The following is a 105,000-nucleotide window of genomic DNA, read 5'->3' as shown; positions in this document are numbered from 1 at the left end:
ACATACACACATATATGTAACAGGGTGTGTTATATCCTTTAAATTATAATTACACAATTGCCTTTGTTTTTCTCTATTACCTGAAGTTTAGCTTTCCATGCCGCCTTATGCTCTATTTGATTTTGTTCTTTGTTTTGGCTCCACCTCCTTCTGCACTCCCGCTCACATTCCAGAGAACCCCATAAGTTTCCCGCGCCCCCTGCCCTCTTCCCTTTGTTCCGATACCCTTGGGAAGAGGTGTGTACATTTATTTTGTGATCAAATCTTTGACCATCTTATAGTTTATCATTATTTATATTAGTTATTTTGATTATACATTGTTTAATTGGAAGTCTGGGGTATATATCTATCCATAGTTATTAGATAGATTTCAGTGTTTTGGGGAACTTTGTGTTTTGTTGCGATGTCCTAGCATACACCTGACCCTCGTGTAGTCATGCTAGTTCCCCTTCCCCCCCCTGTGTGTTTCGTAGAGGAGTTGGAGTAAGGGCACAAGTGCTAAGAGGAAGCTATTTGTACATGTGTGTATTCAGGTATGTCTTTTATTCCTTTTATTTCAATCATTTCTGTTGTAATATTGTATGTAGGCCCTTTGTTCCGATACCCTTGGGAAGAGAGGAGTTGGAGTAAGGGCACAAGTGCTAAGAGGAAGCTATTTGTACATGTGTGTATTCAGATCGAATAAATGGACGTCGGAGTGCCCGAGTCCAGACACATCGTGGGTCACGTCATTCAGTGCTAGAAAGAAACACAACGCAGAACGAACCGGTCACACTTGGTGCCGTTTGACCCGTCGGATCGCCGACCATCATCGCCTGCCTGGTCGTCGGGGTGCGCCCGTCGCTGCCTGCCCTGCTCTGCTGCTCGGCCCTATCTCCTTCGTCTCCTCGCCGTGTTCGCCGCTGTCTGCCCTGCCCCTGGTATTATGAGCGCTGAGTGCACGTGAGGTACACGGTAGTCGTTACCCTGCGTTCACACCAAAAGATGCATTTGCTGCCCGAACGCGTTGACGCCTGAGTTTTGCGGCGCGTCAAATCAAGTTTTGCGGCGCGTCAAACTTTTGACGCGCGTCAAAAGTTGAAATATTTCAACTCGAGCAGCATTTGACGCGCCGCAAAATACGTGAACGCGCCCTTCGCCCGTGCCCGTCAGCGGGCACTGGCATGCCGCGCCGCAAATCAGATTTTGATGCGCGTCAAATCAAGTTTTGCTGCCCGTTTTCTCGGCAGCAAATGCATCGGCAGTAAAGCAGCAACGCGTCTCTACATTCACTTTGAATGGGATCACGACGCGCGTCAACTTTTTGCATCTTTTGGTGTGAACGCAGGGTTAAGAGTGCTTAAAGGGGAAGAAAATACTGCGCTATTTTGCTATAGTTGGGTGCGTAAGAAATAAATAATTATATATATATATATATATTTTTTTATATATATATTTTTTTTCTGTCTTCTGTTTTACATTGGGGTTATTCTTTGGAAGTGTATTGTCGTGTTTAGTCTCTCTTACTGTGTGTATTGGGGAAGGGTATTGATTGTAGAGGTTTTTATTTTTATTTTTATTTTGTTATGTGTTTTGTGCAGTTGTTTTAGTCACCAAGACTATTATTTTCTGTTAGATTTATTTTATTTATTTATTTTTGTCAGAGGGTCAAATATCTCGTTTTGTAAGATGTCCAGTGGGGATTCTTTCAGTGCAGATATTTTGGCTGGTCAGGGCCCTGTTGGGCGTAACGTCACTTTTGGGTTGGGGAGGGGCCAGAGGGTCACTCCATTTGGGTTTGGGAGGGGTAGGCCGGTAGCCCCTGGTAATCAGGAGTACTCTGTTGACCAGTCAGAGTTAAGTTTACCAGTAGGTCCCACCGCCAGCTCTACACCCATGGCACCCATAGCCCCTCAGCCTACCCAGGTTGTTACCGTAGAGTCATTGGGTGGCCTAGTAGCTGATTTGGCCAAACAGATAGGCGATAGCATTATAGCCAGCCTCAACACCATGCACCAGCCCAGTAGTACTCTGCCCCAGTCCCCGGGCCACCAATCCCTTGGCATTACTGATCCATCACAGCTGAAGGTGATTGTTCAGTCAGACCCTAGAGCTCCACCATACTTCAGGGGTGACCACACGGATACATTCTCCATTCATGAATGGGAAGACATGATGAAGTGTTATCTGGGTAGGATGAAGTGCAATACGCGCACTGAGGTGGTTGATTTGATTATGGCGAGACTGACTGGTAAAGCGAGAGACGTGGTGAAGGTATCTCTTCGCAGCCACCCTGAGTTAGATTCTAGTGAATTCCCGACAGCTGTATTTGACATTCTAAAGCGCAACTTCAGTGAGCTTACTTTTTCAAGCCTCCCTATGAAAGACTTTTACAGCACTGCCCCGAGGGCTGGTGAGGACATGATGGATTACTGGATCCGCCTTAACAAGGCTGTTGATGTCGCTGATGAGTGCCTCCGTAGGCGTGGAAAGGGCGTTGAGGACCCTAGTACTGAGGTGGTCATGATGTTCATTACCCACTGCTCTGACCCCGGTCTCGCCATGTCGTTTAAGTTGAAGTCCCCTGAACTGTGGACCGCAGCGGAGGTTCAGGAGAGACTGGATGATCACATGACGAGTCTGAGAAGAAATTCAGCTCATGCCCAAAATGCAGTGAATGTGTCGGTGTGCAGCCAGAGTGTGGTGGCTGTGTCTTCTCATCGTCCCCAGCATAGTGAACCACATCAGGCCCCTTCGGTGATACACCAATCACTGCCTCATCCTGTCTCTATCGCTCCTGTCTCTGCCCATTGCCAGCCTCAGTCAGCCCACATGATAATGAACCCGCCCCAGGCCCCTCCTGTGTCCCCCCTCTATCCTGCTCCAGCTACTGTCCCTGTTCCCGTCACTGCCAGTTCCTCTGGTGTTGAGCTTGGTCCTCAGCAGGTGGTCGCTATGTTTGACAGAGTCCTCTCTATGTGTACTGCTTCTCTTGCCACTGGTCAGAGGGCTCCTCGTCAGAACGCCCGGCCACAGAATCAGCAGAGTTCTCTGTGTAGAGTATGTAGCTCTGGGGATCACACAACCAATGCGCACTGCAGGTTTCATAGGCTGTGTCTCAACTGCTTCAGACCGGGTCACTTCAGGCATGAATGCCCCAATGCCTCCCAATCTCCAGCTGTGTCGACAAGCCGTCCTTCCAGCGCACCTTTAAACTAGCCAGCCCACGTAGAGAGAGGGATAGCGTGGGCAGTGATGGAGTAACCCTCATTGGAGAACGAGATTTGCAATCTGTCTATGTAAATAGTTGCAGCCAGCTTTCTGAGGACAAGACGGTCATAATGGTGGGGTCGCAGAGAGTGGACAGAGCTAGTGAGTTGTTTTATGCTCCAGTGTCAGTCGGTGGCCAGTCTATATTGAAAGGAATGTTAGATTCGGGCAGCATGTCATGCACGCTTAATGAGGAGGCAGAATCCAAATTGAGAGCTGCCGGTGTTCTCCCTTGTCCTCATCCTGTGCCTGGTAATGTGGTGCTGATCGGTTGTGGTGGCCTCACTACACGGCCAAAGTGTATCTACGATCTGGATGTTGATGTCTATGGATTTAAGTTCATTGTGCCGTCATTCGTTGTTCCTGGACAGAGAGATGAGTTCATACTTGGGAGCAATGTAATCAGACCTATCATACAGGAGATGAAGTCCACTGAGAGGTACTGGGAGCTCATCTCCTCCAGTAGCAGTGACCCAGAGTGTGAGCAATTCCTCCAGCTCCTGAGCTGCGTTTCACGGTGGTCGGGCCCTGAGCTGCCGAGTAAGATAGGCACAGTGAGGCTGAGGCAGGCCGTCACTCTCCTTCCTCAGCAGGAATATGTGGTCTGGGGGAAGTTGCCGAGCAACGCTCCTGTGTCCCCAGGGAGCACTGTGATTGTGGAGCCCACCTCGGCGCGGTCAACCCCAAAGAACATTCTGGTGGGGCGTCTCGTGACACCCATGTGGGGGGATCGTTGGATTCCTGTCAAGGTCCTGAACCCCACACACAGCCCTGTGACGCTCCGCCGCAATGCCAAGCTGGCTGACGTCTCTCCCTGTCTGGCTGTTGAGGACCTGCCCATCACTCAAGGTCTGTGCGAGACACAGTCTGATGTTTGTGGTTCTCCTACTCCTTCGAAGTCCATGCTTGATCCTGTGCAGCTGCTGAAGGATCATGGGTTAGCAGACATAGACATTGGTGGCTGTGAAGTGTCTGCTGATTGGAAGAAGGAGCTGGCTGAGCTGTTGTTAAAATTTCAGGATGTCTTTTCCAAGGGCAAGCTAGACTGTGGGGAGGCAAAAGACTTCGTCCACCGTATCCACCTTTCTGACGACCGCCCCTTCCGACTGCCCTACCGTAGAGTCCCTCCTACTCATTACCACCACCTGAGAGAAGTACTGTCTGAGATGGAGATGAAAGGTATCATCAGCAAGTCTCTGAGTGAGTACGCCTCTCCACTAGGTCATGGTGTGGAAGAAGAACGGGGACCTGAGAATCTGCACTGACTTTCGCTTGCTCAATGCAAAGACCGTCAAGGACGCCCACCCACTGCCCCATCAGGGTGACTGCCTTGCCGCCCTTGGGGGAAATGCCTTTTTCAGTACCATGGATCTGACATCAGGGTTCTATAACGTCCCTCTCCATGAGTCTGACAGGAGATTCACAGCCTTTACGACACCTCTGGGCTTGTATGAATACAATAGGCTCCCCCAGGGCCTGTGCAACAGTCCAGCGTCCTTCATGCGGATGATGCTTAGCATCTTCGGGGACCTGAACTTCTCCAGCCTCCTTTGTTACCTGGATGACCTGTTAGTCGTTGCTCCCTCTGAAGGCGAGGCCCTGAGTCGTCTGGGGGAGGTCTTCTCCCGGCTGAGGGCCAACAATCTGAAGCTGGCTCAAAAGAAGTGTCACTTTCTAAGGAAGTCTGTGAAATTTCTTGGCCATATGGTGGACAGTAGTGGCGTCTCAGTTGACCAGGAGAAAGTCAGAGTTATCTCTGGTTTCAGTAGGGAAGATCTGATGAAAGCTGATGGCTGCACACCATCACAGAAGAGGGTGAGATCTTTCCTCGGAATGGTCTTGTACTACCAACACTTCATCCCTGGGTGTTCCTCCATCGCAAAGCCCCTTTTTGCCCTGACAGCGGGCCAGAAACGCAAGGGGAGAGGCACTGGTGGTACCAGGAGAGCTGGCACCTTCCGTGAGCTGACTCCACAGGACTGGACCCCTGTCTGTGAGAAGGCGTTTGATGATTTGAAGAGGGTGCTCCTCGATTGTGTGGTGTTGGCTCACCCAGATTTCGATAGGCCATTCATCCTCTCCACCGATGCTTCATTGGATGGCCTAGGTGCAGTCCTTTCGCAAGTTCCTGCTGGCGAGGAGAAGGCCAGGCCCATAGCGTTTGCCAGCAAGTCCCTCAGTCGCAGCCAAGCAAATTATCCTGCCCATCGACTAGAATTCTTGGCTCTGAAGTGGTCTGTGTGTGACAAGTTCAGCCACTGGCTCAAAGGTCACAAGTTCACTGTCTGGACTGATAACAATCCTCTCACGTACATCATGACCAAACCGAAGCTAGACGCCTGCGAGCAGCGCTGGGTCTCTAAGCTTGCACCATACTCTTTCGAGATCAAACATATTCCAGGGAGACTGAATGTGGTGGCTGATGCCCTCAGCAGGGACCCCTTTGTGAAGCCTCTGAGCCAACGGCTTCTGTCTGAGCCATACTCCGGGCTGCTGGAACAGGTGTGTGAAGTGGAGGAGGGATGTGTGCAGGACTCATTCCGCCTGACATGTCAGCCTCAATCATTAGGGAGCGTTGCTCCTAGTGCGGCCGTCGATGTGTCCATGTCAGAGGATGACGTCTCCTCTCTCCTCTCCTCTTGTGATGACTGGGACTCAGCACCGAGGCAGAGGGCTGCTTCTATGAGTGACCGCTTGAGCTCATTGATCCCTCCTGGCCAGGATTTGTTCTCCTCTCTCTCACTGGCAGACCTGCAAAACCATCAGCAGCAGGATTCGGTCGTTTCGAGAGTATTCAGCTATGTAGATAGGAAGCAGAGACCCTCCAGGCGTGAGCGCTGCAACGAGAGCCAGTGTACTCTGAGGGTTCTGAAACAGTGGGAAAAGCTCACTATACTGCATGGAGTCCTCTACAGGGTTACCAGGGATCCACTGACAAAACACAAGATCCATACATCCATACATACATCCTGCCTGAGTCCCTGAAGTCACAGGCATTGTCTGGTGTTCATGACCTGGCTGGTCACCAGGGTCAGCCTCGTTCTCTCTCTCTCGCCCGTCAAAGGTTCTTCTGGGGTAATATGGAGAAGGATGTACGCGATCATGTCCGTAACTGCCACAGATGTGTTCTCAGCAAAACCCCGGAGCCCGCAGCAAGAGCCCCTCTGGAGAGCATTAAGACCACTGCCCCTCTAGAGCTTGTTTGCATTGACTTCTGGTCAGCCGAGGACAGTAACAACAAGTCTGTGGATGTGCTAGTGGTCACTGACCATTTCACCAAATTAGCACATGCTTTCCCCTGCAAGGACCAGACGGCGAGGAAAGTGGCGAAGAAGCTCTGGGACAACTTCTTCTGTGTCTACGGCTTCCCTCAGCGTCTCCACTCTGACCAGGGTGCGAACTTTGAGAGCGAGCTCATCGCTGAGCTTCTGGAGCTGGCTGGTGTCAACAAGTCTCGGACCTCCCCATACCATCCCATGGGGAACGGCGGCACAGAGAGGTTCAACCGCACTCTGGGCAACATGCTACGGTCTCTCCCTCCCAGATCCAAACAGAAGTGGCCCCAAATGGTCCAGACGATGACGTTTGTCTATAATTGCACAGCACATGAGACAACTGGCTTTGCGCCATTCTATTTGATGTTTGGGAGGGTCCCCCGGCTGCCGGTTGACCTCCTGTTCAAGAATGTCCTCCGTGACGAGACAGTCTGTGACTATGATGCCTATGTGAAGTCTCTGGCGAGCGACCTCCACTCTGCTATACTCCTGGCTCAGAAGAACTCTGCTATTGAGCAGAAACACCAGTCTGACCAGTATAACAAAAAGGTTAAGGGTCTGCCTCTCTCCGTCGGTGACCAGGTTCTTGTAGCAAACAAGGGTGGCAGAGGGAAGCGTAAGCTTGCTGACAAATGGGAGCCGGTTGTTCACACGGTTGTGGCCTCCAAGCCTTCTCTCCACGTCTATAAGATCAGGGATCGAGTCGGACATGAGAGGGTGGTGCACCGGAATCTCCTGCTCCAGGTCAGCTTCCTCCCCTTGGATGAGAGTCTGGATGCCCTGGGCGTCGGCAGTCTGAATGATGGCTGCCCCAAGTCAGACTTACCTGAGTGTGAGGAATCAGCAATTGAGACGGACTGTGGTGCAGCTGATCCCACTATGGCTGATTCGCTCTCCTGGGTCAGTGACGGTAGTGATGACCGTACAGCTTCGTGGGTCCGTGAACAGTCCCCAGTCAGGGATGAGGATGACAATGGCAGTCGTGACTTAACCATTCTGATGGTCCCTCCTGCATTGGATGGGCTTGCTGGTGCTGTTAGTGTTACCCCGTTGTCATCCCCCTCCTCTGAGCCCCATGTGTCTCCGGTAATTGATGCTCATCCTCAGGGTTCTCAGACAAGTGATCGCCTCACTTCAAGATTTGGGAGAGTTATCAAGCCGGTCTTTAGGTTGATAGAGTCCATGGCACAACTGGAAACGATTCTGGGTGTTCGGCCAGTATCCACTGTGATCCATGTTTGATCTTATGTGACAGGTGTCTCCTGGTATTACTCATGGCGAGTGAATTATTAGTGTTTTTATTTATTTGTTTATTTGTTTTATTTGTTATTATTTGCCCGGTCCGAGTATGGCCTATGTATGTGTGGTGTAAATGGCACTTCACGTTGTCTATAGTGTTCCCAGGGGCTTAGCTAACCTCTGGGTGCTCTTAACTCTTTATTGGGTGGCACCTATTGCCGAAGTCGTGGTTTTCTGGTGGTCGGTTTACAGTCCGGTCTGGGCAAGTTTTATTTATGGTTCAAATGTTTGTGTAATTCTGGGGGGTGAGTGTAACAGGGTGTGTTATATCCTTTAAATTATAATTACACAATTGCCTTTGTTTTTCTCTATTACCTGAAGTTTAGCTTTCCATGCCGCCTTATGCTCTATTTGATTTTGTTCTTTGTTTTGGCTCCACCTCCTTCTGCACTCCCGCTCACATTCCAGAGAACCCCATAAGTTTCCCGCGCCCCCTGCCCTCTTCCCTTTGTTCCGATACCCTTGGGAAGAGGTGTGTACATTTATTTTGTGATCAAATCTTTGACCATCTTATAGTTTATCATTATTTATATTAGTTATTTTGATTATACATTGTTTAATTGGAAGTCTGGGGTATATATCTATCCATAGTTATTAGATAGATTTCAGTGTTTTGGGGAACTTTGTGTTTTGTTGCGATGTCCTAGCATACACCTGACCCTCGTGTAGTCATGCTAGTTCCCCTTCCCCCCCCTGTGTGTTTCGTAGAGGAGTTGGAGTAAGGGCACAAGTGCTAAGAGGAAGCTATTTGTACATGTGTGTATTCAGGTATGTCTTTTATTCCTTTTATTTCAATCATTTCTGTTGTAATATTGTATGTAGGCCCTTTGTTCCGATACCCTTGGGAAGAGAGGAGTTGGAGTAAGGGCACAAGTGCTAAGAGGAAGCTATTTGTACATGTGTGTATTCAGATCAAATAAATGGACGTCGGAGTGCCCGAGTCCAGACACATCGTGGGTCACGTCATTCATTGCTAGAAAGAAACACAACGCAGAACGAACCGGTCACATATACACATACATATACACACACACACACATATATATATACACACACACACATAAATATATATATTTATGTATGTGTATATATACACATGCATATAAATATATATACATACACAAATATATACAGTACATACACATATATACACAATCATACACATACATATATAATACAACACATATCCCCACCTGTTATTTCTTATTTGTATGATTTACCTGTATGATCTACATCCATTAACTACATGATTCTTCCTCTTGCCTGTACATGAACTATTTAGATATTTTATATGACTAGACAGTAGACATACTGAGCTAGGAGTTTCAGTTCAACACGATGAAGGAAGCATTCCAACGCCAACAGCTGAGCCAGTACCTTGAGGACAGAGACGACCAGCTGGGACAGGCCGGCCTGCCTCCTTCACCCACTTAGAGTGGTGAAGGAGGAACAGGGCACCTTCACATCCTTCTATCCCCGCTTCCATACCAACTGCAGGACAAAGGTCAGACCAACATCTGGAGGTCCTCAGGGATATGGGACTGCATCTCAGCTACAACAGAAAAGATAGTTCCTGTAGCTCCACGACTAACTCTACAACAGATAGTTCCTGTAGCTCCACCACTAACTCTACAAGACAGCGATAGTTCCTGTAGCTCCACCACTAACTCTACAAGACAGAGATAGTTCCTGTAGCTCCACTACTAACTCAAGACAGATAGCTCCTTTAGCTCCACCACTAACTCTATAAACAGAGATAGTTCCTGTAGCTCCACCACTTACTCTACAACACATATAGTTCCTGTAACCCCAACACTAACTCTACAACACAGAGATAGTTCCTGTAGCTCCAACAGTAACTCTACAGAGATAGTTCCTTTAGCACCAACACTAACTTGCAGAGTCTTGTGCCCTTCTTCCTTCTCTCTATCCACTCACCCATCTTCTTCCTGGTTCCCAGTTTAAGTAGAAACCATTCTGGTCCCAGTTCAAACCACTGCATCAACAGGAGTATGGGTTCCTCTTTTCTGGGACAACCAAAATCAATGCTTCTCTGTCTCTGAGACCACCTCTCTCTCTCTCCGCCTCTTAGGGCTCAACTCTAGCCCGACCCTCTCACAGCTGACCCCCCCCCCCCCTCCCCTCTGATGGGGTGGTAAAAATACACATCCTTTACGTCTTTATGGCTAAGCCGATAACAGCTTAACAACTTGTGATTCTACTCGGTTTCTGCTAGACAAAAATATGCAAAATAAACCTGAAAAGGTATGGCAATATAACCTGCATACCAGGGGAGGCTAGGGACAGGACAGGTGGTAGCGCACAGAGAAGTATTCACAGCTCCACCACTATCTGCTGGTGACAGCACAGGAGGCAGAGCACATAGCTGTTTTCACAGCTTCACCACTATCTGCTGGTCTCCTGCTTCTTCTCCTCTCCTCCAGGGGTTTAATGTAGGCTTCAGACAAGATGTTGGGTGCAGAAAAAGAGAATCGACCAATCAAGTCAGTTTAAAAAGCTTGTTTATTCAGATTATGATGAGGTCACAATGTCATAACAGATGTAGCCCCTAGCTAGCTAGCGCTTTATACATGGTCAAGAGGAGGTCCTAAGGGCTGAGGCCAGCCAAGAAGCTTTGAGACAGTAGAGCGGGAGTCCAGGCAGCTGTGGTCTGTGTGGTAGTTCAGATGATTAGTAGCTCGTATCAAGGGGGATATTTTAGTAACAGGCCATCCATTAGTTTTCTTAGAGAGAGGGGGTAGAGGGGGATTGGTGCTAGCCTTGGGAGAAAATGAGATCCATAATTCTGAATGTTGATCTGTGGTCATCTAACCGTCCTGTGTCGCTCTATTTTCTTCCTCCTCCCTTCCTGCCTTTTCCTCCTCCTCCTCCTCCTCATTGGCCTCTTCCCCAATCACGTCTAGCCCCGCCTCCAACTGAACCCGCCCACAGATATCTAGCTCCTGCCCCTCACGGTTTAGCCCGCCCTCCTCTGCTAGCCGCAGCCCCCGCTGCTCCTCCACCAATAGGAGGCGCTCTCTGATGGCCTCCGCTGACGACGCCGTCTCCCCTGGAGTCCCGAAGAACTGCTCTGTCCTGGCACAGAGACAGGTAGATAGAGAGATAGACAGGTAGCCACACACACACACACAGGTAGACAGACACGTATACATACAGACAAACAGGTAGACAGAGACAGACAAGTTGAGAGAGAAAGACAGGTAGACAGAGAGACAGACAGGTAGACACAGACAGACAGATCAACACACACACAGAAAGGTAGACAGAGAGAAAGACAGGTAGACACAGACAGGGAGCCCCACACACAGATGTAGACAGAGAGACAGACAGGTAGACACACATACACAAAGTCAGGTAGACAGAGAGACAGTAAGACACACACACACACAGAGACATGTAGACAGAGAGACAGACAGGTAGACACACACACAGACAGACAGGTAGACATAGAGACAGACAAGTAGACACAGACAGGGAGAAACACACACACAGATGTAGACAGACAGAAAGAAAGATAAACAGTTACGTGACAAACATAGAGATCTACCAAGTATGTATACGAGCGCATTCCGATATTTATTTTATTATATCCTTAAGATCCCAGTTGTGGCTTCTTATTATTATATTGAGGTCTCCTGAAGTAACATAAACATGTGAACAAGATCGATCCATCCCTCACTAGATTCAACATGTTGAGGTCTCCTGAATTAACATTAACATGTAAACAAGCTTCAGTCCCTCCCTAGAGTAAACAAGAAGTAACATGCTGAAGTAACATGTTAAGTATCATTAAACACTTAAAACACTAGACAAAAAACCTATATACTACCATTATTGTAAAATTACAAATAAACACAAAATCATGGACTTCGATAGTTTTCAGCTGTTTTTGGATGTCTGTCTAATCTTTAAGGTTCTGAACGGTCTAGCCCCTCCACCATTACAGAATTTTATAAAGAAGAAATCCTCTACAATAAATACCAGAGCACTAACTAGAGGTGACTGCGAAACACAACGCCGCAAGACCAAATTTGGTCAAATGGTGGTGTCCATCAGAGGAACACAGTCCTGGAATATAATACCATCTCATGTTAAAGACTGTGCCACTTACACCACCTTTAAAAAGACCCTTAAACAGTGGTTAGTAGCAAGCCAGACCTGCTCTCATATGTAACCTTTGGTCATTCTACTTTTTTTACATGGACTCTTGATGTGAATTGGGACCTATTTTGTGTGTAAAAGTGTTTTTTTATCTATTTTGTATACTGGTATGTTGTTTTTATGTTCTTGACTTGCCTTAGGACAACGGATGAAAATTAGCAATTAAGCTAACTCCGGCATATTTATATTGATGCTCTGGCAGACATGTTGATTAATGTGCACTGTCCTAATCAAATAAATAAATAATAATAATAACATGTTCAACATTAACATGTGCATTATTAACATCAACCTCTGTCATGTTGAATATCACTAGATGCAACATGAAAGAGGGTCTCGTTGGCCTAAAAGGGAGCTGAAATGTGAGCCATTGTAGGTCTGTAAAATAATAGCCTGCTAATAAATTCAATGAAAAAGAAGAACGCGACATTAGGGCTGTGCGATTAATCCAATTTTTATCGTGATTTTGATTTTTGCGTCGAACGATCTCCCAACTAATAGGGTTGCACCGAAATGAAAATTCTTGGCCCAAACCGACTCCGAATATACTGAAACAGTTGGCCGAAAGCCGAAAGCGAATACCGAATGTGGCCTTTGCCGTTTTTCATTCATTTTGCACCATTGCATAAATCAAACAATTAAATGTCCTTTATAAACTCAGCAGACCTTATAGAAGGAATTTAAGAACAATGTACCTTTAAGTAAATGAGTTAAAGATTTTTAATTTTTATTTTTATCAAAAATAAAAATGTTCGGTGTATTTTTCGGCCTTTTTACTCCTTCGGCTGAAACCGAAAATTATGTTTTGGCCCAATTGCGGCCGAACATTTTCGGTGGCCGAATATTCGGTGCATCCCTACAAACTAATATAATAGAGTTTAAATGATTTTCTATTTCATTCATTAGAACAGCTGGATACATATTTGTACATTATTTTCTACTCAAACTTTTTGTGTATTTTTTTTAAGGGGAAATTTCAAAGTTCTCAGTTACAAAGAGTTTTTCTTGCAGATAAATGCATTATAAATTAATCTTTTTCCAAAAAAAAAATCTTTTGATTAATCGTGACTTCAATATAGACCAAAAAAATCTTTTGTATGATTTTTCCATAATCGAGAAGCCCTATGTGACACATTAAACAAAGAGCAGCAATGTAGGGCATCCAAGAAGGAAGGCAAACTTTTGCACGAAAGTTTCTTCAATAAACAAAGCTTTCGCCGCTGTCCAGAAATACCTTGTGGGTATTGTGTTTTAGCCGACTTTCGTACGGAAGTGATGATTCTGTCAACCCGTCAACGGACGGCTTGTGTAGCTCGACCTTTCGGCAACCTTTCAGACCGCTTGGTACCCCAACAGAGGAGTACCGAAAAATAGGTACAGCTCAGCATGCTTAGAGGAGAAATCCAGTGTAAAATGGATCTTGGATATGTTTAATATGATAACGAGTTGGGATGTTCGTTTGGGAGCAAAAAGGGGCATGTAGACCCAATCTTAAGTTGGCTGTTTTTAGCCGATTCTACCAAAACGCTATAAACTTGGAACGATGGGGGCATGTGTTATGGTTAATCTGTACACTTACAAAGTTATCAATGCCTCGTTTTATATGTTAAGACCCTTATTATACTACCAAAGAATTGTCGGGCTACTTCTAGCCTTGTAAGTGTTTTAAAATAGCGATTTAGTTTTTACCATAGCACATGCCCGCATCCCAAGTTTATAGCATTTTGGTAGAGTCTGCCAAAGAAAGCCACCTTAAGAATGCGTCTACTTGCGCTTTTTTGCTACCAAGCGAACATTCCAACTCGTTATCATACTAAACATATCCCAGATCTATTTTACACCGGATTTCTCCTTTAATGCCGGACCCTGCCCAACTTTTGGCGGTGGAAACATGAACCGTGCCGCACCTTACCGCACTGAACCGTACCACATCGCTCGCTGGAAACGTGCCAATACATAGGCCTATGCACTTACGCAGAAGTTGCAAGACAGCAGCAGGATCAAGATAACGGCCCCGCTGTCGACACCCTCCCAGGTAACACGTTCTGTTTATAGACTACACTTTGTTGCTGTATTTTAATATAACTCTCCTTCTTGAGCCTCCCGAAATATCTGTGATATTGATATCACCCCTCCCAACGGTTTTAATTGTTTTATTTTTCTTATTTTTGTGTGTAGGCTATGTGTGACCGTAGGCTACTGCTGCCTGTCTTGGCCAGGACACTTGAAAGGAGATTTTTAATCTCAATGGAGTTATTTTCTGGTTATTTTTTTTTTAATAAAAACACATCTTAAACTCTCACGTCAGGTAGCCAATGTACAATCCGCAATCTTGCCCTGGCACCCCCCCTTCTCCCTCTCCCCCATATTAGCCTGTGCTTTATTTCACTATAGTTAGGTTGCTGCCTTAGCTGTGGTTACACTTAGTTTATTTCACTAAGCTGCTTCTGTAAATGAACACAATTTTCAGTTTCAGAAGAAGCTGTTTGTCATTATTATTTTCAACTAACCAATAGTAGTTGCCATGCATTTTAAAAATGTCAATGAACTTTGAGCCCTGAATAACAGTAAAAGCTATAAATAATTGATTGCATGCATAGTAAACTACACTTTAATTTGAACAATTACCCCTGTAACCCATAAATTGACTCATTTTATAATGTAATCAATTGCTCACACTGTAAGGAGAAAATTATTATTCTTGCTTCACAACGTAAGGAGAAAATTATTATGCTTGCTTCATTACGTAATAGGTGAACCAAAATGTTATATGTTGTAACATCATAGGCAAAATGTTATTACATTATGCGCTCAGCAATTTGTTACATTGTCAACTGGGGTTTCCACATTATAACTAGAGGTTGAGAAACTCTAATATATAATAGTACCTTTAGTAGTGTTTAACAGTGAGTAAGTCATTGTAATGTTACTAACGGGGGTAAGAACCCCAGAATGCCCTGTGGACCTCAGTCAACTGGTTACCACTGGGATTCCTGTGTTCATGTTTACACTGCTGTGTGTGTATGTGCGTGCGTGGGTGTGAGTGAGAGTGTGTACCCGTCAGGAAAGACCACAGGGATGCTGAGTCTGTCCAGTAAGCTCCTCCCCACCGTCTCCAACTCCTCAAACACCTCCTCCAGCTCCTCCTCCCGCTCCTGAAACACCTGCAGAAATACTCCTCATGATGTATCTGATTAAAGATGTACATTTTACATGTTAACCTGTTTTTAAAAAATTGAAACTTATCCAGATTTGGAAATCCCATGTTTTGCTATCCAGGATTACCTGATCCATCTTACTTTTATGACCGTTTTTTAAAGGAACACTTGATGTGATTACTCTGATCCAAATTTAAGGATACCAAATCCTGTTTACCAGAGCCGAATTTTTTCTAAAAAATTAATCTGGATCAAATTGATCCAGAATTGGAAATCCTATGTTTTGCTACCCAAGATTACCTGATCCATCTTACTTTTATGACCATTTTTAAAGGAACATTTGATGGGATCACTCCAATCCAAATTTAAGGATACCAAATCCTGTTTACCAGAGCCCAGTTTTTCCAAAAATTTTATCGGGATGAAATTGATCCGGATTTGGAAATCCCATGTTTTGCTATCCAGGATTACCTGATCCATCTTACTTTCATGACCGTTTTTAAAGGAACATTTGATGGGATCACTGTGATCCAAATTTAAGGATACCAAATCCTGTTTACCAGAGCCCAGTTTTTCCAAAAATTTAATCGGGATGAAGTTGATCCGGATTTGGAAATCCCATGTTTTGCCATCCAGGATTACCTCATCCATCTGACTTTTATGACCGTTTTTTAAAGGAACATTTGATGGGATCAATGTGATCCAAATTTAAGGATACCAAATCTTGTTTACCAGAGCCCAGTTTTTCCAAAAATGTAATCGGGATGAAATTGATCCGGATTTGGAAATCCCATGTTTTGCTATCCAGGATTACCTGATCCATTTTACTTTTATGACCGTTTTTAAAAGGAACATTTGATGGGATCACTGTGATCCAAATTTAAGGATACCAAATCCTGTTTATCAGAGCCCAGTTTTTCCCAAAATTTAATCGGGATGAAATTGATCCGGACTTGGAAATCCCATGTTTTGCTATCCAGGATTACCTGATCCATCTTACTTTTACAGTATGACCGTTTTTTAAAGGAACATTTGATGGGATCAATGTGATCCAAATTTAAGGATACCAAATCCTCATCCGGCTGGGATGAGGATCAGCACCGCTAAATCTGAGGCCATGACTCTTAGCAGGAAACCGATGGATTGCTTACTCCGGGTAGGAAATGAGTCCTTAGCCCAAGTGAAGGAGTTCAAGTACCTCGGGGTCTTGAATGAGGGTACTATGGAGCGTGAGATTGGCCGGAGAATCGGAGCAGCGGGGGCGGTATTGCGTTCGCTTTACCGCACCGTTGTAACGAAAAGAGAGCTGAGCCGCAAGGCAAAGCTCTCGATCTACCGGTCGATCTTCGTTCCTATCCTCACCTATGGTCATGAGGGCTGGGTGATGACCGAAAGGACGAGATCGCGGGTACAAGCGGCCGAGATGAGTTTTCTCAGAAGGGTGGCTGGCGTCTCCCTTAGGGATAGGGTGAGGAACTCAGATTAGAGCCGCTGCTCCTTTACTTAGAAAGGAGTCAGCTGAGGTGGTTCGGGCATCTGGTAAGGATGCCCACTGGGCGCCTTCCTTGGGAGGTGTTTCAGGCACGTCCAGTGGGGAGGAGACCTCGGGGAAGACCCAGGACTAGGTGGAGAGATTATATCTCAACACTGGCCTGGGAACGCCTCGGGATCCCCCCGTCAGAGTTGGTCAATGTGGCCCGGGAAAGGGAAGTCTGGGGCCCCCTGCTTGAGCTGCTCCCCCCGCGACCCGAATCCTATTTACCAGAGCCCAGTTTTTCAAAAAATTTAATCTGGATCAAATTTATCCGGAATCGGAAATCCTATGCTTGCTATCCAGGATCACCTGATCCATCTTACTTTTATGTCAGTTTTTAAAGGAACATTGGATTGGATCACTGTGATCCAATTATCAAATTTCAGGATAACCGACTGAATCGAGCAAGGTACGTTTTATTACTCTGTTTTCTGGGAATAATTGACATAAGCAGAAACCAAAAACCAGCCGTTTTGTCGTTTTTTCGTTTTGTAAAAAAAAACGAATCAAAATTTCAGTTTGTTTATTTGTTTTTTGGTTCTTCTTAACAAAACGAATTTACCACTCAATATCTGGTTTCCGCCGGTGGGCGGGTCCTCTTATTGGCTAGTGTGCTTCGTTGCCCCGTTTCAAAATAAAAGTTCTTCCGTTTGATAATGTCGACAAAAATATTACTGTATTATAGACACTAGCAGACACAGAGGACCACACCACCCACAGTCAAGACTGACACAGCTTCAAATAACAATAATAGTATTCATAATCATTTGCAAATAAGAACTTCTGAAGTTATCAAGACTTCAGTGCAGTTGATGTTTAGCCACAGTTAATACATGCAGAGTAGTCCTGAGGGCTTTACTACGACATCATTGTCCGGCTTTGAGCTTTGCGCTCTTTGCGCGTTCACATCATAGGAGCTGCGATCGCGGGCTGCTGATTTCCTCACAGCCTGAGTGCTATGAGGAATACAAGTGATCACAACACATTTCTGACAGCTGAAAATTGCGCATCTGTTGACCTTTATCCATCTACAGTAAACAACTTATTTTTTCTTGTTGAAAGATATTTTATATTGTTTTCATATTATTTACTGATGATGTTTACAGAATGCGAGTGTGTGTTATATTGAAAGTGAGGCTGGGTGTGCCTATGAATATAGGCTACAGTGAGTTTTTTAAGGTGCTGTACAACTAAATCATATCGTCAACTCTGTACAGTGACAAAGAGTGTACAGTAACCTACTTCATTCAATATTGAATAGGCTACTGTAGCCTACACTATAAACAATTGGTTTTGCTCTTTGCTCATGGCAGTTGTGACAGTCATTTTAACGTGTCAACAGGCAAGCTTCACTCATTCCAGGATGCATTATGCTTTGTACTATAGCCTACTTGGAACATGTTTTGAAATGGATCTATAGTAGCCCATAGAAATTTGCTCATAACAGGCCAGCTGGAATACAAAGCGAACTCTTTGTATTCCAGCTGTTTTTTTTGTGATGTTTTATGATGTTTTAATGTTGCGTTGGTAATGTGTTAGACAGCTTAGATGTTCTTAGATGTTTTGTTAACCTGATTCCTATCCCATTCTGTTTAAGTAAAAGTGTGCTACTGCTGCAAAATCTCTTTGCTTTAGTTTTTTTCTTTTCTTTAATTTGTTTGGAAATGACTTTTAATGACGTTAACTAGATCTCATAAATGGCCTAAACACATCAAATTTGTATATACCCTATACCATTTGACTATAAGACCTCTATAAGAATCTCCTCTGTGCAACTATTCATGTAGTCAGTCAATGATCAAACTAGTAGCATGAATATGAATTACAGTCCAAGCGGGTTAGGCAAGGCAAGGCAATTTAATTTTTATAGCCCGTTTTTACAAACAGTTTGTCTCAAAGGGCTTTACATAGCATGAGCATCATAACAACATCCTCTTCCCTGAAACCCTCACATCCACTGAGTAAAAACTCCCAGTAAAACCCTTTTAACAGGGGAAATTGCAGTTGGTTCAGAGGGATGGAGAATATGTGGAAACACAGAGAGAGGCCAAGGCCAAACAACAAGGTGCGAAAGGTGGGGGGGGGGCTGTACTTAAATTTAGTTAGAGTGTCTGCCTCTCTGACCCATGGGGAGAGCTGGTTCCACAGTAAAGGAGCCCAGTAACTGAATGCTCTACTTCCCAGTCGGTTTTTAAAGATACTGGGAGTCAATAACAGACCTGCATTCTGGGAGCCAATAAAAATATTTGATAAGTCATAATAATAATAATGACTCATTATTGTGCCTTTAAAGATGTATTTTATTACATTGCAGCATTATTTGGGAATGACAATGCAAGACTTCCATGAATGTGCATTTGAGGGAGAGTTTGCTTTGCATTCCAGCTGGCAAATTTCTATAGGCTACTATCGATACATTTCAAAACACGTTCCAAGTAGACTATAGGACAAAGCATAATAATAAAGAAAAAATAATCTGTTTACTGTAAATGGATAAAGGTCAACAGATGGGCAATGCAGGGCTCTAGATTTCAGAGTGAGATTTTGTCGGGGGGGGGGGGGATATATTAATATGTGACTGCATACAAATTTGTCCACAGACATGGTGACTAATGTATGATAGTAGGCATTATTGGCCCTTAACACTAATATTCAGAAACAACACTGCCTCAAAAGGATATTGGCCTAAGCAACACCAGTAGAGGCATATACTTTTCTCTGTACTTTTAAACGTTGCAAACGTGCAGAACATATTATATTTATGTGGCATTCAGTCCAATGCTTAAAAATATATCTGTGGCATTCAGTAGGCCAATGCTAAAGTATGAGTATGAATATTTGATGGAGTATGACTGTGTTTCATACTGTTACATAGATAGAACTTTATCAATCCCCTGTAGGAGAAATGTGTTAATGTTTGTCCCTACAAAACAATAATGGTAAAGAAATTAATACAAAACATGACGGTAACTCTAAAGTCAGACCGTCCAATCTGAAGGCTCTACTTAACCACTCCCCCTACTCACTTCCATCAATGCAAAGCGAACAGAACTGAGTAGGGGAGGGCGTAGCACAATTAGTTTGTGACCGACCCAGAGGAACGCAACGCAAATTAAATGTGAACATGTATTGAGGCTTTAATAAAATCCCGGACGATTTTGAAATTTCACCCGGACGCATTTCATTCCTACCCTTCCACTGTTAAATAGCGGCGCAAGTTGTGTGGCGTGTGAGCGTGTGCATGGGTTGAATTGCGTGTGTCTCACGGAGAGCCCTGCGCAATGTTCAGCTGTCAGAAATGTGTTGTAATGACTTGTATTCCTCATAGCACTCAGGCTGTGAGGAAATCAGCAGATCGCAGCTCCTTTAATGTGAACGCGCACAGAGCGCAAAGTTCAGAGCCGAACAATGATGTCGTAGTAAAGCCCTCAGGTCTACTCTGCATGTATTAACTGTGGCTAAACATCAACTGCACTGAAGTCATCATAACTTCAGAAGTTCTCATTTTCAAATGATTATGAATACTATTATTGTTATTTGAAGCCGTGTCAGTCTTGACTGTGGGTGGTGTGGTCCTCTGTGTCTGCTAGTGTCTATAATACAGTAATATTCTTGTCAACATTATCAAACGGAAGAACTTTTATTTTGAAGAGCACAGGGCAACGAAGCACACTAGCCAATTAGAGGACCCGCCCACCGACAGAAACCAGATATTGAGTGGTAAATTCGTTTTGTTAAGTAAGAACGAAAAAACGAATAAACAAACAGAAATTTTGATTTTTGTTTTTTTGACAAAACGAAAAAACGGCTTGTTTTCTGGTTTCTGCTTGCGTCAATTATTCCAGAAAACAGAGTAATAAAACGTGCCTTTCTCTGAATCCACCCTTCTGATTGGATCAGGATATTCCTGTTTTTTTTGGATCAAATAGGATCCCAAACCTAGTTCAAAGTTTTGATAAACCCAAAGGGCAGGTTCGATCCAGATCAAATGTAAGATTGGATAACATGATCTGATCTTAGTTCGGAATCCCTCATTTGCTTTGAAAAACCCATTTCCAAGATTTGATTCAAATTCGTGATCCGAAATCCCACTGGATTACTTTTGGAAAACTGGGCCCAGAGCCTTAAATGGAACCAACAGTGTAGCCTACTTGCTTAGCAAAGAACAACATGTAGACAAAATACTGCTGGCCACAAATAGACATTGTTAGTTTTTTACATTCCTTATTTTGTTCTAATGTTAAATAACCAAACAAAAAATACTATCCAATAGTCAAAAAATATTTTACAGGTCAGATACCAGCTCTTTTCCATCCCTGCCTTTAGGAATTAAATCTCCATTGCGTTTTCTTGTAGGAACGTCTTGTACTTCCTTATATCCACAGATCTATCTTCCTCCTCAATCACTGGAGTCAGGTCCAGGACAAACTCTGCAGGAGAATTTTTGCATATTTCTAAAGTCCTGGTCTCTGTAATTGTGGCCTCTCCATCTCCTATGCTTTCAATGCCATGCAGAGCTTCTTTTTTTTTTTCCTTATGTATATGATATCAAGGATCAGTGAACTCACCCCTCTTATATGGCTTGTTATCTGTTTGTTTAGGCTTCCGTAAAGTCTTTTGTTGCCTTGGCCCCAAGGTTCTTCCATCGCAACATAACTTGTTTTATGGTCCTCTTCTGGCCAGACCCCATGGCATTGACATGATTGGTTAGGTCCTCCCGAATGTTGTCTTTTCCTTTTTTTGTAACTTCTCTACCTTTTGCAGAGCTTAAACCTCCTACTATTGAGGCAAAATTGTTCTGTTCCACTCCTACCATGGCTAATGACCCCTTTTCAAGTTGCAAACAGACCTGAGCAAACATGCAGAACAATTGCAGAACAAGATGTACCATTGAACGCCTAATTGGAGTCCTGAAGAGACGGTTTGCATGTCTTAACTACTTGCAAGTATAACCCAAGCTGGCATGCAACAACATCCTTGCCTGTATTGTTCTGCATAACATCGCCACCAGACGTCATGTCCCTCTTGATGACAATTTTGATGGACCTGAGCCTGATGTAGAACCAGAACAATGTTCTTACCAAATTAAGGACACACTGGACAAGCAGCTAGAGAAGCAATCGTGATTAATTACTTTTAAATAGGCTACTGAATTTTTTGGGTGTCATTGCCATTAATATATTGTAGAATTATAGAACAGTGACATTTATTTGACAGCTGATAGCTTTGAGATTATTATTTTTTTTACTATTTTTTTGTATACCATTACATGTGACATACTTCATACATTTTATTTATATCCATGGTCACCGTCTTGATGAATAATTTGTAAGAAATGTACATCATCAGTAAACATTTATTTTGTGATCATTCACTTGAATTTTTTTTTTATATTGTTAGAAAAATCACAACTGAATACACCCTTCCGATGGGATTTTGGATCAATAGATCCCAAATCGAGATCAAAGTTGTGAAAAACCCAAAGGGCAGGTTTGATCCCGATCAAATGTAAGATTGGATTACATGATCTGATCTTAGTTTGGATCTTCTTTGAGTAACCCATTTCAAAGATTTGATCCAATCCGTGATCCGAAATCCTACTGGATTACTTTTGAAAAACTGGGCCCAGATATACTCATCATGATGTACGCGATTAAAAATATACATTCTACATGTTAACCCTGCGGGGAGAGGTGACTCATATACGATATATATACAAATATACATGATGCATATATATATTCTAGTGTTAAGATCCGTTACCTTGTCGGCAGCTGTGTGGAAGCGCAGTGCCATCGTCAGGCGGCCCAGCCTCTCGTCGGCCGTCATGCTGAACTGCTTCCAGACGCGCTGCAGTTGCGGCAGCGTCTCGCCTGAGGAGCGCGTGGCGCAGCGCAGGGACTGGCACAGCACCACTGTGGCCTGGAGCAGCTGCCTGCCGTAGTCATACGTACTCTGAGACAGGATACATAATACACATTAATACATAGAGACCTTAATACATAGAGACCGTAAAACATAGAGACCTTAATACATAGAGACCTTTACATAGACCTTAAAACAGGGGTCCCCAACCTTTTCAGCACCAAGGACCGGTTAGTTTAACATACATCTATTGATGCACTTAGACACATCATCAGTGATGGAACCTGGGGTCATTGGGTGTTTCGGGTCTCGCAACATCATACACCCTCAACCAGGCGACCCAGCCAGGATTGATCAAGTCCCAACTTGTGTCTAAGTAGCATGTACCCACGGATCGCCCCTCTTGATCCACAGCCATCTAGAGGCCTTCTCAGCTGCCTCTGTGGTGGTCTTGATGGCCTTTCTCTGACGTGCACCTGTGACTCCAAGCATGCTGTATGCTTTTTAGATTCTCCAAAAAAATTCACGGACCGGCGGGGCGCGGCGGTCCGGGGGTGTTAGGTTATGTTGCGCAGGGGTTACCAATTTGTTGATATTTTCATATAGTGTTGAACAGTGAACAATGAAGGTAACAAACTCTAAAAAAAGAACGTGAACTTGAAGTGAAAAATGAACAAATGATATATAATAACATAATAATATATTGAACTAAACTTGAAGTAACATCTATCAAGTGTACACATGCACAACACAATTTGTCAGTAAGGGAACTTAACGCGCGTTTGTGAGGCCCCAGAATAGGGTACAATTCATTTTAATCAGTGGGAGCCCTGTGCTTGTTTCCCTGCAACAAGAAGGTTCCATCTGGGGGTGATGGAAGACAGTGACGCGTGTTTGATATGTCCAATCGATTGCGCAATTTTGTTTTAGTTGCAGTCATTGCCGAAAACCCGGCCTCGCATAGGTACGTGGTGGGAAATGGAAGCAACGTTTTCAGCGCTTTTACGGATATCTCGGGATATTCCGCTTTGGTTTTGATCCAAAAACCCGCCAGAGAGGTTTGCTCAAACACACTTTTAAGACCACCATCATTTGCTATTTCGATCAATTGATCTTCCTCCTGCACTGACAAGTGTTTCGGGACATTGACAAATGGGTTGCGGATCCTCTCATTAGTTCGCAGTGGATCTTTGGAGGATGGGAAGTAACGTTCAAATTCATTTGAAAGCGCAACAAGGTGATCGCGCACCAGCTGCGAGAGAATGGGCCCTGCCTCAGTCTCTCCCAAAATCCCCACTAATGTTTGGAACATATCGAATACTCCCCTGTCCACTCGTCGTCCCCACAAATCAAGCTTGGCTTTAAATGCAGCAACTTTATCTGCCAGTTTAAAGACAGTCGTCATTCTCCCCTGGAATGTCAGGTTGAGCTGAGCTCATAGTGTGACACTACTGTTTAACTGAACAAGTTAAGTGAGCTTAGGCTGCGCGCGCAGCCGCTGAAGCCAATACGTGTTGAGGACGGGACAGACGGACAGTTATGCCTAAGAAAAGAAGTTAAGACCTTACCAAAAATGCAAACATGTTATATGCAATCTAACAACTGCATATAGACTTATGGCATGTAAAAGAGTGACAGTATTGCGAAGTAAATTGAGTTTATTAAGTGTGCATGCATTTAGCATGAATTTTTTTAAATATTTTTTTTTATTTCTTTTATTCATGTCGTAGCCTACTAACCTACGGCCCGGTTAGGAATGTCCCACGGCCCGGTGGTTAGGGGCCGCTGCCATAAAACATAGAGACCTAAATACATAGGGAACTTAATACATAGCAGGACTATGGTGGCCTGGAGGAGTCATATGTACTCACCCATGAAATACATGCGTGATGTGTGAAATACACACATACTGGCTTCTACTGATTGCGTTACAAGGGCCTTAAGGCTTTTAGGCACAGAGCAGTGGCTCTTAATTAGGTTATGGTTTGGTTGAGGTTGGAATCAGGTTTTGTGGGATGGCAAATTTAGGAAGTTAATAATGTCCAGAGCGGCTTGAACACTTCACTGTGCCCCCCCCCCCCCCCCCAACACAATAATAAAATTGTGGACATCGTCATCAAGGGCATTTTATTAATAACTTGATGGGTGATTAAATGTTCAACAACTTGTTCTAGAACTCAACAAAGAGGCGTACCGTCTGCCCAACTACTGGAGTCTGTTTTTAGATAAATAATCTATGATTCACAGATCAGTATTACCAGCAGACGCACTGTGTCCTCTGGCCCTTAACCGTCCTCCTGGCTGACCGATTCAACATCCGTCAGCGGTGGCGGACCGCTGACGGAGCTCCAATCCACAATCAGGGAGTACGGTTTTAACTGGTTCCTACTGACATGGGCTATGTTGTCTATTAACCAGACCCTCCAGGATTTCGCTATTTTTCGATTTGAAACTTCAACGCAACATCAACCAACCACCGCAAATTCAGGGCGGTGTCGCAATTTTAACCAACCACAGCAGCTTTTCCGCAAATTTGACCAATCAGTGGCGTCGTCTTGAACTGACGTCGACAAACTACCTTTCGCCTTACTTCCGTGTTTACTACGTTCAAGCGATTTAAGCATTCATGCGGCATGTGCGCGTCCAACGTTTCACAATTGCCGACCAAAATAACTGCGAAAGATCGCGAAAAGCAGTATCTTGGTATTCTACATGAAAGCGGGGGAAATTTATTTTGCACTGCATGCAACATTGTGGTGGAACATAAGCATAAATCTTCCATTGATAAGCATTTTGACACTGCGAAACATGACTACAGAACTGCAGAACTGCAGGCAGGACTGCAGACGAAGAGGCAGATCCCTATGACACAGGCTGTTGCATCCAAGTCAATTGCCAGCGCGGAAAGAATCAAGAATCAATTATAAATAGGAAAATGTTCTCATTGTTTTTGTTCTTTTAATTAATGTTTTTTTCAGTAATAAATTAATGTTCAACAAATAACTCGGGGAAAACTGAAGTAATATCTTAATATTTAACATCAGGAAAATCGCAACTTTTATCACGACTTTCACTTCCTCTCGCACTGTAAAAGCAAAAAAAACTAAAAAACACCGCAACATCAGGCATTTTAGGCCACAACAGTCTGACTGACCTGACCTTAATTTTGTACCCACCACTTGTAAAAAAATATATAAATAAAAAATCAGTTGAATAATTATGGATTATTACACGGGTCTTCTCAATGCTGTGGAACGCTCCGTTCACTTGAATGGGCTCTTCACAACTTCCGCCGGTGAATTATGTTTGATGATTCACCTTGCAAAAAGACACCATGTGAAGTTATCTTTTCGTGCATGGGCCTTCCTAACGTTCAGCCAGGGGTTGACACTAACGGTTGCCCGCTTGCCCGGGGCAAGTAAAACAATTTTTTGGGCAAGTTGAGATTTTTTCTGGATGCCCGAACGGGCAAGTGGATTTTGGGTGGATGTTAATATAAAAGCTATTTATTCAAATGTTTTTAGAAACTGCAGAACAACCTTTTGTTCCTCAAAACCACATTAAATAGAAGTATTTGCAATTGATCAGCGCGCTGTCTTCTCTTCTCTCGGAAAGCGAGTTAACAGACACGCATCGCTTCAGTGAGAATATAGCCCCGCCTTCTGTCACTCACTCGCAGTGCGGTCTCTGGCAGTGATTCGCTAAAGGTTAGCCAACACAGCTAGCATCTCAAGTGCAGCACCTCCGCGAACGGTTTAGGTAGAAGTGCATGCGTTTTGGTCAGAATGCCTGATGTAGGCTAGTTTTGATGGAATGCGTGTTGTGAATTGAGAACAGCCAGCTCATGATGTGATACAGTGTTCAGCTGTGCAACAAATATTTTTTTCTTTTCTAATCTTGACGACTTTTGTAGTGCTGTGTGTAGCCACACGTTTGGCCCTTCTGAACTTAAACACGCAGTTAGGGTGCACTCACACTAGGCCATCTGGCCGTCGCCGTTGGCCGTTTTCTCACCATGCTCAACTGGCCCCATTGTTCTCTGGCCTGCACTCACACTAGGCCATCTGGCCGTGGCCGTTGGCCGTCGCAACTGTGGCCTGGCCACGGTAGGCTCTTGTACATACGTCATCACGTCGTAACATGTCATCACCAAGCGTCCGCTGCATGGACCATAATAAAGTCTGCCGCCAGTCAGAGTTTTAACAACAATGGACAACAACACAGAGAACACAGTTCGCACTTAGCTGAGTATGTTGCTTATTTGGAGCCGAAATGCCCAAATGGCTAACAGACGCTCGACTTCTCTATGGGACCAACGTGAACCAACAGTTGAACCGCTTGACGCCATGTTTACCGTTTAATGGGAAAGAAGGCTCGTCTCCTTTATTATGTCCATGGTCGTCGCATGGACTATACGTCATCCAGCTCAGGTTGCGTAGCCGTGCGTGTGAGCGTGTCGGCTCATTAGCATCTGTACCGTAGCGGCCCGTACCCTAGCAGCACACCTCTCCCAAGTGGCCAAATTGGCCTGGCCTGGCCAGACTGGCCACACTCACACTGGCAGATTTGAGCATGGTTAGGGCGTGAAAACGGCCACGGCCAGATGGCCTAGTGTGAGTGCACCCTGAATTTCCTTTCCTAGCTCCTCTTGTTTATGTTGTTAGCTTAGCCATGTCATGTCACGTTGTCAACATTGGATAAATGGAACAGAACGTGGTGGGTCATATGTCCGATGCTTTTTGGAAACGTTTTCTTCATAAAACGTGCCAGACAGATTTTGTATACATTTTATTCCTTAGCAATAAGCTACATGGGTATGCCGTCTTTCAGAACCTTTCATTACCGGCACTCAAGAGAGAAAAAATAGTGCATCCTCATTGTACCCAGCACATCTGAAAATGCACTTCCGAATGCGTCTCTGTCCCCAGCACATTTCAAACCAAATGTCTATTAACTAGTTCCTACTGACCTGGGCTTCGTCTACTAACTGATTCCTACTGACCTGGGCTACGTCGATGAACTTGGTGTGCTTGTCGATCAGAGCGCTGGTGTCCTGGGCATCGTCTCCAAGCCGGAGGTGAGTCTTCAGGAGAGCCTCCAGCAGCTCGCCCATCCACTCCACCGCCTGTACCAGAAATTCCACATTAATACACACTAGAATACTACAGTAATACACACTGATTAATACACAATATAATACTTCATACCCTCAGCCACTCCACCACCTGATTAAGTGAACACACACACCATAATACTGATTAATACAGACTATTATCGTGCATTAATGATGATGAATACACACTATAATACTACATCAGTACTGATTAATAAACACTATTATACTACATTAATACCCCACTCCAGCGCCTGAATGCAAACCACACTACATTATACACACTAGAATACTACATTATTACTATTAATAATATCACATGATTCAAACCGGTACATAACCCAATATATACGATATTGGGTTCACGAGAACGAGACGAGACGAGATTTTAAGAAAACTATGACAAAATATATGACTGGACCAACAGACTTTTATTTAACCGAGTTGCACATGCATTTTGAAATGTTTTATTATAACTCTTTAAATGCATGAAATTGAAACTAAAATTTATAAAAGTTTAAGTAAAATAAGTTAAATTAAATATTTCTCTTTTTTTCAAGTGCACACAATATTATGTGCAAAACCAAATCAAAGTACCCAAAATGCTGCCAAACAAATGATTTAAAAGTGGCGGGGGCATCTTCAACGGTAGTACAGGTATTTTCCGACGTCATTCTGGCTGTCTTTAGCTGTGTTCGAAATCGTTCCCTATACGCTCACTCACTATTCTCTGTGTTCATGATATAGTGCACTACATAGGGAACGAACAAACAAGAATTTGGACACTACGCTGAACAGTTCTAAACGTCATTTGCGTCAGTAAATACGCCGGGTATTTGTGTGACGTAGACAGATGTGCCCACTAGGGATGGGCCGATAGTCGATTCTATCGACTATCGACGATAGATGGATTACATCGCCGATAAAAAGGCGATAATTATTTTTTAATAATTCATTTTTTATTATTATTTTTTTTTTGGAAAAACAGCGCTGTGGTAGCCATTTTTACAACTTAAAAAGCCCCGCAAATTGTAATTGAAATTAACTGGCACCGGTGGAAACATACTATGTAGCGCTGACCTGCCGTATTCACTCACTGCTGCGAGAGGAGAGGGGAGGGGCTCGAAACCTACCGGTCTGCTCGCACGGCGAAATGACATCACAACCCGCTGCACCATTTCCGGGTCACAGCTGTGATACATGAGCTGTGTTCGAAATCGTTCCCTATTCACTCACTCACTATTCCCTATAGTGTTCATGATATAGTGCACTACATAGGGAACAAACAAACGAGAATTCGGACACTACGCTGAACATTTCTAAACGTCATTTGCGTCAGTAAATGCGCCGGGTATTTGTGTGACGCAGACAGATGCGCCCAGATCATGTAAACAAACCGGGCACTCTCGAGGAAAGCTGGAGGTTGTATTGATGTTGAATGTTACATTTCCTTGAACAAGGTTTTTCTTATTAATTTTGAATGTTACATTTTCTATGTTAAATCCCAAATAAATTGTTGATAATTTCTAAACGAAAGCCGGAGATTCCATCATTAAATGTATTCGTTTTCACCGCTCACGGTTATGCAGCTTCTTCTCCTCCGGAAAAAACGACCGCATTGAATTGTGGAATATGGGAGTAACACGTAGGCAACATCATATGTACACTCAAATTTGGGGTATTTTAAGTGCACTATATAGGGCATGAAATTAACCAGTGAGAATTCGAACAACACTACAAAATGGCGAGCACCCTATATAGTGCACTATAGCCGTGATAGGGAACGATTTCGAACACAGCTACAAGCTGTGTGTCATCAGCGTTTGTCATCATGACAGCGCCGCCGGCACCGACGTATCGAAACTTAAAGGTCCCATGACAGGCTATTTTATGTATTCTTTAATATAGGTATTAGTGGGCAACTAACAGTATTCAAAGACGTTCCCGAAATTCAGCCGTGGTGCAGTTACAGCCACTCCGAGCCAGTCGCACATTGAGCTTCCCCCAAATGCGCTGTTTTGGTGTCTGTAGCTATAATGCAAATGAGGAGGAGCGAGGCGGGTCAAGGAGGAGGGAGGGGGTGTGGTCCTGAGCAGCTTGCAGCCACGGTACCATGCGCTCTGTTTACAGTGGATGTATTGCAATGGCGAGGCGCACGGCCTTTAGCCGTGTTCTGTAAATATTCTAGAACACACAGGAGTCCTGGAGCTCTATATCCAAATATTATCATATAGCCTACATAGATATCTATATCATATAATATATATTATCACGGCCAAAAGCAGTGTGAGCCGATATTATGAATCTCAAACGACCGCGTTGGGTTCTCCGACGTTCCTGGTTCTTCAACGTCCTCATCAATGTGAAGTAGACTGAACCGCGACGAGGAGAAAGGGATCGTTGCCGGGCAGCGCTTAGGCACCTCTGCCTCCGGCGGTGGTCCCTCAGCGGGTCTCAAGCGGGAGACATTCGCCGCCAACAATCCCTTTCTCCTCCATGTCGTGGTTCATGTTCTTGAGGGAGTCAAAGCCAAAGTTCCTTCCCCCCAATTCATTCTCAACCTTGGCTGAGATAACCCCCAATACGAGTCTCGTTGTAGAAATACCAGAGACGAGAGTCCGAGAGTAAGGAAGTGTACAACACTTGCGTTACAGTCCTGGAGCTCTATATCTAAATAATATCATATAATACATAGAAATCTATATCATTTAATACATATTATCACGGCCAGCACGGTCGAGTCTCATTGGCGGGCCAACGTCTCTTGGCGGGCCAGGCAGAGTAAGGGGAGGAGCTGAGATTCTTGGTGACGTCATAAATACAGACATTCCAAATCAGTGCACTTGAGCCTCCGTTTTTTCAAAGGCGAGCAGAACAGCTAGTGCTCGTTTTACACCAAACGAAAGTTTTAGCCATTGGGGGACCATAGGCAGGCTAGGGGAACTCATATTTATGTTAGAAAATACCTCATAAAGTTAGATTTTCATGTCATGGGACCTCTAAATCAGCGGAGGCTCACGCTGGTCCAAGGGGAAGACCATCGTTATCGATTTTAAGAAAAAAATAGAGAAATAAAAACGTGATTTTTTTTAAGTGATAAATTATTATAAATAATTATTATAAAATTATTATAAAGTTGCCCCCCCCCGATAGAATCAACTATCGCCCCCTAGCAATCGCTAGGGGGCGCTATCGGACGATGGAAGCTTGAAGACGATTGCCCAACCCTAGTGCCCACATCATGTAAACAAACCGGGCACTCACGAGGAAAGCTGGAGGTTATATTGATGATGAATGTTACATTTCCTTGTTCAAATTTTTTAATTAATTTTGAATCTTAAATATTCTATGTTAAATCCCAAATAAATTGTTGACATTTCTAAACGAGACTATCATTAAATGTATTAGTTTTCGTGGTTATTCAGCTTCTTCCTTCGCCTCCGGAAAAACACGACCGCATTGCATTGTTGTTTACGGGAGTAACATGTAGTGTACATCGCATGTACACTCAAATTTGGGGTATTTTTAGTGCACTATATAGTGCATGAAATTAACCAGTGAGAATTCGAACACCACTAAAAAATGGCGAGCACCCTATATAGTGCACTATATCCGTGATAGGGAACGACTTCGAACACAGCTTATGGCTGCTTCCCCTCCTTCTCCTCCTCTTCTTCTTCTTTTCCTTCTCCTTTAGGTTCTGGCAGGCTAGACGTAGCAAAGGCGCATGACTGCCCCCAGAGGCCACAAATAGAAGTTTGGATAGCTCACAAATCTCGCGAGACAGATTTTTAATGCGACGGGTAATATCGTCGAGTTTAATCTCGCGAGATCTCGTGGCACGAGATCTCGTCACACCCCTAGTACATATTGATCTATGTTGAATCTATATGATGAACTAATAAAGTGTACCTGAGAGGAGTCCTCTTCACACTTAAAGAGCTGAACCATCTGGAGCATCTTGAGTCTGCGGACGTCCACCATGTCTTCACACCTGGGACACACACGACACCTCCCTCAACAGTTTACTCCAATCAGTGATATCATGTATTATATTATACTGACAACTCAAAGATGCCAGTGATATTCCCAACAAGTTAGAGGTTTCATATTACAGTTCAGGCTAGCGGAGCAGGGAGAACTAGCTAGCAGGTTAGCTGGTGGGTTAGCTAACAATTTAACTAGCTTGCGGTTTAGCTCGCAGTTTAACTAGCTAGTGGTTAGCTAGCAATTTAGTAAGCTAGTGGACTAGCTGGTGGGTATCCTCGCCATTTAAATGTGGCTTAAGGTTAGCTTTAGCTTGCGGTAACGTCTGGCTATGTTTAACTCTAGCCAGCGGTTAGCAGGCGGTCACCTCTGCTTGCGGAGCTGCATGTCCTCCAGAACCGAGTGGATGTGGTGGACGTTGTCATTGGTCTGAACTGGTGGGGGGTCCTCCACCTCCAGGGGGGGCTGGGACGACACCTGCTCCAGCAGAGCCTGGCCCTTCTCCCTGAGCACCTGCAGACTGCACTCTGCACACAATCAACGAATACTACTCATTATGCATACCTTTAACTACACATTGTCTACCTCCTTACTTATCTTGTTAAATACAGAATGCAATACTGTATAACAATTCTAATTAAATGGCAATACCACAAGAAATACTTTATTAAATACTGTAACTCTCAATAAATACCTGAATAAAAAATCATTTGCACAAGGCAAGACGATGCACTTCACCATGTTGATAAGAGAATTAAAATGAGAAGAATTATGGGACAAAAAAATCAAGGGATATTTAGCATCGAAATATAATTTGCGATTAATCGCAAGTTAACTATGACATTGATGTGATTAATCACGATTAAATATTTTAATCGCTTGACAGCTCTAACATACATACACACACACACACATATATATATATGTATGTATATGTATATACGTATGTACACACACACACACACACACACACACACACACACACACACACACACACACACACACACACACACACACACACACACACACACACACACACACACACACACACACACACACACACACACACACACACACACACGCATATATACTGTAATAGCAGGCCTAAACAACTGTATTAGTAATACAGAAACATGAGTAATTACTCATGTTTCTCACCAAAAAATGAACTTACCGTTTCTCTAGGTTACATTTGAACGCATCATGATAACCTAACAGTTGTTTTACTGAGCCAACCTCAACACATCATCATGCAGCACCTCTGAAACTTTATTTACTTTTTAAGATAACTAGCTTGTATGCTGCCGATTACAACACCGATTTCACAATTGGATAACTATTTTTAACTGACGGGACTAGCAACAATGTCTGTGTGTGCGATTACCGCTCGTACTTAGTGGATGATTAAGACGGGCTTGTGATTGGATTGATTTGATTTAAATGCCGCGACGCGACTCAAGGGACACAACATTATATTACAGGACCTAAAAAATAATAAATGAGCGACGGGACTCGATAGTGGTATCGATAAGCCCAAACGTTAATGATTTTCGGGTTTTGAAAAAAGTGGAACCGGGTCCTTGATAGAACCGGGTTTCGATCCCCATCCCTACACATAAGTCACGTGATCTTAAAGAGACAGTTTCCCTATAACACAGAACGAAAACATGTCAATAACACAGTATGGTGAATTATGTCTATAGAGTCCACCACAAGATTACACTTTGTTGCTCAAATGTAATATTACTCCCCTCCTTGAGCCTCCTGGAATGTCTTTACACTTTGTTGCTCAAACTTAATATTAATCCTCGACTTCCTTGATTTCCCCCAGCGGACTGTTTTAGTTGTTTTATTTTTCTTATGTTTTATGTGTATGCTATGTGTGACTGTAGGCTACTGCTGCCTGTCTTGGCCATGACACTGGAAGAGATGTTTAATCTCAATAATGATTATTATTTTCAACTACCCAATAGTAGTTGCCTTCCATTTTAAAATGTCAATGCACTTTTCAGCCCTGGAAAAAGTAAAAGCTATATAATAATTGATTTGCATGCATAGTATACTACATTTCCCATTGAACAATTACCCCTGTCACCATAAATGGACTAATTTTATAATGTAATGCTCACACACTAGCTGCTTTCAGACACACACACGTGTATGTCCTGATATTCTCCTGAAGGGCCATATGTGTGAACAACATATCCTGACATTTGTACCCTGAAAATCTCCTGAATAATACTACCCCTGAGGTAGTATTTTCTCTGTATGAAATGTATACCTTATATGTGAATGAGGAGTAGAAAGTCTGTATTTCTCACACCACTTCAGTGGGCATGTTGATGACGCTTCTGCATGTCATTGAGTGGCCCCCAAAATGATAATAAGCCTGTTGCCTTTTGTTTGCTGAATGGTTAAAAAATATTTTAATATTGGCACTGCTGTTAAGAGTAATTTGTAGTGAACGAATGTTATACGTTGTAAAATTATAGGCAAAATTTTATAATATTATGTGCTCAGAAATTTGTTACATTATCGACTGGGGTTTCCACATTATTGCTATGGGTTAAATTATAACTAGCAAAAACTCTAGTATACTGTATATAGAGTTTGGATAAATAGATAAGCCCTAAACATCATAGTAGTACATCCTACTGACCCACAGCCTTCAGGCTCTCCTCCAGCTGCTTGAGACTCTGCTGGATGGAGGCTCCGTCCGCCGGCACCACGTCAGCACAGAGCATGCCCAGCAGGCCGTCCAGCTGCTGGGACAGCTGGAGAACACCGAGAGGGGGAGAGGGAGCAGGGGGGAGGGTAGAGAGGGGGCGAGAAGGAGGGAGAGAGAGGGAGGAAGGAAGGAGAGGGAGAGAGGAAGGAGAGGGAGAGTGGGAGCGAGAGGGAGGGAGGAGTGGTGTGTTAAGTGTGTAGTAGTTTGGTGTGTAGTGTGTAGTAGTGGTGTGTAGTATTGGTGTGTCGTAGTGGTGTGTATAGTGTGTCGTAGTGGTGTGTAGTAGTTGTGTCTTGTAGTGGTGTGTAGTAGTGGTGTGTAGTAGTATGTAGTATTGGTGTGTAGCAGTGTGTAGTAGTGGTGTGTAGTAGTGGTGTGTTTAGTGTGTAGTAGTAGTGTGTGTAATCTATAGTAGTGGTGTGTGTAGCAATGTTATTTTTGGCGGCCTGTTTTAATTTTAGTCTAGTCTTTGTCTCAAGCTGTCATTTTAGTTTTTATTAGGGGTCCAAGCCAACAGGTTGGATCCCTATTGTTTTTGTGGTGTTTCTTATTAGGGGTCCAAGCCAACAGGTTGGATCCCTATTGTTTTTGTAAGGATTTTTTTTATTATACTTCCTACCAAGAAAGTGGTACCACAGCCCAGACCGTAAATGGTGCCGACATGCCAATTGCATGACTAGATCCAGGTCCGTGAAGACTATTCAGACGACAAAATCCAGACACGCCGGTCACTAGGTGGCGCTATACCAAGGAATACGCGTTTGGGGCTATAACTCCCACACCGAACCTCCCACAGTCAAAAACTTGTACCCACATATTCACTGGAGTCTGCTGCATCTTTTGCCATAGGCCACGCCCAGGGATGGACTGGCCCAAAAATTTGGCCCGGGACTTTGGGATGGAGAGGCCTTTTATGAGACCGCGGGAATAGCGCGCGTAGAATTTTGTCACGGTGTAAAATAATAAAAACTAGTCCTTATCCGTGGATATGTGCATTGCAACGGCATGTCAATGTTGGGATGTGCATGTGTTTAGAATATTGTGAAGATCACTGGGAAATATTTTATAAGCAATCTTGTCCATGTACAAAATATTAGAAATTGCATGTGCCTAGAAAGGTAAATCAAGGCTGAAAATGATCTAAATAGTGGAAGATACAATTATTTTAGTGGAAAAAAATTGTCATACACATACACAGGGTTTGGGAGATGGGGGCGGGCCGGGGTTTGTTGTGCGTTGCTGTGGTTACTGGTGTTGAAGTGTTCCAATGGTTTATTAGCGGTGGTATCTAATAAATCGCTCTCTAATCAATACTTCATTCACTGCCTCTTCCGTGGGCATTACAATATTATGAATTGTTCTCCGACGTCTCTGGTACTTCCATAATTAGTTCAAGTCATTTTTATATTGCCAAACATGCTCGCTAGTGCACCTGTCATAGCTATACTACTGTGTCCTGTTCCCGCCGAACCATTGGTCTCGCTGACATGGGCGTCGCCGTCAACCTTGGCTTTTCCACGGAAAAGGTCGGTTAATTTAGCACATTTGGCTGCGTCTTGCTCTAACATTTTTTTCCTTTTCAACCTCAACTTCTGAGCGCCACCCAATTCTTTTGCCTCTTCCCCACCTTTTTTCCTTTTTGACATTTTCGTATTTCTGTGTAACTTCAGTGAGATCAACGAGAAGTACCGGGTAAGTGACCCGGCCGTGTGTCAGGCTGAGCCAATCAGAAATGACAGACCACGGAGCAGTCCAAGTTGGGAGGGGCCGTTCGGCTGCTCTGCTGCTTTGGCCGCTCGCTTTGCCCCCATACACTGTGGGGGTGCTCCCCCCTCTAAATTGACAGTAATACATCGGCCCCGTTTCACCGTCAGGCAAGAGCTCCGTTTCACGCTGTAAGTAAGAATATCCGGTAGCAGGCCACCCCAAATCACGGCTTACTTAACTTTTTCATTTTTTCATTTTTTTTTTACATCTTTTACAAAAAAAAAAAAAAAAAAAAATTATAATAAAAAAAAAAAAAAAAAAAAAAAAAAAAAGAATTACGGCCGGCCGGCTCGGCCTGAAATCGTCCGGCCGTTCGGGAAATCTCCCGAACCTCCCGATGGCCAGTCCGCCCCTGGCCACGCCCATTTGCGTCTATAATTTATTTTCGCAATATCGCGAAAACCGAAAAACTGTTTTTTCCCTACTCCTCCCACACAATTTTTTGATCCGACCTTCGTTGACGAAACGGGAGCGTTTTGAATATTGGTTTATGAGCTAAATTAGACGTGGAAAATCAAAAATCCAGAAAAATCCAAAAGTAGACATCGGAACGAGTCCAAATTTTACAGACATGTTGGTGCTAACCTTAATGCCGTTCGATAAAAAAATCGGAAAATTTCTCCATTAGGGGGCGCCATAAACGAGGAAATTGTATATCTTCTAAAAATGTTTGCTGCGAACTGACTTCTCGCTACTCCTACCAGTCAAATCCTTTGTATCCACAGGTTCAGGGTAGCGTTTTGAACACATGCTTCGCGTTGTGCCGGCGAAACGCACATTTCTTGTCGCGTTGTGCCGGCGAAATGCACACTTCTTGGACCCCTGCATAACTGCTTGCAGTTCTAGTTATTATTCCCAGCTAGAAGTGGTACCACAGCCCAAACCGTAAATGGTGCACACACGCCAATTGCATGACTAGATCCAGGTACGTGAGTTGACCGCAGACGACCAAATCCAGACATGCCGGCCACTAGGTGGCGCTATACCAAGGAATACGCGTTTGGGGCTATAACTTCCACACCGAACCTTCCACAGTCCAAAACGTTAGACACACAGATTCACTCGAGTCTGCTGCATCTTTTGGCATAGGCCACGCCCATTTGCGTCGATTTTTTTTTTTGTTGCAAAATCTCGAAAACCGTTAAACTGCTTTTTCCCTACTCCTTCCACATTTCTTGACCAATCGACACCAAACTTTGCACACGACATCTTCAAACGCACACGCAAAGGAATTATCGAACACTTTTTGATCCGACCTTCAACGACGAAACGGTAGCGTTTTGAATATTTATTTATTAGCTACGTTACACTTGGAAAATCAAAAATCAAAAATCCCCAAAAACCCATAATTACACATCGGATCGAGTCCAAATTTAACACGCATGTTGGTGCTACCCTTAATGTCGTTCGATAAATAATTCGGAAGATTTCGCCATTCGGGGGCGCAATAAACGAGGAAATTGTATATCTTCTACAAAATTCCGCCATTAGGGGCCGCCATAAACGAGGAAATTGTTTATCTCCTAATTAGCCAAAGGAATGTTCTGAAAACGCGTTTGGGGATATAACTCCCACACCGAACCTCCCACAGTCAAAACCTTCATATCCACAGGTTCACGGTAGCGTTTTGAACACATGCTTCGCGTTGTGCAGGCGAAATGCACATTTCTTGGACCCCTGCATAACTGCTTGCAGTTCTAGTTAGTTTGAGTCACGTTCATCCTCTTTTCAGTCTAGTCAAGTTTCAGTCTGAGCATTTTAGTCTTATTTTAGTCAGAAATATCCATGACTATTTTAGTCTAGTTTAAGTCAAAGCAGACTGTATTAGTCACCTTTTGTAATGCAATTCTATTTAACTCAGTCAATATAGTATAAGTAGGCTACCTAGTAGTATTGAAAAAAACAACTTTTTTTTTTTGCCAAACCCATTTCACAATTCAAACAAGATAATCTTATTATTATATTATTGTTACCTTATATAGACTCAAGAATACATCCATTCCAGACATGGAAGACACTCTGATATGAATTTACAACTATTTATTTTACCAACCAAACATGTTCCGTCCACATTAGAACGGCGAATTCCGACACTGAAAACAATACTTTTCAAAAACGATCACTGAGCCGGATAAATATGAAAACGCTGGGTTCGCGTTGTAGTGTGGTCAGGGACTCAGGGTAGACGGAGGCTTTCAGGTGGCGTTCGGTTGCCATGACACTGCCATGACGCTGCCACAAGCTTGCGCTCATCCAAAAAAAAATGGCAGGGGAAATGGAAATTATGATTTCTCTGTGCAATGTACTATGTATCTTCAGTTACAAGTTGTACGTTTTTATATTTACGGATTAGTGTGGACAGGGCCTTACGTTTTCATTAACGCTACCACCACAGCTGCGTCTTGTGAATCTAAATAATGCCGCGACGAGCGGGGATTCAGGAAGTAACGTAACCTGATACAGCCCCAGAAATAAATAAAATAAACAATTTTTCTCGACTAGTTTTGGTCAACGAAAATGAAGAGACATTTTCAAGTATTATTTTGTAAAACACATTTAGTCTCGTTTTTATTCGTCTACAATATTGCATTATGTATTTAATTATAGTTATTGTCACATGACCAGCATTTACGTTGCGTCTCGTCTTCCTCACGTGATAAAGGGTCATTGACGACGATATTTAGTCATAATTTTCGTTGACGAAAGCAACACTAGTGTGTGTGTGTAATATTGGTATTTGTAGTGTGTATAGTGTGAAGTAGTGGTGTTTATAGTGTGTAGTAGTGTGTTTAATGTTTAGTAGTAGTGTGTGTAATGTTTAGTAGTGGTGTGTGTAGTGTGTATTGGTGGTGTGTGTAGTGTGTATAGTGTGTAGTAGTAGTGGTGTGCATAAGTGGCGGCTGGTGGTTTTTAAAGTGAGGGAGGAAGGACTGCACGCTTGGTTGCAATTGGCCTGTTTGCACTGTTGGTGTATGGTGGCATAAGAATGAGGCTCAAGTTGTTTCAGGTTGTTTTGGTGAACTACAAAATAGTAGGGAGGGATAGTTATGTGAATAAAATTGATACAAAGCCACCAGTGGCATCACTGTAATTTGAAAGCTGGTGGGCAGCATGTCTTTGAAATGGACTACAAGGGCAGAAGGAAAGGATGCAAAGCCCAATAGTCAAATCAGGCCTACTCTTGATTTGTACAAGTAAATAAAAAAACCTGGGCCAATTTTTGCCCTCAATGACTGAAGTTATTGGTTGTAATTTACCTATGTTTATTTTCAGTTACAATTGTTTTAAGAAAAGACTCAAGACCAAAAGTGATGCCATTTAAAATGCATCATGATCTGAATCATTCACCCTTTCCACAATATCAAACAGAACGGTCAGAGTAACAAACTAGTAAAAGAACAAGAACATTATTTCAAACAACCTGATCTATAGGCATGGTACCTAGCAAGGAATGTCGCATAGCAGCACCAACGTGAACTTGACACTTTGTGGCGTTTGGTTGCCCTATAAAGATTTTTGACATCAGTGAAACCATGAACAGCCCACGTTGGAGATTTGCCATTATTCATTAGCAAACAGGGCCATTAATACAGTTGATTGCTAGTAATGCTACCAGTAAGCCATGAGTACCTAGCAAACCATGTAGCACCCACAATACTGACGTTGCCATTACTTTTGGTGATCTCAATTTTTTTCTTTGGTCGCAAACTTAACACTGTAACTCAATGAATGGAATGCTTTGTAATTAAACATGAACAATGTCCTCTGTTTCCAATGTTTCCATTGTACACTTTATTCGCAAATGTTAGAATCACCTGATTCTAACAGGTGATTTCACCTGCTTTGCGTCTCTGAGACTGAACGGCACTGCAGGCAGAGTGGGTTTGTTATCGACAGCGTTGCCAGATTGGGCAGATTTACCACCCAATGATCATTTTTCCAGCCTAATTTGGTTAAAAGTAGCCCAATTGGGTGGGAAATCTGCCCAATCTGGCAACACTGCTCACCAGCCAGGGATCCTGCTTATTGGTTCATATAGCGCAGCCCGAATATATTTTTGCGCGAATCAGACGCCTTAAGGTCACACCCACTCAGAGGAGGACTTTCCTCCTCTCTCCCATTGAAACCCATGTTATTCACCGGCCGCCAGTACTTTTGGGGAAATGAATGGGAGTCAACGGAGGCTGAGGGAGGACCTTCCTCCCTGAAGTAATTGTCAATAGGCGATAGGGGGAGCTAATGTCCCTTTACCCAGGGAAACAAACATTATGTATTCAAAGGCATTAAAGTAGTCATATTTAAGGGCATTAATTCATTACAGTAGTCTGGGCAATCTACATTTTTTTATTCTCAACAATGTTAGGGAGGATCTTCCTCCCTCTCCTCAATGGAGAAGCCTCCACTGGTGTGCATAGTGTGTAGTAGTGGCGTGTATAGTTTGTAGTAGTGGTGTGTATAGTGTGCAGTATAGTAGTGGTATGTATAGTATGTAGTATTGGTGTGTATAGTGTGTAGTAATGGTGTGTATCGTGTGTATAGTGTGTAGTAGTGGAGTGGGTATTAGTGGTGTTATAATGTGTAGAAGTAATGCTTTGTAGTAGTGGTATGTAGTAGTAAAGGTTTGTAAAAAGTGCGCCAAGCCGCTCGTATCCGTTCTTCAGTTAAAGGAGGCAAGCAGCAAGATAGCTACAGCGAGCACATGTGTGAGCGTGATGACGGTTAGTTTCGGTTTGTGTTGCCAGATTGGGAATCTCCCGTTTTTCCAGCCTAACGTGATTAAAAGTAGCCAAATTGGGCGGGAGAATTTGCCCAATCTGGCAACACGGACGGCTTATCTTAACAGCCAAAGATGATTCTGAGGGATATTTTGTTTTAGTAGAAAACTATCCACACACATAGGTTGGGAATGGTCTATGTTCAAAATAAAAGATCATTACAGGCTCTTTAATTTAAGCCCAAAAAAAACTTTTGCACTTAAATGCAATCTGGCACTTTATTATTTGTATTAAAAATTGAATGTTTTTGTTTTTAAATATCCGGTAGAGCAAAGAAATAAAATAATGAAATTATAATTAAGTTGATGTGAATCGATCAAAATCGTATTGTGACAGACTTTTTGGTGTGTGTATAGTGTGTCGTAGTTGTGTGTGTAGTTGTGGCATGTAGTTTGTAGTAGTGTGTGTATAGTGTGTAGTAGTGGTATGTAGTGTGTAGTAGTAGTGGGTATTGTGTGTATAGTGTGTAGTGCTGGTGTGTAGTACGTAGTAGTGGTCTGGATAGTGTGTAGTAGTGGTGTATAGTCAGTGGTGGGTAGAGTACTGAAAATCTATACTCAAGTAAAAGTAAAATTACCTCCTTCAAAATCTACTTTAGTAAAAGTAAATATTCCAATTTGAAAACCTACTTGAGTAAGAGTAAAAAAGTACTTTGTTTTAAAGTTACTCAAATTACAAGTTACTTTACATTTTTGTATTGGAGTGCTTGGATCAGTGAAAAATACATAACGTGTTAGAATCAGTAGCGTGCGGTGCCCCTTCATTTCGGTGTGGCAGAAACTACTGGCGTATGACCACACCCACAATTTATATATATTTTTTACATATATATTTTGAGCTACATTAAAACATGTTAACTAAACTAATTGTGAGTAAGAATTAAAAATAAACTAATAGCCTAATGTTACTGCACGCTTTTGAAGTGCCATCCGCAACACTCGTCATATGATGTCCCTTATAGGGAAGTTATTTCTTCCATATTTTATTTTAACAACAGGCTTAGCGAGTGCATTGCAAGTACATGAAAAGTAGAAATACAAGTCAACAATCAAGCAGACCTTTGATTTGGAACTTGGCCCGACGATGTGTGCAAATCGCTTAATAACAACACTTTTGAAATCAGATATTTCTCAATAACAGCTGTTTAAATCAGGTATGAAATCAGGTATGCAATTTGAATACCTGCTGAAATAAATAAATAAATAGTCTTCAATGCCGAAAGATGCAGGCGGAGTAATTCGATTTTAAACAACAACAGTCCTAGAATATGACATGGTGCGTCTTATAGCGCTGATTGCAATTCTTATTGCAGCCTGCAGGGTTAAACGAGAAACATACGGAGGGATGCGGTCGTTGAGCTCCGCCGCCCCACATTGCATGACACGTTAAACTCAACTAGAATCGCCACCATCAATTTGATATCAACAGACCCAAAATAGTCGGAAAGCCTACAGAAACTATAGATAGTTAATGTGACAATCACATTATTAAAAATAAACTTTGAGCAATGATTTACTGAGGAACTATTCTTTTTGGGAGCATGCTTTTGCAGGGAGTTCGCCGCCCCACCTGCCCATATGGACGGCACGCACTCTTTCTCTCCCTCACTCACTCACGCATTCTAACCAGCATTCTGCTGGTTAGAATGCGTGAGTGAGTGAGGGAGAGAAAGAGATGCACTCCTAAAACATTTCTTCACATGTTGTACAACAAAAGCAATATGTACAACAAAAAATGTAATTTAATTTCAAACAAATTTGCATTAAGCTCTGTGCATGTGACAAAAGGCAAGAGCTTTGTAGGAACACAACCAATTAAACACAAACGAGACTGACTTGGTTGGCTGATTGGGCCATCAGATTTATCCAGCCTACGCACATAGCATGCACGCACACTCACAGAGCCAGACACGACAATGACGAACAAGTTTGTGAGTGGTCTGCAGAATACAGTGTAACATAGTTTCTTAAGAATTATATAAACTATAGCCTACGTGGTAACTCTGTAACCCCGTAACGCCGTAACTCCGCACCCCCTGGCGAAAATATCTTCCTGCGCGTCTGCATCAATGCGTTTCTAGTCCTCAGTCCCAACGTAACGGTCGACTCATGTTGCAACCTAGGGAAAGCGCGTCGCTAACGTGTACGCTTGTATTACAGTCAACGAAGATAATGTTTTTGTCAAAATACTAATTTTAATGAAAGCACAATAGAAAATGTAATTGAGTAAAGAGTAGAATTCTCTTAAAAAAGGAACGTGAAAAGTACTCGTCACCCGAAAACTGTACTTTTTTACTCATTTGCGCTACTTGTAATGCGTTACTACCCACCACTGTGTATAGTGTGTAGATGTGGTGTGTATGGTGTGTAGTAGTGGTGTGTATAGTGTGTAGTAGTGGTGTGTATGGTGTGTAGTAATGGTGTGTATGGTGTGTAGTAGTGGTGTTTATAGTGTGTAGTAGTGGTGTGTATAGTGTGTGTAATGTGTAGCAGTGGTGTGTACAGTGTGCAGCAGTGGTGTGTATAGTGTAGTAGTGGTGTGTGTAGTGGTGTGCATTGTGTGTAGTAGTGGTGTTTGTAGTGTGTAGCAGTAGTGTGTGTAGTTTGTAATAGTGGTGTGTGTAGTGTGTTATAGTGGTGTGTGCGTATAGTCTGTAGCAGTGTTGTGTTTAGTGTGTAGTGTAGTAGTGGTGTGTATAGTAGTGGTGTGTGTAGTGGTGGTGCGTGTAGTGTGTAGTACTGGTGTGTGAAGTGTTTAGTAGTGGTGTGTGTAGTACCTCGTGGGCGGAGCCGTGGAAGCTCTGTGCTGATTGGAGGAGGGTCTGCCTGTGCTCTAGCTGATTGGCCTGTCGATAACACACGTCACTGAGCTGCTGCTGCAGGAGGCGCAGCTCCTCCTGCTCCTCCTCTTCCCCCCCACTCAGCAAGGCAGCGATCTGCTGGTTCAACTCCACATAAACTGCAAACCACTCCTACACACATAAACACAAACACCGAAAACCACCAGCCCACCCATAGTTATAGACATACTTTTGTTTAATAGTGAGTGAGTGAGTGAGTGAGTGAGTGAGTGAGTGAGTGAGTGAGTGAATATGTGTGTGTGTGTGTGTGTGTGTGTGTGTGTGTGTGTGTGTGTGTGTGTGTGTGTGTGTGTGTGTGTGTGTGTGTGTGTGTGTGTGTGTGTGTGTCTCTCTCTTACACTGTGCTGGCTCTCGATCAGTTCGTGTTGGTGCTGCAGGTCCTGAGACTCCCTCAGTGAATCCCCGATGGCTCCGCTGGTCTTCAGCTGGTCGCAACCCGGACCCTCCAGCCACTGGACCACCTAACACAGGAACACTGTGACTCACTCATACTACTACTTGGCTCTAGTGTGCATTATAGTGTTGGTAGTGTGTGCGTGCGTGCATGTATTAACTATAGCAGGGCTGTAGTTGTGTGTATAATATAGTGTTGGTAGAGTATATATAATTGTGTGACTGTAGTTGTGTATAAAACAGTGTTGGTAGAGTATATATTATAGTGCGTGTGTAGTTTTGTGTATAACATAGTGCTGATGGAGTATATATAACAGTGCGTGTGTAGTTGTGTATATAATATGTTGGTAGAGTACATATTATAGTGTGTCTGTTGTTGGCCCGCCAGCAGTTTTATTTGGCCCTCCTCATCATTTGGCAGTGTGAAAAAAATATGGCAGATTTATTATCAGTTGATTATCCAAAATTATATTTTATTGGTAGAGTGATTTAACTTAGTCTCTGAGCGTTGGACTTCACCCCTCAAACGTAGGAAAACATTCACTGAACTAAGGGTGGGATTCAAACTGTCAATCTCTCACTCCTTAAAGCTCCAAAGGCCCAGAGTGGGGTCAAGACCCCTAACCTCTAGTGTGTTGTGTGTATTCCATAGTGTGTACCTGTGTGACCTTGGTGTGCACCTCCTCCAGCTGGGAGCGCTTGCTCCTGAGCCTTCGGGCCTCCTGGTACCGGGTGTACTGCTCCCTCAGGGAGTCCAGCAGCCGCAGCACCTGGGGCTGGGCCAGCAGCTCCTCCTCCATCGGACACCAGGGGGCTGGGGACACACGGACCATCAGGGGACACACGGAGCATCAGGGGACACACGGACCGTCAGGGGACACACGGACCTTCAGGGGACACACGGACCTTCAGGGGACCAGGGATACACGGACCATCAGGGGACACACGGACCTTCAGGGGACCAGGGTCACACAGACCATCAGGGGACACACGGACCATCAGGGGAGACATTGACAATCAGGGGACCAGGGAACATCAGGGGACCAGGGCCACATGGACCATCACTCCCGCGACTCCCGGCCGCCACGTCTCCCGTCGTGCCGCGGCACCCTGCTATGGCAAGCCATCCCCGCCAGAAAACGCCATAATTTAGTCGCGTATCACCTTCATTACGCCGTAAAAAACGCTGTAAAATGTAGAAAAACTGCGTATTTTACACCGTCATGCGCAAAAAAACGCCGCTTTTTATGCCGCAATTAAGCCTTTCAAGAGCGCGCGTAAAAAGCGCAGTTTTGAACATCAAACCGCACGTAAAATACGCCGTGTTTGTGCACATCACAACGGTGTAAAATACTGCGTCTCTCTAGTATGCTAATAATCTCCGCCCTTCTTTTCTCTCAGCCAATGCATTTGAAGTGTTTGCACCCAATCGCTGAACAAGCAGACCAAATCAGTTCAGCACAGATCTCCTCTCATTTGGCGTTAGTTGTAGCGTCATATAGATATATATATTAGTAAATGCAGTTTCAACGTTGTGATCACCGTGGCCCAATCGATAGAGACGCATGCTCTGTAGGCAAGAGGTTGTCGGATTGAATCTTTTTATTGTCAGATTTGTGCTTTTGTCAGATGGTCACGCTTTTATGATCGCAATGCTTTTTAGTCCGCAAGCCAGACCTCCTGTGTTATAAGTTCCAAATTCAGTGCCTTTTTAGTCATCATCATCTCGGTGTCTTGTTACACGCTTTATAAGTTAATTATATTCAAATTATTACAGCCATGGGGCCTTTATTTTCGTGGAGTTATCGTTACATCCTCTCTTGTTCAATCGATATAAATACACAGTGGAAAGGAGTGAGAGGGAGCCATAGAGAGAGACACTGATGAACTGGGGAGCCAAGTAGCCTAACTGGCTTAAGAGGCCCATCAGCCCATCATTCTTTCGAACCTTCCTAAAAAAATTCAGTTTTTCCCAAAACTCCTCTTTACATGAACGCGCGTGCACTGCTCTAACAACGTTCAGAGGCTTGTAACAGTCTACTGACACGGTGCTTAAATGTGCTATGTAGGAGGGGGAGACGAAGGAATGTTGTTGGATTCAACTATAAAATAACTCCCCATCAAGGCCAACAGCAGAGTAGCCTACGAAAAGAATAGACTAATATGAATGCTTCAAATATTAAAACCCGATTGATTATGCCTATAGAGCGACATATGCTATATCAGTCCGAATCCTGAACGCACCATGCGTACATTTTTCCCGGCATATTCCCCCAGACAGACAGACAGACACTTTATTTACCCCAAACTAAATTTTCATAATCCAGCAGGTTACACAATACAAATAACTCTTACACAAATACAGACAGCCTATACAGTAGGCTACACAGCGCCCACCTCAGCAAAAGGTAAAATGTAAAAAGAAGATATAAGCTCAATTTAAAATACAGATGCAGTAGCCTACATAAAAATACAGATGCCACATGAAATATGAAAATAGGATACAATGTATAAATATGCAAAACTAGGCTATAATGAGAATACTTGGTTACAGCTGTGCAATGACTATCCTCCTAAATTTAATTAATTATATGGAAAGATTTTTGTCTATGGAATGATCCTGTCAATTTACTGCCACACATTGTGTGTCTCAGTAAAGTGATGAGGTAGGAGAATCCGTGTATGGTTCGTTCTTTGAATATTCAGATTTAAAACAAAATCAGAAAAAAAAATGAACAGGATTGTTTTTTGTTTTTTCTGATTTGGTTTTGAAACTGAAAAAGGGCAAAAGGAATGAACAAATAAATTGCATTTGATTTTGTGTTTGTGTGTTTTGTGTGTTGGTTTTTAAAACCCGAAACAGAAAAACAAATAGGGCCTACAAAAATAGATACATTTATAGTTATAGGCTACACCAGAAGGCAGAACGCAGCGAAGAAAAAAGAGCCAACCACCTAAACCAGCAATAGACTGTCTAATTATATTTAGCCTTAGTTATGGCCGCACTTGAACCTTATGGTGATTTTATTCGTGAACTATTCGACACTGGAAAGATACACGACGCGATCAGTACCGCTCTAAAGCAATCTGGTGCCCCGAAGTGCTCCGTTATGAAGGTGAGGAGGTTCTGTGTGGAGCACAACCTTCGAAGAAGAAATCTAGTTTCCGATTTAGTTTCAGATCGCCCACTCACAGACTAAGTCGCCGGCTCCCATGGGAAACAATAAAGCTGGCCATTGTAGAATGCGAGAGACTCGATGGAATGTTTGAAACGTCTTTATATGTTTTTTTTTTTTTTTTTCTTTAAACAACCTCTTGCTTACAGAGCAAGTGTCTATCGATTGGGCCACGGCCACGGTGACCACACTGTTGGAACTGAATATACTAATGTATATCTATATGACAATACAGCTGGAACTGAACCAGAGGAAGAAGGAAAACGAAAATTTGATATTTTTTTCTTGCTATCGGCCATGTTTGATTGTGTTGTGTTGGTTATTGACCTGTTAACCCCCGAACTTGGGTTATGTTAATCAGCGTTACTATAGAGATCATGACGATAGCTGATGTAGAGGGAGTCCGGGCATGTGCAGGACCGAATCGCGCTGTATTATCCCTGTTCCATTGCGCATAGCTGAGACGGTAGAGGGGTTAGAAACCAATAAATGAAAATAGGCTTTTTATTTCAGGTAGCCTATTCTTTCACCCCCCAAAAAAATAATTAAATAAATAAATTAAAATCCCCCCCAAAAAATGGAATCACGTTCCCAGCGCCCCCCTAGGTTGTGCGAACGCCCCCCAGGGGGCGGTACCGCCCCCGTTGAGAAACCATGGGCTAGTGTGACCACGCCATCCGTATTCCAGCAGGGAACAGCCCCTTGGCCACGGCACACTTGGGAGAGGTGTGCCGTGGCCAAAGTACAGACGCTAATGAGATGCGTGTGCGCGTGTCTATATACGCAACGTGAGCTGGATGACGTAGTCCTTGCGCGACCCTTCTTTCTTTATAGGTCCATGCCCTTCTTCCCCACAACAATAATTTTAAACAATGGCGGCAAGCGGTTTACGAGTGGGTTTACGTTGGTGCGATAGTGAAGTCGAGTGTTTACTTGAAATGTGGGCCGACGACAGCATTCATGTTGTTGATCTCCATTGTTGTTATGGTGGCGAGGACGCTTGGGGATGACGTATTTATCGTATAACGACGTGATGACGTACGTATGAAGGAGCAATCGTGCCCAGGCCACGGCCTTTGGGAGCAGTTTGCCCACGGGCCAGCGGGGGAAGTGGGGAGGGGGGGGGAATCGTGCTGAATCTTCCTGCAGCACGGAACAGGCAAACTTGCCTAGTGTGAGTGCGCCCTTAGAGTAGGTAAGGACAGCCGAGACCCCCCCCCCCCCCCCCCCCACCCAAAATAATAATAATCCCGTCCGCCTGACCTAACACACGCCTCTTCAGTTATTGCCATCTTTTGTTTGTTCCAAGCAATGATGACTTTCAATAACTAATCAAATGTAAATATTTTTTAATATTGTATTAGAAGACATTTTATTTCCAGAACATTTTTAAAAGTGTATTCATAAACGATTCTTTGCAACAGCAAATCATTTCCAACTTCATGCAGGCCTAATTGAGGCTACTTTTAAAATCAATCATCAGTAGGCCTATCCACAAGTGTCAACAAAACAAAGCTACAACCGACGACACCCGACTGCTGAAATCGGCGCTGTGTGTCTGGGCCTTAAGCGCACTTTTGAAGGACTTGCGCATCGTCTCGAAAAAAAATCAGCACAATGGACCGCTCTTTGATCAATGAACGACAACGGCATGTTATGAGATCTAACAGATTCACAAATTTTCATCAAATTTGTTAGCGATTTCAGCCACATAAATCCTCAGATTTAAACAACAAACAAAATGCGCCAAATTCACATCATTTGCGCTACGAGCGGCCCAACCAATTTATGCATTCAAGACAACACAACTTTGACTTTCAATTTAATCGTCCATATCAGTGAGAGCAATGAGGACTCGCTTTTGGTGCGCAGAGGTGTTCGTGGCGGGGCTGCACTGCAGAGAGAAATAAACGCAAGTCGTCCCCCACCTGCAGCCTTGATCTGTATTTGTATTTAATCAGGGTCAGTGCGGAAAACCCACACTCACATAAGTAGGTGGAGGCGAAGGGGATTAGGACTTTCATAGCCTTTGTGGGGATCTGGGGGAACTCGCTCTCCACAGAAAACCAGAAACGCATTCAGGATCATATTTCCTACGATTTTTGCTGGGTCCTGTCTCCTCCCTTGATGCTGACTTCTAGTGACTTGGGACAAGGAAACGATGCATTTTAAAACTTATACACGCACGCACAATTACCGATATCAATAGAGCTTCATACAGATACAGTATTTTTTCTATCCCTGTGGCTCTTTGGCGCCCCCCAGGGGAGGCGCGCCTCACCTATTGAAAACCGCTGGGTTAGAGAGACACACTTTAGACCTGTTAAAGAAATAGACAGGTAAGAGAGAGAGACAGTTCAGAGAGAGAAACATAGACCTGTTAAAGAGAGAGACAGGTAAGAGAGGGAGACAGGTTAGAGAGAGACACAGACCTGTCAAAGAGAGACAGGTTAGAGAGATAGACAGGTTAGAGAGAGAGACAGATAGACAGTTCTCACCTCCTCCTCCCTCTGAGCCATTAAATCGTCGCTGCTGAAGCTCTGATAACAACTCATGACCTGGAGAGACAGACACACAGAGATATTAGACAACTGTGACCTGGTATGGAGAGACACACAGATGAGGCAACCTGACACTAGAAAGGCCGTGTTGCAGGGTTTATTTTCCAACGAATTTGTGCAATTTGGTTGTTGGTATTTAAGATTTAAACTGTTATTTATTTAATTTAATGTTGTTAGGTATCACAAAATACGAAAAAGAAAGTAGGTACTATTTTTGAGGTTTACTGTTGATTCTCGTTTCCCCCAGAATGCATTGCATGACGTCACATTGGGGAGACACGGACCAAAGCCGCATTGAGACCCTTGAGGGTAGAGACTAGTAAGAGAGTGTCAGCAGATTATACAGATACATAGATAACTGCAAGCAGTTATGAAGGGGTCCAAGGGATGTGCATTTCGCCGGCACAACGCGAAGCACGTGTTCAAAACGCTACCGTGAACCTGTGGATATAAAGGTTTTGTCTGCGGGAGGTTCGGTGTTGGAGATATATCCCCAAACGCGTTTTCAGAACATTCCTTTGGCCAATTAGGAGACATACAATGTCGTCGTTTTCGGCAAAGAGAATTTTCCAAAGAGAATTTTCCTTTTCCAAATAACTCCCGCCCACATTAATAATTCTTGGCCATATTTTCTATGTAGACTCGGGTTTGCCCCTTGATGGTTCCCCTTGAGTTTGAAGAAAATTCCTTTGGCCAATTAGAAGATATACAATTTCCTTGTTTATTGCGCCCCCTTAAGGCGTATTTTTCGGATTATTTTTTCGAACGCCATTAAGGGTAGCGCTAACTTGCGTTGTCGACGGTCGGATCCAAAAAGTTTTTGTATTTCTTTTTTTTTAGTGCGTCTGAAGATGTCGTGTGCAAAGTTTGGTGTCGATTGGACAAGAAATGTGGACGGAGTAGGGAAAAGGCAGTTTTGCGGTTTTCCCGATTTTGCGAAAAAAATTAGACGCAAATGGGCGTGGCCAATGCCAAAAGATGCAGCAGACTCCAGTGAATCTGTGGGTATAATGTTTTTGACTGTCTGAGCTACACGTGAACCTCCTAAGATGGGGCAATTTGATTGGTTCTTGGTTATCTCGGGATATTGGGCAATATCCCATGATTGATATCTCAAACTCTATATTGTATTTATTGTAGGGCTGGGCGATATGGCCTAAAAAAAAAATCCCTGATTTCTTCACCAAAAATCCGATTTCCGATTTAAATCGATTTTCTGACCCTAGCCCCCCCCCCCCCCCCCACCCAGACCCAATCATATGCAGAGGAAAAATAATTAGTTGTTCCAAAATAATATATTGTCTTTTATTATTTTGATTTCCCCCCTTGGGGTTTAAGTGCAATCAAGAACTAGCCAAAAAGGCATTATGGCAGTCAACAGTGTAACATGTAACATAACATAAAATACAATAAAATATTTCTGTAAACATGAAATATTAATAATAATAAGAGGTTGTTCTGATAAAGTGCCCAAATAACATTCAACAAAGCATTAAATCAGTGCATGAGAGCATAAGGTGCTTTTTTAAGTTGGAACATAAGTAAGTAAGAACATGCGCTTCGTTAAACATTTTTAGCCAGGAAGACAAGCCTGTCTACGACCTCTGGCTTTAGACATGCCCGGTGGCATGTAACAATGGCCCCCCCGACACTGAAAACCCTCTCTGAGGGCGCACTTGTTGCTGGGATTGAGAGGTATTTTTTTGCCAGGACACTTAGTCTAGGAAAATTCGGTTGGTGGCGCTTCCACCACTCAAGAGGATTGGTGTCTGGGTCTACGTCAGGGGTCAATAAGTAGGATTTCAGCTCAGTCTCTATCTTTTCTTCCTCTGACTGGTTGGGAGATGACACTGCATTATTTTTGAAGATGGCTGTTAAAGTCATCTTCTTCTTTGGTGGGGGCTGTGCATCTTCTTGGCGCACCTGTACAGCTGTGCAAGGCTGCTGTGGTGTACTGTTGTTGGCAGGAGACATCAGCTCAGCAAGAGCTCTGTTTTTGACCTGTTGCACATTGTCTGGGTCAATGTAGGTTGTGCGGAACCTTGGGTCAACCAGTGAGCACATGTCCAAGATTTCATCTTTTACAGTTTCGCTGTATTTTTCGTCAAGGTACTGCATGATATTTCCTTTTATTGTTTTCGTGAGCTCTGTGTCTTCCTCCTCTGGCTGTAGGAGACTGGTTTTGAACAGATGGAGCACTGGTTTAATGTAGGAAACACTGACATAAGACTCCCCGGAGAGTGCATCAGTGAATTCTTGGAGGGATTTTACTGCTTTATTTGTTGACTCCAACACATCCAGATCTTGCCAAGTGGGCACAAGATGGCGACTTGGATGAACCCAGGACACGGACTAGAGCCTTCTCTTGTTCGAGAAATCTCTCTATCATCCTTTGGCGTGAACCCCATCTGGTCGGGGACTCCGTTATCAGCTGATGAGTGGGTAGACCAAGCTCTGCCTGTACTTCAGTCATGTCTCTTCTTTTTTTCCAGCTGTAAGAAAAGGCAGAGACAGCCTTTTTGCATACCCCGATAGCACGAACTATCCGTGGGTCCTTCACACCATTCTCTGTAGTAAATGAATACATAAATCAAATACATTTTAGTGTTAACACTACATTCACAAACTTGTTGTCTTGCTACAATTACTGCAAAATATGAATGTACACACACACACACACACACACACACACACACACACACACACACACAATTAGATAAATAGATAGATACATACAGAGCGAACTTCAAGATTTAAATACACATTGGTCAAAATATTGGCTTGATATAATGTTTTAATTACATGATGATGCATTAATTGTCTTGAGAATAGAAAAAAATATCACTTGATTCATAGCAATATTGTAGATAGATAGATCCCGAGGGAATTGCAATATTTCAATACACTTTTTGTAAAAATATTGGCTTGATATAATGTATTAATTACAGGATGCATTTATTGTCTTGAGAATGGAAAAAATATCACTTGATTCATAGCCATTATTTAGACTTACCGATAGCATTGTGCAATCTGTGTCCAAAGCACTGGAGGTTGGGCCACGCATTGTCCTTCAGAGCTTTGATCATGTTGCTGCCGCTATCAGTTGTCATGCAAATGAGTCGGTCTTCGGCAAGGTTCCATGAATTTAGGGCATCTCTTAGCCCCTGGGCTATTATTTCACTTGTGTGGTCCTCTGGAAAGTATGCCGTTTGAAGGCAGATGCTTCGCAGAGTCCAATCGTTAGTGATAAAGTGCACAGTAAGACTCATGTATGGTTGCATCGTCCGACTTGACCATAAATCTGTGATGGCAGAATAAAAGGACACCTCTTCCAACTCCTTTGCGATCCGTTGTCTCGTGCTATTATATAGCTGGGGCAAGGCAACGTCTGAGAAAATTTTTCGGCCTGGTAGCACATACTTGGGGTCCAAAACTTTTTGCATATTTATGAAACCTGGCTTTTCCACCGTATACATTGGGACCATATCCTTTGCTATATACATAGCGATCGCATCAGTTATGGCTTTCCAGCGGGCCGAATTCTTTTCATATGGGATGCAGTTGGCAAAGGTTTGTGTGACAGTGGTCTGTATTTTAGTAGCTGTGCGTGTGGTGCTTGTGGTGCCGCGGTCTCCCTCATTCCGCTGCGCGCAACATTTCTCCCATTCGGCGGGATGTTTTTGCCTGAGGTGCTGCAGTAAATTCGTCGTACTGCTGCCTTTGCTAGCAACAGACTTCGAACAGACTTTGCAGCGGGGTGTTGTCTGCTCTTAATCTGACCTCGCGAACGCAAACCAATTCCAAATAACGGATGACACCGTGCCTTTCTTAGGAACATAATCTTCCCGACTCGCTGCCATGTTTGTTTGTGCATCACTTTGGTAAATGCGCGCTCTGTGCGGGGGGAGGGCTGAGCTCATTCCGAACTACGGGAGCTGAGGGAAGCGTTGGCGGATGTTGAAGAGAAAACCGATTTTCATTTAAACAAATCGACGTGAGCTACACACTCGAGTTAATCGATAAAATCGTTTTATCGCCCAGCCCTAATTTATTGATAGATAAATAGCCTCGTCAAGTCTTTATTAATACCAAACTACACGTCGGGAATTAATTCAGGTGATTCGGCTCACACAGTATAGCCTACAAGACCACACAGAACAAGGGAGACAACAAGTCAGACTGGACATACACAAAATACATGACATTAAAGACAGACAGACAGACAATTAAATATGTTCTATTATTTGCCTTGCGGAGCCAGCCAATCCTGTGCGCGTATGCAAATTAGCCATGTGCGCCTAGCACAAGAAAGACGTAATGTTGAGAAGTCATACTAAAAACGGATAGCAAGCGAAAGCCGAACTAGACTATCAATCACATACTTTGGGTCCATTCTAACTTATGGACAGAGGCTAGTCTTTCAGACTTTGCAGGGACTGAATGTTTAAGATGAGTGTGTGCGACTGTGCGTGTGTCATTTTCGGCTTCGGCATACTGCACGGTTATGAAGGCCTTGTGGTTAGTTGTGGTCTTAGTGAAGCAGCCTAGCCTTGGAAATGTATTAGTTGGAGTGATAGTGTATGGGCGTGCGAGAGTGAGAGAGAAAGCACACCCGCCGTGGTGATGTTTGGCTTGTTGTGGGCTGTCTGTCAGTATCCGCCGGGTTCCACGGTGTGCTTTGTGTATGTGTTCAATGTACATCTGTCTGGTCGTATTTGCAGTAAATTGATGGTTAAATAATGTCACACCACGATCGGTTATACTTGCAGGCACTCATTTGCAAGTGCACGGATTGCTGTCCGATAGGCTAAGTTAGCCCATAGCTAGCATTATGCCTTCTTTTTCTAGATCTTCTGACTAAGTTTACCGGTACTTAAGACATAATCGCTGTCACTATATATAAAGAAAACGTTGACTTTCACTCTGTGCTATTCACTGACGGTAAAAATAAATAAAAGTGTCGTTATTGTATGCACTGCTGTTCATTGACTAGCTCCAGCGCTCGTTGCAACTCTCCACTCATTCTCCTCTGACCATGCATTTAATTGGCTTTGACCGCCATCAGTTCTCTGCAATTCCTCATTCGCCCTCTCACGTCTGACAGGTTCGAAATTATACTGCTGTGGGCCATCATACATGTTATTTTTGGTTCTTGCCAACTCTTAGACGCCATAGTTCTAGTACTAGGCTGAGGCTACCTTCCACCACGTCTCCCCAACGTGACGTCATCGCCGAATTGCGTTAGAAAACACCCGTTACTGCCAAAAATGCCAAAAACTGGACTTTAAAGCTATTTTGGAGACATTTTATAAATTATACACATATTTTGAGTGCTCTATGTACCCATTAATCAAAACTTCTGGTTAACCTGCAGGTAGGCCTTTAACAGAGAACTTGCAATAGACTTTGAGGGAGCCCCATTTAAATCAACAACAGTTTACAGTAGTGGCGATGTACCTGTCTGCAGCACCGTCTCAGGGTCAAAGGAGGGCAGCTGGTTCCAATCTGAACCTCTGGACCAAGAAAGAAAAAAAAAAAAAAAAAAAAGAGAGAGCGAGAGCGAGAGAGAGAGAGAGAGAGAGAGAGAGAGAGAGAGAGAGAGCGAGAGCGAGAGCGAGAGAGAGAGAGAGCGAGAGAGTCAACACAGGGAACTTGTCTCTGTCTCTGCCCTGTGGACTGGAGATGAGTAGATAAGATATTAAGTAGGATAGAAAAGTCTAAATCAGAGATACCGCCGAACCCTGAGGGCCTGGGACTGTGACTGTGTGTATCTTTACATAAACACATCATACCGGTCCTTCTCCAGCAGACCGTCGTTGATGACTGACAGCTCATCCAGCAGAGAGGTTGACTCTGTGGTGAACTTCTCAAAAACCTAAACACACACACACACAATCACACACGTTAGTGGTTATAACAGCAAATATTCTTACTTTTCAGACCAGCAGATGAACAGGAGAGGAGAGCAGAAGAGAAGGAGGAGAGAGGTAGGAGAGAGGGCAGGGGAGGAGAGGAGAGAGGAGTAGAGAGCCGAGCAGGAGGAGCGTACCAGTCTCTTATTGAGCCAGTCTATGTGGTCGTACTCCAGACTTCCTCCAAACTCATCGGTCAGCTGACACGGTTCGATGTAGCGGGTCAGCTTATTGGCCGACACCAGGATCACCTGACGAGGAAGAAAGCCAGGGTGTGTAGAGCATCGTGTGAGGGCGGACCCCCACACACAGCCCTACATGGAACAAAGCGCTCCGGCCGCACGCGTCGGGAAACGAAGTGAAGTCATGTTTGAATAGAGGTTGGTCTATTCCAGAATATTGAAAGGTGGTTCCATGGCGTTGGCGCTGGTGAGGAAATCAGCCAGAAAACTGGGAGGAAATTTTTCTCTCCTAAGGCCACGTTCACATCTAGCGTTTTTTGTAATAGGGAAAAGTTGAGCCAACCGTTTTTTCAACAAAAAGAAAAGCTGGCAGCGTTTTTGGCCATAAAAGCGCCGAGAGCGTTTTTTCTATCGCCTAGCAACGAATCCATTCTAGACCCGACGTTACTCGCCTACTACGTATCCAGGCTAGAGCCCATTAGACATGTTGTAGATCACGACATGTTCTGTAATTAGGGGTCCAAGCCAACAGGTTGGAACCCTATTGTTTTTGTAAGGATTTTGCTTTTTATTATACTTCCCGCCTTGAAAGTGGTACCACAGCCCAAACCGTAAATGGTGCGGACACGCCAATTGCATGACTAGATCCAGGTCCGGCACCGCTACTCAGATAACCAAATCCAGACACGCCGGTCACTAGGGCTGTCAAAATTGCTCAAAAATGACATTCGAATATTTGTTTGGAAAAAAATCACGAATTCGAACTATTCGAATATCTGGTTGCCTATTTTACGCAGTTGCCGTCAATATGTCAATAATGCGACAAAACCATGGTTCAAATTAGTGGGATATATATATCCTATATATAGGGCGGCGGCTTCCTGCTGGGCATTTCCTTACTTTAAAACGAGGGACATCGCGAACAGACGGAGGCTCATTCACAAAGCAGTTAGGCGCTTGTACCGCGGGAGTGTTTTTTCACATTCGAATATTATGAGGGACATCGCGAACAGACAGAGGCTCACTCACAAAGCAGATAGGCGCTTGTGTAACCGAGCGTTGGCACTTAGATATTTATATGACAAGAATGACACAAGCGTGGAAGGGAAAATAGTCTCGTTTACTTAGTACCTATCAGAAGTCACCCAGTCACAGCGTGAGAGCTGGAATACCTATATCCAAGTACGGAAACCCCGAGGGGATAAAATACATTCGCTCTTCACAATACTAGTCTGTTACACTTGTACCGCGGGAGTGTTTTTTCACATTCGAATATTATGAGGGACATCGCGAACAGACAGAGGCTCATTCACAAAGCAGATAGAGGCGCTTGTACCGCGGGAGTGTTTTTTCACATTCGAATATTAATTTTCACGTTCGAATTCGCGTTTTTGGATGCATTTCGAACGAATATTCGAACTTCGAATATTCGTTGACAGCCCTACCGGTCACTAGGTGGCGCTATACCAAGGAAAGACGCGTTTGGGGATATAACTCCAAACCGATCCTCCGACAGGCAAAAACGTTATACGCACAGATTCACTGGAGTCTGCTGCGTCTTTTGGCATAGGCCACGCCCATTTGCGTCTATAACACACACACGAAAATAAATCGTTAAAAACTACTTTGACTCGACCGTCGATGACGAAACGGTAGCGTTTTGAATATATGTTTCGCGTTGCAAATCAGTAAAAACTATTTTGATCCAACCGTCGACGACTAAACGGTAGCGGAAAATGCGTTTGGGGCCGAAACTCCCACACCGAACCTCTCACAGTCAAAACCTTTATATCCACAGGTTGTTCACGGTAGTGTTTTGAATACTTGCTTCGCGTTGTGCCGGCGAAATGCACATTTCTTGTCGCGTTGTGCCGGCGAAATGCACATTGCTTGGACCCCTGCATAACTGCTTGCAGTTCTAGTTAAAACTATTAATCGCTCCACCGGCACTTTCCCGAGTGATTTGTCTGCCATTGTTTCTTGTTTTGACAGTTGAGAGTTTCCTTCGTGACGAAGTGTCAATGTTCCGCTTGTGATTGGTCAGTTGCCCAAAAGACGCCTGACGTCGGCCGCTTTCTTCCTGAAAGTTGAAATTTTTTCAACGCTCCGTATGGCAAAAAAAAACGCTGGGAGAGGCGTTTAAAAAAGCGGCCGTGACTTTTTCCAGAAACGCTCTGCTCCATAGGAATATATTGTAAAACTAGAACTGCAAGCAGTTATGCAGGGGTCCAAGATATGTGCATTTCGCCTGCACAACGCGAAGCAAGTATTCAAAACGCTACAGTGAACCTGTGGATATAAAGGTTTTTACTGTGGGAGGTTCGGTGTGGGAGATATACCCTCAAACGCGTTTTCAGAACATTCCTTTTGCCAATTAGGAGATATACAATTTCCTCGTTTATGGCGCCGCCTTTTGGCGTAATTTTCCAAAGAGAATTTTCCTTGTGGCGAAAGATTCCGAATTTTTTATCGAACGCCATTAAGGGTAGCACCAACATGTGTGTAAAATTTGGACTCGATCCGATGTCTAATTTTGGATTTTTCGGGATTTCTTATTTCCCACGTGTAACGTAGCCAATAAACAAATATTGAAAACGCTACCGTGTCGGCGTCGACGGTCGGATCCAAAAAGTTTTCATATTTCATTTTTCGTGTGCGTCTGAGGATGTTGTGCGCAAAATTTGGTGTTGATTGGGCAGGAAATGTGGGAGGAGTAGCGAAAAGGCAGTTTAGCGGTTTTCGCGATTTTGCGAAACAAAATTATAGACGCAAATGGGCGTGGCCTATACCAGAAGATGCAGCAGACTCCAGTGAATCTGTGGGTATAACGTTTTTGACTGTCGGAGGTTCGGTTTGGAGTTATAGCCCCAAAGGCGTCTTTCCTTGGTATAGCGCCACCTAGTGGCCGGCATGTCTGGATTTGGTCGTCTGCGTAGTACTCACGGACCTGGATCTAGTCATGCAATTCGCGTGTCGGCACCATTTACGGTTTGGGCTGTGGTACCACTTCTACGGAAGGAAGTATAAGAATAATAATCCTTACAAAAACAATAGGGATCCAACCTGTTGGCTTGGACCCCTAATAAGAAAAATCCTTACAAAAACAATAGGGTTCCAACCTGTTGGCTTGGACCCCTAATAATCCTTACAAAAACAATAGGGATCCAACCTGTTGGCTTGGACCCCTAAAAATCCTTACAAAAACAATAGGGTTCCAACCTGTTGGCTTGGACCCCTAAAAATCCTTACAAAAACAATAGGGATCCAACCTGTTGGCTTGGACCCCTAAAAACACTACAAAAACAATAGGGATCCAACCTGTTGGCTTGGACCCCTAACAAGCGCTGGCAGATTAAAAAAAACGCTAGATGTGAACGCGGCCTAATGTGTGTGATTCTTCTGGATCTTTGTGGCAGTTGGCAAACCGCTTCATGGTGCATTACAGTCCTCTAAATGCACGAAGAGGGACTGGGTGGACGCCAGACCACCACAGACCCTCACTGGGAGTATGGAGGGACCACCTGCATGACCGGGAAAGCAGCTGCCCTCCAATGCAGAACCCAGAAAGTCTCCACCACGGTCCCCGGGCATTAGCTTGATTAATAGCAATGGCAACCTTACCCTATCAGAATCATACACCACCTCTCTTTGAAGATGCCTTTATGTCATCCCCACATCATGCTCCATTAATCCAACACTTCACTGTAGGGTCTACAATCACTTCTTTTCATCGGTGTGTGTGTGCTCACCTCGAAGCCCAGGCGATCCTTCTCCTTCCAGAAGCAGAAGTGTGTGACCTTTTTGTCCCAGAATTCATCTGGTTTCACCACACAAACCAGCGACACCTCGGCTGGAATAACGTTCTACGAAACACACGGTTACATCTTTACACATGCCTTGTACACCTCTACCTTAGTAAGTGAGTGAGTGAGTGTTTGGGTGTGTGTGTGAGTGAGTGTTTGGGTGTGTGAGTCAGTGAGTGAGTGTTTTGGTGTATGAGTGAGTTATTGATTGTTTGAGAGTGTGTGTGTGTGTTATTGATTGTTTGAGTGTGTTTGTTATTGTGTGTGTGTGTGTGTGTGTGTTATTGTGTGTGTGTGTGTGTTATTGTGTGTGTTATTGTGTGTGTGTGTGTGTTATTGTGTGTGTGTGTTATTGTGTGTGTGTGTGTGTGTGTCTGTGTGTGTGTGTGTGTGTCTGTGCGCGAGCGGGTGAGTGTACCTGCAGCATCAGCACCACCGTCTTGACGATGTTCCACTGAGACTTGCGTCCGTCCACGATGACAGTGAAGCCCCGGGCCTTACAGCGTTCGCTAGGAACAAGCGCCCTCGGTTAGTCTGAGTCTGTACCCTACATACGTAAAATATACCTAGTTTACACTTTATTCTCAGAGTACCCTACATACCTAAAGTATACCTACCATTCGCTTTATTTTCAGAGTACCCTACATACGTAAACTATACCTAGTATACACTTTATTCTCAGCGTACCCTGCATATATAGAGTATATACTTTATTCTCAGAGTACCCAACATACGTAAAGTATACCTAGGAAACAGTTTAGTCTCAGAGTACCCTAAATACGTAAAGTATATCAATACAAGAAGAGTTGTATACATCATACAGTTATTTATAGTAGATGTGAAGTATATGGTATAGTAATACCTAGTGCTAGTGCTGTATAGTACACAATTTATAAACATATAGTATAGGGGTGTGCCAAAAAATCGATTAATATAAGAATCGCGATTCTCGTTTACTACGATTCAGAATCGATATAAAATGGCCCAAAATCGATTTAATTTCATAACTTTTTTTTTTTTCATAACTTGTTTTTTTTAAAGCTAGAGACATATTAATGTTTTGTGCAACAGTTGTGTTCCACATGATATTTTTGGTACTGAAAGATTCCTGTGAAATGAAAATGCATCTTGTTCAACTTATTTTATAGCTAGCTTCTAAAGCCCAGTTTAGACCAAAGATTCACCTTGCAACGGCTTGCAACGAGACGGTTTTAGAACGTTGCAGGGGCGGTGTGAACGGGTCGTTGCAAGGAGTTGCAAGGAGTCGCCAGAGATTGAACATGTCAAATCGCAAGGTCCAGTTTTAGAACGCAGCGATTTAAAGGCCCACTATGCAACTTCGGGAATTTCTTCGCTGTTTTCTTGGTTTTGGCACGCACATTTCTCTACACAGTGCCTCCTACAGCTTCGTAGTAGATATTTTACAACACTGTCGTAACAACTCGTTGACGACCCTTCCCCATGCACTTCTACGCGAGCCATGTGCATTTGTTTTCAAAGAAGCCGGCGAATGCGTGGAGCCATGTCCGAAGTAAATGTTCATAAAGTGTAGGCAAGGTTATACATTTTTAAAATGGTGTATTTGTATTGCAATAAACATAAAGCCATCCTTTTTATAGTTGACGGGGAGAATTTATATCCTAGATTATAATTGTTTTATCTTAGGTTGAACAGAACAATCAGTGTGAGAGTGTTGGCCAACATAATAATCTAAATAAACAAGAACCTGGATTCGGGGATTCAGTCTGTATCTGGGGGACGAGACATACGAACAGCAAAACACCAATGGAAACAAAGGTGTTTATATGGCTGCAACCAAGCAAGCTAGAAACATACAGGGCTCACAACAAAACGGTCGAGAAAACAATTTTTACAGGGCTCACAACAAAATGGTTGAGCAAACACATTTGTACAGAGACTATCAACTATCAAGTCTTCTTTTTCTTTCAGTTCACGCTATTCCTGAAAAGCTTGCCCAACGTTTACTCGTGTCTGGCCTCTCTGTCGGTCAGTCTCCCTTTTCTCTTCTTCTGTTCCTCCGACATTGGGTTTCTCTGTCTCTTTTTAGTCGGCTGATCTATGATGAATGTAACAATCCCTTAGTTACTTGTGTTTATATCGAGCCGGTTCCGTGTTTGGGGGTCTGTGCCGCAAAGCAATTTGTTACTTCGCGAGACCCGAGACTCCCGCGAGAGTGGGAGTTGCGAGTTGCAAGCCGTTGCAAGGTGAATCTTTGGTCTGAACTGGGCTTTTAGAGTAGCAGTTGTGGTCCACACACAGTGGAAAAGGAACATTCCTTAGAATTTAAAAGGCAGCATGTTTAACTGCTCTATTTTTTTTATAGAGACTTTTATTTTTGTTACTTAAGCAATATGTGATATTGCTTTTATGCAACAGTTGCAACAATTCCATCTAAGCATGGATAAATGTTTGAAACTTAATAAATGTGAAAAAGACACTTTAGGGTCTCCATTTTTCATTCTGTCTTGCAAAGCAGACTGGAACAGACCATGAGGATCCTTTGTACACCTATAGATTGAAGCAGAAATAATTATGAATCAAATCGTTTTGAATCGAATCGTAGCTCCAAAAATCGGAATCGAATCGTGAGATAGTAAAAGATTCCCACCCCTAATATAGTACTACCTCGGTATACTGAGCAGGTAGAGTAGTGCTGTATAGTACAAACGTTACATATATATTTATATAATAACAATAATAATAATTCATTATATTTATATAGAGCTTTTCAGTGACCCAAAGATGCTTACAGTGAAGGGGGGACCTAACTCATCACCACCATACATAGTACTACCTCTGTATATTGAGCAGGTAGAGTAGTGCTGCATAGTACAAGCGTTATATATATCGTACTACCTAGGTATACTGAGCAGGTAGTGTAGAGTAGTACTCAGCTCCTCCAAGTTGGTCTGGTCTGAACACAGCGGGATGGTCAGTATGAGACCACTTCTTCTGTCCTTACCTCCTACACACACACACACACACACACACACACACACACACACACACACACACACACACACACACACACACACACACACACACACACACACACACACACACACACACACACACACACACACACACACACACACACACACACACTGGATTCACTCATAAATTCAGGGGCTTTTGGGAGGTTGGAGCGCCCCGCACACTTAACATCACACACACACCAACACAGTGCTGCCATCGGGACTTCTTGTTTGTGCAACCACACCGATTTAGATTTGGGCCTTGGCCCCATCCAACTCTACCTCACCCCAAACCCCCAACAGATAGCAGGGGGAGGGAGAGGAGGAGGGGTCATGGTGGGAGGGCGGGGGAAGGGTGAGTGGGGGGAGAGCACGGGGAGGGAAGGGAGAGGGCGAATGGGGGGAGAGCAGTGGGAGGGAGGGTGAGGGCGAGTGGGGGAGACTGACCTGAAAGGAAGGCCAGTTTCTTCTTGAGGATTGGCATGATGTTGTTGGCATCCATGGTGACACAGGACATCTGAGAGAGACAGAGAGACATGGAGTTCAAAAGTGCTCAACATCCACCGTGAAGAGGGCACATAGTGGTTGGCTTCAACATTGGTACCCCGGCATCCTTGAACATCCTTCCTTAAACAGTTTAATCCCTGCAGGACTCCAACAAGACAACCCAAACACATACCCAGGGTGACGTAGACAGGGTATATGCAGGAATCATAGAGATTAATCTACTACCTTTTACTACCTTTTTTTACTAATATTTTTTACTACCAACACGACATCAAGCAGCAGGGCGGGGGGTATGCAAAGCACCACTTACTACTTACTATAAGGTATAAATGTGACACTGCCGCGATCCCTATAGTCCTAGTGCTGCTGCTGCTAGCACCACAAAACAACGACATAGAGAGTAGAGGTCTGCACTCCCGCGACGCAAAATAGTGCGGCGCGGGACAAAAAATTAAAGCTCATTGCGGGTGCGGGCAGGATGATAGAGGTGAATTCGCGGGTGCGGGCGGGCGGGCGGGATGATACACTGCTCTACCGCAAATTAAATATGAGTGTAAAGTAAAATATACAAAGTATCATGAAGCCCTCATCAATAAACAAAACCTACTTTAATTTTTCATTTAGACGTGCTGGTACCGACCTGCAGTTTTTTTATTTTTTTAATATGCGAGTGTTTCGTCTTTCAGTTACTGAGGCATATTTAATGTTTTGTATGGTTCAAAACATGCAGGCTTACCAATAAATATGTTACCAATACATACTGGTAGCCTAACTGTGCTTTAACACCAAAAGCGAATTGCGCTGCAAAGACGCTGTGGTCGCTTATAAAGTATTGCTGCGAATATTTCTATTCGCTTCTGTCGCTCATGACGTACAATTCAATTTTGCAGACTCATTTAAAAGGAGCCGTATGCTTTTAGCACAGACAGCTATATCAAAGAATGAACTACCATACACTTTGGCCATATTGCAGAGACGGTTCTGCTTGTTGGATAAAGTGCTTCGACATTAAGTAGGACAGTGATTCCCCTCCAATATATATATATATATATATACACTGTATATATATTTTAAAAAAAAAACTCCTAAAATGTAATTACAACCGAAAACAAAAAAAACGTTGCGTGCTGTAGTAAGCTAGTTAAAACATGTTTAATTGATCTGCAAATCATGATCTGCACTCATTCGTCAAATAAATTGACATTGGTGCACATGGCTAATTTGCATATACGTGCACAGGACTGCCTGGCTCCGCAAGGCAAATAATGGAACATATTTATCTATCTATCTAGGATTATCTGTCTATCTATCTATCAACGCGTGTCTAGTTTTAATGTGATGTATTTTGTGTATGTCCAGTCGGTCTCCCTTGTTCGGTGTGGTCTTGTGCTTCTGTCCTGTGTGAGCCGAATCACCTAAATGAATTCCCGACGATTTGTGTCGTTTGGTATTAATAAAGACTTGACTAGGCTATCTATCTAGACCAGGGATGCCAGGGTGAAATTGGTAAGGGTCCAGATTTTTTTCAAGAGACCTCAGGGGGCCGGATTACACTTTCGGACTGAAAAGGCCAAACACTGCCTCAACACAGGGATAGGTAGGCTATTTTAAATTATGCTTGAAGGCCTAGGGCCTAAAAAAAAAAAATAGTTTGGTTCCGGTTTCCGACCGACCCTGTCAATATATGTGCGACCCAAATTATTTTATGAGCTTTATATACATTTTTTTTAAAAAAATCTCATTTTTAAATGAAAACAACCTACCTATCATTCGCTGCCGGTGGAAAAAATAAAATAAAAAAATAAAATAAATTCCCTACCTACCCATGACCTCAACTGACAACCAACAGGAACCAAACTTTTTTTTTTTTTAGGCCTAGACATCAAAAATAAATTGCATTGGCCACAAAATAGCCTCACAATGAGGCCTACAATTACATAGCCTAAAGCAGGAGACAGCTCCCCTCTAACTGTGTGTTCACACCAAACGCGAACATTTTCGCCTGTTCGCGTTGTCGCCAAAGTTTTGTCGCGCTACACATCATAATCTGTCGCTGTGCAAGTTTTGTCGCGCCACAACAAGATAACCACCATTGCATGTCTTTACCTTTTGTGGAAGAGGGAGAGACGTCGGAGGACCCGACGCAGTACATTCATAATATTGTAATGACCACACAAGAGGTAGTGAATGAAGTATTGAATAGACAGAGATTTATTAGATAGGCCTACCTAATAAACCGTTGGAACACACAAGACCGGAAACATAGCAACGCCGGTAAACAAACCCCGAGAAGCCCAATCCCTATGAGAGCTCCCCGCGCTACGGCCATCAGGAGGCGCACAGAGCTTTTGGCCGTGATATTATATATACAATTATAGTATATTATATACTATTATATATACAGCTCCGGGAGTCGCAAACGGCAACATTCACTTTCTCCTCCATGCTGCAGTTCACCCCGGACTGCACTGCACTGAGTTTGACGGTTGAACGCTGATTGGCTGTTACGTTACACATGTGACTCAGTGGCCATGCTGTTGAACGCTGATTGGCTGTCATCACGCGAAATTCGCAACAAAGTTCAAATATTTGAACTCGAGCAAATTTTTCGCGCGACAAATTCTCGTGAACGCGCTCGCCTGTGCACGGCAAAAGTGTGGCGCGACAAATCAAAACTTGTCGCCCGTTTTCTCTCGCGAAAAATTCGCCCAAAACACGTCTATACGTTCACTTTGTATGGGATCCTGTCACCCCGTCGCGTTTGGTGTGAAGACACAGTAAGAACTTAACATTTTCCTATCCATGCAAGTAGCCTACATTTATAAATGAGAAATGCAACAAAATAGACTAGGTGCCAACAAAACACATTTCCTATTAATAACACAAGTGTAAACTGTTAATTACTTTTATTTTATTTATTGAAGGCTTGCACAGGTGAACTAGGCGATCGCCTAGGGCGGCAAATGCGTTGGGGGCGGCAAAAGTGTTGGGGGCGCCCCCTGGTGGCGGCCTTAATTGATTAATACATTTTAATGAAACAAGCGTGTTTTCTAAACACGTTTCGAAATGGAATGGAGAATGGGGGATGAACAGTTATTGAATCGTAACAGACCAGCAGCAGTAAGAGACCAACTGACGGATTCCAAAAAAAACAAAACAAAAACAAAAAAAAAAATATATATATATATATATATACACACACACACACACACATACATATATTCTCCCCTTATCACCCGCGGGCCGGATGTGACATACAGTCGGGCCGTGTCCGGCCCGCGGGCCGTAACCCTGGCATCCCTGATCTAGACTATTTAAATGGTCTAGATAGATAGCTAAATGGTCATTCGTCAGCTGTCTATCCTCTATTAAACTGCATTGAAGTGACAGGTTTGTTTTGTGCATTATTCATTTGCATTATCATGCGTGCATTATTCCTTTGCACAACGTATTATTCCTTTGCACAACATATATGTATTTTCGATATTTGAAAACGATATTGTCCCATTCAGAGCAAGGAAGATTAGTATACTAGGATCTCGGTTAGCAGGCATGCATCGCGCCTATTTTACAATAATCAAACGTTTCATTAACTCACACACCAGACCAACCAACCACGCGTGACACCTCCACCCAGGCCAGAGCCTTTTTGTTGCGATCTCTGAAATGAAAAGGGCTCGGATCGTACAACACCGGGTGCCCAGCTACAGCCGCGATACATTTTTCAGTCGACATTTTGTACTGTCAGTAGGAACCAAAAAAGTAGGTAGGAACCAAAGTGCCAGTGTTCGCTGTTCCCTGGGATCCACGCAAGCAAAGAGCGTCTACATTCCGATTGGCTGTCAGTGTTATGCCGCTGAAACGCAGCATAGTAATTTGCATCAAGTTCAGCGACTACTTTGGTCGCTTTGGTCACTCACCTTTTGGTGCTGGTAGTGTTTGACGCTTGTGTGGCTCTTGCCCATAGAAAGTGAATGACTTCCGGTGAATATAATATATAATATAATATCATAGATGCGGGCGGGAGCGGGACTAAAAATTACAATTCTTTGCAGGAGCGGGTGGGAGCGGCACTGTACAAGGTGGGAGCGGGACTGAATATTGTGTCCCGCGCAGACCTCTAATAGAGAGCTGCTCCCCCTTCGCACGAAGCCGCTGCTGGTGAATAATCGAAGCATTGTGTGATTTAATCGCTTTAATGCCGTTCTATGTCACATTGATCGTTTTTTTGCCCAACGAGCAAAAGGCTTCTCGTCTTTCCCATCACGGGTTTCAGCCAGTCTTTAAATGTCTGAGGGGAAAAGTCGGAAAATGTTGCTGGTGTTACACTGAATTCTGCGACCCACCGAAAAGTGACCCCAGGTGGCGTTGTTGCACATTTTCTGCAACATGCACCTGTGCATTATAACAAAAACATTAAAACATAAGATCTCCGGTGGGTCTTTCTTTTCTTGATACTAACATTAATTCTAAACAGCATTTTACACAGTAGCCTATAATATGAAAGGCTCAAAGGCAAATCAGCTTAATTTAACCATGACTGTAGCTTTTTATGGGTAAAGAAGCAACGGTGAAGGACCGTACTAAACGCCCTATCCAATGTATGGGTCTGTAAAATGCTAATCAAATCAATCAAATGTATTTATTAAGCACCTTTAATAAAAAGGTAAATGGTTGGGGGGAGATCTTATGTATGTTTTTGTCATGCCTGTCTACGCTTCAAACTCACAAAAAAAAAAAGCGCCCCCTGGGGTCACACTTTTCGGTGGGTCGCAGAATTCAGTGTAACGCCGGCGTCGCTATAGCAACCAGCGACGCCAACTCTAACAGCTACTCAGTTCAGGTCCTGTTAGCACCGTATACTGTATTTTTTAGGCTAGATGAAGTTAAAACATGCAAACAGAAATATTAATCGAAAAATGGAAACTCATATTATATTGAGCTGGCTGTGAAAAAATGTACTACCAGGTCAAATTACGTTTGTTACCTTTTACTACCTTTCAAGGGCCTTAATTTTTAATTTTAACTTTTTACTACCTTTTCCTTCCGCCCGGCAAATTCACTGTCTTGCCAGTGTAAAACCGAGGGGGTATAATCCCCCGTCGTCACAGAGCCAGATTTCTTGGTTCACTGGAGAAGGCGGGGCTACGCATGGAGACATTGTTTTTTTGTTTTGTTTTGTCTTGTTTTTGTTTTATTTATTTCTTATTGCTTATGTTTATTTATTTTTACACAATGTCTTGTTTTTTAAAAAATGTATGATGACTATATGCTCTGTAAGGTGACCTTGGGTGTCTTGAAAGGCGTCTCTAAATTAAATGTATTATGGAGAGTAGACCTCTTAAGAATAATTTGCCTTTTGCATTGTTTACGATTCAAGAGACTCGAATGCTAGAATGATTATACATTTGAGTGTAGGCTACAAACACGATTAACTATTTACATGTGCAAAAACACCAACTTATTCTTTATTTTGCTGACCACTTGTTTTTTATCCTGACAAAAGCCTCGTAAGGACAGTTCCACTGTGTCTTTCTCAGAGATCGCACCATCTTTCCTGGTCTTTTTTATATGCGCCTGCATAACCTTCTCTCACATGTTTAGCAGCTCATGGATTTCACTGTCTCTCCAAAGAGAACTACTCATGTTGATATTGCTGCATTGTCTCTGTTGTAGAGACAACCCAGCAACACCTTTACTCAAGATCCGCCCCTGGAACCGCGGAGCCGTCTAATCGCATCTACATCAGAATGAAACCGCCAATGTGTCTAGGGTCCGGGAGGGTAAATTTGGGTGCTAGCTCAAGCCAGCAATTTACTCCGGGCATTGTGAACGCGCGGAAAAGGCGTGCATAAGACGGGCATATTTGGCAGTGTAAAAATGTTTAGAGTCTGCACAGAGAAGGACAAGGTCACAGAGCTGCACATTACTATTACAACTGCACAGACACTAGGATTCCTCTGTCCAACAGACTGAAGCCAGCGTGTGATGGAGGCCCTGTACATAGACTGTAGATACATACTGTATATTCAAACAGAACATACTGTGTACCGTCAAACACATACACACATATGTAACATTTCTTGCATTGTATAAATAGTTCTCACTTATTTTTTACAGGATAAGCACAATTTATCATTGTATTTTTAAGATACTTCTACACAAATATATCTGATTGAAGAGTTAAAATGTTACCCAATTCTGTTCAGACCTTCTTGACCGACATTTTGTCATTATTTCACAGTTGCTCTGGTGATATAAACATACGTTTCTGATGCCAATAAAGCCCTTTAAATGGAATTAATTAGAGAGCAAGATACCCACACACAAGCAGAAGAAAACAAATGGCTAATATTAATATTTAGATATGATATATTTCTAGTTAATAGATATATATTTGGCAACTGTTGTTTTATCAGTTTATATGTATTCCTCTTGACAAGAACTTAACTCTCAGACCGAAATCAAACTCCATGACTGCTGGATTCAAACATTAAACAAACAGAACAAATGAACCACAGAGGTTAGACGGCAGCCATATTAGAGGAAACATGTTGCTGGGGTTAGACTGCGGCCACGTAAGAGGAAACATGTTAAGATGCTGAGGTTAGGTTAGACTGCTGCCACGTTAGAAGAAACATGTTAAGATACTGAGGTTAGGTTACTACTGCCACGTTTGAAGAAACATGTTAAGATGCCACGTTAGAGGAAACATGTTAAGTTGCTGAGTTTAGATTAGACTGCTGCCACGTTAAAATAAACATGTTAAGATGCCGAGGTTAGACTGCGGCCACGTTAGAGGAAATATGTTAAGATGCTGTAGTTAGACTGCGGCTACGTTAGAGGAAACATGTTAAGATGCTGAGGTTAGACTGGGGCCACATTAAACATGTAAAGATAGTGAGGTTAGACTGGGGCCACGTAAAACATATTAAGATGCAGAGGTAGACACTCTGCGGCGGGAGGGAGGCTGCAGCCGGCACAGAAACACAATACTCTACATTTAAAACACACACACACACACACACACACACACACACACACACACACACACACACACACACACACACACACACACACACACACACACACACACACACACACACACACACACACACACACACACACACACACACACACACACACACACACACACACACACACACACAGCTTTTGGGGCCTGCTGGTACTTGCCTTTATCAAATGTAGAAGATCCGCAACATTACTGTCGAGATTTATCCAGACCTACTCCTCCTTTCTCCTCGTCTCCTCCTTTCTACGGCAGCCCAACTCCGCCTCGGTCCTAGACTCTCGATGTTGTGCAGACTCGAGAATCAACACCAGGTTCTCCTAAGCAGTGAAACGCAACGATATGTGAGGCGGAGAACCGAGAAGCAGCGCTGAGACCAAGTGTTGCCAGATTGTGACATATTTCCCGCCCATTCTGGCAACCCTGGCTCCAGCGCGCCCAAGACAGGGTTGCCAGATTGGTTGGGAAATCTGTTCCAATCTGGCAACACTGCCGAGGAGAAGCGCAGAGAGAAGCGCTGCATACGGGGCGGTTCCGTTGGAGCCTCGCCTCTCAACGCGTCACACCCATGGGGCGTTCAGGAACCTCGGGATCTTTCGATGTTTGTTAAATAAATTGATGTATTAATAAATCACGCTAAGATTTTAATATTCATTGATTAGGGGTCCAAGCCAACAGGTTGGATCCCTATTGTTTTTGTAAGGATTATTGGGTGTCAAGCAACTATGTTGCGAGACAACCAATTGTTATTGTACAAATTCCTATTATTGGGTGTCAAGCAACTATGTTGCGAGACAACCTATTGTTTTCGTACGAATTCCTATTATTGGGTGTCAAGCAACAAAGTTGCGAGACAACCTATTGTTTTTGTATGAATTGGGTGTCAAGCAACTTTGTTGCGAGACAACCTATTGTTTTTGTATGAATTGGGTGTCAAGCAACTATGTTGCGAGACAACCTATTGTTATTGTACGAATTCTTATTATTATTGGGTGTCAAGCAACTACGTTGCGAGACAACCTATTGTTTTTGTACGAGTTCTTATTGGGTGTCAAGCAACTACGTTGCGAGACAACCTATTGTTTTTGTATGAGTTCTTATTGGGTGTCAAGCAACTACGTTGCGAGACAACCTATTGTTATTGTATTTGGGTGTCAAGCAACTATGTTGCGAGACAACCTATTGTTATTGTACGAATTCTTATTGGGTGTCAAGCAACTATGTTGCGAGGCAACCTATTGTTATTGTATGAATTCTTATTGGGTGTCAAGCAACTATGTTGCGAGACAACCTATTGTTATTGTACGAATTCTTATTGGGTGTCAAGCAACTATGTTGCGAGACAACCTATTGTTATTGTACGAATTCTTATTATTGGGTGTCAAGCAACTATGTTGCGAGACAACCTATTGTTATTGTACGAATTCTTATTATTGGGTGTCAAGCAACTATGTTGCGAGACAACCTATTGTTTTCGTACGAATTCCTATTATTGGGTGTCAAGCAACTATGTTGCGAGACAACCTATTGTTTTCGTACGAATTCCTATTATTATTATTGGGTGTCAAGCAACTATGTTGCGAGACAACCTATTGTTATTGTACGAATTCTTATTATTATTATTATTATTGGGTGTCAAGCAACTTTGTTGCGAGACAACCTATTGTTATTGTACGAATTCTTATTATTATTATTATTATTGGGTGTCAAGCAACTATGTTGCGAGACAACCTATTGTTATTGTACGAATTCTTATTATTATTATTGGGTGTCAAGCAACTATGTTGCGAGACAACCTATTGTTATTGTACGAATTCTTATTATTGGGTGTCAAGCAACTATGTTGCGAGACAACCTATTGTTATTGTACGAATTCTTATTATTATTATTGGGTGTCAAGCAACTATGTTGCGAGACAACCTATTGTTATTGTACGAATTCTTATTATTATTGGGTGTCAAGCAACTATGTTGCGAGACAACCTATTGTTATTGTACGAATTCTTATTGGGTGTCAAGCAACTATGTTGCGAGACAACCTATTGTTATTGTACGAATTCTTATTATTGGGTGTCAAGCAACTATGTTGCGAGACAACCTATTGTTATTGTACGAATTCTTATTATTATTATTATTATTATGCTGCCATTGGAGTCAATGGCAGCCCATAGAACCGCTTGGCGAAAAGTTGTGAAATTTGGCACACTTGTTCAGGACTGCCCCATTAGCCCATTAAGCCAATCTAAGGTCGCTAGCCCAACAGCTCTAGCGCCACCAACAGGTCAAAGTTGGGCATGCATTCATGTTCATAACTTTTGACCTATTCGACCAATTTTCACAAACCAGGTATCATTGGATTCCTTGAACCAAGCCCAGTTCAACACACCCTATGACGTCATTGTGCCATGACGTATATTTCCGCCATCTTGGTTTATGTCAAAAACCTTCAAAATGCTACTTCTATCACAAATCTTGTCCAATCATCTCGAATCTTGGCACACATGATCTTCTGGCCATGCTTGATAAAAAACATCGAATAGATTTGTCAAATTCAAAACCGTTTGTCCGCTAAAGCCAATCAAATTTAACCGCCAAGTTGCCAAACCGGAAGTAAGCCCATATCTCAGAAGCCCTTTGACCTATCATAACCAACCTTGGTAGAGAGACCCATGACCGCATCACGGTGACACTGAATGAATTTGGTGACCCTTGACCTCTAGGTGGCGCTGTTATTAATGTCGATGTGTTTTGACTCCTCTCTCTTCACATGAGTACATTTAAAACTTATTTTCAATGTCTGGTGATACCATCAGACCTCCCCATATAGCTCATATATTACGTCTTGCAGAAATATCCGCGACAGCCAATGATATTCGAGCGCGAAGCCGGAAAACCGGAAACACGCCAATATCTCTGCAGCCCTTTAACACATCATAACCAAACTTGATACATTGACCCATAACATAATCATGGGGACAATCAAAGAATTTGGTGACCATTGACCGCTAGGGGGCGCTATAATTAATGAAGACGTGTTTTAACTCCTCTCCCTTCACATGAGTACATTTCAAACTTATTTTCAATGTCTGATGATACTGTCAGACCTACTCATATAGCTTATAAATTATTTCTCATTGCAACATCAGAACTTGGCCGCCATGTTGAAAGTTGTCAAAATCAGTTGTAAATTCCCACAGGCCACAAATTATGTCCAATCTTCATGAAACTCTGCATATATGATCTTCAGACCAAGCTGAACTAATGTGTTAAACAGCTTTCTCTAATTCAAAACCGTTTGGCCGTGACAGGCAATCAAACTTGACGGCGCTCATTAATGGGTAGACACTGCACTCGTGTGGCGATAAGCGGTACTTAATGTATAATGCAACAATGACTATATTTACCATTCCGCCCACTTAAAATATAAACTGCAATTCCCACTGGATCAGATGCTTCACGAACCACCTCCAGAAGGGATGCTTGTTTACATGGTGTCTCTTTTAGGGATATTGTTCCGAATACCCCTATGTATTTGTGACATTTGTTCTGTCAGGCAGACTGCATTGCGCCCTTACCTCTAGGTGGGGTCCTTTTTCCCATTTACTCATCCCACCGGCTGTCGGTATTGCCGATTTCCGAGGCGGTCGTCATGTAGCCCCCTGGCCGATTACGTCCATCCGGCAGAATTATCCTACCGAGTCCCTTTATGCTTGACACCCACATTGCTGCTCGCAGCTATATTTATTATTATTATGCTGCCATTGGAGACAATGGCAGCCCATAGAACCGCTTGGCGAAAAGTTGTGAAATTTGGCACACTTGTTCAGGACAGCCCCATTAGCCCATTGAGCCAATCTCAGGTCGCTAGCCCAACAGCTCTAGCGCCACCAACAGGTCAAAGTTGGACATGCATTCATGTTCATAACTTTCGACCCATTCGACCAATATTCACAAACCAGGTATCATTTGATTCCTTGAACCAAGCCCAGTTCAACAAACCCTATGACGTCATTGCGCCATGACGTATATTTCCGCCATCTTGGTTTATGTCAAAAACCATCAAAATGCTACTTCTATCACAAATCTTGTCCAATCATCTCGAAACTTGGCACACATGATCTTCTGGCCATCCTTGATGAAAAACATCGAATAGATTTGTCAAATTCAAAACTCTTTGCCCGCTTAAGCCAATCAAATTTGGCGGCGAAGCCGCTAAACAGGAAGTGAGCCGATTTCTCAGCATCCCTTAGAAATATCATAACCAGACTTGGTATATAGACCCATGGCCTCATAAAGGTGACACTGATTGAATGTGGTGACCTTTGACCTCTAGGTGGCGCTGTTATTAATGTCGAAGTGTTTTGACTCCTCTCTCTTCACATGAGTACATTTCAAACTTATTTTCAATGTCTGGTGATACTAACAGACCTCCCTGTGTGGCTAGCATATTATTTATTGCAGAAATATCCGTGACAGCCAATGATATTCGACCGCGAAGCCGCCCAACTGGAAACACGCCAATATCTCAGCAGCCCTTTGACATATCATAACCAAACTTGATACATGACCCATAACATCATCATGGGACACTCAATGAATTTGGTGACCATTGACCTCTAGGGGGTGCTATAATTAATGAAGACGTGTTTTAACTCCTCTCTCTTCACATGAGTACATTTCAAACTTATTTTCAATGTCTGATGATACTGTCAGACCTACTCATATAGCTTATAAATTATTTCTCATTGCAACATCAGAACTTGGCCGCCATGTTGAAAGTTGTCAAAATCAGTTGTATATTTCCACAGGCCACAAATTATGTCCAATCTTCATGAAACTCTGCATATATGATTTTCAGACCAAGCTGAACTAATGTGTTAAACAGCTTTCTCAAATTCAAAACCGTTTGGCCGTGACAGGCAATCAAACTTGACGGCGCTCATTAATGGGTAGACACTGCACTCGTGTGGCGATAAGCGGTACTTAATGTATAATGCAACAATGACTATATTACCATTCCGCCCACCTACAATATAAACTGCAATTCCCACTGGATAGATGCTTCACGAACCACCTCCAGAACGGATGCTTGTTTACATTGTGTCTCTTTTAGGGATATTGTTCCGAATACCCCTATGTATTTGTGACATTTGTTCTGTCAGGCAGACTGCATTGCGCCCTTACCTCTAGGTGGGGTCCTTTTCCCATTTACTCATCCCACCGGCTGTCGGTATTGCCGATTTCCGAGGCGGTCGTCATGTAGCCCCCTGGCCGATTGCGTCCATCCGGCAGAATTAGCCTACCGAGTCCGATTATGCTTGACACCCACATTGCTGCTCGCAGCTATATTTATTATTATTATTATTATGCTGCCATTGGAGTCAATGGCAGCCCATAGAACCGCTTGGCGAAAAGTTGTGAAATTTGGCACACTTGTTCAGGACTGCCCCATTAGCCCATTAAGCCAATCTCAGGTCGCTAGCCCAACAGCTCTAGCGCCACCAACAGGTCAAAGTTGGGCATGCATTCATGTTCATAACTTTTGACCTATTCGACCAATTTTCACAAACCAGGTATCATTGGATTCCTTGAACCAAGCCCAGTTCAACAAACCCTATGACGTCATTGCGCCATGACGTATATGTCCGCCATCTTGGTTTATGTCAAAAACCTTCAAAATGCTACTCCTATCACAAATCTTGTCCAATCATCTCGAAACTTGGCACACATGATCTTCTGGCCATCCTTGATGAAAAACATCGAATAGATTTGTCAAATTCAAAACCGTTTGCCCGCTAAAGCCAATCAAATTTGGCGGCGAAAGCCGCCAAACAGGAAGTGAGCCGATTTCTCAGCATCCCTTTGACATATCATAACCAGACTTGGTATATAGACCCATGGCCTCATAAAGGTGACACTGATTTAATTTGGTGACCTTTGACCTGTAGGGGGCGCTGTTATTAATGTCCATGTGTTTTGACCTCTTTCCCTTCACATGAGTACATTTACAACTTATTTTCAATGTCTGGTGATACTATCAGACCTCCCCGTATAGCTAGTATATTATAACTTGCACAAATATCCGCGACAGCCAATGATATTCAACCGCGAAGCCGCCAAACTGGAAAAACGCCAATATCTCAGTATCCCTTGGACAAATCATAACCAAACTTGATACCTAGACCCATAACATCATTATGGGGACACTCAATGAATTTGGTGACCATTGACCTCTAGGGGGCGCTATAATTAATGAAGACGTGTTTTAACTCCTCTCTCTTCACATGAGTACATTTCAAACTTATTATCAATGTTTAATGATACTGTCAGACCTCCCCATATATCTTGTAAATTATTTTGTTGATATTGTTCCGAATACCCCTATGTATTTGTGACATTTGTTCTGTCAGGCAGACTGCATTGCCCCCTTACCTCTAGGTGGGGTCCATTTCCCATTTACTCATCCCACCGGCTGTCGGTATTGCCGATTTCCGAGGCGGTCGTCATGTAGCCCCCTGGCCGATTGCGTCCATCCGGCAGAATAAGCCTACCGAGTCCGATTATGCTTGACACCCACATTGCTGCTCGCAGCTATATTTGGGTGTCAAGCAACTATGTTGCGAGACAACCTATTGTTATTGTACGAATTCTTATTATTGGGTGTCAAGCAACTATGTTGCGAGACAACCTATTGTTATTGTACGAATTCTTATTATTATTATTATTATTATGCTGCCATTGGAGTCAATGGCAGCCCATAGAACCGCTTGGCGAAAAGTTGTGAAATTTGGCACACTTGTTCAGGACTGCCCCATTAGCCCATTAAGCCAATCTAAGGTCGCTAGCCCAACAGCTCTAGCGCCACCAACAGGTCAAAGTTGGGCATGCATTCATGTTCATAACTTTTGACCTATTCGACCAATTTTCACAAACCAGGTATCATTGGATTCCTTGAACCAAGCCCAGTTCAACACATCCTATGACGTCATTGCGCCATGACGTATATGTCCGCCATCTTGGTTTATGTCAAAAACCTTCAAAATGCTACTCCTATCACAAATCTTGTCCAATCATCTCGAAACTTGGCACACATGATCTTCTGGCCATCCTTGATGAAAAACATCGAATAGATTTGTCAAATTCAAAACCGTTTGCCCGCTAAAGCCAATCAAATTTGGCGGCGAAGCCGCCAAACAGGAAGTGAGCCGATTTCTCAGCATCCCTTTGACATATCATAACCAGACTTGGTATATAGACCCATGGCCTCATAAAGGTGACACTGATTTAATTTGGTGACCTTTGACCTGTAGGGGGCGCTGTTATTAATGTCCATGTGTTTTGACCTCTTTCCCTTCACATGAGTACATTTACAACTTATTTTCAATGTCTGGTGATACTATCAGACCTCCCCGTATAGCTAGTATATTATAACTTGCACAAATATCCGCGACAGCCAATGATATTCAACCGCGAAGCCGCCAAACTGGAAAAACGCCAATATCTCAGTATCCCTTGGACAAATCATAACCAAACTTGATAACTAGACCCATAACATCATTATGGGGACACTCAATGAATTTGGTGACCATTGACCTCTAGGGGGCGCTATAATTAATGAAGACGTGTTTTAACTCCTCTCTCTTCACATGAGTACATTTCAAACTTATTATCAATGTTTAATGATACTGTCAGACCTCCCCATATATCTTGTAAATTATTTTGTTGATATTGTTCCGAATACCCCTATGTATTTGTGACATTTGTTCTGTCAGGCAGACTGCATTGCTCCCTTACCTCTAGGTGGGGTCCTTTTCCCATTTACTCATCCCACCGGCTGTCGGTATTGCCGATTTCCGAGGCGGTCGTCATGTAGCCCCCTGGCCGATTGCGTCCATCCGGCAGAATAAGCCTACCGAGTCCGATTATGCTTGACACCCACATTGCTGCTCGCAGCTATATTTATTATTATTATTATTATGCTGCCATTGGAGTCAATGGCAGCCCATAGAACCGCTTGGCGAAAAGTTGTGAAATTTGGCACACTTGTTCAGGACTGCCCCATTAGCCCATTAAGCCAATCTAAGGTCGCTAGCCCAACAGCTCTAGCGCCACCAACAGGTCAAAGTTGGGCATGCATTCATGTTCATAACTTTTGACCTATTCGACCAATTTTCACAAACCAGGTATCATTGGATTCCTTGAACCAAGCCCAGTTCAACAAACCCTATGACGTCATTGCGCCATGACGTATATGTCCGCCATCTTGGTTTATGTCAAAAACCTTCAAAATGCTACTCCTATCACAAATCTTGTCCAATCATCTTGAAACTTGGCACACATGATCTTCTGGCCATCCTTGATGAAAAACATCGAATAGATTTGTCAAATTCAAAACCGTTTGCCCGCTAAAGCCAATCAAATTTGGCGGCGAAGCCGCCAAACAGGAAGTGAGCCGATTTCTCAGCATCCCTTTGACATATCATAACCAGACTTGGTATATAGACCCATGGCCTCATAAAGGTGACACTGATTTAATTTGGTGACCTTTGACCTGTAGGGGGCGCTGTTATTAATGTCCATGTGTTTTGACCTCTTTCCCTTCACATGAGTACATTTACAACTTATTTTCAATGTCTGGTGATACTATCAGACCTCCCCGTATAGCTAGTATATTATAACTTGCACAAATATCCGCGACAGCCAATGATATTCAACCGCGAAGCCGCCAAACTGGAAAAACGCCAATATCTCAGTATCCCTTGGACAAATCATAACCAAACTTGATACCTAGACCCATAACATCATTATGGGGACACTCAATGAATTTGGTGACCATTGACCTCGAGGGGGCGCTATAATTAATGAAGACGTGTTTTAACTCCTCTCTCTTCACATGAGTACATTTCAAACTTATTATCAATGTTTAATGATACTGTCAGACCTCCCCATATATCTTGTAAATTATTTGTTATATTGTTCCGAATACCCCTATGTATTTGTGACATTTGTTCTGTCAGGCAGACTGCATTGCCCCCTTACCTCTAGGTGGGGTCCTTTTCCCATTTACTCATCCCACCGGCTGTCGGTATTGCCGATTTCCGAGGCGGTCGTCATGTAGCCCCCTGGCCGATTGCGTCCATCCGGCAGAATAAGCCTACCGAGTCCGATTATGCTTGACACCCACATTGCTGCTCGCAGCTATATTTATTATTATTATTATTATGCTGCCATTGGAGTCAATGGCAGCCCATAGAACCGCTTGGCGAAAAGTTGTGAAATTTGGCACACTTGTTCAGGACTGCCCCATTAGCCCATTAAGCCAATCTAAGGTCGCTAGCCCAACAGCTCTAGCGCCACCAACAGGTCAAAGTTGGGCATGCATTCATGTTCATAACTTTTGACCTATTCGACCAATTTTCACAAACCAGGTATCATTGGATTCCTTGAACCAAGCCCAGTTCAACAAACCCTATGACGTCATTGCGCCATGACGTATATGTCCGCCATCTTGGTTTATGTCAAAAACCTTCAAAATGCTACTCCTATCACAAATCTTGTCCAATCATCTTGAAACTTGGCACACATGATCTTCTGGCCATCCTTGATGAAAAACATCGAATAGATTTGTCAAATTCAAAACCGTTTGCCCGCTAAAGCCAATCAAATTTGGCGGCGAAGCCGCCAAACAGGAAGTGAGCCGATTTCTCAGCATCCCTTTGACATATCATAACCAGACTTGGTATATAGACCCATGGCCTCATAAAGGTGACACTGATTTAATTTGGTGACCTTTGACCTGTAGGGGGCGCTGTTATTAATGTCCATGTGTTTTGACCTCTTTCCCTTCACATGAGTACATTTACAACTTATTTTCAATGTCTGGTGATACTATCAGACCTCCCCGTATAGCTAGTATATTATAACTTGCACAAATATCCGCGACAGCCAATGATATTCAACCGCGAAGCCGCCAAACCGGAAACACGCCAATATCTCAGTATCCCTTGGACAAATCATAACCAAACTTGATACCTAGACCCATAACACCATTATGGGGACACTCAATGAATTTGGTGACCATTGACCTCTAGGGGGCGCTATAATTAATGAAGACGTGTTTTAACTCCTCTCTCTTCACATGAGTACATTTCAAACTTATTATCAATGTTTAATGATACTGTCAGACCTCCCCATATATCTTGTAAATTATTTTGTTGATATTGTTCCGAATACCCCTATGTATTTGTGACATTTGTTCTGTCAGGCAGACTGCATTGCTCCCTTACCTCTAGGTGGGGTCCTTTTCACATTTACTCATCCCACCGGCTGTCGGTATTGCCGATTTCCGAGGCGGTCGTCATGTAGCCCCCTGGCCGATTGCGTCCATCCGGCAGAATAAGCCTACCGAGTCCGATTATGCTTGACACCCACATTGCTGCTCGCAGCTATATTTGGGTGTCAAGCAACTATGTTGCGAGACAACCTATTGTTATTGTACGAATTCTTATTGGGTGTCAAGCAACTATGTTGCGAGACAACCTATTGTTATTGTACGAATTCTTATTGGGTGTCAAGCAACTATGTTGCGAGACAACCTATTGTTTTTGTACGAATTCCTATTATTATTATTATCCTTCAGTGGGAGTCAATGGCAGCCCATAGAACCGCTTGGCGAAAAGTTGTGAAATTTGGCACACTGGTTCAAGACAGCCCCATTAGCCCAGTAACCCAATCTCAGGTTGCTAGCCCCACAGCTCTAGCGCCACCAATAGGTCAAAGTTGGACATGCATTCATGTTCATAACTTTCGACCTATTCGACCAATTTTCACAAACCAGGTATCATTAGATTCCTTGAACCAAGCCCAGTTCAACACACCCTATGACGTCATTGCGCCATGAGGTATATTTCCGCCATCTTGGTTTATGTAAAAAACCATCCAAATGCTACTTCTATCACAAATCTTGTCCAAACATCTCGAAACTTGGCAAACATGATCTCCCGGCCATGGTTGATAAAAAACATCGAATAGATTTTTCAAATTCAAAACCATTTGCCCGCTAAAGTCAATCAAATTTGGCGGCTAAGCCGCCAAACCGGATGTAAGCCCATATCTCAGCAGCCCTTTGACATATCATAACCAACCTTCGTACATAGACCCATGCCCCCATAAAGCTGACACTGAATGAATTTGGTGACCTTTGACCTCTAGGGGGCGCTGTTATTAATGTCGATGTGTTTTGACTCCTCTCTCTTCACATGAGTACATTTGCAACTTATTTTCAATGTCTGGTGATACTATCAGACCTCCCCGTATAGCTAATATATTATTTCTTGCAGATATATCCGCGACAGCAAATGATATTAAACCGCGAAGCCCCCAAACCGGAAACACGCCAATATCTCAGCAGCCCTTTGACATATCATAACTAAACTTGATACATAGACCCATAACATCATCATGGGGACACTTAATGAATTTGGTGACCATTGACCTCTAGGGGGCGCTATAATTAATGAAGGCGTGTTTTAACTCCTCTCTCTTCACATGAGTACATTTCAAACTTATTTTTAATGTCTGAGGATACTGCCAGACCTCCTTATATAGCTTATGAATTATTTCTCATTGCAACATCAGAACTTGGTCACCATGTTGAAAGTTGTCAAAATCAGTTGTAAATTTCCACAGGCCACATATTATGTCCAATCTTCATGAAACTTGGCATATATTATCTTCAGACCAAGATGAACAAATTTGTTAAACAGCTTTCTCAAATTCAAAACCGTTTGGCCGTGACAGCCAATCAAACTTGACGTTGCCCATTGATGGGTAGACACTGCACTCGTGTGGCGCTCATTAATGGGTGGACACTGCACTCGTGTGGCGACAAGCGGTACTTAATGTATAATGCAACAATGACTATATTCACCATTCCGCCCACCTACAATATAAACTGCAATTCCCACTGGATTAGATGCTTCACGAACCAGCTCCAGAACGGATGCTTGTTTACATTGTGTCTCTTTTAGGGATGTTGTTCCGAATACCCCTATGTATTTGTGACATTTATTCTGCCGGGCAGACTGTATTGCGCCCTTACCTCTAGGTGGGGTCCTTTTCCTATTTGGTAAAATAATGCTCATCCCACCTGCTGTCGGAATTGCCGATTGCCGAGACGGTCGTCATGTAGCCCCCTGGCCGATTACGTCCATCCGGCAGAATTAGCTTACCGAGTCCCATTGCGCTTGACACCCACATTGCTGCTCGCAGCTATATTTATTGGGTGTCAAGCAACTATGTTGCGAGACAACCTATTGTTATTGTACGAATTCTTATTATTATTATTATTATTATGCTGTCATTGGAGTCAATGGCAGCCCATAGAACCGCTTGGCGAAAAGTTGTGAAATTTGGCACACTTGTTCAGGACTGCCCCATTAGCCCATTAAGCCAATCTAAGGTCGCTAGCCCAACAGCTCTAGCGCCACCAACAGGTCAAAGTTGGGCATGCATTCATGTTCATAACTTTTGACCTATTCGACCAATTTTCACAAACCAGGTATCATTGGATTCCTTGAACCAAGCCCAGTTCAACACATCCTATGACGTCATTGCGCCATGACGTATATGTCCGCCATCTTGGTTTATGTCAAAAACCTTCAAAATGCTACTCCTATCACAAATCTTGTCCAATCATCTCGAAACTTGGCACACATGTTCTTCTGGCCATCCTTGATAAAAAACATCGAATAGATTTGTCAAATTCAAAACCGTTTGCCCGCTAAAGCCAATCAAATTTGGCGGCGAAGCCGCCAAACAGGAAGTGAGCCGATTTCTCAGCATCCCTTTGACATATCATAACCAGACTTGGTATATAGACCCATGGCCTCATAAAGGTGACACTGATTTAATTTGGTGACCTTTGACCTGTAGGGGGCGCTGTTATTAATGTCCATGTGTTTTGACCTCTTTCTCTTCACATGAGTACATTTACAACTTATTTTCAATGTCTGGTGATACTATCAGACCTCCCCGTATAGCTAGTATATTATAACTTGCACAAATATCCGCGACAGCCAATGATATTCAACCGCGAAGCCGCCAAACTGGAAAAACGCCAATATCTCAGCATCCCTTGGACAAATCATAACCAAACTTGATACCTAGACCCATAACATCATTATGGGGACACTCAATGAATTTGGTGACCATTGACCTCTAGGGGGCGCTATAATTAATGAAGACGTGTTTTAACTCCTCTCTCTTCACATGAGTACATTTCAAACTTATTATCAATGTTTAATGATACTGTCAGACCTCCCCATATATCTTGTAAATTATTTTGTTGATATTGTTCCGAATACCCCTATGTATTTGTGACATTTGTTCTGTCAGGCAGACTGCATTGCCCCCTTACCTCTAGGTGGGGTCCTTTTCCCATTTACTCATCCCACCGGCTGTCGGTATTGCCGATTTCCGAGGCGGTCGTCATGTAGCCCCCTGGCCGATTGCGTCCATCCGGCAGAATAAGCCTACCGAGTCCGATTATGCTTGACACCCACATTGCTGCTCGCAGCTATATTTATTATTATTATTATGCTGCCATTGGAGTCAATGGCAGCCCATAGAACCGCTTGGCGAAAAGTTGTGAAATTTGGCACACTTGTTCAGGACTGCCCCATTAGCCCATTAAGCCAATCTAAGGTCGCTAGCCCAACAGCTCTAGCGCCACCAACAGGTCAAAGTTGGGCATGCATTCATGTTCATAACTTTTGACCTATTCGACCAATTTTCACAAACCAGGTATCATTGGATTCCTTGAACCAAGCCCAGTTCAACAAACCCTATGACGTCATTGCGCCATGACGTATATGTCCGCCATCTTGGTTTATGTCAAAAACCTTCAAAATGCTACTCCTATCACAAATCTTGTCCAATCATCTTGAAACTTGGCACACATGATCTTCTGGCCATCCTTGATGAAAAACATCGAATAGATTTGTCAAATTCAAAACCGTTTGCCCGCTAAAGCCAATCAAATTTGGCGGCGAAGCCGCCAAACAGGAAGTGAGCCGATTTCTCAGCATCCCTTTGACATATCATAACCAGACTTGGTATATAGACCCATGGCCTCATAAAGGTGACACTGATTTAATTTGGTGACCTTTGACCTGTAGGGGGCGCTGTTATTAATGTCCATGTGTTTTGACCTCTTTCCCTTCACATGAGTACATTTACAACTTATTTTCAATGTCTGGTGATACTATCAGACCTCCCCGTATAGCTAGTATATTATAACTTGCACAAATATCCGCGACAGCCAATGATATTCAACCGCGAAGCCGCCAAACTGGAAAAACGCCAATATCTCAGTATCCCTTGGACAAATCATAACCAAACTTGATACCTAGACCCATAACATCATTATGGGGACACTCAATGAATTTGGTGACCATTGACCTCTAGGGGGCGCTATAATTAATGAAGACGTGTTTTAACTCCTCTCTCTTCACATGAGTACATTTCAAACTTATTATCAATGTTTAATGATACTGTCAGACCTCCCCATATATCTTGTAAATTATTTTGTTGATATTGTTCCGAATACCCCTATGTATTTGTGACATTTGTTCTGTCAGGCAGACTGCATTGCCCCCTTACCTCTAGGTGGGGTCCTTTTCCCATTTACTCATCCCACCGGCTGTCGGTATTGCCGATTTCCGAGGCGGTCGTCATGTAGCCCCCTGGCCGATTGCGTCCATCCGGCAGAATAAGCCTACCGAGTCCGATTATGCTTGACACCCACATTGCTGCTCGCAGCTATATTTGGGTGTCAAGCAACTATGTTGCGAGACAACCTATTGTTATTGTACGAATTCTTATTATTATTATTATTATGCTGCCATTGGAGTCAATGGTAGCCCATAGAACCGCTTGGCGAAAAGTTGTGAAATTTGGCACACTGGTTCAGGACAGCCCCATTAGCCCATTAAGCCAATCTCAGGTCGCTAGCCCAACAGCTCTAGCGCCACCAACAGGTCAAAGTTGGGCATGCATTCATGTTCATAACTTTCGACCTATTCGACCAATATTCACAAACCAGGTATCATTGGATTCCTTGAACCAAGCCCAGTTCAACACACCCTATGACGTCATTGTGCCATGACGTATATTTCCGCCATCTTGGTTTATGTCAAAAACCTTCAAAATGCTACTTCTATCACAAATCTTGTCCAATCATCTCGAATCTTGACACACATGATCTTCTGGCCATGCTTGATAAAAACATCGAATAGATTTGTCAAATTCAAAACCGTTTGTCCGCTAAAGCCAATCAAATTTAACCGCCAAGTTGCCAAACCGGATGTAAGCCAATATCTCAACAGCCCTTTGACATATCATAACCAACCTTGGTATATAGACCCAAGCCCCCATAAAGCTGACACTGAATGAATTTGGTGACCTTTGACCTCTAGGGGGCGCTGTTATTAATGTCGATGTGTTTTGACTCCTCCCTCTTTACATGAGTACATTTAAAAATTATTTTCATGTCTGGTGATACTATCAGACCTCCCCGTATAGCGAGTATATTATTTTTTGCAGAAATATCCGCGGCAGCTAATGATATTCGACCGCGAAGCCGCCAAACCGGAAACACGCCAATATCTCAGCAGCCCTTTGACATATCATAACCAAACTTGATACATAGACCCATAACATCATCAGGGGGACACTCAATGAATTTGGTGACCATTGACCTATAGGGGGCGCTATAATTACTGAAGACGTGTTTTAACTTCTCTCTCTTCACATGAGTACATTTCAAACTTATTTTTAATGTCTGAGGATACTGCCAGACCTCCTTATGTAGCTTATGAATTATTTCTCATTGCATCAGAACTTGGCCGCCATGTTGCAAGTTGTCAAAATCAGTTGAAAATTTCCACAGGCCACAAATTATGTCTGTGTTGTCTCTCCTGGCACTCATTTAATATTCTTACATTGATTTCTTAAATATGTATATGTAAAAACGGATGTAAATAATTACTTTACAGTTAAAATAAGCCAATGTATAAATTCATGTTATTATTTCACTTCCGGTTTAGTCACTTCCTGTGACGTCATTTCCTGTTAAAAATCGTACCTCTGTAGAAGGAATGGCAGACATGTGCATCTTCTGATTGTAATCCGCTAGCATCCACATGAAAGCATCTAAGAGGCAATGCCGTAAGTTTGTTTAATCAATGCAAGACATGTTTAAGATAATATATTAGAGTGGATTTAGTTAAAAATAATGTTTGATGTGTTGTTAAAAACGTTTTGGTTAGCAATTGTGTACAAACTAAAATCAATGCAATTGGCATCAGAATGTCTTCATGCAGTGTTAGACAGTTTATATTATTATTTACAACTATGTACAACATGCTGTTTAGTCAAATGTACATTCAGTATTTTTGTATTCTTTTATTTGCAGTTTTCACCGTCTGTTCATGAGGAATTGTGACAGTAAATGGTCAACCTTACTACGACTCTGTCTTCATTGGCTACGGTTTAACTCGGTGTTAAGTCAGGGTTACAACACACTGCACGAGAACACTACAATGTCCAATCTTCATAGAACTTGGCATAGATGATCTTCAGACCAAGTTGAACAAATGAATCAAACAGCTTTCTCAAATTCAAAACCGTTTGGCCGTGACAGCCAATCAAACTTGACGGCGCTCATTAATGGTTAGACACTGCACTCGTGTTACGACAAGCGGTACTTAATGTATAATGCAACAATGACTATAGTTACCATTCCGCCCACCTACAATATAAACTGCAATTCCCACTGGATTAGATGCTTCACGAACCACCTCCAGAACGGATGCTTGTTTACATTGTGTCTCTTTTAGGAATATTGTTCCGAATACCCCTATGTATTTGTGACATTTGTTCTGTCAGGCAGACTGTATTGCGCCCTTACCTCTAGGTGGGGTCCTTTTCCCATTTCCTCATCCCACCGGCTGTCGGTATTGCCGATTTCCGAGACGGTCGTCATGTAGCCCCCTGGCCGATTACGTCCATCCGGCAGAATTAGCCTACCGAGTCCCATTATGCTTGACACCCACATTGCTGCTCGCAGCTATATTTATTATTATTATTATGCTGCCATTGGAGTCAATGGCAGCCCATAGAACCGCTTGGCGAAAAGTTGTGAAATTTGGCACACTTGTTCAAGACAGCCCCATTAGCCCATTAAGCCAATCTCAGGTCGCTAGCCCAACAGCTCTAGCGCCACCAACAGGTCAAAGTTGGACATGCATTCATGTTCATAACTTTCGACCCATTCGACCAATATTCACAAACCAGGTATCATTTGATTCCTTCAACCAAGCCCAGTTCAACAAACCCTATGCCGTCATTGCGCCATGACGTATATTTCCGCCATCTTGGTTTATGTCAAAAACCATCAAAATGCTACTTCTATCACAAATCTTGTCCAATCATCTCGAAACTTGGCACACATGATCTTCTGGCCATCCTTGATGAAAAACATCGAATAGATTTGTCAAATTCAAAACTCTTTGCCCGCTTAAGCCAATCAAATTTGGCGGCGAAGCCGCTAAACAGGAAGTGAGCCGATTTCTCAGCATCCCTTAGAAATATCATAACCAGACTTGGTATATAGACCCATGGCCTCATAAAGGTGACACTGATTGAATGTGGTGACCTTTGACCTCTAGGTGGCGCTGTTATTAATGTCGAAATGTTTTGACTCCTCTCTCTTCACATGAGTACATTTCAAACTTATTTTCAATGTCTGGTGATACTAACAGACCTCCCCGTGTGGCTAGCATATTATTTATTGCAGAAATATCCGTGACAGCCAATGATATTCGACCGCGAAGCCACCAAACCGGAAACACGCCAATATCTCAGCATCCCTTTGACATATCATGACCAAACTTGTTACATAGACCCATAACATCATCATGGGAACACTCAATGAATTTTGTGACCATTGACCTCTAGGGGGCGCTGTTAATAATGTCGATGTGTTTTAACTCCTCTCTCTTCACATGAGTACATTTCAAACTTATTTTCAATGTTTAATGATACTGTCAGACCTCCCCATATATCTTGTAAATTATTTTGTTGATATTGTTCCGAATACCCCTATGTATTTGTGACATTTGTTCTGTCAGGCAGACTGCATTGCGCCCTTACCTCTAGGTGGGGTCCATTTCCCATTTACTCATCCCACCGGCTGTCGGTATTGCCGATTTCCGAGGCGGTCGTCATGTAGCCCCCTGGCCGATTGCGTCCATCCGGCAGAATAAGCCTACCGAGTCCGATTATGCTTGACACCCACATTGCTGCTCGCAGCTATATTTGGGTGTCAAGCAACTATGTTGCGAGACAACCTATTGTTATTGTACGAATTCTTATTATTATTATTATTATTATGCTGCCATTGGAGTCAATGGCAGCCCATAGAACCGCTTGGCGAAAAGTTGTGAAATTTGGCACACTTGTTCAGGACTGCCCCATTAGCCCATTAAGCCAATCTAAGGTCGCTAGCCCAACAGCTCTAGCGCCACCAACAGGTCAAAGTTGGGCATGCATTCATGTTCATAACTTTTGACCTATTCGACCAATTTTCACAAACCAGGTATCATTGGATTCCTTGAACCAAGCCCAGTTCAACAAACCCTATGACGTCATTGCGCCATGACGTATATGTCCGCCATCTTGGTTTATGTCAAAAACCTTCAAAATGCTACTCCTATCACAAATCTTGTCCAATCATCTTGAAACTTGGCACACATGATCTTCTGGCCATCCTTGATGAAAAACATCGAATAGATTTGTCAAATTCAAAACCGTTTGCCCGCTAAAGCCAATCAAATTTGGCGGCAAAGCCGCCAAACAGGAAGTGAGCCGATTTCTCAGCATCCCTTTGACATATCATAACCAGACTTGGTATATAGACCCATGGCCTCATAAAGGTGACACTGATTTAATTTGGTGACCTTTGACCTGTAGGGGGCGCTGTTATTAATGTCCATGTGTTTTGACCTCTTTCCCTTCACATGAGTACATTTACAACTTATTTTCAATGTCTGGTGATACTATCAGACCTCCCCGTATAGCTAGTATATTATAACTTGCACAAATATCCGCGACAGCCAATGATATTCAACCGCGAAGCCGCCAAACTGGAAAAACGCCAATATCTCAGTATCCCTTGGACAAATCATAACCAAACTTGATACCTAGACCCATAACATCATTATGGGGACACTCAATGAATTTGGTGACCATTGACCTCTAGGGGGCGCTATAATTAATGAAGACGTGTTTTAACTCCTCTCTCTTCACATGAGTACATTTCAAACTTATTATCAATGTTTAATGATACTGTCAGACCTCCCCATATATCTTGTAAATTATTTTGTTGATATTGTTCCGAATACCCCTATGTATTTGTGACATTTGTTCTGTCAGGCAGACTGCATTGCCCCCTTACCTCTAGGTGGGGTCCTTTTCCCATTTACTCATCCCACCGGCTGTCGGTATTGCCGATTTCCGAGGCGGTCGTCATGTAGCCCCCTGGCCGATTGCGTCCATCCGGCAGAATAAGCCTACCGAGTCCGATTATGCTTGACACCCACATTGCTGCTCGCAGCTATATTTGGGTGTCAAGCAACTATGTTGCGAGACAACCTATTGTTATTGTACGAATTATTATTATTATTATTATTATTATTATGCTGCCATTGGAGTCAATGGCAGCCCATAGAACCGCTTGGCGAAAAGTTGTGAAATTTGGCACACTTGTTCAGGACTGCCCCATTAGCCCATTAAGCCAATCTAAGGTCGCTAGCCCAACAGCTCTAGCGCCACCAACAGGTCAAAGTTGGGCATGCATTCATGTTCATAACTTTTGACCTATTCGACCAATTTTCACAAACCAGGTATCATTGGATTCCTTGAACCAAGCCCAGTTCAACAAACCCTATGACGTCATTGCGCCATGACGTATATGTCCGCCATCTTGGTTTATGTCAAAAACCTTCAAAATGCTACTCCTATCACAAATCTTGTCCAATCATCTTGAAACTTGGCACACATGATCTTCTGGCCATCCTTGATGAAAAACATCGAATAGATTTGTCAAATTCAAAACCGTTTGCCCGCTAAAGCCAATCAAATTTGGCGGCGAAGCCGCCAAACAGGAAGTGAGCCGATTTCTCAGCATCCCTTTGACATATCATAACCAGACTTGGTATATAGACCCATGGCCTCATAAAGGTGACACTGATTTAATTTGGTGACCTTTGACCTGTAGGGGGCGCTGTTATTAATGTCCATGTGTTTTGACCTCTTTCCCTTCACATGAGTACATTTACAACTTATTTTCAATGTCTGGTGATACTATCAGACCTCCCCGTATAGCTAGTATATTATAACTTGCACAAATATCCGCGACAGCCAATGATATTCAACCGCGAAGCCGCCAAACTGGAAAAACGCCAATTATCTCAGTATCCCTTGGACAAATCATAACCAAACTTGATACCTAGACCCATAACATCATTATGGGGACACTAATGAATTTGGTGACCATTGACCTCTAGGGGGCGCTATAATTAATGAAGACGTGTTTTAACTCCTCTCTCTTCACATGAGTACATTTCAAACTTATTATCAATGTTTAATGATACTGTCAGACCTCCCCATATATCTTGTAAATTATTTTGTTATATTGTTCCGAATACCCCTATGTATTTGTGACATTTGTTCTGTCAGGCAGACTGCATTGCCCCCTTACCTCTAGGTGGGGTCCTTTTCCCATTTACTCATCCCACCGGCTGTCGGTATTGCCGATTTCCGAGGCGGTCGTCATGTAGCCCCCTGGCCGATTGCGTCCATCCGGCAGAATAAGCCTACCGAGTCCGATTATGCTTGACACCCACATTGCTGCTCGCAGCTATATTTGGGTGTCAAGCAACTATGTTGCGAGACAACCTATTGTTATTGTACGAATTCTTATTATTATTATTATTATTATGCTGCCATTGGAGTCAATGGCAGCCCATAGAACCGCTTGGCGAAAAGTTGTGAAATTTGGCACACTTGTTCAGGACTGCCCCATTAGCCCATTAAGCCAATCTAAGGTCGCTAGCCCAACAGCTCTAGCGCCACCAACAGGTCAAAGTTGGGCATGCATTCATGTTCATAACTTTTGACCTATTCGACCAATTTTCACAAACCAGGTATCATTGGATTCCTTGAACCAAGCCCAGTTCAACAAACCCTATGACGTCATTGCGCCATGACGTATATGTCCGCCATCTTGGTTTATGTCAAAAACCTTCAAAATGCTACTCCTATCACAAATCTTGTCCAATCATCTCGAAACTTGGCACACATGATCTTCTGGCCATCCTTGATGAAAAACATCGAATAGATTTGTCAAATTCAAAACCGTTTGCCCGCTAAAGCCAATCAAATTTGGCGGCGAAGCCGCCAAACAGGAAGTGAGCCGATTTCTCAGCATCCCTTTGACATATCATAACCAGACTTGGTATATAGACCCATGGCCTCATAAAGGTGACACTGATTTAATTTGGTGACCTTTGACCTGTAGGGGGCGCTGTTATTAATGTCCATGTGTTTTGACCTCTTTCCCTTCACATGAGTACATTTACAACTTATTTTCAATGTCTGGTGATACTATCAGACCTCCCCGTATAGCTAGTATATTATAACTTGCACAAATATCCGCGACAGCCAATGATATTCAACCGCGAAGCCGCCAAACTGGAAAAACGCCAATATCTCAGTATCCCTTGGACAAATCATAACCAAACTTGATACATAGACCCATAACATCATTATGGGGACACTCAATGAATTTGGTGACCATTGACCTCTAGGGGGCGCTATAATTAATGAAGACGTGTTTTAACTCCTCTCTCTTCACATGAGTACATTTCAAACTTATTATCAATGTTTAATGATACTGTCAGACCTCCCCATATATCTTGTAAATTATTTTGTTGATATTGTTCCGAATACCCCTATGTATTTGTGACATTTGTTCTGTCAGGCAGACTGCATTGCCCCCTTACCTCTAGGTGGGGTCCTTTTCCCATTTACTCATCCCACCGGCTGTCGGTATTGCCGATTTCCGAGGCGGTCGTCATGTAGCCCCCTGGCCGATTGCGTCCATCCGGCAGAATAAGCCTACCGAGTCCGATTATGCTTGACACCCACATTGCTGCTCGCAGCTATATTTCCTATTATTATTATTTACCTGCAATGGGAGTCAATGGCAGCCCATAGAACCGCTTGGTGAAAAGTTGTGAAATTTGGCACACTGGTTCAGGACAGCCCCATTAGCCCATTAAGCCAATCTCAGGTCGCTAGCCCTACAGCTCTAGCGCCACCAACAGGTCAAAGTTGGACATGCATTCATGTTCATAACTTTCGACCTATTCGACCAATATTCACAAACCAGGTATCATTGGATTCCTTGAACCAAGCCCAGTTCAACACACCCTATGACGTCATTGCGCCATGACGTATATTTCCGCCATCTTGGTTTATGTCAAAAACCTTCAAAATGCTACTCCTATCACAAATCTTGTCCAATCATCTCGAAACTTGGCACACATGATCTTCTGGCCATCCTTGATGAAAAACATCGAATAGATTTGTCAAATTCAAAACCGTTTGCCCGCTACAGCCAATCAAATTTGGCGGCGAAGCCGCCAAACAGGAAGTGAGCACATATCTCAGCAACCCGACATATCATAACCAACCTTGGTACATAGACCTATGACCCCATAAAGGTGACACTGAATGAATTTGGTGACCCTTGACCTCTAGGTGGCGCTGTTATTAATGTCGATGTGTTTTGACTCCTCTCTCTTCACATGAGTACATTTAAAACTTATTTTCAATGTCTGGTGATACTATCAGACCTCCCCATATAGCTCAGTATATTACGTCTTGCAGAAATATCCGCGACAGCCAATGATATTCGAGCGCGAAGCCCGGAAACCGGAAACACGCCAATATCTCTGCAGCCCTTTGACATATCATAACCAACTTGATACATTGACCCATAACATAATCATGGGGACACTCAAATAATTTGGTGACCATTGAACGCTAGGGGGCGCTATAATTAATGAAGACGTATTTTAACTCCTCTCTCTTCACATGAGTACATTTCAAACTTATTTTCAATGTCTGATGATACTGTCAGACCTACTCATATAGCTTATAAATTATTTCTCATTGCAACATCAGAACTTGGCCGCCATGTTGAAAGTTGTCAAAATCAGTTGTAAATTCCCACAGGCCACAAATTATGTCCAATCTTCATGAAACTCTGCATATATGATCTTCAGACCAAGCTGAACTAATGTGTTAAACAGCTTTCTCAAATTCAAAACCGTTTGGCCGTGACAGGCAATCAAACTTGACGGCGCTCATTAATGGGTAGACACTGCACTCGTGTGGCGATAAGCGGTACTTAATGTATAATGCAACAATGACTATATTTACCATTCCGCCCACTTAAAATATAAACTGCAATTCCCACTGGATCAGATGCTTCACGAACCACCTCCAGAAGGGATGCTTGTTTACATGGTGTCTCTTTTTGGGATATTGTTCCGAATACCCCTATGTATTTGTGACATTTGTTCTGTCAGGCAGACTGCATTGCGCCCTTACCTCTAGGTGGGGTCCTTTTTCCCATTTACTCATCCCACCGGCTGTCGGTATTGCCGATTTCCGAGGCGGTCGTCATGTAGCCCCCTGGCCAATTGCGTCCATCCGGCAGAATTAGCCTACCGAGTCCGATTATGCTTGACACCCACATTGCTGCTCGCAGCTATATTTATTATTATCCTTCAATGGGAGTCAATGGCAGCCCATAGAACCGCTTGGCGAAAAGTTGTGAAATTTGGCACACTGGTTCAGGACAGCCCCATTAGCCCATTAGGCCAATCTCAGGTCGCTAGCCCTACAGCTCTAGCGCCACCAACAGGTCAAAGTTGGACATGCATTCATGTTCATAACTTTCGACCCATTTGACCAATATTCACAAATCAGGTATCATTGGATTCCTTGAACCAAGCCCAGTTCAACACATCCTATGACGTCATTGCGCCATGACGTATATGTCCGCCATCTTGGTTTATGTCAAAAACCTTCAAAATGCTACTCCTATCACAAATCTTGTCCAATCATCTCGAAACTTGGCACACATGATCTTCTGGCCATCCTTGATGAAAAACATCGAATAGATTTGTCAAATTCAAAACCGTTTGCCCGCTAAAGCCAATCAAATTTGGCGGCGAAGCCGCCAAACAGGAAGTGAGCCGATTTCTCAGCATCCCTTTGACATATCATAACCAGACTTGGTATATAGACCCATGGCCTCATAAAGGTGACACTGATTTAATTTGGTGACCTTTGACCTGTAGGGGGCGCTGTTATTAATGTCCATGTGTTTTGACCTCTTTCCCTTCACATGAGTACATTTAAAAATTATTTTCAATGTCTGGTGATACTATCAGACCTCCCCGTATAGCTAGTATATTATAACTTGCACAAATATCCGCGACAGCCAATGATATTCGACCGCGAACCCCCCAAACCGGAAACACGCCAATATCTCAGCAGCCCTTTGACATATCATAACCAGACTTGATACATAGACCCATAGCATCATCATGGGGACACTGCTTGAATTTGGTGACCATTGACCTCTAGGGGGCGCTATAATTAATGAAGACGTGTTTTAACTCCTCTCTCTTCACATGAGTACATTTCAAACTTATTTTCAATGTCTGATGATACTGTCAGACCTCCCCATATAGCTTACAAATTATTTCTCATTGCAACCTCAGAACTTGGCCACCATGTTGAAAGTTGTAAAAATCAGTTGTAAATTTCCACAGGCCACAAATAATGTCCAATCTTCATAAAACTTTGCAGATATGATCTTCAGAACAATTTGAACAAATGTGTTAAACAGCTTTCTCAAATTCAAAACCGTTTGGCCGTGACAGGCAATCAAACGTGACGGCGCTCATTAATGAGTAGACACTGCACTCGTGTGGCGCTCATTAATGGGTAGACACTGCACTCGTGTGGCGACAAGCGGTACTTAATGTTTAATGCAACAATGACTATATTCACCATTCCGCCCACCTACAATATAAACTGCAATTCCCACTGGATTAGATGCTTCACGAACAACCTCCAGAACGGATGCTTGTGTACATTGTGTCTCTTTTAGGGATATTGTTCCGAATACCCCTATGTATTTGTGACCTTTGTTCTGCCAGGCAGACTGTATTGCGCCCTTACCTCTAGGTGGGGTCCTTTTCCCATTTACTTATCCCACCGGCTGTCGGTATTGCCGATTTCCGAGACGGTCATCATGTAGCCCCCTGGCCGATTACGTCCATCCGGCAGAATTTGCCTACCGAGTCCCATTATGCTTGACACCCACATTGCTGCTCGCAGCTATATTTCCTATTATTATTATTTTACCTAAGTGGAAGTCAATGGCAGGCCATAAAACCGCTGGGCGAAAAGTTGTGACATTTGGCACACTAGCCCAACAGCTCTAGCGCCACCAACAGGTCAAAGTTGGACATGCATTCATGTTCATAACTTTCGACCCATTCGACCAATATTCACAAACCAGGTATCATTGGATTCCTTGAACCAAGCCCAGTTCAACACACCCTATGACGTCATTGCGCCATGACGTAGATTTCCGCCATCTTGGTTTATGTCAAAAACCTTCAAAATGCTACTACTATCACAAATCTTGTCCAATCATCCCGAAACTTGGCACACATGATCTTCCGGCCATGCTTGATAAAAAACATTGAATAGATTTTTCAAATTCATAACCGTTTGCCCGCTAATGCCAATCAAATTTTGTGGCGAAGCCGCCAAGCCGGATGTAAGCCCATATCTCAGCAGCCCTTTGACATATCATAACCAACCTTGGTATATAGACCCATGCCCCCATAAAGCTGACACTGAATGAATTTGGTGACCTTTGACCTCTAGGCGGCGCTATAATTAATTAACATGAGTACATTTCTAACTTATTTTCAATGTTTCATGATACTGTCAGACCTCCCCATATAGCTTATAAATTATTTTTCATTGCAACATCAGAACTTGGCCACCATGTTGAAAGTTGTCAAAATCAGTTGTAAATTTCCACAGGCCACAAATTATGTCCAATCTTCATAAAACTTGGCATATATGATCTTCAGACCAAGCTGAAAAAATGGATTAGACAGCTTTCTCAAATTCCAAACCGTTTGGCCGTGACAGGCAATCAAACTTGAGGGCGCTCATTAATGGGTAGACACTGCACTCGTGTGGCACTCATTAATGGGTAGACACTGCACTCGTGTGGCGACAAGCGGTACTTAATGTATAATGCAACAATGACTAAATTTACCATTCCGCCCACTGACAATATGAACTGCAATTCCCACTGGATTAGATGCTTCACGACCACCTCCAGAACGGATGCTTGTTTACATTGTGTCTCTTTTAGGGATATTGTTCCGAATACCCCTATGTATTTGTGACATTTGTTCTGTCAGGCAGACTGTATTGCGCCCTTACCTCTAGGTGGGGTCCTTTTCCCACATAATGCTCATCCCACCGGCTGTCGGTATTGCCGATTACCGAGACGGTCGTCAGTACCCCCCTGGCCGATTACGTCCATCCGGCAGCATTAGCTTACCGAGTCCCATTATGCTTGACACCCACATTGCTGCTCGCAGCTATATTTGGGTGTCAAGCAACAAAGTTGCGAGACAACCTATTGTTTTTGTATGAATTCCTATTATTATTATTTTACCTACGTGGAAGTCAATGGCAGCCCATAGAACCGCCTGGTGAAAAGTTGTGAAATTTGGCACACTGGTTCAGGACAGCCCCATTAGCCCATTAAGCCATTCTGTTCCTCCGACATTGGGTTTCTCTGTCTCTTGTTAGTCGGCTGATCTATGATGAATGTAACAATCCCTTAGTTACTTGTGTTTATATCGAGCCGGTTCCGTGTTTGGGGGTCTGTGCCGCAAAGCAATTCGTTACTTCGCGAGACCCGAGACTCCCGCGAGAGTGGGCGGCGGGTCGCCGGCAGAAACATATTCATTTTCTCCGCCAAGATGCACAAGGGGGAGTTGAAACAACGAACAATCGAACAAAAATGTATAATGGAATCATCGCAATGACTCCTAGCCTGTTATATTAAGGTAAATCAAGCCAAAAAAGTTGCATAGTTCCCCTTTCACTCGTGTCTGATCTCTTTTCTGGTCCATTCTTCTTTTGTTCCACCGACAGTTCACGGCGGGTCGCCGGCAGAAACATTTCTTCACAAGTTGCTTCATTGTGTATTGTTCATTAAACAAACATAGGCCATCAAACAAATTTACACTAAACATGTAATTTAACTTCAGCTTTGACAAAAGCATTGTAGGAACAGTTACCAATTAAACACTAACCTGGCTGGGAGAGAGAGAGAGAGAGAGAGAGAGAGAGAGAGAGAGAGAGAGAGAGAGAGAGAGAGAGAGGAGAGAGAGAGAGAGAGAGAGAGAGAGAGAGAGAGAGAGAGAGAGAGAGAGAGAGAGAGAGAGAGAGAGAGAGAGAGAGAGAGAGAGAGAGAGAGAGAGAGAGAGAGAGAGAGAGAGAGAGAGATACCCCTTAACAGTGGTATAATGAGCACATACACATACTGTCGTGATCTATTGCTTAATTATAAATAGCTCTGGTTGTTGTTTCTGTTCCACGACATTTTGTATGTCATGTTTGTGGTGTGGGATGAAGAGAGTGGTAATGAATCAGATGTAGTGAGTGTAACATAATTCACCTACAGTATTTTGTTATGTGTTGTTCTTTCAATTGTGTTGTCGTTTACTGCATGCCATTTACTGTTTTGGTGGTTCAGGGATCGCTGTCCCTTTAAGGATTACGGCGTCTCATGACGTCAGAGCCCATGCGGGATTTGTTTACCTGCAGCACGTTTTGATTTCCGGCTTTTCTCTTTGACTAAATAAACGAGTCACACCACTGTGTGCTCAACGTGCGAAATTGTAACTTTCACTTATTGCAATTTCCACACAGATTTGTTTTGACGCAATTGCGATTCAGCCTACGCATAGCATGGTCTGGCTCGAGTCCTCAGCCCCAACGTAATTGTGAGCTGTCTCCCCGGCAATGGAATCGCAACAATATTGCAATCTAGGGAGGGGGCGTCGCTAACGTGTACGCTTGTATTACAGTCAACGAAGATAATATGTTTATCAAAATACTCATTTTAATGAAGGCACGATGGAAAATGTAATTGAGTAAAGAGTAGAATTCTAAATCAAATATTTACTTGAGTAAGAGTAAAATTACAGACTTAAAAAAGGAACGTGAAAAGTACTTTTTATCCGAAAAAAGTACTTTTTTACTCATTTGCGTTACTTGTAACGCGTTACTACCCACCCCTGGGTCCGAGGACGTTACCTAGCGACACGCACAAACATGCCCCTTTTCCTCGGACGGCGATCTCGCCATCTCGGTTGAACTCAGTGGTGACCGAGCGAAATTCGGAGACAGAATTCAAGATGGCTGCGCCCATTGTGACTTGAAGTATGAACTGTTTTCATTGTGCTTGGACCACTTCAGTGGTTTAATTCGGTAACCACCGAATTAAACCACTTCGGTGGTTTAATTCAGCCTACGCATAGCATGGTCTGGCTCGAGTCCTCAGCCCCAACGTAATTGTGAGCTGTCTCCCCGGCAATGGAATCGCAACAATATTGCAATCTAGGGAGGGGGCATCGCTAACGTGTACGCTTGTATTAGTCAACGAAGATAATATGTTTATCAAAATACTCATTTTAATGAAGGCACGATGGAAAATGTAATTGAGTAAAGAGTAGAATTCTAAATCAAATATTTACTTGAGTAAGAGTAAAATTACAGACTTAAAAAAGGAACGTGAAAAGTACTTTTTATCCGAAAAAAGTACTTTTTTACTCATTTGCGTTACTTGTAACGCGTTACTACCCACCCCTGGGTCCGAGGACGTTACCTAGCGACACGCACAAACATGCCCCTTTTCCTCGGACGGCGATCTCGCCATCTCGGTTGAACTCAGTGGTGACCGAGCGAAATTCGGAGACAGAATTCAAGATGGCTGCGCCCATTGTGACTTGAAGTATGAACTGTTTTCATTGTGCTTGGACCACTTCAGTGGTTTAATTCGGTAACCACCGAATTAAACCACTTCGGTGGTTTAATTCAGCCTACGCATAGCATGGTCTGGCTCGAGTCCTCAGCCCCAACGTAATTGTGAGCTGTCTCCCCGGCAATGGAATCGCAACAATATTGCAATCTAGGGAGGGGGCATCGCTAACGTGTACGCTTGTATTACAGTCAACAAAGATAATGTGTTTATCAAAATACTCATTTTAATGAAGGCACAATGGAAAATGTAATTGAGTAAAGAGTAGAATTCTAAATCAAATATTTACTTGAGTAAGAGTAAAATTACAGACTTAAAAAAGGAACGTGAAAAGTACTTTTTATCCGAAAAAATTACTTTTTTACTCATTTGCGTTACTTGTAACGCGTTACTACCCACCCCTGGGTCCGAGGACGTTACCTAGCGACACGCACAAACATGCCCCTTTTCCTCGGACGGCGATCTCGCCATCTCGGTTGAACTCAGTGGTGACCGAGCGAAATTCGGAGACAGAATTCAAGATGGCTGCGCCCATTGTGACTTGAAGTATGAACTGTTTTCATTGTGCTTGGACCACTTCGGTGGTTTAAATGGTAAATTTCAATCACTCGTATTACTGCAATACCTTACTGCATCCGTATCTCTGCCTATGTACACAAATATATTGTATTTGTGTACAGCACTTTGGTCAACTACTGTTGTTTTAAATGTGCTATATAAATAAACTTGACTTGACTATGGCCTATAGCCTACTTATATTGGATCGCCTGGTCCTCTGCCAATGCTACCGCGATAACAGCTTTCCGGGTGGCGTCCATGTTTTCCTCCAACGACCGAGCGAAATAATAAAACGCTTGAAGTGTGGGCGTGGCGTCAGATCCGAGATCGGAGTCGGTTCGCAGAGAATACTCGAACGCAGCAGAAATGAAATTAGCCCAAATGGGGGCGTGTCACGACACCCGTCAATCACAATAAAATGGCCGCTTACGCCACTGTGCTTGGGCTGAATGACTTTAGCCCAAATGGGAAGCATATGAAGGGGGCGTGTCACGATACCTGTCAATCAAAATTGAATGGAAGCTTACGCTACTCCGCTTGGGCTGAATACATTTAGCCCATTCACAGGAAAAAAACGAAGATATGTCATATATCCTGTTTTTTTCTGTCACTTTTTGGTGCTGTTGCTCCTTTAGGTTCTACCAAAATTTAAAACAATATGTTCTAAGGTTTTTAATAATATTTTTTCATTTTTACTGTAAAAGGTAGGGAGGGCTTAGCCCTGTTAGCCCATTTATACCAGCCGTCCCTGCATGTGTGTGTTTGTGTGCAGTAGCTGACCAACAGTGAACAAAAACACAGCTTCCACATGTTTCACATAATTATACTAAATACTGTAAAATACACGCAGTAGTATATTGAACTAATACATCTAAATACAATGTATACATCCATTATACATATATTAAATGTGATCTAGATCCTAATGGAGCAAGGGGGTGGAGGTCTCACCGGCCGGCCGGGGGGCCAGCCAGCAGCAGCGCCAGGCCGGCGGGGATCATGGCGCTGTCAGGTCTTCGCTGTCAGGACCTCCTCTCTCTGGAAGAGAGACAAACAGGAAGTGATTCGAAAGCAGCTCGTATTATTCCAGGACCTCCTCTCTCTGGAAGAGAGAGGAGGTCCGGAAGGGCGTGGAACGGTTCCCCCCCGGCTGCTCTGATCACTATCAGTCCGACTGGTTCCGCTGCCCCTGGGCCTTTGCACAGAGATTCGCTTCTTTAACCCGAGATATAGTGTCCCTAATATAGCATAATCTATATCTACCTATCTGTCAATATAATATGTGCGACCTTTTAAATTGAAAACCTGAAACACAGCGACATCAACGCATCACCTTCCACCGGCAGCTCCAGGAGTGAAGAGTCTGTCAGCCAATCAGAGGGCGGCTCCCTAGGAGGCTCACATGGATCCTCTAAGGACCAGGCTGGCATCTCCACTAGGAGGGTACACCAGGAAATACACACTCACATAGTAGAGGAAATAAGCTAACTGGAGACAGAGACAGAGGCATGCAAGGACTTCAAAGACACTCCAGATGCTCACAAACAGCCATACCTGTTGGGAGAAATACAACATTGTGCGAAAGCAGCAGCAAGATTCGTCATCTGTTGTGATGAGAAGGACCTCACCCCCCCCCCCCACCCTATAGACTCATCCCCCTGGACTCACTCTGCACACAATAATTGCACTAATCCTCCGTAATGTATTGTGTATTTAGAGTTTATCTTTAACTTATGTTTATACAAGATAATGTAATTTTTATAATATCGCACATTTTACTTTTTAAAGTAACAATTGATATGTATAGATATTTTGTATTTAAAGGTTCGATGGGTGTCGATGGGTATCTTGGGTCCTCTTATGTATTGGCGCTTGTGGATGCTCAATGACATTTTATTGAAGTAAGCATATTTTACAGTGATCCATTCAAACATAAAACGAGGCAAGAAACACAACCTTGTGGTGAAGCTTCTATACACTGACCCACCCATATACACACACACACACATATATATATATATCATATAACTATCAGTACCACACACTCTTCAACCTGGACCAACCAGGGCTGTATGAGTCATAAGTGGCTTAGAGACATTCTAAACTCCTCCTCCCTGAGGCTACGGTCCAATCGCTGGGTTTCAGTCTGCAGAACCGATTGGAGGGGCTTCCTGGAGACGGCATCCAGGGACAGGCTGAGGTCCCGCCGCAGGGAGAGAACCGATTGGTTGTTCTTAGAGGAGCTTTCGATGAAGTCCCACATCTCCTGACTGTCAAGAGAAAGAGTGAGACGCAAACGGTGGACCTAAAGGAGGAGCAGGGAGAGAGGAGAAGAGTAGGGAGGAGGAGAGGAGAGAGGCGGAGGGGAGGAGAGAGGAGAGGAGAGGAATCATGCATGTTAAACAACCACTTCACCTCATAGTGTGGTGCCGACTACAGTAACAACCTCCCCATCGGTGCAGGCAGTACTGTAGGACCAGAACTAAATGAGGATCTATTGCACCTGTGTATGGGTTATTCTCGGTTACTGAGGAGACATGAACAGACTAGGGGTTTTGGATGAGATGCTCCCCAGTCTGCTAATGCCTGTCAATCAGGAAGCTGATGATCCACTGACAGTTGGTGACAGGCACTGCAAACTGGGTGAGCTTCTGATGAAGGATTTCAGGGATGATGGTGTTGAACGCCGAGCTGAAGTCCACAAATGTCAATAGATTATTTGCCGATACATAATTGATGGCAGGGGCGTTTCTAGGTTTTTGAAATATCCGGGGCTTAGCCCAGAGGGAAAGGGAAAATCCAATTTTCTTTGTATGTTTTATTGCGCATGCAACATTTTTCATAATGCTTTACATAAATACACAATACGCAGTTTATTATTGCTTTAAATAGCTTCCTGACTGCTGTGCTGCTTATCCCCAGACATCTTAAGGCAAGGCAAGGCAAGGCAAGGCAAGGCAAGGCAAGGCAACTTTATTTATATAGCACTTTTCATACACAAGGCAGACTCAAAGTGCTTCACATATAAAATAAAATAATAGATAAGTAAAAGAAAAACATACGCAAAGAAATGGGTAAAATAGAAAAAGGCATTTTAGTATTAAAATAGAAAATAAAGGCAAAGTTAAAAAAGCTTTTTAGATTTAAGATTTTAGCAGAAAGCTATAGCAAACATAAAAGTCTTCAGTCTTGTTTTAAAGGTGCTCAGAGTTGGGGCAAGTCTTAAATCCTCTGGGAGTTTATTCCAGCTATTTGTTGCATAGTAACTAAATCCTGCTTTCCCATGTTTTGTGTTTACTCTGGGGATAATTAACAGATTGGTTTCAGAGGATCTTAGTGGTCTAGAAGGCTGATGTAGTGGAAGCATATCAGTTAAATATTTTGGGCCTAAACCATGTAGGGATTTATAGGTTAGCAACATGATTTTAAAATCAATTCTCTGACCTACAGGAAGCCAATGTAACGATTTCAGAATTGGTGGAATATGATCAAATTTTTTGGTCTTCGTTAGAACTCTAGCAGCAGCATTCTGAACAAGCTGAAGCTTCCTCAGAGTTTGTTTTGGGAGACCTGTGAGGAGACCATTGCAGTAATCAAGCTTACTAGTGATAAAGGCATGTACAAGTTTTTGTAAGTCTTCGGTGGACATGAGCCCTCTAAGTCTTGCTACATTTTTAAGGTGATAATATGCCGATTTTGTAACTGATTTGATGTGACTGTCAAAATGTAAATCTGAATCCATGATAACCCCTAGATTTCTGGCTTTGATTGAGGTTTTCAGGGACAGAGAGTGAAGGTGTTGGGTTACTTTAAGCCTTTCCGTTTTAGAACCAAATACAATTATCTCTGTTTTGTCCTCATTTAGTTGAAGGAAATTTCGGCACATCCATTCCTTCACTTGCTCAATGCACTGGCACAGCAGATCTATGGGCCGATAGTCATTTGGTGATAGCGATACATAGATTTGCATGTCATCAGCATAGCAATGATGGTCAATATTGTTATTTTGCATGATTTGCCCTAGTGGGAGCATTTAGATGTTGAATAAAGAGGGTCCTAAGATCGAACCTTGTGGGACTCCACATGTCACGTTGGTTGATTCTGATACAAAGTCGCCAATGGAAACAAAGTAGTTCCTATTTTGTAGGTAGGACCTGAACCAATTTAAGACAGTGCCTGAAAGCCCCACCCAGTTTTCTAACCTTTCCAGAAGTAATGTATGGTCTACAGTGTCGAATGCAGCACTGAGGTCAAGTAGCATTAGTATTGAGGTTTTGCCAGAGTCTGTGTTAAGACGGATGTCGTTTACAACTTTAATAAGGGCGGTCTCAGTGCTGTGCAGGGGTCGAAATCCTGATTGGAAGGTGTCATAGCAACCAGTTGATGCCAGGAAGTGATTTAGTTGCTGGAGGACAACTTTCTCAATGATTTTACTTATGAAGGGTAGATTTGATATTGGTCTGTAGTTGTTAATAATAGAGGCATCTAGGCTCCGCTTTTTTAAAAGGGGTTTAATAACTGCAGTTTGCAAAGCTTTTGGGAACTTGCCTGACTGGAGAGAGTTGTTAACTATCTGCAATATGCCTACTGCTAGGCAGTCGAAAACATTCTTAAAGAGGTTGGTAGGTATAGTATCAAGGCAACAGGTGGATGGCTTTAGTTGTGTCACAGTTTCCACAAGATTTTGAGAGTCTATAACATTAAAGCATGCCATCCTTGCCACGTAATTTTTGCCTGAACAGGGTGGTAGTCCAACATTTTTGTTTGATGTGGAGATATTGATGGCGCGTCTGATACCTTCAAT

General features: G+C 43.2%; 2 protein-coding genes across 5 annotated transcripts in view; both read right to left on the bottom strand.

Moving 5' to 3' along the window:
• Positions 1–10,019: 10,019 nt before the first annotated feature.
• On the bottom strand, positions 10,020–70,829 carry sestd1 (SEC14 and spectrin domains 1). Of its 2 annotated transcripts, none has more exons than XM_056612316.1 (19): positions 70,517–70,829; positions 63,263–63,332; positions 62,697–62,805; positions 60,238–60,328; positions 59,766–59,879; positions 55,972–56,085; positions 55,715–55,797; positions 55,380–55,435; positions 49,860–49,919; positions 44,845–44,999; positions 44,131–44,253; positions 43,709–43,903; positions 34,322–34,436; positions 32,030–32,189; positions 31,588–31,669; positions 27,565–27,687; positions 22,461–22,652; positions 15,063–15,169; positions 10,020–10,919 (listed from the first exon to the last, which is right to left on the bottom strand). In XM_056612316.1, exons 2-19 carry the CDS (start codon positions 63,330–63,332, stop codon positions 10,652–10,654), a joined length of 2,217 nt encoding a protein of 738 aa, XP_056468291.1. In that variant the 5' UTR covers positions 70,517–70,829; the 3' UTR covers positions 10,020–10,651. The 2 variants fall into 2 exon arrangements, with proteins under 2 accessions (XP_056468291.1, XP_056468292.1); XM_056612317.1 differs by having other exon boundaries at positions 10,730–10,914; positions 70,517–70,788.
• A 30,970-nt stretch (positions 70,830–101,799) lies between these two features.
• LOC130405517 (uncharacterized) overlaps positions 101,800–105,000 on the bottom strand; it is a 46,074-nt gene continuing 42,873 nt past the window's right edge. For 2 of the 3 annotated variants that reach the window (XM_056610638.1, XM_056610640.1), the window contains exon 7: positions 101,800–102,501. In XM_056610638.1, coding sequence (XP_056466613.1) covers positions 102,274–102,501 — 228 coding nt within the window. In that variant the 3' untranslated portion in view covers positions 101,800–102,273. The remainder of the gene's footprint in view (positions 102,502–105,000) is intronic. The other variant, XM_056610639.1, reaches the window with a different exon arrangement.

The sequence above is a fragment of the Gadus chalcogrammus genome, chromosome 16 (genome assembly GCF_026213295.1).
Source record: "Gadus chalcogrammus isolate NIFS_2021 chromosome 16, NIFS_Gcha_1.0, whole genome shotgun sequence".
In the NCBI taxonomy this organism is placed as follows: domain Eukaryota; kingdom Metazoa; phylum Chordata; class Actinopteri; order Gadiformes; family Gadidae; genus Gadus; species Gadus chalcogrammus.
Note: the sequence above shows the minus strand (reverse complement) of the source record. Positions and strands in the feature narration are given on the sequence as shown.

What these genes read in the sequence shown, in the direction of transcription:
- sestd1 (XM_056612316.1), bottom strand. Translation starts at nt 63,332, where the DNA reads ATGTCCTGTGTCACCATGGATGCCAACAACATCATGCCAATCCTCAAG. An exon ending in ACTGGCTCAATAAGAGACTG is followed by an intron (nt 55,798 to 55,971) that starts GTACGCTCCTCC and finishes GTGTGTGTTTAG; the next exon opens with GTTTTTGAGAAGTTCACCAC. An exon ending in TGATCGAGAGCCAGCACAGT is followed by an intron (nt 43,904 to 44,130) that starts GTAAGAGAGAGA and finishes TTATGTGTGTAG; the next exon opens with GAGTGGTTTGCAGTTTATGT.